We start from the raw sequence: 144,179 nt of genomic DNA, 5'->3' as shown, positions 1-144,179 counted from the left end.
AGGGTTTTATCTGCACTGAAAGACTATAGCACACCCATAGACCGACACTTCAGGACATCCCTGAGTAATTAATCCATTCTGTTACCATTTTCCTCAGCAACAACAATGCAGGCTAGTTTGTCCTAAAGCAATCTGATTATCCATGAGGTTTGCCCCACTGCATCCAGTTAGCCTTTCATGCCATTTTACAAGGAAAGATGAGTTTAGTTATCTAAACAAACTGCTCCGGAGTTTCAAACGTAAAATCCACACACCATGCTCCTTGTCAATTTGGCTACAGTTCCAGGTCACTATGAATGTGAATTCAGGAATGACTCACAAGAGCAGCATGGGCTTCAGTCAGTTATAACCCACTGAGGGAGTTTGAACCTGCACAGTGGTAAGAGCCAAACATAAATGAAGAACATTTGGTGAAACTCATAGAAGCCAATCCACTAGCAAAGTGAATCTCAGTTAGTGCAGAAGGTGGATAGTTCTTCAATTCAGGTGGTACATTGAAAGCAAGAACAAGTTTATGAAGCGACCGTGTCTGTATGTGAGGGAGGTAAGTCAGGTCAGGCCAATTGTTATTTCAGCACCACTAACTGTGATAGAGTCAGAAAGTTAAAGAAACATAGAGTCACACAGCATGGAAACAGGCAATTCAGCTGACTAAGTCCATGCAACCATCAAACAACCATTTACACCTATCCCATTTTATCCTCCTCACATTCCCAACAACTTTCTCCCCATCCCTGGTTTCTACCCCTCACCAACACACAAGGGGCAATTTAAAGGAGTCAACCAACCTACCAACCCATGTGTCTTTAGCAAAGTCTATCTAGGCACCACCAGAGATTAGAGACTAGCAGTTATCTCAGGTCACTGGAGCTGTGAGGCAGGTGCTCTACATGTTGCACCACTGTGCAGACCTCATGATAGCCTAGTATACTTGTTGCTCTTTTGTTCTCCTTCCTAATTTTCCCCACTTTACTCTCTGATCCCAAGCATGTTGCTTTCCTCAGGCGTTCACCAGTGCTGTGTTCTTCATCAAGAGATGACATAATCCTGGGCAGCACAGTGATGGATTTGAGCCTATCCAATTCCTGAGGAAGGTTTTGCTTCCTTGCCGTAGCCCCACTCCAGATAGTGTTGATAGAAAGGTAACAGCATGGATTTTGTGGTCAATTGTGGACAAGACATGCTTGCAAATTGTGGCACTTACTTTCGTCCTTTGGCTTTCAATGGGCCTTAACAATATGATTAATGGAAATGGAATTCTAGAACAGAGCAGCACTGTCTCCAGAGGATTGGGGACTTGTGTGAACATGGCAACTCTTCAATCAATCAGTTTGAAGACTTCTCACTAAGTCATTCAGAGTCTAAACTAGGAAATGTAAGGTAGAGTCTTTAATTTGATTTAAAATCATGTAGGGGAAGTGAAATAAATAGGGAGAAAGGAAGTGAGCTAATGGAAGAGAAATAAAAGAGAGAGAAAGAAATACTAAATAATACTAGTTTAGTTAATTAAAATCCCCAGCAATTGTTAACACAGGGAGGATTAAGGCTCTGCTTGCAGAGTTAATTTACAGTGAAGGACAGGCTGTTTGGCAGATTTATTATGCTGTTAAAAAATATAATCCACCCTGGAATTAATAACTGTGGTATGTTTAGGGTAAGGCATTGTAACTTCACCATTGTATCCAGGTGATTATCAAGCCTCAGTTAGATACCAGTGTAGCAAAAAGCAGAGGACAATTTGGACAGTAATGTTCTGATTTTCACATGTGACTGCGAACACCCAAAGAATTACATGTGAAAACTGCATATAATAGCAGTAAGTGTGGATCTTCTTACCATATTTCTTACCACCTGAGCCAATGGGATAAAGACTCAACACAAATTAGGTGCAAGGATTTTTTAAAGTTGGCCTTTCAACATCACAGAGACTGGGGATTTAGTCATGTCATGTGTCAGAGATGTAAAAGCCCATCCTATGTGCAAAAGTGAATCATTCTGCAGCAGCAAAGGAACTTACTGTAGCCCAAATGTGAGAGTGACTTTGTGACAGAGCCAGACAGAGGGAACAGCTTTCTGCATATCAAGTAAAGGTGAATAGTTTATGTGACAAAGGAGACAACCATGAATGTTAAGGTTTTGTATTTGCACTGTTTTCTCCCTTTGTATGTATACTTTTTATTATGAATAAAGTTTATTTTTGAAATAAAAAAAGACCCTCCTTCTGCCACTGCACGTGGAGGGGAAGAGTCGGGTGGGGAAGCCCCTCTAACAATGAAAAGGGTATCACCTCAGGGAGCCACATTAATGGCAATGGTGCTATATTTGTTTGTGTCTTTTTTCTCTTCAAGTTTTACACTGCTGCATGTAACAACCATGAATGTTAAGCCTTTGTATTTTGCACTGTGTTCTACCTTTGTACATATTTTTTTATTATGAATAAAGTTTAATTTTGGAATTAAAAAAAGATAAATATTTAAAAATATATACAAAGGAAGAAACACTGCAAAACTTTTAAATTCATGGTCATTACATTCAGTTGTGTTAACTTATGTTTTTAAACCATAGCACCATTACCACTTATGTGCCCTCCTGGAGTGATGCGTCATTTCAATGTTTGAGGGGCTTCCCCACCCGACTCTGCTCCTCCCTGTGCGGTAGCGGAAGGAGCCCAGACGGTGGTTCTTCCCCACAGAGACTTTGCATCGGCTGCACTAAGCTTGTAATGACTATGAATGTAAACGTTTTGCACTGTTTCTTCCTTTGTATATATTTTTATCATGAATAAAGTTAATTTATGCAATAAAAAAGCACAGAAATATTTCCATTTGTTGAGATGGATTGGTAGAGACAGTTCGGCTTTGCTGATTACCTACATTCAATCCACATGCTTGAAAAATTGTTTGCTACAGGTAACTTATCACAATGATAAGAAGAAAGTTTAACTAGTTTGTGTTTCGGTTAGTTACTAGTAGAGTTGAACACCTGACCATTTGTTACAGTAAGTGTATTGCATGTCTGTGGGTGCATGCCTCATTGCTGAAGGCCATTCATAGGGTGATTTTGGAGACGCGAGAGACTGCAGATGCCGGAATCTGGGACAACAGACAATCTGCTGGAGGAACTCAGTGGGTTGAGCTGCATCTGCAGAGGGGAAAGGAATTGTTGATGTTTTGGGTGAAAACCCTGCATCAGGACTGAAGGTGATCTTCTCCTGCTGAGGAGGCAGAAGCCACATCTGACAGGGTGAACCAACCCTGAGGTGTTCTTCAGTAGTACCAAAGGTCTCACCTGTAATAAATGTTCCACAAACTAAATCATGTTTTGACTTGTACATTTTAAAATTCATTCCAATGTCACTGCAGGGTGGCATTTATTGTGGGTCTGGAGTAAATTAAGAGGCCAGACCTATTAAGTAGATTTCCTTCCCTGAACATTTTTCAACAATTTGCTAACTTCCTAATCACTATTATCCATATTAGCTTTTTTAATTTAATTTCATGAACTTAAATTATTCCACTGCTGCTTAAACTCATGTCATCAGATCCATGGGCCAGGAATTTGGAAAGCAGTCCAGTTAATGGTGCCACAGTGTGTCTGTCTGAAATTGATTCCAATCTGTAGAAAAGTTGTGTTTTAACTCTTTCAAGTTCTTCGCTCCATTGCACCCTAATCAACATGTCATTATTTAACATTTCCATATTGATGCTTTAATGTGGAAAGTTTCACAAAGCCCTTCACAGAAGTCTGTTTAAAAACAAACCTCCTGAACCAACGGGGAAGTTATTTGGAGGGGAGAGCGGGAACATAGCTATAAAGAGGTTCCAGAGTCAGATAGCATGGAGACATGCCCTTCAGCACAATGACTCCAATTCAACCTTCAAACTCATATTTATGCCAATGCAGTTTTATTCTCCTCACGTCCTCGTCAACAGCCAGAGGATCATTGTTCTCGGGAGAGAGATTCCTGTGGAGCTGGAGGAGGAGGGGCAAGGTCTTGACAGGATTTAAGCATGAGGAGATAATTGGTTACTGCAGCCAATTGAGGTCATTGGGGAAAAAAGTGATGGATGAGCAAAACCTGGTGTGGGATAAGATGTGGGCTGCAGAGTGTTGCATGAGCTGATGTTTATGGAGGATTGGAGACCAACCAGAAGAGCATTGGAGGTGACAAGGGCGGGAATATGTGTATCAGGACTGGATTAATGAGGTAAACCTGCAAATGGGCCTTGTTTCAGAGATAGAAATAGGCAGAGAATAAAAGACTGCAGATGCTGGAATCTAGATGAAAAACATGTTGATGCTGGAGGAACTCAGCAGGTCAGGCAGCATCCGTGGATAGAAATGGGCAATTTTCGTGTGGCAAAGAGTTATAGTCAGAATCTCCTTCTGAGACTGAAAAGGACATCGAGGTTCTGAACAGTCTGATTCAGCCTGAGATGGTGGTCAGAGAGGAGATAAAGTCATTGGTGTGGCTACAATCTGTGGTGGACACCATATCAAAGGGTCATAGAAATGTATGAGTGCAGCAGGAGGCCATTCAATCCATTGCATCCCTGCTGGCCATAACTGGAGCTACTTTAGTAAGGGTTTCAGGCAGTGAGTTCCAGATCCCTGTTATTCTTTGGGGAAAAATAATCTCCATCACTTCTCTAATACTTCTCCTAACTCTTGTTTCTGAGTTATCTACCACTCTGCCAAGGAAAATAGACAAAGGGTTTGGTCTTCCCAAGGTTTAGCAGCAGAAGATTGCAAACCATCCAAGACTAGGTGTTCAACAAGCAATCGAGGAGTATGGAGGGAAAGATTCCTGAGAAATGGTAGAAAAGTCAAATTAACCTATGTAGTTGCTGAAGTGTACATTTGCAATCTGTATGGATGTCTGTGAATGAGAAAGGTCTTTGACCTGAACCGGTAACTCTTGTTCTTTTTCCTCAGTTACTGCCAGTCCTGCTGAGCATTTTCTGTTTTTATTTTACACTTCAATAGTTCTGTAGCTCATTGTTCCAACTGATTCTACTTTCTCTGTTCCTAAAGTCATGTAAACCTTCCCTACTTTAAACAGTAATATCATATCCACGATTGGTGTTAAAATAAGAACAGAATGCAGGGTTTCAAATAGATAGCTCTTTATTTATTAGTCACATGTACATCAAAACACACAGTGAAATGCATCTTTACGTAGAGTGTTCTGGGGACAGCCCGCAAGTGTTGCCACGCTTCCGGCGTCAACATAGCATGCCCACAGCTCCTAACCCGCACGTCTTTGGAATGTGGGAGGAAACCGGAGCACCCAGAGGAAACCCACGCAGACACGGGGAGAATGTACAAACTCCTTACAGACAGTGGTGGGAATTGAACCCAGGTCGCTGGCGCTTAACCGCTACACCACCTCCGTGGTATCTTTGCATACTGGTCCAATTTTCCCCTCTCTTTTGACTCTGCTTCACCTGATGTCATCAGTACATCTCAGCTCCCTCTGCAACTGTCTCACTCCAGAGGTCTGGGTGGAGTGATCTACCTGACACTATACTGCAGTACTGGGGAGAGTGCTGCACTGTTGAAAATGCTGTCTTACAGATGAGATTTTAAACTGAAGCCCCGTTGCTGTCCCGGTGAATGTCAAAAACTCAACAGGTGCAATTTTGAGGAAGAGGAGGGGTGTCCTTTCCGGTGTCCAGGCCAATATTTGTCCTTTCATTCATTTCATTATCATGTCACTGTTTGCAGGGTCTCAGTCAGTGCAAATTGTATACTGCATTTTCTATATTATTGCAGTGACTGTATGTCAAAAAATACTTCAGAGGCACTGAAGCACTCTGAGCCACACTGAAAGGGATGTGATTGGTGCTAAAGAAATGCAAAACCCTATCATATTTGCAAACTCTTTGCAGTGTTGTCTAGCACTCCACCTAGTGGGTGCATTGGCATTGCAGCTTTTCACCAAGCCAATGAGATCCTAAGCACAAATTGAATTTCCAAAATCAATAGCTATGTTTCACACTGAAAATCCAGAACCATGTAAGATGCTAAGCTGCAAAGAAGGTAGAGAAGCTGTAACACACTTGTTATACATTATAAGTAGGCACAATGTCTATATGAATGGTCCACGTGTCCAAAACGTACAAAGGTCACAAATGATACAAGTCCCAGCAATTGCGTTTCCACACTACATTATTGATGTTGGCAACAGATTCTGATTTTAAATTCACTTTCTGGGTTTTCAAAATAACAGCCTTGAATAAAGTTCTGCAGTTCAGTTATTCACAGCGAAAAGGAGAACAATACTCTTGTACAAATAAGGCTATCCTTTGGCCTATTTATGTCCAGCATGTGTTAGGCAATGAGCCTAAATATAAAATCCACTTTCCACAGACCCTTGCTCTTTAAATATTTTATTAGTTATCCCTTGCATATGCATATCCATTGTTTTAAATGGGAACATGGATGGTAAATTGGAAAACTGATGACAGTTCCTGGCTAAGAAATGAAAAGCTGCATGTCTGTGCTGGCTGAGAACTGATGCTATTGTAAGCTGCATAATGGTGTTCTGCTCTTCCCCCCAGTTTAGTACCTCATATGTTGCCAATGCCGCAGTTTAATGCTTGAGACTTTATTGCAGCTGGAAGTCTGCCTGAATGTAAATATAAGTGTTTCAAATATTCATCTGTGGGGCCACCGTAAACATAACTTGGTCTGTAATGTTGTGGAAGGGTACAACTTGGTGGAGCACACAGAAAAGGGTTCTGAGATTCCTGCTTTCAATCTCAACTAGAATGACTTAAAGATCTTGATTAAAGATTCATTGGGTCTGTTTCCTGATGTAATGTTAGCTGGATGAACATGCACGAATTTGATAGGTAGGTCAACGTGCTGCCAACTGTATTTAAGCTACCAGTGAGAAATGAATGGAAGTAATCTGAGAGAGCACCAGTGACATACTTGACTGACCCCAGACTGTTGTTAAAGAGTACAGGCTCCTCCGTACTGTTGATAAGCTGGCGTCTTGTGTTGAAACGCTCCAGGGACCCATTGCCCACAGGGTCTACCTGCCCGTTCTGTGAGTGCTGAAGGTGAAAGAGTGGACCCTTAGTGTGCAGTGAGGCAGAGAAGGCTCTGAGTGGGACCAGGCCCTTCTCATTTAACCACATAAGATGTGGGTGAGTGAATGGAGTTGAGCTACAAATTACCCATTCTCAGGTGGGTTAGCAGATGAAACTCAATGGACAAAATGGCCTGTTCCTCTTCCAAAGTTACTGCACTTAAGCAAGGAATGTTAGTACAAGTGGTGAAACATGAATCGTATAAATATGGAAACAAAACTGGAATTCAAGTCCTATTAGGCTCTTCCATCTCCACAAATTTGTTGAAAGTTGTGATATTGGCTACTAAGATGGATGCTATTAAAATTTTGAATGCTTTCTCACTAGGTCACTTAAACACTGCTCTTGGTTTGAATTAGATTGCGAACAATAGGTTGTTGTGGTGTGAAGTTCCAACATGTGCCAGCATTCTTAAATAACAGTTGATTTTATTTATATATTCACTTGGCAACATAATACAGTTAATTATACAAAAACCTTTAGAGGAACTGAGGCTGAGAAATTAAGATGCATAACACTAATTTTTTCCAGCGTTATGCATTTGAAGATTAATTCTTTACGGACTGGAACACAATTGCCATCACTTCTGGAGCAAAAAACGATCTGCTTGAAGAGCTCTGTGGGTCGAGCAGACACACACACACACACACACACACACACACACACACACACACACACACACACACACACACACACACACACACACACACACACACACACACACACACACACACACACACACACACACACACACACACACACACAAAATAACTGGGTACAAATGATCAAGGAATAAACTATACAATGTTTGGACACCCTGATTCTGCACAAACATTGGCTCTTTGGTCTCGGGAGTCCTTAACTAACTGCCCTGGAGTAGTGCACAGCTTACCTCAACATCCTCGGACACAGAAAAAGAGAGAGAAAAACCAAACATGCAGCACTTTTATGCTGCTGGGGGGCTGGGTAGCCCAGCAAGGACAAAGGTGTTTTAAACGGGCCAATAGTAGATGTGGCCAGGAACAAAGGTGCTCGCACAGACCAGTCCGAGTGGTGCAGCAAGACAAAGGTGTTTACCTAATGGGGCGGAGCCGGACCCCTGATTGACAGTGGTATAGCTTCCGACCTGATAGGCAATGCTATCATCTGACCATGGGGGTCAGTAGTGTTGTCACTGTAATCTGACCCCTGGCCTTTCATGCTACAAGCAGCATCTGTGGGGGTAAAGGAATTGTCGACGTTTCGGGTTGAGACCCTGCATCAGGACCTGCTCAACCATGGTGTTCTTCCAGTAATTTGTTTTTTGCTCCAGTTTCCACCATCTGCAGTCTCTTACGCTTGCCACCATTTCTGGACATTCCGGAAACCCGATTTTCTTAGTTTATTTGTCTCCCTTTGACCCCCAACCCTCCTCCCTGATTCACAGGCCCTCCAACCCAACCCAGCAAATCTGTTCCATTGACCCCTCTCCTGATCTCCTGACCCTCCAACTCTTCCTGACCCAACAGTCTCTCTGAACAACCAATTACCTGTCAGTCCACCAACCCTCCCCTGATTTACTGATTCCACCAACCCACCATCCACCAATTCTCTCCAAACCACCAATATTCCCATCCTATTCCCCCCCCCCAACACATTGATCTTCCCATTTTGCAACTGATCCACCAATCCTTTCACTTATCTCCCCCTCACCAGCTGATCTCCATCCATCCCACTGAACTCGCCTCAACCCCAGTTCACCAATCAGCTCAGACACACAGTGGAGGCCCCAATTCCCAGCACCTCCCATTCCCTCCAACTCCCTGTCATTTAACATACTGCTTCTACCCTGGGCCCTGATTGTGCTCCCTGTCACTGCATCCCACAATCCTTGCTGGCTGCTTATCTAATCAACCCCAGGCCTACTGACTATACTGACAACAGGGCCCAATTGTGCCTGCAACTGCAGCTTCTCTTTTCCCTCCAGTCCCTCCATCCAGTCTCTACCACAAAAACGTACAACATCCTATTAATTCTATCTGGGGCCCTCTGTGTGCGTCTATGACCAAATTGTACACACATCCCACCTGGGAGTCCACAGCCTACTCTGTCAGACACTTGGGCATGCAGTTTGAATTTCAAGCAGGTAGTCAATTAGTTTTGGAGTAAATCTTTGCACAGCAGATGTAGGGGAGTTCCATTGTTTGAAGTATGTTCATGTAGAAGCAGGTATGTGTGGTTTCGTTTGTAAGTCCAAGGGCTAAACATTTACCATAGCTAGGTGTCAAACTGAGCAGTGACATTCACTACGTTGTCATTTTATCACAGGCAACCTGAAGGCTTTGCTAAGAGGCAGACACTCCAAGGTTGTCCTTGGGGACTGGCAAACAGTGGACGCCAAAGCTGAACCTCCAGGGGACTGAGCTGGTGGAACAGCTGCTTCCTACAACTATTCCCCAGGGAGTCAGAGAAGTGTCAGCGGGATGAAGCATCAGCTCAGATCAGTAGATCACATCCGTAGCTTTAAGAGCCCAGGTGATAGAACAAACCACTGAGCCACAGAAAGCCAGGGGTCAAGTGTTCCATCATCTACCGGGTAGAAGATACAGGAGCCTGAAGGCACTGAACAGCTCCCTTATACAATGAGATGGACTATGACCTTACAATCTACCTTGTTGTGACCTTGCACCTTATTGCGCTGCACTCTCTGTAGCTGTGACACTTTACTCTGTACTGTTATTGTTTTTACCTGTACTACCTCAATGGACTCTGTACTAACCCAATGTAACTGCACTGTGTAATAAATTGACCTGTACGATCGGTTTGTAAGCTTTTCACTGTACCTCGGTACAAGTGACAATAATAAACCAATACCAGTACCAATGCAGTATGCAGAATGACTAGTCTGTAGATTAATGAACTGAAGCTTTTGGCAAGCTGTGTTTATCAATTTGATTTTCAATGAAAACAATATTTGAGGTTCAGTGTTCTAAACCATTCGCCTCACGTGTCTCTACACCCAACAGAATTTAAAACATGCATCTCTGGGCACAGTGTTTGTGCGACTTGTTTTTTTCTTACTCAAGCCAGCAAGGTGTCCTTCAAATCCACATCGACTTGATTCTCCTGTCAGTTCCTTGGCAAGCCAGCGGTGGACAGCTGCCAATCCCAGGCCGCCAGCAGATGATGGGGACGGATTCGAGTGTGAAAATGGATTACATTCCTCTTTTTGTAAGGCAGAGCTGAAAGCGGCCATTCATCACCATGCTCAAAAGGAATTTGCTTTATCTTCTGCTGAGCAGCAGAGTGCCTGTTAAAATTGCAGGCCAAATCGAAGGATAGACTGGTATTTATATAGGGCAGATCTGATAGCAGTTTTTAAAATAAAGAGGGGTCTGGAGAGAGTGGATGGTGGAAGGCTACTCCTATTGGTGGAAGGATTGAGGACGAGAGGCTACACATATAAAATTAGGGGCAAGAGAATTAGGAGTAATATGAAGAAAACTTTAAATGCAGCATGTCATGGAGTCATAGAGTAATATAGCAAGGAAACAGGCCCCCTGGTCCAACTCATCCATGCTGACCAAGATGCCTTTCCAAGCTTTAGCCTGCATTTGGCCCATATCCCTCTAAACCTTTCCCATCCATGTACCCGTCCAAACGTTTCTTTAATGCGGTTGGAATCTGGAATGGGTTGCAAGCAGATACTGTGGAGGCAGGTGTTGTTGTGGCCTGAAAGAAGGAATTGGATAAATATAATTGCGGAGAACCGTCTGCAAGGCCAGCTGGGAAGTGCCAGTGGATAGAGCCACACATGTTCCGTAGAGAGCCAACATGGACATGATGGGCCAAATGGTTGCTTTGCTGTAACCATTCCATGATGCATTGATATATGCACTTGTGTACAAGAACATGGCAGGTTGAGATGTGGTAAATAGAGGGAGCTGTTTCAATTAATGGATGGTTCAAGATCCAGAGACATGGATAGATAACTTGGGGCAAAACGGACAGGTAAATCATTGCTGCAGTTATGATCTGAAATAAAAGCAAAGGATACTGGAAATACTCATCAGGTCAGTGAGTATCTACGAAGAGAGAAATAGGATTAAGGTTTCAGGTCAATGACCTTTCTTCAGTTATGATCTGGAAATCACTACCTGAAACTGTCATCAGAGAAGGTTGGAGAGTACTTGAGAGAAAGTAACTTGCTGGGCTGTGAGAGAAAGCAACTGATGAAATTACTCTGTAGCTGATACATGCTTGAAGGGCAGAATTGTTGCCTTCTGTTCCGTAATATTGTTTACGATTCAATAGCACCTTTCCTAATCTTTCTGTGTACTAAAGGGTATTACAGCCAACAAAATACTTTTGAAATGTAGTTATAATTGTAATGTAGGAAAAGTGGCTGTCACAAAAATAGCAATGTGATAATAACCAGATAGTCTGCTCATAGGAGTACATACATTGGCCAGGATATCAGGGATAATGTCCTTGATGCTGTCTCAAGGGGTGTCAGTTTAACATCTCCAAAAGGCGGCACCTCCAGCAATGCCTCACTCCCTCCGTAGACTGTGGCAGAGATTCCAGGGTGAAGTTGTTAGTCAAGGCAGATTTGTGGGTGTTAAGGGAATCAAAGGACATGGGTTTAGTACGGAAACATGGCACCTAGCCATGATTCAATGGACTAAGGGCCCTGCTATTTCCTACTCACAAGCTGATGTTTCAGTGTATTTCATACTACACTGGAACATTAGCTTGGATTTCTGTGCTTTGGAGTGGGGGAAGAATCCACAAACCACTGGCTCAGAGCTGTGTGCTACAACCCGTCCCACCATAAGAACATTTTGGGATCAGGTACATTTAGCACACTCAGGTTTTGCTGCCAGTGCTTTCTGTCTCGTTCTTTGTTTGGGAGTGGAATGGCTTCTCACTTAATGGAAGGATTCAAATTAATCTTAACAAGGGATAGATGCTGAGAAAAGTTTTATCCCACTCTGGATGAAATCAATCTGGAAACTGGCCTGTCTACTGCTACAACAAACATTTCCTGTGGGTCAAAATGTTCTGTACAGCTCAGCTCATACTTTTGTGAATGTCTGTATTTTACTGTGAACTAAATAAATATAATACATGTTGATTGAATTTTTTTTAACAAAAAAACCCCAATCCAAAGATAAACTAAATTTACTCTAGCCACAGCGCAAACCCTTGAGCAGCGACTGACTGTAAATTGGCTAAATGATTACCTGTTTGGCACACCATGAGGGATTGACTTCAATCTTGAAGCCAGCTGTAATATTGGCGTGCTTCTTATTAATGATTTCCATTTTGCTTCTTTGCTCTGTTACAAACCAGAAGAATCCAATGCCAGTACTGCATGCTCAGGCACAAGACATGAACACAACTGGCCAACACTTACTGAACACCATTAATTGTTTGCTGAGTAGTGGGTTGCTGAGCCATTTCATAGGGCAGTTAAGAATAGCCTATAAAACACTGGGTTAGGCCACACTTGGAGCACTGTATTTATAGGAAGGATGTGATTGTGCTGGATAGGGTGCAGGGGAGATTCACCAGGATATTTCCTAGAATGGAGCATTCCCCTTATAAGGAGAGATTGGATAGGCTGGGTTTGTTTTTCCTGGAGCAGAGGAGACTGAGGAGTGACATGATAGAGGGAAACAAGATTATGAGGGGGGTAGATAAAGTAGATAGAATCTTTTTCCCATTGTGGGAGCGTCTAAGACAAGAGGGCATTGGTTGAAGGTGAGAGGTCGGAAGTTTAGAGTGGATCTGAGGGGTCATTTTTTTGCTCAAAGAATGATCAGAATCTGGAACATGGTGCCTAAAGGTATAGCGGACAGATGCTCTCACAACTTCTAACAAAGCATCGGGACATGAATTGCCAAGTAATAGAAGGTTACACTAATCCCATGTAACAGCATTAGGTCTATGGCGGATGTGGTGGCCCCAATGTATGCTGTATGACTCTGTGACTCTATGGCTCAGCCATTGATGTTGGTCTGGAGTTCATAAGCAGCGTGAGAAAGGAAGGCAGATTTCCTTCACATCCGTGAAAAAAAATAGGCTTTTGCAACAATCTGGTAGTTTGTGGTTCCCATTAAGGAGACCAGCTATGAATGATAATATGTCCCCTGTGTACATCCAGCACCATCGATAACATATCATTGACATTCTAACAGTAGAATTTAGATAAGCAGGAATGACTTTAGATAATCTGGGTTTTCTACCAAGTAATTTCAACACCGATACCAATAAATATTGGCCTGAACACTAGTGGTTACCCCAGCGTTCAGGCCAATATTTATTCCTCAGACAACACCATTAAAGCAGATCAGTCATTACTCCATTGCTGTTTGTGGGAGCTTGTTGTGTGCCAGTTGGTTCTACATTTCCAATACTGAAATACTGACTACACTGCAAAAGTGTTTTATTAACTGTAAAGTGCTTTGGGGTAACCTGAAGTCCTGAAAACTGGAATACAAATGCAAGTTGTTAAAAATAAATTGGATATGATCAGTCATTAAACAATACCAATTTATCATAATCTAGAGACCAAAAAGTAAAAAGAGTTAAGATTTTTCCATTTTTCAATTACTTTATGAACCTATTTCAGTATATCCACTGGATGAAATGTTTAATTATTAATTGCAAAGTGGTAGGTAATTCAGATTCTTTTAATGTTTTTGTTCTGTGGAAGGGTGAGTGATGTAGTAAGCCTGAGCCTTCTCAATTTTCAGACCTAGACTTCAGATTCATCGTTGATGGTCAGCTCTCCTGTCCGTAACGGGCCAAGAAAAATAAACTGCATTGGTCTTACCCAGATTTCAGTGTTGAAATGTCTACAACAAAAAGCAATGTTTGCATCAGGCACCATTGGCTACAGTTGCAGCGTGAGTTACTGGATTTGTATGTAGATGTCTGGATTACTGACCTGGGACATGAGTTCAAATCCCACCATGACCGCTGAGGAATTTAAATAAATCTAGATTGGGCAACTACCTGATTCACATAAAAACCTAAGCACTGATGTCTTTCAGGGATGGTTGTATACCATCTACCTTTGCCAAGTCTGGCCCTTATGTGACTCCAAGCTTACAACAATGGTTTGCTCAACTGTCCTTTGAAATGGTTTAGGAAGTTATTCAGTTCAGGGTTAGAAATGGTTGGTTGCCATAGTTTGTATTGGCCACAGATCTTCCAGGCTCATCAAAATCCCTGAGGAAAATACATTACAGGCTCTTTTCTGGAGCCTTCATTTTATGTTCACTCTGGAGGTGGCCTGTAAAACTGGGCTTGGAGCAGCTACATAATGCGCACCTGTTGTACAAGCGTAAGGCAGTTGTTGCCTATGTGTTCTGGAGCACAGATTCATACAAGGAAATGGCCTCCAGCCTGTTTTGGAGAAGAATGCCAAGCTTCCACTTAAAGAACTGGGCATGGAAGGTGTGTTCATGATCACAGGCCAATTTTTCTCTGTAGTGTTCCATTTTGGGGCAAGAAGAGACAATATAAGCAGTGTGAACCTTTAAACTTTAATTGTCTATTAGCTTCCATTATGTGACTTCTCTCAAGCCCAATTTTCTAATTTCTCATTAGTCACACTAATGTTTTTTGACCAACCTGCACCGTCTGATGGTAGGTTGATGTTTAATGCAGTGGTCTCAATAATTTCACAGCATTTACCACTTTTCACCTATAATAGCATACCATAAGGACTTAATTAAAGCTTGATGGGCTTTATCAGGAAAAGGTACTACCCTCCCATCTGACAGAATACTGCACTGTAGAAGGAGACCTTTTGATCCATTATACCCAGAGGTAGGGTCCCAATCCCATGCTCTTTCCTCATGGCCCTGTAAAGGAAAAAAGGCTTCAATTATTTATCCATTTTCTTTTTTAAAAGTTGCTGTTCAGTCTGCTTCCTGACCAAGTTGTCAAGAAACAGTTGGTTGAAACTTCCTTTTCAGTAGAGAACTCCATCAGACAGCCAGAGCTTTGGTTGCTCCTGACAAGAATTTCATGTAATTTCATAGCTGATTCAAGGGCTTAACTCAATGGTTCTTGATGAAACATCCCAAGCAGAAATCAATACCAGTCTTGCTTTTCATCTACACCCAGTCATTGATGAAGGCCCTTTCACAGAACAAAGAAAAGCACAGCACAGGAACAGGCCCTTCAGCCCATGATTTTTGCACTGAACACAATGCCAAATTAAACTAAATCTCTTCTGCCTGCACATGATCCATATGCCTTCATATTCATGTGCCTATTTAAAAGCATCAAAAGACCAGACTATAATTCCAACTATTGATGGTGTGTACAAACCCTCAGCCCTCAATGTCCTTCATGCAATAATTGTATTATTTTTTTTGTACAGTTGTGCTGGGATAACATATCTTTTTGGTAAAAGGTATTTTATGAGGATGTGGATAATGGAATCTTAGAATTGTTACAGCATGAAAGGTGATCACTGAGCTATTGAGCAAGCACCACCTCTCTGCAAGAGCAACCCAGCCAGTTCCAACGTTCAGCAGTCTGCCTTTCAAAGTATTTTTTTCCTCTGTTAGGTGTCTGTCCAAGCCCTTTCACTATTAATGGGGTAAGAAATATTTAAATGCTGCTCAATATAAGTATTATTAAAATTAGCAATCTAGACTGACAGTAATGTGCAATGTTAAGTTATTACAGACTTTATGCCTAGCTTCTATTTTCCACATCTGACTCTGCTTTTAATTATTTGTGTCAGCTAATGAGGTGCTAAATCATATTTAATTTTGTTTCAGCTGATCTTTATTTTCTCCTCATTTTTATTTAATTTTTAATTAATTAGGAAAATGAAGGAAAGACATGGATTTATAGTGTGACTTTCACAATCTCAAGGGAGCTCAATGAAGTACTTAAGCAAAGTCAATTTGCATGCAGCAAGCTCCCCCACAATTAACAGCCAATTAATTTGGCTTTTTTGAGATTGTCTCATTGGTTGGACCTTATTACCTGCATCAGAAGTTTGTGGGTTATATTCCCACTTCGGGGGCTTGCTTGCTTGGATAAGTGATATTACTCTGCAGTACTGAGGGAGACGAGATGCTGGTCTAGAAGTTGCTTTGTGCTTTTTTGGTATTAGAGCAGTGAAGAATGCACTTTGAGCATTGTCCCTTTAAGTAGTGTGATTACAGATGAAGCAGTGGTAGCAAAACCTGGCTGTTCTGTGTGTTATTCAAAAGAAATGTAGTTCTTTAGACTGTTGGGGTTGAAAGTCTCTTGGTAGATAAATTTATGGTACAGTTCCCACCAGTTTGGGGAGGAGGTGGTGGATCTTAAAAATGTTCTGATGTGCTAAGACATTCAGAAATACGAGCAAGATTACTGAAATCTGGCTCAAGCTAATTTTCAACATCAACCACTTCTTCAGAATTGTCTGAACCAACTTTTAGCCCACCTCTGTTTTCCCAGCAGAAATAAGGATTCTTACTAAACTTGTTCAAAGAGTAAGGCTGTTCTTCCCCAGTGTTCTGGCCACCAGTTATCCCTTTACCAACATTAAGTGGGAGTTCGCCATTCAGCCTCTTCTCTCTGCTCCACCACTCAATAAGAACGTGGCTGATCCAATCTTACATTTCTTGTCTTTACTGAGATCTGTGACCTCCTCTGACCTCTGTCTCTCACATTTTCCCAACAGCCTTTGCCTCCCTCATAGTTCAAATATCTGCCAATCTCTGTCATGAATATCTTCAATGGCTCTCTTTGATCGGGAATTCCAAAAACCAATCACCCTCTGAAAGGAGAAATGCCTCTTTGTCTCATCTTTATGATAAGACTCTGCCCCTATTTTCAGAATGCCCCACTTGGGGGACCTCCTTTTTGCATTCACTTGTTAATCCTCCCTCAAAATCTTATTTCTTAAAAAAAACACTTCTCATTCTTCTAAATTACAAAAAGAATAATCTCGATCCCAGGAATCATCTTTGTGAATCTTCTCTGGACTGCCTCCAGTGCTTCCTTATATATAGAGACCAACACTATACACAGTACTCAAGGTGTGATCTCATCAGTGCTCTGTAAAGTTGTGTCAAAACTTCCCTACTTTTATATTTCATACCCCTTACAATAAAGGACAGCATTCCTCTCGCCTTGCGAATGACTTGTTGTATCCGTATCGCCAGCCCTTTGTGTTTCATGCACTAGGATGCCCAGATCCCTTTGTACCACAACATTTCATAGTTTCACTTCATTTAAATAACTTGCTTTTTCATTCTTCCTTCCTACACTTTCTCACACTACATTCCATCTGCCAACTTCTCACCCATTCACTTAACCTTTCTATCAGCCTTTGCTGGCTCTTTGTGTCACAACTTCCAAACCCATCTAACATAGATTATAAATAGTTGAGGTCCCAGTGCTGATCCCTGCAGTGTCCCACTAGTTACTGGTTGATGATCCAAAAATGACCCTTTTATCCCAGCCACTCCACTAATAAATTCATTTTATTACTCTCACCCCAAGTTGTGTCATAATTGTTTAAGTGGCAAGTTGATCAATGCCTCTAGGAATCCAAATATATTATATCTACTGGTTCCCCTTTATCCATCCTTGTTTGCTCAAAGGACAGCAGCAAATGTGCTAAACACGATTTCCATTTCAGAAGCACATTGACTCTCCTCGATTGTCTAATGATGTTTTAAAAGGTTTTGTCATTACCTCCTTAATAAAGGATTCCAACATTTTTCAAATATATCCAGGTCAATATTAAACTGATTTCTTCCTCTCTCCTTTCTTGAGTAATGGTCTTACATTTGTGGTTTTTCAATCCACCTGAATCCAGAGAATTTTAAAAGATTATGTCCATTGCATCCACTGTCTCTGTGACCACTTTCTTTAAGAACCTCATATGCAGCCAGTACTTGGTGAATGGCTGATCTTATGGCCCATCATGAGAAGTATTCTGGGAATGTTGAAATAAAATTAGTAGATTTGGAGGACAGTCTTGTTTCTGGACTGTATCTGGATCTCAAATCTCAGAGATGCGCTAATATCGACAGAGTACATCATCAGTGCAGCAAAACAGAATGAAAAACTGCCAGAATGATAATTCTGATAACTTTCTTTAAAGTGGTTGTATTTTATGCCTTTTCCAGTTCTCTGCTTAGTCAAAAATACAATTGGCAGTTGAATGGAATTAGAGATTTTATTTTAGGGCCAGTTTTCTTATTTTTAAAATAATAATGGTGGTGTAGGAGTTCATTATCCATATGTGCTAACTACTTGATATAGTAACATCTGTGTGTTGGAGTCAATAGAACGAAACCTCGGAAGGAAGGGTTCAATGTGAATGTGGTCCAGGTTCATTACATTGCAGATCTCCTGGTTGGCCATTGCTTGGAGGGACATACTCTTAGCAGTTCAGCACATGATTACCTGCATCCAATCATTCTGCCTCTGCATTCCTACCATTGGCTACACACCAAATTCATTGCCATGTTCACTATCTTCCAACAACAACTGGAGTGAGAATGGAATCTATATCTCCAATTGCATGATTCTTGACAAACCACCTTTCCTTAGTGCCTCCAATATTAAGTTGTCAAAGGAAGTTTTCCTTAAGTCTCTGGCACTCCAGTACTGAAATTTGGTTTTGCAACAGTTATAGCTGCTGCCACACAGATCCAGTGAATGGACTATGATCCTGACCTCGGGCGATGTCTCTATTGGGGCTTGGACTTGAACAACTGAATGGTCTCTTTCTGCAGTGTGAGAGAAAAATATATGGGAATAGCATTGTAAGTGGAGTGCAGCAAGCATTCATTAGTTCATTGCTTGTTTAGCGTTTATGGCTGAGGAATAATTTCAATCGCCTGTTAATCCTGGAGGTTTGGCAAGCCTACATCAGGGGCTTAACAAAAATCAGACACAGCAGGTATGGTAGAATCTCCAGTGACCACGGAAGTCTTCCATGACCACTGGTCACCCCAGAGCATTTATCAGAGGTTGTTCAATGCCGAATCAACCGTCAGTTCCAAATATGGCATAAGCATTGCTGGAAAATTTTCATCAGTGTACAGTACTGAGGAACATGGATCATATTGAATGGTGAATTACACTCAAGGGATTGATCTCTTCCTATGAATACAATTTTTAATTTGCAAACTCTGCCAATTATTTTACTGGTAACATTATTCTGCATTGAAGGAGTTCTGCAGAAGGTCCCAGTGGTAACAACACAACTCCCAACACTGAATTTGAACAAAACCCAACTAATTTTTAATTTTTTTTAAATGAATGGCTCAGACTTCATAATCAGTGTGATATATATTGTTTGCTAATAACTATTATATTTCATTATTGCATCATTCTCTTACAATGGAAACAAGGCAATAGACAGCCCAAGTCACATAGTTTCATCGTATAAGGGGAGGGTCTAATTATCTGGAATTGATTTAGAGCCAAACTCATCCAAGGGTCTGAATTAAAAGTTTGAAAAGCTTTATTATGTTTTACTAATTATTTTTGAAGACTCAAGGTTAAAACAGAAGTGTCTGAATCTTTCTAAATGCACAGTGGGGCGAGGAAGAAATGAAAGCACTCAAAAGTCATATGTGACCTTGTAGGTCATTGGCAACATTGGTTGGAGTGCTTGGCTTTGTAGTATTCTGGAATTGTCCCCCAGATTTTGCTGTATGATTGGTATCCATTTAGTGCTAGCGCTATGTTCCAGAACTGATGAACCCCTGATAAGCTGAATCCACAGATAAAATAATTCCTGTGCTGCATGAAACAATTTACCCCATTGCACACATACACCTCACATTCACACTCACACTCACATGCACATCCACACTCACACTCACAACATTCACAACTTCCCATTTGACACACAACCACCAACCTCACCCTGCGCCCATCCCCACATACAGAACCCTCTGTACTTGTCCAAACACAGTAACACACACCCCATTCACCATGCAGCAACTGTCACAACAACACACCCACATCCATCACAATCCAAATCACTCACAAGCCGACCTATGTTCCTCACACACAGCCCCTTTGCAGTCCTTAAACTCTTCCATAGCTTCCACACTCAACATACAATCTACACCCTCATGGACCCATGCACACACTGGCACGGATGAAATCCTCAGCACCTTCCCTCATAACCCTGCTTCGTCCTGTATACCCCACACAGATATCTTCAAACAAACATTAAGCCAGGTTTAGTTGCTAGTGAGGATTCTAATGGTTGTTGTAAAGAACTACCTCAGAAGCTTGAATAATGATCAGAAACATTTTTGCTTCCAGAATTGGCCTTTCTAAGTCTATTTTCTCAGTTTAGGCTCAGTGAGAATTAGTTCTATCCTGGTGCTTCTTCAAAGAGAGTTCATTTTCTTTTGATAAAATCTTTCTCCTGTTTGATGCTGAAACCAAAATACAGAATGAGTGATTAAATTGATTGTGAGACAAAAATACATTACCTTCTAGTGTGTGCACTCTGCATTATGCTTCTGAATATGTGCCAGATGAATATCTACTGCAAAACAGCATACCTCATTCTGCTGTAGAAAAAAAATCACACATCAAGCAATAAAAAATACAAGCAATTGGGGTTTGGTACAACATTTATCAGACTGAATGCTTTTATTTGTGATATGTGAAACGCTGTCCTAGCTGAGTTCTTGTAACCCTCTGTAAAGCAGCTCGACTTGGTGAGGAATTCATATTTAAAGACATTGATGTTGTCAGGCTTGTTGCATGTGACAGCTGAGGTCTGATAGTCAGTTTGCTTTTTGACAGTTTGCAGGGCCATGGGAAATGTGACTCCACCAGCTTCTGTTAAGCTCAGAGTTTACAAAGAAAAAATAGAATCAAAAAGCTTTGGCTGGTTAACATCTTGGAAGTACTTTCTCATCATTAAAAATGCTTGGCCTTTTGAAGTATCTGTCACTGATCTCCACCCAATGTATACTGTGCACTTTACTGCCTCCTCAGAACTTCAACACTGAATTCTAATCACTCTCCTTAAGAGCTATTAAAACGGCCTCATGTGTATTCATACTGCCTTCTCATACTTGACACTGATCTTATGATGCAACACACACAAAACGCTGGAGGAACTCAGCTGGTCAGGCAGGATCTATTGGAAAGAAAGGAACAGTCGACGTTTTGAGCCAAGACCCTTCATCAGGACTGGAAAGAAATAGGGAAGAAGCCAGAATTAAAGGAGTGGGGGGGGGGGGGGGGGGGGAGGGGGAGGAGCACGAGATAGTGGGTGATAGGTGAATCCAGGTGAGACGGGGAAGGTAAGTAGGTGGGGGAGGGGGGTATGTGGGAATGATGTGAGAAGCTGGGAGGTGATAGGTGAAAGAGTCAAAGGGTTGAACAAGATGGAATCTGATAGGAGAGGACAGTAGACCATGGAATAAAGGGAAGGGAGGAGGGGAACCAGAGAGAGGGTGTGGATGAGGGCCAGGTTGGGAGGGCAGGGGAGGGAAAAGAGGAGTAAAGGGGTCAGAGGAATAAAGCAAAACTGAAGGGGGGAGAAAAAAAAACAGGGGGAATGGTTACCGGAAATTAGAGAAATCGATGTTGATGCTGTCAGGTTAGAGACTACCAAAATGGAATATGAGGTGCTGTTCCTCTAATCTGCATTTAGCCTCAACTTGGCAGCAGAGGAGGCCATGGACAGACATGTCATTGAGAGAATGGGAAGTGGAATAAAAATGGCTGGCCACTGGGAGAGATCCTGGCTGTTCCAGAAGATGGAGCGAAGGTGCTCGACAAAGCAACCCCCAATCTGCGTCGGGTCTCACTGATGTAGGGGAGACTGCACCAGGAGCACCAGATGCAATAAATGACCTCGATCGATGTGAAGCGCTGCCTCATCTGGAAGGACTGTTTAGGGCCCTGAATGGTGGTGAGGGAGGAGGCGTAGGGGCTGGTGTGACACTTAGCACGTTTGCAGGGATAAGTGCCTGGACGATGATCGGTGGGGAGGGACGAGTGGACAAGGGAGTCATGGAGAGAGCGATCCCTGTGGAAAGTGCAGGGGGGAGGGAAAGATGTGTCTGGTGTTGGGATCCCGTTGGAGATGGGGGAAGGTGCGGAGAATGATGTGTTGGATATGGAGGCTCGTGAGATGGTAGATGAGAACAAGGGGAACCCTATCCCTGTTATGTCGGGAGGGGCATGGGGTGAGGGCAGACGTGAGGGAAGTGGAGGAGATGTGGGTGAGGGCTGCATTGATGGCAGTGGAGGGGAAACCCCATTTGCTGAAAAAAGAGGACTTCGGGGATGTCCTAGAATGGAAAGCCTCATCATGAGAATAGATGTAGCGGAGACAGAGGAACTGGGAGACGGGAATAGCATCCTTAGAAGTGACAGGGTGGGAAGAGGTGTAGTCAAGGTAACTGTGGGAGTCAGTGGGTTTGTAAAAGATGTCGGTGAATAATCTGTCTCCAGAGATGGAGACAGATCAAGAAAGGGGAGGGACGTGTCAGAGATGAATTTGAGGACAGGGTGAAAGTTAGTGGTGATGTTGATGAAATTGACGAGCTGCGCATGGGTGCGGAAGCAGCCCCAATGCATTGTTGCTCCTTATTTCCAGCATCTGCAATCTCTCTTCTATCTCCATGTCACTGATCATATGATAACTAAACAGTAACTTGGAATTTAAGTCGGCCATTCAGCCCCTCCTCTGTTCAGTGACTTAATTCCATTTTCCCATCACCTCCTTTAATAATTGGTTTAGGAAGACAATCAGGGCCCTAAATCAATAAGGTGGCAATGAAAAAGCAGGCAATGCCTTGGGTTAACAAACAAACCAACAGACAGCACCTCTAGCGACTTAACACTCTGGGAGTTCAACACTGGATTCTCAGCCTACCTTATTGATCCTCTGGAGTGAGACTTGATTTGGGGATGAGTGAGCAGCAGTCTGGTCTACATCTAAACCCTAAATACTATGTGCCTGATTCATAGGTAAATCACAAAGTCAGAGAAAATTTACAACAGGGAAGGAGGTCATTTAACCATCTTGTGTGTGCTGGTCATAGAAACCATCCAGTCTCATCTCATCTTCTAGCGTTTGAATTGCAGCCCTGCAGGTTACAGTTACAGTGGAGGACAAAATGGACCTTGGACTATGCATCCTAAATACTTAAAGGTAGTAGCACAGGTAAATAAGATGGTTAAAAAGGACACTTTTGAGGCTTGGAATATAAGAGCAGGAAGGTTATGTTAGAATTACATTTTGTGCTTGTTGGCAAAAGTTTGAGTGTTGTCTACAGTTCTGATGAAAACGTTACACAAGGATATTACCAAGTCTGGAAACTTTTAGCCATGACAAAAGTTTGGATAGGCTGAATTGTTTCCTTTGGAACAGAGACAGCTGTGGGGATTGTGGTGTATAAAATTATGAGGGCCCTAAATCAATAGGAAGGACTTATTTCTCTTCGCTGAGGAGACCAAAACCAAGGGGCATAGAGGGGTGATGAGGAAGAATTTTTTACCTGCTGTGGGTAAGACCTGCAACCTACTGTCCAAAATGGCAATGGAAGTAGGAAACCTTGTTCCATTTTGAAAAGTTCTTATTATGATGCCAAAGTGTACATTTGATTTAATGAATTACGCAGGCTAACTGTGAATGCACTTCATTGTACTTCATAAGTTATAAAGCACGCTAGGGATCTCCTGAGATCACGAATATTGCAGTACAAATGCAATTTCTTTCTTTCTCTATTTCCTTTTCTACTTCTTTATCAATGTTTGAGAAGATGGAGGCAGTCAGCTCAGGTATGGCCAGGATCAGAGAACTGTGGGGCACCTGGAGTGTGATAACGTTGGAAAAACTTGAAGAGATTGGGGGGGGGGCAAAGTCCATTGGGAAATATGAAAATGGAGGGCTTGGTTAACAAGGTGTAGAAGAAGGACCAAGAAATTGATGAGGAAAGGAAAAGTAGAAATCAGGAGTAATCTAGAGAGAAACATGAAACAGGTCGCGAACAGGATTAGTAAAAGTTAATGTTGCCCTTTACAGACTGAGACAGGAGAAATTCTATCAAGAAATAAGGAAATAGCAGAGAAACTAAACAGATATCTTGTGCCTGGCAACAAAGAAGACACAGGGAAACTTGGAAAATATTGGAGATCAGGTCTAGCGAGAATAAGAGCTGAAAGAAATTAATATTAGAGAAATTACTATTAGAGAAATTAATGGAACTGAAAGGCAATTCATCCCCAAGACACGATAATCTGTACCCAAGGTATTGAAAGAGGTTTCCATGGACTTAGTGGATGCACTAGCAGTCATTGTCTAAAATTCCATAGATTCAAAACCAGCTCCCATAGGTTGGAAGATAGCAAATGTAACCCTGCTATTTAAGAAAGGATTGTGTAGTGAAAATCCTCTCTCCCTCTTCTATTTTTCTAAACAAGTAGGGAAAATTCTTATGTTCCCCTGTCACAGCAATGCACAAAATGGCATCTATGAGCATAAAGCTTTCGACTATTGTAAAAACTCAACTGTTCACTGATATTCCTTCGAGCAGATAATATATTGTCCGAAACCTACCTAGCCTGATGATTACAGTCCAATGATGGCACAGTCGACTCATACCTGCCCTCCAAAGTGGTGGCTGCCAACAGTTCAAGAAGGCGGCTCAACACTTTTGTCTCAAGTAACTAGGGATCGACACTAATTGATGACCCTGCCAGTGGCATTCATATTTTGAGCAATATTGTTAGTTAAAACCAGAAAGGTGTTGTGGAAGTCAGTAGTTTCCAATCTGCATCTTAATTGCTTGTTGCATTTATGGGTCTACTTTCTGTACCTTGTGAACCTGTGCATGAAGATCCCTCAATCCACCAGTAGTTACTACTTGATGAGGGTTCTGTTTCCTATTTCCCACGTTGTACTCCATCAGCATTTCTTTACCTGCTTGTCTGTATCCCTTTGTAGACACTTTGTTTCCTCCTTCGGAAAGGTAAGGTAGGAGGCTATAACTCATTGAACATAGGCAAGGGAAATTGGAATTTTATATTGGATTAGTGATGGGTGAGTTGGAGAGAGTTAGAGAGTTCGTGAGTTAGATTAAGGGCATGGTTTGGAAAAGGAATCAAGATGAGGGAAAATGAAAGTAATAGATTGGAAAACTATTGCAGGGGCAGTGAAAAGGATGGAAAAACATAAAACAGATGGAAGATTTTGGAGATTGAAAGGTGAACAGGAGTTTGAAGACAGCAGGGGAGTTCTGAGGAAAATGAGCATGTCGTTGAATGCTAGTGTTAACTTATCTATTTTAAATGAGTTAAGATCTCAGCAAAACAATGTGTAAAGGAAGAATGCCATACATTTTGTGGTACCTCGCCTGACCTCAGGATATTCCAGAATGCTGTTAGCCATTGAAGTCCTTCGGAAGAGCAGCTGCACTTGAAACAAGATGGTGTGCATTTCAAAATGGCAAATATACTCTCTGACATGAAACATGAATCTGAAGAGCAATCATAGATTTTATGCCAATTACGTAACATATATAAGTTGTTACTTTGGTTATAGAAGGGAGGAAGTAGAATTGGGAATACTCTTAGTACAAGTTGTAAGTAAAAAGAAAATAGAAAATAATTTGTTTCTTTATATTGTTTATTTACCAGATGTGAGTGCTGTTGGCAAGGTGAACCTGTGAGTTGTCTGTTTGAACCACTGCAGTACATATGGTGAGGGTGTTCTCACAGTGTTGCTGGATGGAGAGATGTAGTTTTCAGATCAAGTAACAATGAAGTAATGATGGTGTGTATCTTGGAGGGGAGCCTGCAAGTGGTGGTGTTCCCATGTGCCTGAAGCCCCTATCCTTATTGGTAGCAGTTTGGAAATGCTGTCAGAGTAGCCTGGTTGAGTAACTGCAGTGCATTTTGCAAATGGCATACATAGTAGACACAGTTCACCTGTGATCTGGAGTGAAAATGCTTAGGGTGCTAGATGGGGCATGGATTGAGTGTTCTGCTTTGTCCTGAATGGTATCAGATTTGTTTTATGCTGTTCGAACTGCAGTCTTTCAGGCAAGTGGAGAGCATCTCATCGCACTCCTGAGTTATGCCTTGTCAATGGCAAAATGGTTTGAAGGGTCAGGAAGTCGTAGAGTCATAGAGCTGTACAGCACAGAAACAAGCTCTTTGGCCCAACTCAAATTCAGTTACCTGCTGCAGAATACCAAGCATCTGATCTTGTCAGCACCCTATTTATGTCTGCTTCTCAGTGGTAGCCCCAGAATGTTGATTGAGAGAAACTCAGGAATCGTAATGCCATTGAATGGTGAGAGTAGATGGTAAGACTCTTTCTTGTGAAGAATAGTCATGGCCTGGTACTTGTGCACCATGAATTTTACCTGCTATTTATCAGCCCATGCCTGAATGTTGCCTAGGCCTTGTTGTGCACTGGCATGGATCGTTTCATTTTCTGATCAGTTGCAGATTGACATTGTGTTACGATCGGCATAATCCCCACTTCTGGCAGTGTGGTGGAAGGATGGTCATTGATGCAGTAGCTGAAGATGGTGTGGCTTGGGATACCACTCTGAGAAACTCCTGCACCAATATCCTGTAGTTCCAACATCTCACCTTCCTCTGTGCAAGAATGACTCCAACCATCATCAGTCATACAGCCCGATCTTGCCTGGTGCCGTTGCCTTTGCTGTGTCCAGTGCTCTCAGTTTTCTCTATATCATTATGTTGAGTGACTTAAATTGGCAAAGGAAAGGTTTCTATGATATAGGGGATCTCAGGAGGTCAGACAATATATTTGACTGAATAAAATGAAGAATGCTTCTTCCTTGTTTTTGACACTCACACGTTTGGCTCCACCATTGCTGAAGCTGGTCTTCTCCTCCACCATCATGCATGACTGATTGTGGGAGGACTGCAGAGCTTTGATCTGAGCTGTGGGGTCTCTGCTCTGTCCATTGTATGCTGTTTTCGTTATTACGCATGTGTGTTATCCTGCTCTGTAGGTATTCAGGTTTTCATTTCATCTTTGGATACACGTGGTGCTGCTCCTGGTATGCCCTTCTGCACTTCTCATTGCACTGATTAGTAGTACGGCTAGAGTGAGGTATATACCAGGTCATGAGGTTACACATTGTAGTGGTGTACATCAATTTCTGCTGCTGCTGATGGTCCACAGCACCTCATGGATGCTCAGTTCTGAACTGCCAGTTTCTTTCTGAGTCCAACCCATTTATCGCAATTGTAGTGTATCATAACATGATAGAGGATGTCCTCAGTAGGAATACAAGACCACAAAATATAGGAGCAAAATTAGGCCATTCAGCCCGTCGGGTCTGTTCTGCCAATCATGGCTGATTTTTATTTTTCAACCCCATTCTCCTGCCTTTACCCCATAACCCTTAACCCCCTTAGTAATCAAGAACCTATCAAGCTCCGCCTTAAGTACAAGACAGGACTGTATGACATGGACATACAAAACATGGACACTCTGCAATGACTAGTGTCCATCCTACCATGTCATGAATAGATGCAGTTGAAATATTTGTGAAGGGAAGTTTATTTCATCATGCTAGTTTGTCCAGCACCTGCTGCAGACTCAGCCTGGTAAGTATGTCATTCAAGACCCGCTAGATTGGTCATTGGTGGTGTTGCTGAGCTGCTCCTTACAATGGGCATTGAAATTCCCCACCCAGAATAGATGGCTATTCTCATTTCTTCTCAATGTTCGGTGTGGAGGAGCACTGATTCATCAACTGAGTGTGGATAATCTGGGGGAGGTTCCCTCGCCTATGTTTGACCTGATGGCTTGAGACTTCATGGGGTTGGGAGTCACCATTGAGGACTGTCAAGGTCAAGTCTGCCACCTGTATACTACGGTGCTGTCATCCATGATAGGTGTGTCTCGTCAGTGATAAAGGACAGACCCAAGGATTGTGATGGAGAATTCTGGCATGTTGTTGACAAGGCATGATTCTGTGAATATGACCAGTTTGTGGGACCACAGTCCTAAGTTATTCACCCTCTGAAAATGTTTGTGAGCAGGGCTTTTCAAGGTCAACTAGGCTAAGAGCAATATTGCCATGTCTGAATTAGGTTAATGTCAGGTGATCCATCCAGTTTCATTGTGTTTCAGACTAGCACTTTCAAGGCAACTGAAAGTTTATTGGAGACACAAGAGACAGCAGATGCTATAACCTGATGTAAAAAGCAGCTTCTGCGGAGCAAAAGGACAGTCACTATTTCGGGTCGAGACCCTGCCTCAGGACTAAGAGTGTAGAGGGGAGATAGCCAGTATAAAAAGGTGCAGGGTCTCAACCTGAAATGTCGACCATCCCTTTGCCTCCACAGATGGTGCTTGGCCTGCTGAGTTCCTCCAGCAGTTTGTCTTTTGAAAGGCTTATTGGGTCATTTCAGAGGGAAGTTAAGAATTGCTGTGGATTTGAGATGCATATCAACCAGGTTGAGACAGGACAGAGATTTCTTTCATTGAAAGTCATTCAGTTGTTTTACTGAGAATTTTTTTTAAATTCCATTTTCTTGGAGTTAACTGAATTGAAATTTCCTATCTGCTGTGGTGACATTGAAAGTCATGTCTCTGGATTGTTACTTGATTGTTGGGTAGTTCAGTAACTTCATGCCACCAATTCTGATTGCCCAAATAGGGACTATTTGTTGTTATTTTTCAATCAGCTTTTGCAAGCCTTTTAATCCACAAAATCCAAGTTTTTTTAATCCCAAATGGATATGACTGAAATTAAAATGCAAGTAAATGTAAAGAATTGAATGCAAATCAGGATGCTGATCAGCTCAGTAAAGTAGCTAAAACATAAGATAATAATGCTCTCTTGAGAGCCTTTGACCTACTCACTGGCACACTGCTTTAATCAATCAGTGGGCAGTAGTGTCTTTCCCAATGATGGGGGGAGGTTTGACGTTGTGTACTTGTACTAGGGATCTGAGGAAAAGACCAAGTGAAATAATTGAATCATGTTGGAATGGGCAGCATGGTGATGCAACTGGTAGAACTGCAGTCTCACAGTACTAGAGACCTGGGTTCAGTCCTGGCCCGAGTCCCCTGAGTGCTGTCTGTCTGGAGTTTGGAGCCCCACCATCAGGGCCATGCCCTCTTCTCATCGCTGCCATCAGACAAGAGGTACAAGAGCCTGAAGACCCACACTTCAAGGTTCAACAACAGCGTCTTCCCCACTGCCATCAGGTTCTTGAACTGAGCTGAAAATCCTAATTCTACCTCAGACTATATTTCCCTCCACTTGAACTAATGTCATTATGCCTATTTTTGTTTATTTTGTCATGTAAGTTATGTATAATTAAGATAAGATTTCTTTATTAGTCACATGTACATCGAAACACACAGTGAAATACATCTTTTGTGTAGAGTGTTCTGGGGGCAGCCCGCAAGTGTCGCCACGCTTCTGGCGCCAACATAGCATGCCCATAACTTCCTAACTCATATGTCTTTGGAATGTGGGAGGAAACCGGAGCACCCAGAGGAAACCCACGCAGACACGGGGGGAATGTACAAACTCCTTACAGACAGTGGCCGAATTGAACCTGGGTCGCTGGCACTGTAATAGCATTACACTAACCGCTACATTATAGAATTTATGTTTGACATGTTTGTAATGTATTGTGCTGCTGCTGCAAAAAGCACATATTCATGGCATTTATACCCTGTGTATACATGTCCATGACTATAAACTTGAACTATTCTTCCTGTAACTGTGTGGGTTTCCTCTGGGCACTCTGGTTTCCCCCTACATTCCAAAGATGTGTGAACTGGTCGGTTAAATGGCGACTGTAAATTGCTCCTAGTGTGTAGGTGAGTGGCAGAATCTGGGTGGGGGGAGGGAGTTGATGGGAGAATTAAAAAATAGGATTAATGTAGGACTGGTGTAAATGGATGGTTAATGGTCAATGTGGACTTGGTAGGATGGAGGGCTATTTCCGAGCTGTATGACTCTTGTTGCAGCTTTGTATTCCTTAGTCACTTGAACATGTCGAAAGGCTTTTTGCTTAACGTCACTCCAACATCCATACATGTTCAGTGAAATGAAGTCTGTGAGCTTACACTTGGACATTGGGTTAACCAATTATGTTTCAGGGGTTTCACTGGAATGGCTGCAAAATTCTGCATCTTCACCAAGGTCGTAACTAGATTGTATTAAGTGAGCCTTTGTCAACAGCTGTGGCTTAGTTGGAATTGGAATTGGTTTATTGTTGTCAGATGTATCGAGGTACAGTGAAAAACTTGTCTTGCATACTGTTCATACAGATCAATTCATTACACAGTGCGTTGAGGTAGTACAAGGTAAAACAATAACATAATGCAGAATAAAGTGTAACAGCTACAAAGAACGTGCAGCGCAGGTAGACAATAAGGTGCAAGGTCATAGCAAGGTAGATTGTGAGGTTGAGTCCATCTTATTGTACTAGGGAACCATTCGATAGTCTTATAACAGCAGGATAGAAGCTGTTTTTGAGCCTGATGGTACACGCTTTCAGGCTTTTGTATCTTCTGCCTGATAGGAAAGAGGCAAAGAGAGAATGTCCAGGGTGGGCGGGGTCTTTGATTATGCCAGCTGCTTCACCAAGGTAGTGAGAAGAATAGACAGAGAGTATTTTGGTTCTGCGTCAGAAGGTTGTGTCTTTCTAGGCACTTGAACACAAAAATCTCACCCAGTACGGGGAGCATGGCACTATCAGAGGTGCTTTCTTTTGAATGAGATATTATACTAAGGCCCTATCTGCTTACCGATGTAAAAGATCCCACAGTAGTATTTCTGAAGAAGAACAAACTGATATTCCTTGTCATCTTTGATATCTACTCCTCAAACAATACCAAAAAACAAATTATCACAGTACTATTTGTGGGACAGTGCTATTTTAGGAACAGCACCTTATTGTCCATTTGGGTGGTCTACAACCAGATGGCATGAACATTGAATTCTCCAATTTCAGGTAACCTGCTCCCCCTCTGTCCCTTCCTCTCTCCTCTTGATCTACTCAATTCCTCCTACACCTACCCAACCAACCCCCATGCCCTATCACCCAGTTTCTTTCCCCTCCTCCACCTTACTCCATCTGTCCATCACCCACACACTCCCACTGGGCCCCCCCTCCCCCCTCTGTCCACATCTGCCTACCCCACCTCCCTTATTTGGTTCCGTTCTCCACCTTTATTTCCTATCAGATTCCATCAACTGCAGCCCTTTGTTGCCTCCACCTGTCACCTCCCAGCCTCTTGTCACTATTTCCACCCTTCACTCATCCATCTGCCAATTTTACCCCTCCTCACCTAGATCCACCTATCACTTTCCAGCTCTTGCCTCCTCCCTCCACCTCTCCTCTTTGCACTGGGTATCTCCCCTCTACTCTTCCAGTCCAGATGAAGGGTCTCAACCTGAAACGCCGACTGCTCATTTCCCTGTACAGATGCTGCCTGACCTGCTGAGTTCCTTCAGTAGTTTAGTTTTTGCCTCAAATTCCAGCATCTGCAGTCTCATCAGTGCAGCCTCTTATGTCTCTCTATTTGTGGGATGTCGCTGTGTGAAATCGGCTGCCATGTTTCCTACTTTAGAACAGTGACCACATTAGAACTTCCCAGATTCTGGTAAATGTTGGATAACTGCAAATCCTTACCTCATTTTTCACTATTAAGAAAACCAGCACGAGACCAAATTTAGTTATTATTAAAGAGTTTCTTTGAACCTCTAGATATGCTGCAGTTTTGACTGCTCTCAATGTCACATACCATGCTCCGCTTTTATTTCTGTTTCTAACCTTCAAAAGTATGTATTATTTATTTTCTTGAAGAATAATCCTTTCTACAAGCACTTTAAAATTGTTGCCTTTAAGAAAAGAACTTTCATTTATATTGGACCTTCACCCTAGCAATCCTCAGAGGATTTTATGCCCAGCGGAGTGATTTCTGAATTGTACTAACAGCACTGAAGACACTCATCAAAAATAATGTAATATTGACCAAACAATCTGGTTTAGTTGTGTTGGTTGAGCGATGAGTGTTGGAGAATCCCCTGGTTCTGTTTTTGCAATAGATCTACAGGATCCTTCTGAAGGATCCTTGCTCTATTATCCCAGTGGAAATGCACCATCTCCAACAATGCAGCACTCCCGCAGTACCAGAGTGAGAATCCAGGCTGCCTTATGTGCTCTAAACCCACAACCTTCCTCTCCAGTGCCACTGCAGCCTCATTATGGTTCATGACTGGAGCAGAGTGGAGAACATGCACCTGTCTACATCAACGGTGCTGAGGTCAAGAGGGTTGAGAGCTTCAAGTTCCTAGGAGTGAACATCACCAACAGCCTATCCTGGTCCAATCAAGTAGACGCCACTGCCAAGAAAGCTCACCAGCACCTCCACTTCCTCAGGAGGCTAAAGAAATTTGGCATGTCCCCTTTGACATTCACCAACTTTCATCGATGCACCATAGAAAGCATCCTATCTGCATGCATCATGGCTTGGTATGGCAATTGCTCTGCCCAGGACTGCAAGAAACTGCAGAGAGTTGTGGACACAGCCCAGCACATCACGGAAACTAGCCTCCCCTCCATGGATTCTGTCTTTACCTCTCACTGCCTTGGCGAAGCAGCCAGCATAATCAAAGACCCCACCCACCCGGTGGGTCATTCTCTCTTCTCTCCTCTTCCATCAGGTAGAAGATACAGGAGCCTGAGGGCACATACCACCAGGCTCAAGGACAGCTTCTATCCCACTGTGATAAGATTATTGAATGGTTCCCCTAGAAGATGAGATGGACTCTTGACCTCACAATCTACCTTGTTGTGACCTTGCACCTTATTGCACTGCACTTTCTCTGTAGCTGTGACACTTTACTCTGTACTGTTATTGTTTTTACCTGTACTACCTAAAAGGACTCTGTGCTAACTCAATGTAACTGCACTGTGTAATGAATTGACCTGTATGATCAGTATGCAAGACAAGTTTTTCACTGTACCTCGGTACAAGTGACAATAATAAACCAATACCAATACCAATCTGAATAAATCTACATACTTTACAGTCATTATGGGGTGTTATCAGTGAGATGTTAATTTTTTTTGTTCACCCACATACGCTAAACTTCCAATAGCTGCTCCATGCATTTAGGTTCTAAAATTCAGTTTAATTGAAGTCAATAGAATGAACTTTGAAAGCTGAATACTGTTCTTCCCCAGGATATGACAGGGTGTTCCATTCCTGAGAACTGTTCGTAACCCGAACAGTTTGCAAGTCAGAAATGTGGCCATGATCCAAATTCGCACACTGTAGAAGATGCCTGCAGAGGTGGGTTGTCCCATCGGAATAGATAGTCTGGAGAAGCATTTTAAATCTTATTTTGCCTTTCTTAATAATAAATCTGACATCAACAATTTTAGCCCGAGCCTTTCTTGGGCTAATAACGACATTTTTTGGAAGATTTTACTGCAGATTAGGTTTTAAATGCTTTGACGTTTTTAAAAGGGACACTGCCATTGGCCTGGATGGCATTCGTAAAATGGACATCAACATGTTAACTAAAGTGTATTCTTCTTGGGTTCAATGTGGGAAAGTTCTAGCTAATGTCAAGAATAATCGCCTGCAGCCCTGCAGAAGCCAGCACACCATCCCACCGGTCTCCCAAACACTCCTTGTAAGTCGGGGAGGACCAGTATAATGTGAAGATGTTAGTTTATATGCATTTAGACTCTGTGACGAAGGTCAAACTTCTTCCATTGCTTGTCCATAGTTTTTAACATGTCCCATGCTTTTGTTGGCTGGGCAGGACAATTTAAGTCTTTATGTGCGTGTAAGGTGGCTCACTTCTCATTATTCCTATTGCTTCCCATTCATCAGTCTTTCTAAAATATGCATCTGGCACATAACTAGCAAGGGCTGGCCTATAGTGTAAGAAGCTCCAGTGTAAGTTTTAATTCCCCCACTCATGGCTACTTGTGCCAAGAGATCCTTAGACCAAGTACCACCCAAGGGGCTTGAGAATCAGTGCGGAATCCCATCGTGGCAAGGCATACATCAGGCAAAAGAATGAAAAATAAAGCAGCTGAAAGTGATAATTAAGACAAATTACATCTCCAGAAGCTCATTTTAAACAGATATTAAAAACCAGGTACGGGAAAATCTGGTAAACATTTAATAAACAATGGTTAAAGTCAAATCATTTCTGTACAAGATGATACAAGATGTGTACAAGATGATAAGAGGCATAGATCAAGTGGACAGTCAGAGACCTTTTCCCAGGGTGACAATGGCTAACATGAGGGGACATAATTTTAAGGTGATTGGAGGAAGATATAAGGGGGATGTCAGGGATAAGTTTTTTGTACAGAGGATGGTGGGTGCGTGGACCACACTGCCTGCAGAGGTTGTGGGGGCAGATACATTAGGGACATTTAAGAGACTCTTAGATAGACACATGAATGATAGAGAAATGGAGGTCTATGTGAGAGGGAAGGGTTAGATAGAACTTAAAGCAGATAAAATGTCGGCACAACATTATGGGCGGAAGGGCCTGTACTGTGCTGTAGTGATCTGTAAAACGTTACTTGGTTCAAACAAACTATTCTCAGCATTAGTTGGCCAGTGCTGGCTGAGGCTGATGGCTCACAACAAGCAGTTGACTTCATCAGATGAAGGCAACTTAAAACAGACTGCTTAAAGAGCATAGGAAATAGAGCTTACAACTAACACTGCAAATGCTCCCAACACAAGCAGGATAATTTCTCCAGAGATAAAAAAAGTATGAGTGGAAGATAATTATCTACAAATTATGTACATAAAATCATTCTCGGTCACCAACAGCAAAGCAGTAACCAGGCTTGATTGGCAGGGAAATTATTCAACCATTCTCCAATCTATCTGGGAAGAGCACAGCAAATATCTGAAATTGGAATTGGAATTGGTTTATTATTGTCACTTGTACCAAGGTACAGTGAAAAACTCGTCTTGCATACTGTTCATACAGATCAATTCATTACACAGTACATTGAGGTAGTACAAGGTAAAACAATACAGAATGCAAAGTAAAGTGTCACAGCTGCAGAGGAAGTGCAGTGCATGTAGACAATAAGGTGCAAGGTCATGACCAGGTAGATTATGAGGTCAAGAGTCCATTTTATCGTACTAGGGAACAATTCAATAGTCTTATTACAGGGGGATAGAAGCTATCCTTAAGCCTGATGGTATGTGCTTTCAGGCTTTTGTATCTTCTGCCCAGTGGTGGAGGGGAGAAGAGAGAATGATCCGTGTGGGTGGGGTCTTTGATTATGCCGGCTGCTTTACTGAGGCAGTGAGAAGTATAGACAGAGTCCATGGAGGGGAGGCTGGTTTCCGTGATGTGCTGGGCTGTGTCCACAACTCTCTGCAGTTTCTGGCAGTCACGGGTAGATCAGTTGCCATACCAAGCCATGATGCATCCAGATAGGATGCTTTCTATGGTGCATTGATAAAAGTTGGTGAGTGTCAGAGGGGACATACCAAATTTCTTTAGTCTCCTGAGGAAGTAGAGGTGCTATCTGATGGTGTTTTAGGATGAAACTGCCAATGGATTAATATTTTGCATTTTTTCTTCTTTGGAAATAACCTGACTTCGTGATTTGGGTTTATAGTGGGCTCAACAGACCAACTTGCATCTCTTCTGAGTTGTACTTCACCAGACTTTGATGGAAGCAAAAACTAGGAGAGCTTAAAATGTACTGACAGTACATTGCACATTGAACTGAGCTCCTTCCCTTATTGACCGGGGTTATGAGGGACTCCCAATAGAGAAATGTTTCTCTGAAGGAGCTGACAAAATCAGATTCAAAGTGAACCTCTCCACAATCCAATCGTTACCGCTAATGTATACAACAATAGTTCGGTGAGGGATGGAGCATAAATATCCCATGTATATGCTTTGCAGGTTCATGTGTACTGATCATAACATGTGAATGTATGAAGCCCAGGTCCCATTACACAAATGGCTTGCTACAACATTTCTCTATTTATTGAGTGGCAGATAACCTAACAACTCAAACCTCTGCATGAAATCCATTTTTCTGTGAGTTCCTCCACACTGCAGGTGTAAACAGTGGTGTACAGGTCACCATGACACATTCTGTGAGAACGTGAGATCTCTTTTCATGTTGCTGCATTGTGCAGATATTCAAACTGCTGAAGAGAGAGCCACCTCCTGCCAGTCTCTCATTATAGTGGATCTGTTGGGATTCATGGCTCCTCCACTCCTAGTGCACAGGATGTTGAACGTTGTTGTACCTCGTTGAACAGGATGAGTGTGTTGCTTTGAGTGAAAATGGGAGCCCTCCTCCATGTCAGCAATTGCCTGTGTGGCTGTCATTGGGAGGGTACCTTTAAGCACAGAGACCCTTCCCTGATTATTGCACAGTAAAATATTAAGAGATGCGCAAAATTGACTGAGCTCCCATCAGGAGTCATGCAGGTCTTATCTTTGAAATATTTTCCTTGTATAAGCCTCCTGAAACTGTTCCAAATATCTTTTTTCACTAATTTTGTGATTTTGTTTTGCAAGGGATCTGATCTGATACCAGCGTTCAACACAGCACCCAAAGCAGGGGAAATTCATTCTTTAGGTATCTGTGCCTTAATACAGTTATGAAGGTAGTAAAAATTAGCAATAAAAATTGGATCCCAGGTAACTTTTATCTGGGATTTTGTGCTCATTTTTTCAAATCCACACTGGATGTATACAAGGAAAGATTAACAAACAAAGCTCTCCTTTCATTACAAAATCTTATGTGAATGTGATATGAGTGTGTTCTGTGATACTTCATGTTATGGTGTATGCATGATAGGCAAGGGAAATCAGTTGACTTCTCTTGTCATGCTTTCATATGAAACAAGAGCAATTATTCTAAAATCAAGAAGGGAGCATTTGGAATGATGATTGGAGTCAAGAGAAATTCAGACCATAAGCTGTTTCAGGCAATATTATGTCTCAAATCAGCGTTACCTACCACGTCTCCATCAAGGATGCAGAGGTCGCCAATCCTTCCAAGACAGTCCAACTTGAATATCAGGTGCAGGAATTCCAGGCCATTCTATCATGGCCACCTCTTGAGATCTCTGATGTTAGAAGTGAAAATGTGATCTACACATTAACGGTGGCCAATGAGACTTCCAAGTAGCTGCGTCTGAAAGCACAGACAAGACCCAAAACAGAAGACCACTGTTGAGAAGAGTCAATAAACAAACATCAAAATAATGGCCAGAATTTGGCCAATGTACAGATGAGGAACTGAACCCATTCCACAGTTGCTGCAGCATTGCAATGAAAGCTGGGTGCATCTAATGAATTATCAGAAATGCACTCACAGCTTTGAAAGAAAAGATTTTGTCTGAGCTTCATTCAGAACTCACAGAATAGCCGGTATGAAAGCAATTGCAAGTAGCTTTGTTTACTCAGCTTGGTTGGACAGTAGCTCTGAATCATACACAGCATTTTCCATAATTATAAGAACAAGCTATCAAAAATTCCTTTGCAAGTCTGATCAGGTCTACCAGAGCTTTTCAGAGACCACACATTGACTTCTGTGGAAAAGGGAAGGACAATTTTCTGGTGTCAATTGAAAGTCACTCAAAGTGCATTGAAGAAGAACATGTGGGTTCATTTATCGTCACCGAACATAATAGAGACAAGCTGAGCTCTGAATGTGCATCTAATAGCCTACCTTAAGAGCTCATTTCTGGCAATGTTTTACTCGGCAATGCTTGCAATGGTAATGAAAGAGAATTGAATGAAACATTGTTGTATCTTCATATCATTTGGCCTCAAGAACAGCCAAGAAGTCATTCAGAAAAAAATAAAGAAACCCACAAGTGCTCTTCAAAATTCAGCATGAAGCTTTGTTGGCTAATTTCTTGCTGAACAACTCCGTGCATCACCTTGGGTACCCACCTTCAGAGCTCTCGATATGGAGCAGATTGAGTCTTCAAGGGTTGAACAGAAGCAGTTGAGTCAAAAATATCAATTTGGTACTAATCAAGAAGAACACAGTTTCAGGTAAAAACAATTTGGTACTAATCAAGAAGAACACAGTTTCATTTGTGTTCCCATCTCCCCCATCCTTGCACTTCCCACCTATTCCTCTCCTCCATCATGTCAAGCTCAAAACAAGTGGGTGATAGGAACCACAGTAGTGGTTGTGGAATAAAGAGATATTTGGTTGAAATTGCTGATAAAATCTGAAGTGTTCATCCAGCTCATACGTTCCCTGCCAGAGATGAATGTCGGATCCACACGATGCACAGCACAAGCATGAAGTGGTGTCTGAACTGAATCCAGTCTAGAGTTGAGGAAGTAGAATACAAAATCCAAACTAGTCTTCAGTGAGTTCACATCCAGAATCAAACAATCTAAAATTTGATTCAATACCTAAACATATAAGACCAGGAAGTCTCCAAAAACTGCAAAGAATGGAATTATAGTTGTTCATTTTAAAGAGAAATATTTTATGTGAAACATTGGTAAGTTATTTGTATCTCTTTCTTGAAATTATGAAAAAAGGTATAGACCAAAAGGAATGACTTGCAAGCCTACAGGGAAAATGCAGGGGAATAAGACTAATGAGTTTGATCTACTCGAGGCTGGTACCAACTCAATGGACTAAATGGCCTCTTTTCTGTGCTGGAACAGTTCTATGACTCCAAATAATAGGACATCAGAACAACTGTTAGCATTTAACTGACTGATTCAAGAGAGAACTGCTTTCAATTTCTCATCACCGTCCAGCAAAATTGGAGACATCAGACGTAAAAATCCATTACAAGTATTTGTTGTGTTGGAATAAACAGAAACAAAGAAGGTTTGTGTGATAAAAACTGAAAGTAGGCTAACCTTGAAGGGTCAAATAGTTGAGTATATAAAAACAATCAGTTGAAATTATTTTTAATCATGTAAAATGAAGAGTGGCTGTCCACAGAGAATGTGTGCTTTGATATCTTAGTTTGTTGCGGAGCCACTCAGAGTGACCTACTAACAATGGCAATACTCTGAAAGTGGAAGTATTTAGGTTATTTTTAATGAGGCCATGTCTGTCTAAGAAATGGACTGAATAATAGTACTGTACTGTATATTAAACACAACTATTTGATATTCCATAAAGCATAAGCATTTAAGGGATTGGGCGTGACGGCTGCTCATTTCTCCTCAAATTAATCAATCAGCTAACCATGGATCAACTGAATACAATAATACCTCAGAGTGCCTCTTTAAGTTTTCTGCAATAAATTGCCTTTCAAAGTAAGGATGCATTTACACCTCTGCCTCCAGTTAAGTAATTGGTGTCTACATAATATGGTTAAAAGCAAAGATCTCTTTCTTACAATTTTGATTCCAAGTAAGGAGAAAGAGGGGAGATCTTATAGAAGTATACAAAATTATGAGAGGTATTGATAGGGTGAATGCATGCAGGCTTTTTATCCTAAGGATGGATGAGGCTAGAACTAAAGGACATAGGTCTAAAGTGAAAGGTGAAACATTTAAGGGAAATCTGAGGGGAAACTTCTCCACACAGAAGGTGGTACGAGTGTGGAACGAGCTGCCATTGGAAGTGGTAGATGCAGATTTAATTGTAACATTTAAGAGAAGTTTGGATGGGTACATGGATGGGATATGGTCTGGGTGCAGGTAGATGAAACTAGGCAGAAGATCAGGTTGACATGGACTAGATGGATTGAAGGGCCTGTTTCTGTGCTGTAGTACTCTATGACTCTATGACTCTGAGCATTATTTGAGATTCTTTATTGACAGAAGCTCACTATTTTATGGCATGCAGCCAAGGAGGAGCAGAGATTTGCTCCAGGATTCCAACATCCTCATTAGTGGCACATAGATTTCTGTAAAGCATATTTTGGGTAGAGTGCTTTTTGTACTGCTCTTCCCAATCAGGTGGGCTAGGGGAAGTCTTTGCTCTATGAACCATTCATTAAGTTTGGCTAAATCCCACTGAATATTAGTAACTCTTATTTTTGTTATTTATTTCTTCACTTATCAGAACACAGGTGTCATTGACAAGTCCAGCATTTATTGACCATCCCTGGTTACACTTGAGAAAATTGTGGAGAGCTACTGTTGTCCTTCTGGTGAAGGTACTCCTGTGGGACTGTTGAAGAGGGAGTTCCAGGATTTAGACCCAGGAGTGGTGATATATTTCCAATTCAGGATAGTGTGACATTTGGCGGGGAACTTGCAGATAGTGGTATTCCCATGCTCCCACTGCCCTTGTTGGTAGAGGTCCTTTGTTTAGGAAAGGCTCTCAGAGTGATCACTGCAGTGCATTTTATCGATGGAAAACACTGCAGCCACTGTGTGCTGGTGCAGAAAGGGATAAATGGTTTAGGGTGATTAATGAGGTGCCAATAAGTGGGCAGCTCTGCTCTTGAAGCTCTTTACTCTTGTTGAAGTTGCACACATGTGGTTCTTGTCATGTTCCTTGTGGATGACAGAAGGGCTTTAGAGTATCAGGATATGGATTACTTGTTGCGGGATTCCTTGTCTTTCACCTGCTCTTGTAACCACAGTATTTCTGTAGCTGGTCTAGTTGAGTTTCTGGTCAATAGTGTCTCTATGGTGGTGAACACAGCAATAGTAATGCCTTTAAAGTCAAGGGGAGATGACTAGACTCTTTCCTTCTGAATAAAATCTTTGCCTATCGTTTCTGCAGAAGAAGTGTTACTTGCTAGTTTTCGGCCCATGGCTGAATGTTGTCTGGGGCTTGATGCGTGCAGGGATGAGCTGCTTCATTTGCTGAGGACTCGCGAATGGAATTGAACATTATGCAATCATCAGCAAACATCCCCACTTCTGCCCTTCTGATGGAAGGAGAGTCACAGATGAAGCAGCTGCCCCGAGGAAATCTTACACTGATGTTCGGGACTGGGACGGTTGAAGTTGAGGATCTGAAGATAGAATCTCAAAGAAAACTTCGGGTGCTTCCAGAAATAAAACTTCCCCAGACTTACATTTCAGAATGCTACAGGAACAATCCATAGACAAACTAAACTCCGAGAATATTTTGCTTTAATTATTCATTCATTGAAGCTGGGCATTCTCCTTTTCTAAAACCAAATTTAATACCTTGTTTCACAGAAAATAATTCCATCAAAAAATATGTTAATATGCAATTTATGCAGACACTTTCAATGTTTTATATATTTGCAATCAATGCAGTCTTTCAAAGAACAATCTCATTTTGTTTATGAATATACAAGATAAGTTCTGGAGACACAAGAGACTGCAGATGCTGGAATCTGGAGCAACAAACAATCAGCTGGAGAAACTCATCTTCTGTGGGAGAAAAGGAATTGTCGACGTTTCAGGTCGAAACCCTGCATCAGTCCTGATACAGGGTTTTGACCTGGAATGTCAAAAATTCCTTTCCTCCCACAGATGTTGTTTGACCCATTGAGTTCCTCCAACAGATTGTTTGTGGCTACAAGGTAATTATGTTGTCTCATGAATACTGCGTGGAGGAGGTTAGGTCAGGCAGGTTTTACACGTAGCCTCATTGTAGTGCAACCCACAGCATATGGACACAGGCATTGCAGTGAATTTATTGCCCATCTCTAATTGCTCTTCCACTATTGACCTGAAAGTGGGCTACTTCAGAGGACAGTTAAAGCCTAAAAACATTTCTCTGGGCTTGGAGTCATAAAAAGGACAGATGGGTAATTATGGAAAATTTCCATTTCTAGAGGACATGAGTGAACTGGATTTTCAAAATAATCTTTATTTCCATGGTCAAAGTTATTAATACAAGCACAGACTCTTTTATTTAAATTCAAATCAGCTGCCTTGATGGAATTTGAACCCTATCTTGAGATCATTAGTTGAGGCATCCGGTTTAGTCGTCCCTGTAACATTACCACCCGGGTGCACTTTAAATAACATTAAACAATATGAGTTGTATATGTTATCCATGTCTTTAAATTCATTGCCTGTAAAAAAAACTGGAGACCCTGATGGAGAAGCACAACTCATTGTAACAATAAGCAATTTAAAGACAAATCATAGTGGTGTGGACCATTTCAGAATCAGGTTTATTATCACTGACTTTTGTCGTGAAATTTGTTGTTTTGCAGCAGCAGTACAGTGCAAGACATAAAGACATAAAAATATCTATAAGTTACAAAAATAAATAAATAGTGCAAAGAGGAATAATGAGGTAGTGTTCATGGGTTCATGCACCATTCAGAAATCTGATGGCGGAGGGGAAGAATCTGTTCCTGAATCATTGAGTGTGGGTCTTCAGGCTCCTGTACCTCCTCCCCCATGGTAGTAAGTGAAGAGGGCATGTCCTGGGAGGTGAGGGTCCTCAATGATGGATGCCACCTTCTTGAGGCACTGCCTCTTGAAGATCTCCTCAATGGCAGAGAGGGTTGTGCCCATGATGGAGCTGGCTGAGTCTACAACCCTCTGCAGCATCTTTCGATCCTGCACCTTGGAGCCTCCATACCAGGTGGTGATGCAACCAGTCAGAATGCTCTCCATTGTACATCTGTGGAAATTTGCAGGAGTCTTTGGTGACATACTGAATCTCCTCAAACTCCTAATGAAGTAGAGCCACTGGTTTGTACAAGACCTGACCTGGCTCCTAGAGTCAGAGAGTTATAAAAAGATATAGCATGGAGAAAGGTCCTTCAGCCCACCGAGTCTGCATCAACCATCAACCACCTGTTTGGAATTGGTGCATCTGCAGAGAGCAGCTTACAATGAGTCGCCATCTTGAGCAAATTATTTGTTTTGCACTAATTCTACATTAATCCCATCTTATTTTATTCTCGCCATATTCTTGTCATTACTCTTACAGATTCTGCCACCCTCCTACACTCTAGGGGCCATTTACTGTGACCAATTATTCAATCAACCAGCATGTATTTGGGATGCTGGAGGAAAGGCCATGCAGCCACAGGGAGAATGGGTAAGCTCCACACATTGAGCACCTGAGGTCAGGAATGAATCGGGACCTCTGGCTCTGTGAGGCAGTGGTTCTATTAACTGCACCAATGTCCTGCCATTTGAGTTCCCCAGAAAAACATCAAAGCTGTCATAAAAGCACATGTGATTAAAATACACAGAGTTCAAATTCAGCTGGGATGTTGAAGTAAAGCAGCTAAGTGGGAAAGATATTTGAGTGACATATAAACCAAGCTGTTATTTCACTGCTAGGTGTTTTACCCTACCCTTGTATCCCAGTGTCACAGTTCTACCCTCACACTTCCATCTTTCACAATAGCTCTACTCCTCTATAGCTGAATCTGGCTTCAGCCTCTTTCCTTCTGGGATTCTGTGGCCCTATTTCTATATTTGTGTAAGCATTTGCCTCACTTCCAACCAGCATCTATTAGGCAAAGGCTTTCAGTAACAAATAGCATATAACCTAATTCCAAACTGATTGTCTCACTCAGGAATAGCATGGACATAGTTAGGTTGAGAAACAGAAAAAACACCTTGAAGTGCTATTGTAATTATACTTCATTGACACAGAAATGCTTTATGCTGCATTATCTGATACATTTGAAGAAATCAGATTCTGTTGTACCTTATCCTAATGGAAAGAAAGTTTAAAAATTAAACTCCTTTCTTCAAAGGAGTACAAAAGTCTCCTGTGCCCTAAAGGGATTAATATTCATATGGAACACAATGAATTTCCATTACAATATATTTTATTTAACATTGTGCATTGTCTCACAGATAAGTGCTGTGTGAATGCATTACTAGCTTTATCATGGTCATCAGAGGCTATGACAAAAGGGGATGATGATGGCAGATGGCTACTGTTGCAACTGAGTTGGAAATACCATTTGCATTTATTTGCAGTGCAGTACAGTGAAATCTTGTAAATTCACATTGTTGAAACCTAGTAAGAAATAGAGAAAACATTTACATTTATAAATTTCCCAGCCTTAGGATTTCAAAAAGCACTCACAACCAACAAAGTGTTTTATTTGAAGTGTAGTTGCTGTTGTAATGTTGGGTAATGTGGCTCACTGTAATATAAACAACGAGATAAGTTATCTATCTCACTGAGTTCCTCTTTGCTGTTGGCTGGGAGATGAATGGTGGAGAAGACTCATACTCAGGATAGTGCCATTGGATGAACTTTCTCTGCATCTGTGATTTTAATGTCTCTTCAGATGTTTGGCACCTCAGACAGAATGTCAGCTCAGTTCTGCAATGGACAACCAACCTAGATTATTTAGTGGGTCTCCGGCACAAGCTCCAATTCAGTTCAATCTTTTTCACTTACGATCTAACTCTGCATCAAATTGATCCCAAGCTATTTGAAAAATATGTGATAAAGAATTAGACAACTAATTAACAAGCCCCTCTCCTTGGCTCCACAATTTTTTTGCAATTAAAATTGACATTAAGGAGCAATGCAGTGTATATGTTTTGCAATCATTGAGAACTAGTCTGGTGGGGTGAAATTTTCGGCTGCAGCTGGTTGATATGCCCACTGCTGTCGCTACAAGTATCTTTCTCTGGTTGTAGATAAAGTTATATTATTATTTACAGAAGCTGGTGGTGAGCATCCTGCTTGAACTGGTGGGTAGAGAGTTCCAGAGTCGCACTGATGAAGAAACTGTGAGTTGTTTCCAAGTCAAGATGATGTGGGACTTGGAGGAGAACCTGTGGGTGAATATAAGGATAGTCTTTCCTTGTATGTGCTACCCTTGCCTTTCTTGGTGGTAGAGGTCAGGGGTTAGGAAGGTGCCGTCAGAGCAGCTTTGAAAAGTTACTGTGCTAGCTTTTGTCATGGTACACACTGAAATGCTGGTGTAATGGTGGCAGAAGGATATATTTTCAGATTACGCACTGGGAGTTTTTTCTCTGCAATTAATTGGTAAATGGTTTATTGTTGCCACATTTACTGAGATACAGTGAAAAGCTTTGTTTTGCATGCCATCATACAGATCATTTCAAAACATAAGTACATCAAGGTAGTACAAAGGGAAAGGCAGCAACAGAATGCAGCATATAGTGTTACAGTTACAAAGAAAGTGCAGTGCAGGTGGACAATAAGAAGCACAGACGAGGCAGATTATGAGGTCAAGGGTTCACCTTTATCGTACAAGAGGTCCATTCAAGAGTCTTATAACAGCAGGATAGAAGCTGTCCTTGAGTCTGGTGGTGCGTATTTTCAAGCTTTTGTATCTTCTGTCTGATGGAAGGAGGGAGAAGAGAGAATGAGTAGGTTGGGAGGGGTCTTGATTATGTTGGCTGCTTTCCTGAGACAGCGGGAAGTGTAGACAGAGTCCATGGAAGGGAGGCAGGTTTTTGTAATGGACTGAGCAGTATCCACAACTCTCTGCAATTTCTTGCGGCCTAGGGAAGAGCAGTTGCCATACCAAGTTGTGATGCATGCAGATATGATGCTTTCTATGGTGCATTTATAAAAATTGGTGTGGGTCAACTGGGGCAAGCTGAATTTCCTTAGCCTTCTGAGGAAGTAAAGGTGCTGGAGATCTTTCTTGGTCATAGTGTCTACCTGGTTGGACCAGGCCAGGCTATTGGTGGTGTTTACACCTAGGAACTTGAAGCTCTCAACTACCTCCACCTCAGCACCATTGATACACCCAGGGGCCTGTGCTCTGGCCCTGCTTCATGAAGTCAATGACCAGCTATTTTGTTTTACTGCCATTGAGGGAAAGGCTATTGTCATGACACCATGCCACAAGGCTCTCTATCTCCTGTTATAGCCTGTGTAGGAACTCTCGCTCAGGGGGTTAATTTTGATTAAGACCAATGGGTGTGAAATGACTATATCAGAGATGCCACCAAACATACATCTCTTGTCAATAGATAGGAAAATCAGGAGAGAGGTGGTCTGCGTGGTATTCTGTCCTGTCAATATTACAGACCAAAACATTAGATAAAAAATGGAAATGACAGTTCCATTTGCTAGGATTTTAATCTGTTATTAAAGAAATTATTTACCTAATCAGTTTGAAAGGAAAAAGTTTTAAATTTGAGACTGATAGATTTTAGTTAATGAAAGGGGTTGAATGATGTGTGGAAAAGGCAGGCATTAGGAATTAGATCACAGATCAGTCCTGGTCTGAAGAAATTTGCTCTGAAACAGAAGGAATAATTGTCTTATAGTGCATGAAGGGAATGTGCAATAAACAGCACGGCAGGGAGGTAGCAGCAAAAAGAAAGCACCACAAAGCAAATAAAGATAAAGAAAATGAACAGTCAAAGCTAATCTGTTACAATGAATATAAATCGATTAATAACAGCAGTTTGCAGAAGTGCTCTGTGGTGTGCAATCTTAAAATGGCTATTATCCTACTTGTTTGTTGTCCTGGTTCTTATGCTGTCAGGATATAATTTCAAAGCTTTGTAAAGGAGGGTGCATTAAATTGATGAGAGTGTCTTGAGCCACAGTAACAAGCTCTCAGTCATGACGCAGAGAGAGAATTAGCTGCCTTCTTTCATTGTGCCTTAACCAAACTAGGTAATATCAGCTTGTCTGTCTGTGTGCACAGTAATGAATGAATCAAACAGCTGCCAGATGCTTAAGCAGCAATGAACAATCTGATCTCTTAAAGTTCCATTAACAAAGGTGTATAGTCTTCAAATAAAATGTACAGCAGTAAAACTGTTTCAATTTGTGATTTTGATGATGTCAGGCTCAATGATGAATATGTTATACCCCACCATCTAAAAATTAAAGGAGCCAGATGTTTTCTTAATTACTTTACAGAACCTCAAGCGGCTACAAATCCTCAGATTAGAGTGCCTCACCTGCTTCTAATCTGCATTTTGTTAATACACAGGCTTTGTCTTTTTAAGAATTAATTATTCAGACTCGCTGAAAAGAATAATAAAGTGGCCATAATAATTGGGATCGTGCAGGAGAAGGCTCAGCTTGTAGCCCCTGAATGAGTGAAGTGAATAGGATCATTTCAACCTGCTTTCATCAGCAGATAGGCTGGCTTGGATCCTATAGTTTCCATTGACATTTCATAGTGACAGGCTTGTGCATCAGTAGAGCTGGTGCTTGGATTTAGTGAGGGTTTCGTTCACTCATAACAAGTGAGGGAGTGAGAGAGCAAGGGGGAGACAGAAGAAAGAGAAAGAAAGGGAGTTAAAGGAGACCGAAATCAAAATCAGTCTGAGATAAAGCTGTTGTAAATTACAAGTGCTATCTAAATCATCAGTTTGGCCTGAAAAACATGTCCTTAATGAATTATTGAAAAACTTGACATCATTCCCCAAGATGAAATTCCAAAGACGTATGGGTTTGGAAGTTGTGGGTGTGCTATGTTGGCGCCAGAAGCGTAGTAACACTTGCAGGCTGCCCCCAGAACACTCTATGCAAAAGATTTCACTGTGCATTTTGATGTACACTCAGTCTGGTCACCTCACTACAGGAATGATGTGGAAGCCATAGAAAGGGAGCAGAAGAGATTTACAAGGATGTTGCCTGGATTGGGGAGCATGCCTTATGAAAACAGGATGAGTGAACTCGGCCTTTTCTCCTTGGAGCGACAGAGGATGAGAGGTGACCTGATAGAGGTGTATAACATGATAAGAGGCATTGATTGTGTGGATAGTCAGAGGCTTTTTCCCAGGGCTGAAATGGTTGCCACAAGAGGACATGGGTTTAAGGTGCTGGGGAGTAGGTACAGAGGAGATGTCAGGGGTAAGTCTTTTACTCAGAGAGTGGTGAGTGCATGGAATGGGCTGCCGGAAACGGTGGTGGAGGCGGATACGATAGGGTCATTTAAGAGACTTTTGGATAGGTACATGGAGCTTAGAAAAATAGGGGGCTATGGGTAAGCCTAGTAATTTCTAAGGTAGGGACATGTTTGGCACAAATTTGTGGGCCGAAGGGCCTATATTGTGCTGTAGGTTTTCTATGTTTCTATGTACACGTGACTAATAAAGATATCTTATCTTATCTTATTCTTTCTACAGTTCAAAACCTCAGGACATTGGAGACAAGTTAACAGGGTTTTCTCAATTACAGGCGTGAATATTTATTGCCTATCCCTATGCTCTTGATAAGATGGTGGTGAGCCACTACCTTGAGTTTCTCCAATCCTGGATAAGGTACTCCAACAGTGCCATTGATTGTGGAGTTCCAGGATTTAGATTCAGTTACAGTGAATGAACAGCAATATATTTCCAAATCAGGATGATGTGCGGCTTGCAGGAGAACATGCAGGTGGGTTGTGTTCCCCTGCACCTGCTGTCCTTGCTTTTCAAGCTGGTAGAGAGTGCAGATTTGGGAAGTGCTATAGGATAGCCTGAGCATGTAGATGCGGTTGATATGAAAGGCTGCCTCTGTGGGCTCCTTATATACAGTAAAACACCGACAACCCCAACATGCTTGGGATGTGCTGGCAGATTCTCTGGATTATTGGATATTATTCCTACTAATATCCTAATATGCTTTTAATTCACTTTTTTTAGATATTACGCCATAGCATAATAAATGTTTCAGTGAACCCAGTAAGTTTAAAGGGAGACCAGGAAATGGGGCCCCACTGAGGTTAAAGTGAGCACAGGAAACGTAGTCCTGATGAGTTTAAAGTGAGCATGGGGAATGTGGCCCTGCTGAATTTAAAGTGAGCACAGGAATCGTGGTCCTGCTGAGTTTAAAGTGACCATGACGAATGTGGCCCTGTTGAGTTTAAAGGACAGATGGGAAAAGTGGCTTTGGTGAGGTTAAGGGCAGTACAGGAAGCAGCACCTGGTGTGCTAAATGCTGAACCAATGGGATTTCTAGACAAGGGGATAACGGATTATCTGAGTTTAACCAGACTGTGAATATACCTGAACTGAAGTCCAACTTGCAACACCGTGTCTGCAGGACTCTAATGCAACTGCTTCATGCAGTGCACACAGTCAGAGGGACAAGACAATAACAACACTTGTTTCACACTCTGCTCTGTATTACACTCAGTTAACTCTCTACCACAACCAACACTGAATAATATTGGGTCGGTATTCCTTCTGATCCTTGGCATATAAAATTATCATTAGAGTATCTGATTTTGGTAAGTGGTCACGAAATAGAAAATGCTATTTTCCCCAAGAACAATGGTGATATCTTCTGTTGTGTGCACCTTCCAGAACAGATCCAATAAAGGCATGGAGCTGGATGTTTGTTTGACTCTGAGAGTCATAAAATCTTGTCAAGACAAAGAAGAAAGCCAAAAGGAAGTGGGCAGTGTCCACCATTGGTCCATGAGTCAGCAGCCTTGCTGCTGTTGTTCTCACCTGCCTACTGATGACCTGTTAGTGATGTGGTGTTAGTGGGCTCAATAGCGGTGGCTGTGGTTTTGTAATAAGAAGACTGCTGGTCGGTAGCCTCTTCCATCCGATTGTGAACAATGGAAATTGTGATGAGAGATGTAAGAGGGGCTTGCGGACGATGAGTGCTCACCTCGCTTGCTCTTGTCTCTTTCCCACCATCACAAAACATCAAGACCTATCTTGTGCCCCTTTAGCACCCTCTTCTCTGTGTCCAACTAAGAGAGATAAAATGCCATTTAGTGAAAATGCCACTGAGTGAAAAGCTGGAAATTGTGGTGCTTAAGTATGATGTGTGTTGGCTGCAATGAAACTACCTAAACAACAACAGGGAAAATAATTAGCAGGTCAGGCAGAATCTCTGAAGAGGGAAGTAGAGCTAATGTTTCAGGTGGGATTAACTCTTTCTCTCTCCACAGATGCTGGCTGATCTGCTGAGTTTTTTGAGCATTTTATTTTTGTTTCAGAATTCCAGCATCTGCAGTGTTTTGCTTTTAAATAATAAATATAGTGCAGCTCGAAAGTGAAGTAAAAGGAAAAAAAGCACTTACATTCGTCAAGAGTCAAAATGCTGCAAGGACTCGCTCTGTGGAATGGTACTTTTGGTCAGGTTTGTCACAATTCAATTGGTTGGTTGTGTTTTGATGTGCCAAATAGTTGGCAGCACAGTGACGTGGAGGGGAAGCTGGGGTAGGGGTTTCACTCGAGCACGTGCACTGACTCAGTGGAGGACTCATGCCTGGATTGCTGCAGTGTCACTGTGTGATGAATGTCTTCGCTGGCAACACAGCTTGAAACAGATGTGTACCCTGTCAGAGCTGTCCTCTGGAGTATTGTGACGGGTACACCCAATTATTACGCAGTCTGCCAACCAGACAACTCCTTAAAATCTCTGCTATAAATATGTTCCCTCCCCACTTCCCTCACTCCTTACTTTTTTGCACTTCCCGATTTCCAATGAGTGCATTGTAAGATTAACACTCCCTCTCCCCCTCAGTGCAACCCTTATTGGCTAGCGTGGGCTTTAGATTGTGGAGATGTCTTTAGGAGTAAGTGCCGTTCCTGCAGTTCTGGCTGTTGAAGGGGAGAGGAAGGTAACTTGAAGATAAAAATAGTACTAAGCCTTGCTCAAAGCTTCTGAACCAGAGTCTCACTCCGATTACTCAAAGCCCGCAGCACTGACACAATAAGATCATTTCTGCTGCTGTGGAGGAATACATTAATATATTCTAGGCCAGCAGCTCTGGGAAAAACACCAGATTCATCATCTGCTTTTGCTAAACTTTCCCAGTGCAAAAGGATCGAGATTTCTCTTATTATTTCCCAATTGAACTTAGAGGCTGCTGCTCACCTGTTTTGTGAGCTAACTCACTTGGTTATGGTGGCATTGTAGTTTAATAGTTAGACTGGGTTCTCCAGAGATCTGGATTGTTGATTGGGAGCTGTGAGTTCAAATCTTTCCACAAGTAGCAGGAATATTCAGTGAGTGAATCATTTAAAAAGTCCCCTGTCATTAATGGTGATCATGAAACCACTGGATTGTTGTAAACACCAATCTGGTTCATTCATGTTCTAGAAGGAAATTTGCCATCCTTACCTGATCTGGCCATGTGTGACCACAGAAGCACAATAATGTGCTTAACGGCCCCTGAATGGTTTAGTAAGCCAGTCAGTTCAGGAAAATTGGTAAAAAATTGATAAAATTGGTTTATTATTTTCACATGTACTAAGGTACAGTGAAAAACTTAGTTTTGCATGTCATCCATACGGATCATTTCACCACATCAGTACATTGAAGTAGTACAAGGGAAAAGCAATAACAGAATGCAGAATATTACAGCTGTTACAGTTACAGAGAAAGTGCAGTACAGGCAGACAACAAGGTGCAAGGAAGCAATTGGGGATGGGAACAGCTGCTTCCTTACTAGTGACATCTACATCCAAAAAAGAACTTAAAAATATTGGGTGATGCATATCTGTAATCCTTCTGTTTTGTAAGCCAGTATTTTGCATTGCTGACTTTAGCATTTATTTTAAACTCTTTCCATCCATTGGGAATGGGGTGAAGAGGGATTAAAACTGTGGCAAGGTGTTATTTACTGTATTCCTGCAGTGCTTGCTATCTCACCTTTTATTGGAACTGTCCAGGTCTGGTGAGGTGATTCATCCCCCAGTGTCAATACTACCAAACAAACAGCACTCCACCCTGCAATCTAGCCCAATCGAGACAGATTGATTTGTCCTTCTGTTTCCTTGTGAGCCCAGAGTGCTCATCCTGAACCCACAATTAGGTCCGTGGACCTTCACCAACCCCTGAGTCTTCCCTCCTCAACCTAGCCATGAGGTCTTCCTAACACTCTCAATAATTAGCTGTTTGACCATTGCCAGCTTTTCCTCTGGGTCTTAATGCAGGATCCTGCACTATGCATTCTCACTTCTCACTCTCACCCACTGGGCTCCATACAGCTCCAACAGAGTTTGGGAATTATTAAAAGTGAGCTCTGGAAGTTAAAATAGCTCAGGGCCTTATGCTGCATTCATTAAGATACTTTCCTTGCATCGCAGCTCTCACCCTCCCTGAATACCAGGATCTACATTCAGCTTACATTTTGTATTCATTCCTCTGGAGTGCAGCTTGAACCTTTGGCTTCTAACTCAGAGGCAGGCGAGTGACCAACTGAGTCAGAATTGGCATCACAAGGGCAACCCAAATGGAGAGGCAATAAAACTGCCCCACCATAGAGCGGAGCTAGAACAATTTGGGTTTGATCTCCAAGAGTCAGAGGGTGGTAGCAATGGGTTGTTATTCAGATTGCAAGCCTGTGACCAGTGGTGTGCTGCAGGGATTGTTGCTGAGTCCACTGTTGTTTGTCATCTATATTAGTGATTTGGATGAGAATATATTGGTATGATTAATAAGGTTGTGCATAGCACCAAGATTGGTGGCATAGTAGACAGTGAAGAAGCTTATCTAAGATTACAACAGGACCTAGGTCAACTGGGAAAGTGGGCCAAGGAATGGCAGATGGAATTTAATGCAGACATATATGAAGTGCTACATTTTGATAAGTTTTGAACTCGAGCAAGATTTACATAGCAAATGGCAGAGCCCTGGAGAGTGTTGTAGAACAGAAAGACCTAGGGGTACAAGTAGATATTTCCCCGAAAGTGACAACACAGGAAGACAAGGTGGTGAAGAAGGCATATTGTACGCTTGCCTTCATTGGACGGGGCATTGAATACAAAAGTTGTGATATCATGTACAAGATGTTGGTGAGACTGCACCTGGAATACTGTGTGCAGTTCTGGTCACCATATAATCAGAAGGATGTGATTAAGCTAAAAAGGGTACAAAGAAGTTTCATAAGGATATTGCCAGGACTGGAGGGCTTGAGTTATAAGGGGAGACTAGGACTGTTTTCCCTGGAGCAAAGGAAGCTGAGGGATGACCTTTTATGGTATATGAAATCATGAGGGACATAGATAAGATGTATGGTCACAATCTTTTTCCAGAAGCAGGGAAATCTAAAACTAGAGGGCATAGATTTAAAGTGAGAAAGGAAAAAAATTAAAAAGCACCTGAGGGGGCAAATTTTACCACAGAGATGGTGGTGTGTATGTGGAACAAGCTGCCACAGGAAGTAGTAGAGGTGGGTACAATTACGACACTTAGACATTTAGACAGGTACATGGATAGGAAAGGTTTAGAGGGGTATGGACCAAACACAAGCAAACAGAAGTTGTTCAGGTAGCCAAATTGGTTGCCATGGAAGAGTTGGGCCAAAGGCTCTGTTTCCGTGCTATATAATTATGACTCGATGACTTCCTGCTTTCCAATGCACTTGTGCTGGTGTCATGAATATAGATCCCATTTTTTGTCTTTTGAGTAAATTCTTTTGGCAAGAGTTTGAAAAATATAACTGAGTTGTTTCTTGAGTCACAAAAGAATGTCAAATCCACACTCACCTTGCTACATGGCTATTTCTTCCACAACTCTTGAGAACCATATTATATGTAGGGTTGGCAGTAGCTAAATTTGAACCAATGTTTGACAGTGTATTTTAATTCATAAGCTGGTGATATAACACCGTGCACAAGGATAACACCTTTCCATTTGGGCTATGAGTTAGAACATAGAACAATTCAGTACAGGAACATGCCCTTTGGCTCACAATGTTTTGCTAACCATGATACCAATTATAACAAATCCCATCTGCCTGCATGTGGTCTATATCCCTCCATTCCCTGCCTGTTCATGTGCCTGTCCAAATGGCTCTTAAATGCTACTGTCATTTCTGCTTCTACCACATCCCCTGGCAATGTGTTCCAGGCACCTATCACACTTTGTGTAAAAAAACTTGCCTCTTAAATCTTCCTTAAACTTACCCCCCTCACCTTAAGTCTATGCCCTCTAGTATTTGACATTTCCAAACTGGGAAAAAGACTCCATCTGTGCCTCTCATAGTTTTGTATAGTTCTATCAGGTTGCCCCCTCAGTCTCCGATGCTCCAGAGGAAACAATCCAAGTTTGTCTAACCTCTCCTTATAGCTAAAACACTCCAATCCAGGCAACATCCTGCTGCACCTCTTCTGCAGCCTCTCCAAAGCCTCCATGTCCTTTCTGTAATGCATGACCAGAACTGCACACAATACTCCAAATGTGGCCAAACCAAAGTTTTATGCAGCTGCAATATGACTTTGCGGCTTTTATACTCAACACCCCGACCGATGAAGGCAAGGGTGCCATATGCCTTCTTTTCCATCCTATGTACCTGTGGACTTGTACCCCAAGATCCCTCTGTACATCAATGCTCCTAAGGGTCCTGCCATTTACTGTATACTTTCCTCTTATGTTTGACCTCCTAAAGTGCAACACCTCACATTGTCCCGATTAAACTCCACCTGCCATTTCTGTGCCTATATTTCCAACTGGCCTATGTCCTGCTGAATCCTTTGACAGCCTTCCTCACTACCACAACTCTGCCAACTTTTGTGCCATCTGCAAAAATACCAATTAGCCCACCTACATTTTCATCCAATCATATTGTGAAGAACAGAGGTCCCAGCACTGTGGAACACCACTGGTCACAGACCTCCAGTCAGAATAACACTCCTTTACCACTATCCTTTATTTTCTATGGCCGAACCAATTTTGAATCCAATCTGCCAAGTATCCAATCATCCCATGTGCCTTAATCTTCTGAATCAGCTCACCATAAGGAACCTTGTCGAAAGCCTTACTAAGGTCCATGTAGACAACATCCACTGCTCTACCCTCATCAATCTCCTTCACCTCCTGAAAAAACTCAATCAAGTTTGTAAGATATGACCTCCCTGCACAAAGCCATGCTGACTAATCCTAATAAGTCCATCCTTTTCCAGATGTGAGTAGATCCTATGCCTGATAGGATCTATTCCAGGTTATTGAAAGAGGCTGGAGCCTTGACAGGGATCTTTGAATCCTCCTTAGTCACTGGTAAGGTCTCAGAGAACTGACAATAGGCAACGTTGTTCCTCTAAAAAGGGCAATAGAGACAAATCAGGAAATTATAGACCGGTGAACCTCACATCAGTGGTAGAGAAATTAAAGAATCTTCTCCATTAATCTCCCTACCACTGATGTGAGGTTTACTGGCCTATAATTTCCTGGTTTGTCTCTATTGCCCTTCTTAGAGGAATAACATTGCCTATTCTCAGTCCTCTAAGACTTCACCAGTGGCTAAGGAGGATACAACGATCTCTGTCAAGGCCCCAGCCTCTCTCAGTAACCTGGGATAGATCCTCTCAGGCCCTGAGGACTTATGCACCAAGAGCCCCAACACCTCCTCCTTCTTGATATCAACATGCCCTAGAATATCAGTATACTGATCTCGCTATCCTCCATATCTTTCTCCTTGGTGAACACTGATGTGAAGTACTTGTTTGGTACCTCACCAACTTCCTCTGGCTTCTGACATAAACTTTATCCTTGAGTGGTCCTACCTTCTCCCTATTTACCCTCTTGTTTTAAATATATGTATAAAATGCCTTGGGATTCTCTTTCATCCTACTCGCCAAGGACATTTCACCTTTCTTAGCAGCTTTTAGTTCTCCTAATTCCCTGTTTAAGTTCTCTCCTGCTTCTTTTATATTCCTCAAAGGCCCTGCCTGATGTCTGCTTCCTAAACCTGCATCAGTTTCTTTTTTCTTTCTAATTAAATTTGCAGCATGTCTCATCATCCATGACTTCCGAACCTTGCCATCCTTGTCTGTCTTCCTCACAGGAACATGTTGGTCTTGAATTCTGACCATTTGGCCTTCAGCTGACTCCAACACATCAGAAATGGACTTACCAAATAATAGCTGCTCCCAATCTACTTTCCCCAGCTCCTGCCAAATACTGTTGTAATTAGCCTTTCCCCAATTTAGCAATCTCTCCTGATGTCCATTCTTATCCTTGTCCATAACTATCTAAAACAAAGCTTTGATCACTGTTCCAAAAATGTTCTCTCGCTGAAACTCTGATCATCTGGCCAGGCTCATTTCCCAATACAAGGTGTAGTATGGCCCCTTCTCTGGTTAGACTATCTACTAACTGTGTCAAGAAATCCTCCTGGATGCACCTAACAAACTCTGCCCCATCTAGGCCTCTGACACTAAGGGAGTCCCGGTCAATATTGTGGGAATTAAAATCACCCACTACAACTACCCTGTTGCTTTTCCATAATCTGTTGACATACCTGTTGATCCACCTCCCACTGGCTATTGCGAGACCTATAGTATAACCCCATTATAGAGTTCGTATCTTTCTTACTCCTGATGTCCACCCATATTGCCCAACTGGATGACCCCTCTAAGATGTTCTCTCTAAGTGCTGCTGTGACATTCTCCCCGATCAGTAGTGCAATGCCCCCACCTCATTTACATCCTTCTCTATTGCATCTGAAACATCTGAATGCTGGAACGATGAACTGTCAGTCCTGCCTTCCTCTCAACCAAGTCTCTGTAATGGCCACCACATCTAACTTCCATGTAGTAATTCAGGGTCTAAGTTCATCTGCTTTACTTGTATTACTCCTTAATAGAAATACACTTCAGCCCCTCAGTCCCACTGCGTTCAGTAACCTAGCCTGCCTGTCCTTGCTTTTAGCCTACTAACCTCTACCTTCCTCTCAATTCCTCCACTTGTTGACCTGCAGCTCTAGTTCCTACTCCCCTGCTGCACCAGTTTAAACCATCCCAAGTAGCACTAGCAAACTTCCCAGCAAGGATATTTGTGCCCCTCGAGCTTAGATGCAAACTGTCCTTCTTGTAAATGTCTCACTTGCCCTGGAAGAGTGCCCAATGATCCAGGTACTTGAAACCCTGTGTCTTGCACCAGTTCCTTAGCCATGCATTTAACTGTATGATCCTTCTATTTCCTCCCTCACTAGCACATGGCGTAATCCTGAGATTACAACCCTAGAGCTCCTGCTGTTTAACTTACTTCCTAACTCCCTAACTTTTCTTTTGCAGGACCTCATCTCACTTCCTGTCCATGTTGTCAGTACCAGTATGAACCGTGACCTCTGGCTGCTCACTCTCCCCTTTCGGGATGTCCTGTGCCCGTTCCAAGACATCTTTGACCCCGGCACCAGGGAGGCAACACACCATCCTGGAATCTTGCTCACAGCCACAGAAATGCCTACTTGTGGCCCTGACTATAGAGTCCCCCGTCACTATTGCTCACCTAGACTTTGCCCTATCCTGCTGTATAACACTTGCACTTGTTACTGCAAACTCTCCAAAGCAGTTGATGCAGGAATCTGGATTTGTGTCCTCTTTGAACTAAGGACATTATAGCTGCACTATAATATCAAGAACAGAACTCAAGTGAGATCAGGAACAAGGGATTCATGGAGATTGAATGGCCATGTAAATGGTGATCCACTGCAACACACTCACTGATGTCAATTCTTATTCCATAAAGCTGAAGGGCATCTAGCTCACACGTGGAATCTCATAGATTTGGTTCAAGGTTTAGAAAGCTGTGTAGAAATATTTAATGGGGAATGTTTGTGGCAAGTGTGACAAAGTGTAAAATCCTTACGTCGATCACATGAGACATGATAGGCCCAAGTTGTTATGTTGATGTTTCACAATTGTATTGATTTTATTCAATATAACTTATGAGGCCAGTAGTCTCTGGAGAAGTAGATTGGAGCTCGACAAGATACAAATTAATGTGAGGGAATTATTATAAGGTGGTGTAGCTTTTGGCAGTCTGACAGAACTTTTATATTACAACATAAGGTCAACAATATAAATGTACCATATAGCTGCATACTCTTAAAATGGCCCAGTTTATATAGACAGGAATTAAGGTATACCCAATCGAGAGGTTGTATTGTTTTGAGGTTGTTTCATAGAGCTTTCCTTTGCATGAGGCATTTTATTTTTACCATTCCCATTTCTCCTCTCCTTCACAAATGTTCAATTTCTCCAGTGTTTTGGTTCAGGTTTGCACATATCTGAGATGTGTTCATTGAAATGCTGGTGTCATGATCAGATCTCTGAGGTGAACTGAGCTGAAACTGGTGAGCTTCAGCCCATGAACATGTTCATTCCTTGACAGGGCCACCTACAGTGCAGAATGGTTCTCCAAGGTTGGTGGAATGCAGCTCTTGGAACTAGCTTTGGAACTATTGGATAGCCTCTTATTAAAGACCCAACAGGAATAACATTAGCGATTCAGACCATTGGCCTAATCTTTCCCCTTTTGCTCTCCGTGTGGCCAACAAATGACATTCACTTATATTGGTTCACCTCAATGTAATGGATTGAAATATATTTTGCACTATATGTGACAATATTGGCTGGGATAAAAAAATCCTTTTGCAATGTTCTCCATGGACAGTCTGCTAATCAAGTCCCTTAGTTGCAAAGCTGTTTCTGTCTCTTGATTGTTTCATGTTTCCATCACATAAATCCAATGAAAAGCTGAAGCACTACCAGATAACTTCTGAAGAGCTTTTGTTGTAGATCTATACACTGGGAAGATTCAGTTTGTTTCTATAAGTGATATATAATAGCTAGCATTACTAGAACATAGAACATTACAGCACAGTACAGGCCCTTCAGCCCACAATGTTGTGCCAACATTTTATCCTGCTATAAGATCTATCTAACCCTTCCCTCCCGCACAGCCCCCCATTTCTCTATCATTCATGTGTCTATCTAAGAGGTTCTTAAATGTCCCTAATGTATCTGCCCCCACAACCTCTGCAGGCAGTGTGTTCCACGCACCCACCACCCTCTGTATAAAAAACTTACCCCTGACATTCCCCTTATATCTTCCTCCAATCACCTTAAAATTATGTTCCCTCGTGTTAGTCATTGTCACCCTGGGAAAAAGTCTCTGAATGTCCACTTGATCTATGCCTCTTATTATCTTGTACACCTCTATCAAGTCCCCTCTCATCCTTCTCTCCAAAGAGAAAAGCCCCAGCTCACTGAACCTATCCCCATAAGACATGCCCTCTAATCCAGACAACATCCTGGCAAATCTCCTCTGCACACTCTCTAAAGCTTCCACATCCTTCCTAGAATGAGGCAACCAGAACTGAACACAATACTCCAAGTAAGGTCTAACCAGAGTTCTCTGGAGCTGCAACATCATCTCACGGTTCTTGAACTCAATACCCTGACTAATGAAGGCTAACACACCATACGCCTTCATAACAACTCTATCGACCTTGAGGGATCTATGGATGTGGACCTCAAGATCCCTCTGTTTCTCCATACTGCTAGGAGTTCTGCCATTAACCTTGTGTTCTGCCTTCAAATTCCACCTCCTGAAGTGTATCACTTCACACTTATCCGGGTTGAACTCCATCTGCCACTTCTCAGCCTAGGTCTGCATTCTATCAATATCCTGTTGTAATCTACAGCAACCTTCTACACTATCCACAACACCACCAACCTTCATGTCATCTGCAAACTTACTAACCCATCCTTCCACATCCTCATCCAAGTCATTTATAAAAATCACAAAGAGCGGGGTTCCCAGAACAGATCCCTGCAGAACACCACTGGTCACTGACCTCCAGGCAGAATACGCTCCATCTACCACCACCCTCTGCCTTCTATGGGCGAGCCAATTCTGAATCCACACTGCCAAGTTTCCCTGGATCCCATGCCTCCTGACTTTCTGAATGAACCTTCCATGAGGAACCTTATCAAATGCCTTACCAAAACTCATGTACACCACATCCACTGCTCTACCTTCATCATTGTGCTTTGTCACATCCTCAAGGAATTCAATCAGGCTCGTGATGCATGACCTGCCCCTCACAAAGCCATGCTGACTGTCCCTAATCAGTCTATGCTTCTCCAAATGCCCATAAATCCTGTCTCTAAGAATCTTCTCCAGTAATTTGCCCTCCACTGAAGTAAGTCTCACTGGTCTGTAATTCCCTGGGTTATCCCTACTCCCTTCCTTAAACAAAGAAACAACATTTGCCACCCTCCAATCATCTGGCACTACTCCTGTGGCCAGTGAGGACGCAAAGATCGTCGCCAAAGGCTCAGCAATCTCTTCCCTTGCTTCCTGTATTAACCTTGGATATATCCCGTCCGGACCTGGTGACTTATCTATTCTAATGTTTTTCAAAAGTTCCAGCACATCCTCTTTCCTCACGTCAACATGCCCTAGCGTATCATCCTGTTGTACGTCATCCTCACAAATGTCAAGGTCTCTCTCTCTGGTGAATACTGAAGCAATGTATTCATTAAGGACCTCCTCTACCTCTTCCGACTCCAGGCACATGTTTCCTCTTTTATCCCTGATTGGCCCTACCCTCACTCTAGTCATCCTCCTATTCTTCACATCCGTGTAGAACACCTTGGGGTTTTCCTTGATCCTACTTGCCAAGGACTTCTCATGCCCCCTTCTGGCTCTCCTAAATCTATTCTTAAGCTCGCTCCAGGATTGTCCAGTTGTTGTCCAGAATTCTCCAGTCGTTAGTGATCTGTGGAGAACGTCCATATCAGTGATCAGATTGTTAACCTTGGTTTGATGGTAGCTCGTGTGCATTTGAATCTGAAGGGTGTGAATCCCATTTAATATAGTTATCAAAAGCGAAGTCCAGCCTGAAGCATGAAAAGGCCCTGCAATTGGTGTGGACTTTCAGTAAGAGGCACTGCCGCACTGTGAGGTGGCATGCCTGTTGATTTTATCAAGTGAATTGGACTCCTCCTCTCTGCTTTCTTCCCACTAGTTTATATTTTAATCCACTTTGTTTCTTTCTCCCTGGCTCCATACCTTCTCTAATAATCTCCCAAGTGGTTACCCTGTCAAAGCCTATCCCATGGCATAATTTCAAAAGAATTGACTCTGCAACCATATGCAGTTTTCCAGCTGAATAGCCTACGAGACAAGTTATGTCTTTGCAAGACCTACATTTACTGGCAGCACTACCAGTGGGACTTGGGCCAGGTTAATTCTTGGCCTCTTGTCTTGGATGTTCTCCATACTCTGGCAATCATCCCAAGGCTGAGAGAGCCTAGAACCGGGGGGGCATGTTCTCAGGGTAAGTGGTCAGCAATTTAGGACTCAGAAGATGAAAAATTTCTTGACGCAGCGGATTGTAAATCTTTGGAATTGTCTGCCTCAGAAGGCTGCAGCTGCTCAGTGGTTGCATTTATTCATGGCTGAGTTGATAGGTTTCTGCATACTGAGGATTATCAGCGAGAAAGTGAATGAGGCTTAGGATCCACCACCATCTGAAGGACAATGGCAGAAGCTTGGGGAGTCACATGGCCAACAGCTCCTCAAGCTCTCATCTTTTTTCAGGTTGAGATTCGCACCATCTCCCTCACACCTCGCACCTTATTGCACTGCACTTTTTCTGTAGCTGTGACACTTTACTCTGTACTATTATTGTTTTTACCTGTACTACATCAATGCACTCTGTACTGACTCAATGTAACTGCACTGTGTAATGAATTGACCTGTACGATCGGTTTGTGAGACAAGTTTTTCACTGTACCTCAGTACAAGTGACAATAATAAACCAATACCAATACCAATACAACTCCACCAATGCCGTCTTCAAACAGTTTAGAATAAAACCCGGGGACTGAAATGGTAAACTCCTTTATGGGAATAGTGCAGGTGGCCCCAGCGTAATGGGGAATTGCGTTGCTAGAAAATGGGCTTTTTTGCTATTTTCCATTACGTGAAGCCGCGTCATCTATGCATGCATGAAGAAACACAAGTTTTAAAAAAAATACATTTTGTGTTGATTTATTTACTCCTCTTCACACAACTTCCAAAAGAGCGAATTTGATTCCATATCTCAAATGTTTGGGTAGTGAGTAGTGAACTCTGCAGCAACACACAAAATGCTGGAGGAAATCAGCAGGTCAGGCAGCATCAATGGAGGGAAATGAACAGTCTTTGTTTCGGGCTGAGACCCTTCATCAGAGTTCGTCCGGCATTTTGTGTGTGTTGCTCCAGATTTCCAACATCTGCAGTGTCTCTTGTGTCTCCGAACACTGAACTCTATAAGGGCGAATGTCCATAACCCGAGCGGACATAACGCAGGTGTTGCCTGTAATGTGTTAATGATGAAGAACTCATAAAACCACCCATCCCAGCCATGTCACAGAACCAGAGAGATTAACTTGTGTATTGGAAGAAAATAACCCAACTTGTTAAATTATGTAAATAGTATTAGGACTCTGAGACCCAGCTAATTATCCAGTGAAAATGGGTCAAATATGAGACATTTACTGCACATTCAAAATTTGTGATCCAAAAAATGTGCAGGATTGTGACTTTCCACTTGCTTGCCTGACATGTTTACTACTCGAAGTCCTGAGGGAGTCTTCAGCTGAGGGAGGCAGGCACAGTAGTGTAGCGGTCAGCGTAACGCTATTACAGTGCCAGTGACCCGGGTTCAATTCCCGCCGCTCTCTGTAAGGAGTTTGTGTGTTCTCCCCATGTCTGCGTGGGTTTCCTCCGGGTGCTCCGGTGTCATCCCACATTCCAAAGACGTACTGATTAGGAAGTTGTGGGCGTGCTATGTTGGCGCTGGAAACGTGGCGATATTTGTGGGCTGCCGCCAGAACACTCTACACAAAAAGATGCATTTCACTGTGTGTTGATGTACATATGACTAATAAAGATATCTTAATCACAAACCTGAGAGAAATTTGCTCTCTGAGGAGAAAACAATTCTGAGATGATCGTTTCATTTATATCTGAACCAATGCACTATCCTTCATATTTCTGCCTTTCCTTTCTTGTCTTTCTCTTCCTCATCCTTCCTCTTCCCACTTCCCGCTCCCCTTCTGTATTTGAGATCTTTCTTTCTCCTGTTGTAGTAAAATGGGACCTAGCGACAGATATCGACTCTGGCATAAAGCTAAAACACAACTGAACTTGACCTGTCCACAGCCAATCCAAAGCCAACCTGGGAGCAAGGATTTATGTTTTTCTCCGATCCCATGTAATCTGACCTGGGCCATTTGCAGTATATTATGCTTGGACATTGCTATCAAGTCAGGCTTGACTTCCATGTCCAAAACTTGCAATTCAAAGCTCTGGCAATGACCCTCATTCACATTGCACCCCTCCACCCCCTAACCTTCACTAGGGTTGGATGTCACTGCCCACTGAGGTAAGTGTAGTTATTACCCAAGAAAGTGCTTGCTGATTTGGGGCAACATTTCCCCGTCCGCTCCCTTGCTGGAAATGACAGCTTGCTGCTAACGCCAAGTCAGACTTGAAAGCGACACCCGAATGATACCCTCCTGTCGCAAGTTAAACTTCTGGTCTGCTCCTTGGCTGGGTGTCTGTGTAACACAGTCTGCACCAGCTGACATTGAGTCAAAGTGATCTGGATAGGTTACTGCATCAGGCCTGAGCCAACCTGACCCAAACCAAATATTTTTGCAGAACATAGGCCTGATCTTGAACCTGTCACCTGTCGGGTTCCATCAGAATCGAGACAAGATGACAGGAGTAGAACCTGTTGTGTTGACACGATTCTGTTGGAACCCGACCAGATTCTACTTCTCAAGGAACTTTATTAACGTAACTTGTTTAATAGGTGCAGTGGTTAAGAGTCATGGTTAAGAGTCATGTCTACTACCCTGCCCTAGTCAATCCTCTGAATCACCACTTCAAAAAATTCAACACTAAACACAATTTCCCACGCACAAAGCCATGCTGATGATCCCTAATCAGTGCATGCCTTTCCAAATACAGAAAGGATAAAGTCAATTTGCCTATTGCTTATCAAGATTGAAGCTTCAAAATATGCACTCAACAAATATTGTCTGTTTAAGTGATATGCCTGGTTAGATGTTCAGATACTTGAAGATCTCGTTATCACAAATCTCAACTTTTCCAGATATTCAAAATGTTCCCCTCTTCCATAATATAATAATGATTTGGAAATCATTTGATGCCATTTTATTTTGACAAAGAAGACAATGTCAGCCAAGACAAAACCTCTGTTTGTTCTTATACCTTTGAATGAATTCCTAAATTATTACTGGCAGGAAGTGTCATAAATTATAGAACAGATCTGATGACAGCTGAGCATTCCGAAATATTAAAGACATCACTTAGGTGATGTCAATTACAGTTAAATGCTAATGTGGCCACTGGTACATTCTTGCAGTGCAATAAAACTCAAATTAACTCCTTAAATAGTGGAATCCATAGCAGAAAAGTTAACCTGGGAGCAAACATTCAATGTTGTTATCCATCAAACATTTTTAGTCTTGCCAGTGAATGAAACACCTGTCAGTTGACAAGGGCTCTTTAAATTTTCACCTAGATTGTCATTTAAGGTATTTTCAGGGGAACAGTCACATCAGCAATATTGCACCTCCATTAGTAAATGAAGTGAGCGAGAAATTACTGTTCACCTAATGTGGAGCATTTGTAGAATTATTGTTCATCTAATGGCCTCCTTCCGGTCATTATAGAATAACCAGAAGGAGGCCATTCAGCCCTTGTGGCCTGGCTGCCTCTTTCAAAGAACTGTTCAATCAGCCTCATTGCCGCAACTTTTTCTTCTTAGACCTGAAAATTTTCCTTTGCAATTATAAAACACATTGCCTTTTGATAGTTATTGCTTCTACCACCCATTGCAGATCATTACAACCTTCTTTATAAAATAAAATCTCACCTGCATCCTAAATCTCACCCCTAATTCTTTTGCCAATGATCTTATATTTACATCCAATTGCTGTTGACACATCTGCCTGTGGAAAAAGATTTCTCTCTGCCAACCCTGCCCAGTACAATCATTTCGTGATTTCTAAGTTCTGTACCTACAACAGCAAAGGATGTCATTTTCAAACATGATACGTTTCTTGTTCCTAACACCAAGTTCTGAAAAAATTCCAGTTTTAATACATTCAATAGCAAAATATCAGACAAAGTTTCTATTGCAAAAGCCTGGGGCAATATTTACAATCTATATTGGAATAAAGCAGATTTTTGTTTATATTTAGTAGGAGGAATGTTCCATGATCTTGGACAATGAGTGAGGTGGGTGATCTATAAAAAATAAGGATGCTTTAAAAGTGCAAGTGAGCCTGTACTTGCCCAAGTATTCCTGAGATGGCTAGGTTGGGCTTTAGCAAATCAGAGTCCTGGTTATACTGCTTTGTTCCTGCTCAAGATGGAATTTTAATTGTTCAGTATAAAGTTCTGCGCCTACTTGCATACAGCCACACCCAGAACTCTCCCCGCAGTACTGGAAGCCTGGGGAGGGGAAACTTCCTACTGGCATCTTGTTCATCCCTGACTTCCTTGACATTGTCGCTAGGGACCATGCCTTCAGCTACTCAGGCCTTCAGCCCAGCAATTCCCTAAACCACTCCACTTGCATATACACCCAGCAGGTTAGGCAGCATCTGTGGAGAGAAAATCTGACTTTTTCTTTAAAGTCCTTCATTTCTCTCTTTGACCAAACTTGTCCGATTGTCTCCATCTGGGCTCAGTCTAATTGTTCTGTGAATGGTCTTGAGTTGTTTTACCAATCGAAGTTGCTTTAGAACTGCACAAGTTACAAACAACTTAACAAATTTTCTGGAGGAGTCTCATTCTGTCTACCTCCAGTTAGGTTGGTCTTTAACTCGAGCCCTAGATCGGCACCTTACAATTGACTTTGAACCAAACTAAACAGACATTGCACCTTAAGAGTGCTGTGTTTAATTAGGTGTCAGATGGAACATTAGCTGAATGGTCATGAAGAGCTAGGTATTTCATCAGGACATGGGCTGTGAAGGAGAACAGATATTTTCTCACTTGTCAGATGTCAACTGCATTTCCATTAGACTGATTTCAAACACTTTAAAGGTCACAATGCAGAAGTTTGCAGCTGAGACCTTCTCAATATTGGGTTGGGAATCAGCTGAGATATTGGATGAGAAAAAATTAAATAAAAATGTTCTTATAAAATATTACAAAAATTAGCAGTACATGCCCTCCCACTCAAATTACAAGAGTTGTGCTTCAAGAGATCCTTATTAACTAGCCATTAAAGGATAATTTAAGCACAATGAAGGATATATGATGCCACATTAGTGGCTGCTTCTGCTATCTACACGCAAATATTCCATTTATGTCAGTGGTGGGAATATTCTATTTCCAAGAGATATACTGGTTTTAATAACTCAAAAATTAGATAAAAGGATCTTTGTAAAAGAACCACCTTTAACACAGAAACATAGCAAGATATTTATTTCATATTACATTATAACAGATAAGGAGGCCATTCAGCCCACTGAGGATCTGCCAGCTCTCAGAGCATTCCCATTCTCCCAATTACCTAATATATGGTAGTGAAGCGGTTAGCATACAGTGCATTACAGTGCCAGCGACCCTGGTTCTGTTCCGGCCGCTGTCTGTAAGGAGTTCATACGTTCTCCGCGTGTCTGCGTAGGTTTCCTCCAGGTGCTCCGGTTTCCTCCCATATTCCAAAGGCGTATGGGTTAGGAAGTTGTGGGCATGCTATGTTGGTGCCGGAAGCATGGCCACACTTGTGGGCTGCTCCCAGAACACTCTACGCAAAAGATGCATTTGACTGTGTGTTTCGATGTGCATGTGACTAATAAAGATCTTATCTTAAAAGGTGTAATTTACCATAGGCTATTGATCTAACTAGCAGCATGTCATTGGGATGTAGGAGGAAACTGGAGCACATGCAGACACAGAGAGAATCAGAGGTCAGAACCCAGGCCACTGGAGCTGTGAGTTAGCTACACTACCTGCAGTGTCAATGTGGTACTGACCTGTATTGCATAATCTGCACTGTTATACAGTAGCATCTTTCATAAGTACAGGAGGAACATTCCACAATCTTCGACTGTGAGCATAGCAAGAGACTTATAAAAATGTAGTGGCTGCAGGGCAAGTGTCTCTTCATCCATTGACATAAACAGGTGAATAGTGATACGTTACATACCAGTAGTTTTTCAGTCAGCAGCCCAGTGGATAACCATGTCAATCATATGGTTGCTCCAAATTCCATCCAGTAAATACACAACCTTCATGTATCTAACAGCATATTTTTTGGGATAACATTCACAAGCATTAGTGGAACTGAATGTGCAAGAGTACTGAGGGATCAGTAAAAATAACTGCAGAAAGAGAAATGGTTCTGGAACATTAGGGGCATTCATCTTGCTGTGCTCAGGTGGAATCCTATCCAAACCATTGAAACACACCAGAGATAGCAAGAGAGCTAATCACAACTCTTCAATCTTCCTCTGACATGAAAGTTGTGTAGGTATTAAACATTACCGGGATAACAGCTTTGTCCTAAGAATATAAATGAGGGAATTCTTGACCAATCACACTGCTTTCAGAGGGATATTGGGGTTTGGAAATTTTATGAAGCTGCTTCCATTTCTCAGGCATTTCAGCACCTAAACCATTAACATTACAAGTTGGATGGGAAACAGCTACCATGTTAATAGAGAGAGAAGAGTAGCAGTTCAGGGTTCAGATCCGAAATAGGCATTGGAAATATGTGGTATAATACCCACATTTGCTATAGTTTACTCTTGGATTTTCCAATGGAAACCTCCTGGATAAAGCTGTCTCGATCCTCATCAACATGACCTTGTACAGCAGTAATGCATTCTGTGGCAATAATCCATGATGTGGTGGTGCAGCACAAAGCCCACCCACAAAAATACTGATGGCTTTGACAGCTGCCCAAACCATGACCTCTGACATTCAGAATCATCCCGAATTTTTCAGTTACTAAAACTTTAAAAAATCTAAAACACTTAAAAACACTTACATCTATATACATAAACCCATACAATAAAAAAAGTAATTAATCTAAGACTTATCTTAATCCCTTGCTGCCATATCTCTACATTAAAATGAACAGAGATGCCTTTCCTGCCACAAATCCAGTTTTGTGCAAGTTACCTGAGCTAACCTGTCAGGATATTTCTGCAGCTGAGCTCTCCCTTGTTGGTCTCCATGAGAATCTAGTGTTGGAGCAACGTACTGAAATTCTAGTGAACAGGTGGCAGGGAATTTGGGACTTCCACAATTGCACAGAAGTCCCAAACACACTGGCATGTGGGTAGAACCACCAGCAGTTCTCTGCTGGCTCCGGGCCATGTCATCTTGAAGCTCCCTTTGCAAATCAGGGTCGGCCTCAAAGCTTTTTGCTCTCATGTAAGGCAATAATTTTTGGCCTGGCCCCTTTGCTCAATAGAGTGGCAAGGTTCCATCATAAAGTATCTGCTCTCCTTGGATTATCACCCATGGAATGACAGAAGTAAATGATCCTAACCTTGCAAGTCAGAATGCAAGTATGGGGATTCATGTAAAATAGTTGATAGAACATAGAACATAGAACATTACAGCACAGTACAGGCCCTTTGGCCCACAATGTTGTGCTGACATTTTATCCTGCTCTAAGATCTATCTAACCCTTCCCTCCCACATAGCCCCCCATTTCTCTATCATTCATGTGTCTATCTAAGAGTCTCTTAAATGTCCCTAATGTATCTGATAGGTTTCCACTCTTTTCCTATCACTAAAGAAATTGTAAACCAATGCTGACTGTCTACATCCACCTGACAATCAATCTCAACTAAGGTGCCTGCCTCTATTCCACCAGCAAGCTACCTTCTTGAAATCAGCCTGGATTACTACCTCACTGATGCCTTGATATCAAGACTGCTTGCTCTTACTTGGTTAAAATTAATGTCCCCAACTCTGGTTTCACTCCAGAATGTTTCATCAAGTGACCTGTCAACTTTAATTGGCTCACCTCCATGATCTCACCATTGGAAATGAGTGGTTATGTCTTATATATTATCAGGGAGGAGGGATTGGAGGTCTTTAATTGCATTAACTTGGATAGATCCTCGGGGGCCTGACCTGGTGCATTCTTGGACCTTGTGGAAAGCTAGAGAAGAAATTGCGGAGGCCCTTGCAGAGATTTTTGCTTCATTTTCGGCCACAGGTGAGGTTCCAGAGGACTGGAGAGAGGCTAATGTGGTACCATTGCTTAAAAAAGGTAGTGAAAGCAAGCCAGGAAACAACAGGCCGGTAAGTCTGACATCAGTGGTGGGTAAATTGCTGGAGGAGATTCTAAGAGACAGGATCTAACAACACTTGGAGAGACAGGGTCTAATTCGAGACAGTCAGCATGGCTTTGTGCATGGGTGACAAATCTCTTGGAGTTCTTCAAGGAGGTAACCGAGAGGGTAGATGAGGGTAGGGCAGTGGATGTGGTCTACATGGACTTTAGTAAGGCCTTTGACAAGGTCCCTTACAGCAGGCTAGTTTGGAAGGTTACATTGCATGGGAATCAGGGGAGATGGCGGATTGGATTCGTAATTAGCTCAGTGCTAGGAAGTAGCGGTGATGGTGGGGGGTGTTTCTCGGACTGGAGGCCTGTGTCTAGTGGTGTGCCACAGGGGTTGGTGCTGGGACCTTTTGTAATTTATATAAACGATTTGGATATAAATGTACAAATGTTTAGTCAATTTGAGGATAATAGCAAAATAGCTGGTGTTGTAGACAGTGTAGAAGGTTATGAAGAATTACAGGGGGATCTTGATCCGCTGGGTATGTGGGCTGAGGACTGGCAAATAGCTTTCAATCCAGATAAATGTGAGGTGTTGCATTTTGAGTGATCGAACCAGGGTAGGGATCACACAGTGAATGGTAGCACCCTGGGAAGTGTTATGGAACAGAGGGACCTAGGAGTACAAGTGCATAGTTCGCTGAAAGCAGCATTTCATATAGATAGGGTGGTGAAGAAGGCATTTGGCACTCTGGCCTTCATCGATCAGGCACTGAGTATAGGAGTTGGGAAGTTATGTTGCAGTTCGAGTATATAAGACATTGGTGATGCCTCACTTGGAGTATTGTGTACAGTTTTGGTCACCCTGTTATAAGAAAGATGTTATTAAACTAGAAAGAGTGCAGAAAAGATTTACCAGGATGATACTGTTTGCCTGGACTTGGGGGCCTGAGTTACAAGGACAGGTTGTGTAGACTAGGACTTTATTCCCTGGAATGTAAGAGATTGAGGGGTGACCTGATAGAGGTATATAAGATCATGAGGGCATAGACAGGGTGAAAGCACAGAGTCTTTTTCCCAGGGAGGGAGTGCTAAAAACAAGAGAGCATAAGTTTAAGATCAGAGGTGAGAGATTTAAAAGGGACATCAGGGGCAGCTTCTTCATGCAACAGGTGGTGTGTATTTGGAATGAGCTGTCAGTGGTTGAGGCGAGCACATTAGCAATGTTTAAAAGCCATCTAGGTAAGTACATGGATATGAGAGGTTTAGAGGGATATGGGCCAAATGCGGGCAGAGGGGACTAGCTCGCTGGGCAGCATGTCGGCATGGACAAGTTGGGCTGAAGGGCCTGTTTCCATGCCCTATGACTCTATGGTCATCCCTGTTCGTGTGCTCAAAGATAACGAATAAGAAAACTGGTGATTTTTTTTTAATGCTCCAACTATTTTTTCCCAGTTTGCTCACAGAAATGTCTGAAAGATTAATCAGTAATTCCTGAAGATTCTCAGATGACCACAAACAGTTGCAGGACAAAGATTTAGCTACAACCTGAGCGTCTGTCCCAATCTTTTGTTATCAAAGTATTAGGTACACAAATGTGTACAATGAAATAACAGGTAAAACAATGTGTTTGCATGTTAATTACACCATACAATTTGACCTAATTTGTCACTATTTGTGTTCCTCATCAACCACTACATGTGATATCATTTTATTACCATGAATTGTAATACATTAACATAGGTAATATATTCTTGCTTGCAGTAGGTTTGAATAATTCTGCGTAATGGGAATAAGTTCTAATGCTTCATGTCAGAAGTCACTGTTGTATAATAAATAAAGCATTTACCATAATGTTGGTTTAATGAAGGAAGAACATTCAATGTCAGTGGAGAAATTTGCAAGTTGTTTCCAAGTAATCTGAACAATTCCAAGGACAAAGGCTAACTGATTTCAGAGCAGCTCTACCCTTTGTGAAAACCACACACTTTTGGGTTTATAATGTTCCAATCCATAAAATTATTGTTCACAGTAGCTGACTCATAATCATGATGTTATTCCTGTTAATTGGTTTTAATTAACTAAACAAAAACACAGAACTTTCTGCTGTTTCTGTGTTCAATTAGAATGAAATGTTTGGAGATTTGAATATGGAGATCATATTCAAAATTACTTGAGTTGCAACTGTAAAGGAGACATATGATTCATGTTCTGACTGAATTATTGCTTCTCGGCTGAATAAGTAGTCCTCTAATGTGTTTTTTGCTGGAGTATGCCATTTTAACTGGTGTCCTGAGTGTTTTAGAAGTGATTTGGACGATTTTTTTAATTTGTTCCTAGATCTGGTTGTCTCTGGCAAGACCAGAACTTTTTGTCCAGCACATATTACCCTCCAGAACAGGAGCTTGCAAGGCCACCTCAAGGGGCAGTTGAGAATCAACAACATTGGTGGGTCTGGAAAAGCAAATATGAATCTGAAACAAAAGTAGTAAATGCTGGAGATACTCTGTGGAGAGAGAAACAAAGTTAGTGTTTTAGGCTGGTGATGAAAAGTGAATCTGGTGTCACTTATAATCATATGATCTTGCTTATAATCTCACAGTCCAGATGAAGGGTCTCGACCTGAAACATCGACTGTCCATTTCCCTCCACAGATGCTGCCTGACCTGCTGAGTTCCTTCGTGGTCTGTGTATTGTTCTGTTATAACCAGACTGGGTAAGGAAGGCACATTCCCTTGCTTGAAGGGCAAAAGTGCACTCAGTAGACATTTATGGCAGCCCTGATAGTTTCATTATGCATTAGAAATTGGTTCAGTACAGCACAGGAACAGGGCCTTCGGCCCACCATGCCTGTGCCAACCATAATACCAATCTAACGAATCCCATCTTCCTGCACATGATCTGTATCCCTCTACTCCTGGCCTGTTCATATGTCTGTCTGAAAGTCTCTTCGATGTCGCTATCACATCTGTTTCTACTACCTCCACTGCCAGCATTCTCCGGGCATCTACCACTCTCTGTGTAAAAAAACTTGCCTCATAGACCTCCTTTAAATTTTCTCCCTCTCACCTAAAATCTATGCCCTCAAGTACTTGACATTTCCATCCTTGAAAAAAGACGATGGCTATCTACCTTATCTATGCCTCTCATAATTTCATATACTTCTATCAGGTCGCCCCACAGCATCCTGTAACTCCGAACAGTGCTAGTTATTTATTCCAGTTTGATTTTGCTACTAGGATTCGAATCCCTCAGATGCCCTGATAGAGTTCAAACTCATATTTCTAGATCATCAGTCCATACTTAGATAACACACTGGCAGGCCCGATCCAAGATTCTTCCTCACTTCTGAGGCAGGAGGCTGTGGGATCAACTGCTTCTCTTGGGACTTGAACGCAAAAACTAGGCTGTCACATCAGTGTACCACTGGGAGAGTAGTGCACTGTCAAAGGCGACAATTTTCAGATGACATGAAAAACTTATCCTGCAGCAGTTCCCTCTGATGAACGCAAAAGATTCTTGATATCACTTCAAAGAGGAGGAAGGGAGTTCTCCTTATCTTTCTGTGCAGTTTAAGAAGGCGGCTCACCGCCATTTTCTCAAGAGCAATCAGGAAGGGGACACTTGCCCCGTCGGTGATCCTGAAAGTGAATATTTTTAAAAATGTATTTATCCTTGAACACTAAAACTGTTCACTTGATTTCACGTTCCTGTTTGTGGAACTCTGCAATTTATAAATTGGCTGGATTACAATAGTGACTGCCTTTCCAAGCACTTCATTGGCTATGTTGCCAGCACTGGATATCATGACAACACCTCCCAAATCTGTGGCTTCTGCCACCAAGAAATTCAAGGCGAGCAGGCACTTGAGAGCCCTACAATCTCCAGGTTCCCCTCTGTCACACTCCATCCTGATTCAGAAATACATCACTGCTCCTTTGTCGTCACTTCGTCTAAATCCTGAAACTCCTTACCTGACAGCACTTGGAGTACCTTCACCACATGAACTGCAATAGTTCAAGAAGACAGTACATCAGTACTTTCTCTAGGTGGGCAATAAAAGCTGCCTTTGACATGGTGCTTGCATCCCATAAATAAATCAATGAACAGATATGAATGCAAACCTTTGTTTTTTTTCCTTTTAAAGTGCAAAAGTGATGTTGAACTCTATCTATATACTGACTGGCAAGGATGAGTATTGGGTAAACAGTAACTCAGATTTACTGACTATGGGAGTAATGATCAGCAGGTTAAATAGTCATTAATTCCACAGTCTAGGTATCCCAGGATTTCCAATGGAACATGCCATTCTTTGTCTGGTAACATTGAGCTGGTTTGTGGTTTGCCAGAAACTCTAAATTATGGAGACATTTATTACAAAGCTGTAGTCAAAATAGGTGTTGTTCTGAAACATCATTCATTGCGATAGAAATCCCTCTCAGCCAGTGCACCAAAGCAGACATGATTGTAAGAGCTGAAACAAAAACTTAATATGCTTGAAGCACTGATTAGGTCAAACAGATTAATTATAGCCTGAGGGCACATAGCACCAGGCTTAAGGACAATTTCTATCCCACTGTGATAAGACTATTGAACGGTTCCCTTATATGATGAGATGGACTCTGACCTCACAATCTACCTTTGTGACCTTGCACCTTATTGTCTACCTGCACTTCACTTTCTCTGTAGCTGTGACACTTTATTCTGTACTATTACTGTTTTTACCTGTGCTATCTCAATGCACTCTGTAGTAACTCAATGTAACTGCACTGTGTAATGAATCGACCTGTACGATCACTATACAAGTTTTTCACTGTACCTCAGTTCAAGTGACAATAATAAGCCAATACCAATGCCAATAGTTGCTTCAGTGCTATACTGAAAGAGCAGTCTGCTATACACTCCACCCAAAATTCACTTCCAGTAAACTGAGGGAAACACATCAGCCAACTACTGACAGCAAGGTTCCAAACACAGCAAATACAATGCAAATTTATTTACAGTAATATCAAACAGAAAATGTTGGAAATACTCAGCAGGTCAAGCAGCATCAATCGAGAGATAAACAAAGGTTAACATGTCGGATCGATGACCTTCCATCAAAACTGGGAAAAAGTTAAAAATAAGTAAATGTTTTAAATTGCAGAGAGAATTGGGAGGGGGAGGGATAATAAAATGGAGATCAGGATAGACCAATGAACACAAGTGGATGACTGACAGAGGCTGGTAAGGACTAATGAATTTTTTAAAAATCTAAGAAAGGTATAACTAAGAAGGGAAGAAACAATTCTGAAATAACCAGGAAAAGAGAAGGGAAAAAGAACCTGAAAATATGAGTTAAATGGCTGGAATTTCCAGTTATCTGAAATAGACAAGTCAATGTTGAGTCCAGAGGCTGTAAGGCGATTGGTCAGAAGATGAAGTATCACCCTTTGAGTAGGAGACCAAAGACATGGGTTAGAGAGGGAATAAGATGCAAAATTAGAGTAATGAGCAACAGAAATCTCAGGCTCACACTTGTGGATTGGACAGAGGTGTTTCTGCAAAACAATCACTTAATTTCCCTTTGGTTTCCCCAGTATAGAGGAGACCACATCATAAACATCAAATACACTAAATTGGAAGGAGTATAAGTGAACTGCTACTTCACATGGAAAAGGTGTTTGTGTCTCTGGATGGCAGGAAGAGAGGAGGTAAAAGGTTAGGCATTGCATCTCCTGCAGTTGCACAGGAAGGTGTCGAGAGAAGGGGAGGGGTGTTCATGGACATGGAAGAATGGACCTGAGTATTGCAGAGGCAATAATTCCTTCAAAATGTTGAGAAGGGATGGGACAAGAAGATATGTCTGTTGATGACTGTGTGCTGGAGGTGTTAAATGTGGAGGCTGATAAGGTAGGAGGTAAGGACATGAGAACCCTATTCTAGTTTTCTGTGCAAGGAGAGGGGTGTCAGCAAAATTGGGGGAAATTTGACAAATGGAGCTGAGACCCTATGCCAAGGGGAAAAAGATGTATTGGAAATGTGGTGTTGTCAGGAGAGATATCCTGGAGACAAAGAAACCAGGAGAATGGAGTGGAGTACTTCACAGGAAGAAAGGTTGAAGGAAAGGTAATCAAGGTAGCTGTGGGAGTCTAACAGTGGAACTTGGTCACTAATCTATCCTTCAACTGGAGAGAGAGAAGTAAAGAAAGGAAAGGAAAGGTCAGGAGATGGACCATGTGAGAATGAGAGCAGAGTGGAAATGGGCAGCAGAGTTGATGAAGCTTCCAACTTCTGCACAAGAGTAGAAAGCAGTATACATACAGCTATCAACATGAAGGGAAAAGAGGTGGAATGGTGTTGCAAAACCATCATCCTGCCAATTCCAGAATTTGTCCTTGATGTGGAACTCGTGGGTAATTTATTTCTTAATAAGCCCAGTTACCTGCGATAAGATAAGAAGTACCACAGGTTTTGTGCTGTAGGATTCAACATAGTCCTAGCACCCATTAGGTTGTTTTCTGAATCAAGCTCTCTGGCTTCTAAAGAAAGGGCTCGACTGCAGCTTCAAAGGTATGATCATCTGCCAGGGTGACAGCTGCTAAATCAACACATTGCTCTACACCAGGAAACATGAATTCCACAATGAAAACCCCACTTTTTTAAACCATTTGAACTAGATGGCTGAACTCCCAGACTGGCTGAGTGTTTGGAGAACGAAGCTGTCAAGTTGCAGGAGGACAAATGAAGATGCGTTAACTGAGCTGTCATCTAAATTGGAGGACTGATCTGCACTATGATTAGCGTTGAAGTGAAAAATGCTTCTGCTCACATGTATTCACACTTTCCTTTCTCTCTTGCTGTATAATGGGGTTAACAGCCTTATCTTCAGCTATGGAAAATAGATTACATTTTGTTAAAATATGTTTTTATGCCCATAAGCCATCTACTGTCCTTTCCACAGTATAAAGCCTAATCTGAATTAACAGCGAAAATCAATCCCTTAATAAATTGGTAAGAATTATTTACTTTATAGAGCAATTTTGGTAAAGAATAGAGTTAACCCAGATGGTCGATGCAGAAATGCTGTTGATGCGGAGTATCTGGACTTCCAAAAGTGATTGATGAAGTGCTCCATAATAGATTTATCATCAATATTGAAGCCCATTGAATAAAAGGAGCAGGAGGAACATGTATAGAAAATTGGTTGTAACAGGAAACAGAAAGGAACAGTAAACAAGTATCTTTTTGGACCAGAGAGAAATGTACATTACTGTTCCCCTGGTTCAGTACTAGATGAAGAGTCTTGACCCAAAGCGTTGATTATCCATTTCCCTCTACACATGCTGCCTGACCTGCTGAGTTCCTTTGCTTTTTTGCCCCAGTAGGGGAAACATTGCTTTTCTTAAAATATATTATTGAATTGGTCTTGAGAATATTGGGCACAATTTCAAATTTTTCAGCTGACACAAAGCCTGGAACATTAGTGAATCTTGAGGTAATAGTAGACTCCAAGAGAATATGGGCAGCCTAGTGGAACAAGTGGACACTTGGCAGATGAAATTTATCGCAGTAAAATGTAGTGCTACATTTCCATAGCAAGAATGAGGAGAGGCAATTTAAACTGGAGGACATGGTTCTAAAAGACTTAAAGATCTGGGGCTTTATTGCATAACTCATCTAAAGAGGCAGAGCTGGTTGAGAAAGTGGTTACAAAAAGAGGATAAGGATCTTGAGTCACATAGGTAGAGATCGAATCAATAAAAGCAAGATCGTGATGAATGTTTATAAAACACTGGTCTGGCCACAGATGGAGTATTGTGTTCACTCTGGGCATCATACTTTGGATAAGATGTAAAGGCCTTGGAAAGGGGACAGAAGAGATTTACTTGGAAAACAATCCTGAGATATTGGGCTTTGGTCACATGGATAGGGTGGGTCGGCTTGGGATTGTTATATTTGGAACAGAGTGGAGTTTGACAGTGATGTTTAAAATCATAGATGGTCTAGAGAGAGACTGTTCCCATCAGCAGGAAGAATTGCACCAGAAGATATAGAATGAGCATATTTGACAATAGTGACATGTGTAAAACTTTTTTGCACATTGGTTGTTTAGGATCTGGTTGCACTGCCAGGTGCAGTGAGTGGATGGGAAGACAGGTGGTGGGGGAGGTGTGGGAATGGAAGTGGATTCATTTGTGGTGTTCATGAGGAAACTAGAAATGGAAAAAATTGCAAAGATATTGGGAGAGGCAGGGGAGTGGAACTGCTTGATTGCTCTAGCTGAGCCAGAAAGAACCTGATAGCAGAATGGCCTCCTTCTGAGCTGTTGCCTTTCTATAATATTAGAAATGAAAGTAAAGTAACTGCCTCAGATTATATATTTTAATAAGGTTCTGCCACAGTATTGCTGTTGAGATGATAATTTACTAAAAACTAGATTGCCATAATTGTTGTCACTCTCTCTCCCTTTCTCACACAGACATTTAAACCCCAATCACTTTCACATATCTTCCCTCTTTTCTCTCATCCCTTCTCTCTCTCCCCCTCTCTTTCTCTCTCTCTCTCACTCCCCCTATCTCTCTCTCTCTCCCTCCCTCTTCTCTCTCACTCTCTCTTCCCACTGCCTCAGTCCCCCTGTCTCACACTCACTCACTGTCATACACCACTTTCCTCTCTCTCCTACTCCAGACAGTCTAAGAGTTGACCTCTGACCCACTTCTATTATAATTATTATTAACAAAAATGAGAACAATTTGAATCAGCAGAAGCTTTTGGCTTGAATTGGAAATGGGTTGGAAGGAAGGAGACAGTGAATGGGCCAAAAGGATGTACGATCTATTGGTGAACTGAGACCGTGGCATTCCCCAAGAATCTGTCTGACACCTTAATTTTTCACCATATTTATTAATCACTTAGACTGAGGAGTAGTGAGCCATGTATCCAGCTAAGCCGAAGGCTCCAGGTTAGGAAGGAGAACAAGAAATGCAGGTCAAAGCAGAAACTTATGAAGGGATATGGACAGACTAAATGAGTGGACAAAATTAAGGCATTCAAAGTCTAATGAAGGAAAATGAGATTGCAGGTAAATTGGAGGATTGTTTACTGATAAATATCTCAGAGAGCTCCAGAACAAAGAGGAGGAAATCATGATTTATCTGTCGAGGTTACTGGACATCCCGAAAATGCTGCCTTCCGTTTTATGCACCATTCTCGGGAATGACATGTTAGACTCAGAAGAATATAATACCCAGGTTTAAAGGACAAAGTCATGAGGACAGGCTGCATGAATTGAACTTGTAATCTCTTGACTGAGGAAGATTAAGCATTGATCTCATTGAGGTGCTTGGAATGTTAAAAGGATTTGAGAGGATAGAGAGAAACCATTTCCTCTACCAAATCAATAAGCTAATAGAATCAGAGAAATTTACAGAATGGAAGGAGGCCATTCAGGCCATTGTGTTCATGTAAGCTGAAAAGAACAAGAGGTGGGAATTCACAAGAAGTAGGAGCAAGAATAGGATATGACATCCCCTGCAGCTGATCCAACATTCAATGAATTCATGACTGATCTGATCAATGGTCTCAATTCCACCTTCTTGTCCAATCCCTGTAACCTTTGATTCCCCTATAGTCCAAGAATCTGTCCATCACAGACTTGAATACACAAAATAATTCGACATTCATAGCTCTCAGGGGTAGAAAATTCCAAAGTTTCACAACTGTCTGAGAGAAGAAATTTCTCCACATCTCAGCCTTAAATAGCTTACCCTTTATCACAAGTTTGCATCCTGTGGTTCTTGACTTCCTCACCAGTCTCTCTGTATCTACCCAGGTAAAATCTCCAAACCTCACACTAATGGGGCTTGATGCATCTTGAACAGACATCTTACATGATAAAATTGAACTCTTGATCTCTCAGTCTCCCTCGTCATGGTCCTTGCACTTTGTTAGTCTACCTGCACCGCACTGTCTCTGTAACTGTAACACCATATTCCACATTCTGTTTTGTTTTCCTTTTGTACTACCTCAATGTACTGATGTATGGAATGATCTGTCACGCAACCAAAAGCTTCTCATTATATCTCGGTACTTAGAACAATAAACCAAATACCAATTAATCCTGAAGTGTCAGTGCTACCTATTTAACCCGGTATCTTTCCATCCCTAAAGTGAAGGTTAACATTGTTCTGTAAGAAGAAACACCAACTGGGGAATAAAGTAAGAAAATGGTGGGCGTCCAATAATTTATCCTTTTCATTCACCTGATTGACACTAAATTTGAATAATCACCCCCTCTGCTTTCAGTATTGGTTCACCTTTCATTTCAACATTTTGTAGTTGTGGATTACTAGGTACAAAAACAATCATCTGTTAAAGTAGCAGAGTTAGCCAATGTTCTGTAATTGATGGCCTCTGATGCACAGTCAAAGAAAGATGACTCACCTTCACCGATATGTAATTACTTATTTTTACACTGAGCTCCTGGTTCTGTGTGCATCCTCTGGGAATAACCCTCTGTCAACATCAGCTGACTTGCTTAAATTCTCAGGTTAAAAAAGAAAATACTGCAAAAGGTGAAGATGGAAACTGGGTTAAGGCTTCAGGTTGATGACCAGTTGTATTTTTTTCAGCTTGTTCTATTTTGTTTCAGATTTCAAACATCTTTTTATCAGATTGAATGGTCTTTTGACCTGTAGCATTAATCTTTGTTTCTTTCCACAGATGCTGCCTGACCTGCTGAGAGTTTCCAACATTTGCTGTTTTTGTTTCAGATTTCCAGCATTTGCAGGTTTTTGATTTTCATTTTCTATTGGCAACTTGTTTCCTTTCCGATATTGTCCTCGTTGGATAATCCATTTTATTTCCTAAACATCGTAATGTTTTCATGAATGCACTGAAACACAGTAAGAGAGTAGAACTTTATTTACAAGGCAACACACTTAAACTTTACACATACTGAGTCTTAGAGATGAAATATCTGTGACAAAGTTACGTAGCTGAGAAGCTGACATACCTCATGACTTTCCTATCCAATAAGATCATAACATGAACACACACGTGGATATAAAAAGAGCAGCATGTTCAATGCTTAAAGATATAGGCAATGTAAATTAGATTCTTGTTTGGACATGAATTCAGCCTGTGGGATGGATCATCTGTTTCACCAAAGAGGAAGCTCTCTGCACCTGGGGTTCCCGGATAGCTTTTCATCCAAATATAAAGCAAGACTGCATCTGGTTAAATCTCCAGGTTCTCACCAGACTAGGACAAGGCACTAGTACATTGTCTCACTCAGCATATCTAATCCACTAGATGGACCTCTTAAAGTGTCCCAGCATGAGCCTTGAAGTTCAAAGCCAGCAAGTAAATGTTGTGTTTAAGCTTACACAAGTTAATAAGAAGTCGATAAAACAGTTTCTTTAATGCCAGTCTTTCAACACGAGCGGGAAAGCAAAATGACCCTGTATAAACTGATAGACTGTAAATGTAATCAGAATAAAGCAAAATGCATTGGATAGCAGCTTTGATTCAGACTAATGGAGTTATTTACTTAACTTTCCCAATTGATATGAATGCAGATGGCTGTTTAATGTTGATTGAAGGTTGACAGGATAAGTTGAGGAAAACGATGCTATGATACACGAGTGCATTCTTCTTTAATTTTATGCTCTGCTTTACCAAAGGATTTACATAAATCTTTAAGAGAAGTAGCATGAGGATGAAAGAAATGGAGTGTTCAATTATCTGTGAAACTCCAGGGCTATTAAAGGAACAAAAAACAGGAAACATAGAAGCAAAACTCCTATGATAAGTAGTTTATGTGAGAGGTTCAAGGTCAAGGGCTTATCTAGGCGATTAAAATGGCGCAAAATGCATAGGATTCAGCTGCAAATACAATTCAATCTACTTACATGGAGCAACACAACAGGAAATGCTTGTTAGATTGTCAGCACAGTTAAAAATGGACATCGCAAATTCATGTTTCTGACAGTGGGCTTGCAATACATTTACTGTTGCACATAATTCGTCTGTCAGACCCCAACAGGAAAAATCAGAACAAAATTCGGTAAAGGAGCCATGTTCATCCTTGCTCTCAAATTGTATTTACATGGGTCACCAGGCATTCTCATCCAGGAACTCATGAACTTAAAGGGGATAAAATGGTCTCTCAAAATAACTCTGTACGACATGCAGAGAAAATAAATGATATTCCACCATTTCCCTAACTCTGGATCTGGTATGGGTATCATGGGTCAAATAACCTCTTTCTGTGCTCTATATTTCTCTAATACTGGAACCAGTCATGAAAATAAGAAATAGATGGCATCAGGTCCTGTCGTGAAGTCTTTATGTAACTTCACCAGCCACCTCTGAATTCACCAACAAAGTTGTATTCATTTCCAATCCTATTGGCTCCCACCATGGTTACTGCCATTGGCACACCCGAGGGAGAATGAGGGGAGGGAGAGACAACCTCAGAACCACACGTGTTGGGACAAACTTTGCTGGCTAGAATCAGTGGTACCACTCAGTCACTGGCTTGCGGTCAGTAAAACTTCCTCAGTCTCAGACTTTCACACAGGCACCGTCAACACAGAAGTCCAACACCGACTGACTGACAAATCTCTCACGGCTTTCTTGTTGAATGTTGGAGCTCTGTCTTTACTCTGCGGAAATGCAACTCAGATCCTACACAGGTCGGGCCAAGTGCTGGATCTGAGACCCCGTCAATTTTATCGGGGACTCTCAGCTTATGCATTAGGAAGCTAAGGGGAAGGTAAATTATTCATTTTAATTATTTTACTTGTCTGTTTTTAATGATTTCTTTGTTTTCATTAACTCTGTTATGTTTTTTCAATTACTTGAATCATTTTTAAATATCTGCCTGCTACAGCTAAAAACTGCTAAAATCCTTGACTGCATTGACAGGAGATTAAACTCCACCCCAGCTTTGCCTTCTGTGAATGCTGTTTGGATGTTTCAGGGTGAGTGCTTCAGCATTACTCAATCTGAAGCCCATTTACCATCCAGACCTTTACCAACTTCAGAGGTAAGAGGGCCAATACAATTGGTTCTCCATATCGTCCAGGTAAATGCATCCAGCGAGAAGGTTCTCGAATGTGGGAAGCCATACTAGTAGTAGTTAGGTTTGACTTTTGTGCTGTAGTCTCCAAGAATGGGCTGATTGCAATGTATTATTGTAACTTATCTTTAATCATGGAGCATGCTGATTTCTCTGCATCCATGTATTGGTATTGGTTTATTATTGTCACAAGTACTGAGAAAGCTACTGTGAAAAGCTTTTGTTTGCTTGCCATCAGTCAGATCATACCATACATAAGTACATCGAGGTAGTAAAAAGAAAAAATAGAATGCAGAATATAGTGTTGTAGCTACAGAGAAAGTACAGTGTGTGTGTGTGTGTGTGTGTGTGTAAATTGTGATACTATTGGACAACAGAGCTGTGCAATGTGCTTCCTCTCAAATAAAGTAACATTTACATAATCTGGGACATTCAGTTTGCAGACACAGTATAACACTTAATTAGCTTTAGCCACAGTATTTCTGTTCATGGGAAAGGTAAAGTAAAATAAACAAAAAATTATGAAACTCTTTTATTAGATGCATGGGTACATTCAAGTCTATTTTCTGTTTCCTGCTTCCTGTATATAGTTCATTTAATATTAATTTTTCTTTTATGAACACACTCGTTTGCTAAATGTGTGATGTAAACAACTTCACCACTAAAAATGGAAAATACAAGTTTGCTGCTGAAGTATCTGACTGCATGTGCTAAGCAATCAAGATTAAGATTGTATCCATGTGAAGAATAGGCGAGGAAGGGATGTTGTTAGCAAGGGAACTGCCCAACTGAGGAGTGGGTGCTGGTTGAGCAGTTACCTGGGGGTAGGCAGGAGCTGAGAGAGTTGGGGGTTGGTGGCGGAAGATATCTTGGAACTGGAGTAATGAAATTCAGAGGGATGCTATACTATCCCTCTGATTTAGTGATGGTGAGCACTCAGTTGTGAATGCCAGCACCTTCCAATTTCATCATATCCATGATTAAAGATACATCGTACAGTCCAGTCAGCCTTCTCTTGGAGATTAGAGGACAAAAATTGAGGCTGACCATCTTCTGTGTTACTGTCGGGATGCCATAGCTTGGAGGAAACTATAATTATTGCCCTCATCTGCTCTTGGATGAATGTAACTGAGTACGTGGCACCATTTTGAAAACAGCAGATGAGTTATCCCCCACTGTGTACTCATCCCTCAAACTGTTCGCCTGGTCATTGTCGTATTGCTGTTGTACAAGCTTGCTGTTCACAAACAGCTGCCACGTTTATTAAATTACAACAGTGATTGCATTTCAAAAACATTTCTTTGTGTTTCTGTGATGTCCTGAGAAGAGTATGAAAGGTATTGGAATTGGTTTATTATGGTCACTTGTACCGAGGTAGAGTAAAAAACTTGTCTTGCATACCATTCGTACAGATCGATTCTTTACACAGTTCATTGAGGTAGTACAAGGTAAAACAATAACAGAATACAGAGTAAAGTGTCACAGCTACAAAGAAAGTGCAGTGCAGGTAGACAATAAGGTGCAAGGTCATAACAAGGTAGATTGTGAGGTCAAGTGTCCATTTTATCATACTAGGGAACCATTCAATAGTCTTATCACAGTGGGATAGAAGCTGTCCTTGAGCCTGGTGGTATGTGCCCTCAGGCTCCTGTATCTTCTGCCTGATGGGAGAAGGGAAAAGAGAGAATGTCCCGTGTGGGTAGGGTCTTTGATTATGCTGGCTGCTTCACCGAGGCACTGAGATGTATAGACAGAGTCCATGGAGGGGAGGCTGGTTTCTATGATGTGCTGGGTTGTGTCCACAACCCTCTGCAGTTTCTTGCGGTCCCGGGCAGAGCAGTTGCCATACCAAGCCGTGATGCATCCAGATAGGATGCTTTCTATAGTGCATTGATAAAAGTTGGTGAGTGTCAAAGGGGACATGCCAAATTTCTTTAGCCTCCTGAGGAAGTAGAGGTGCTGGTGAGCTTTCTTGGCAGTGGCATCTTTGTGGTTGGACCAGAACAGGCTATTGGTTATGTTCACTCCTGGGAACTTGAAGCTCTCAGCCCTCTCGACCTCAGCACCATTGATGTAGACAGGTGCATGTGCATCATCCCCTTTCCTGAAGTCAATGACCAGCTCTTTTGTTTTGCTGACATTGAGGGAAAGGCTGTTGTCATGACACCATGTCACTAAGCTCTCTGTCTCCTTCCTGTACTTTGACTCATTGTTATTTGAGACGTAGCCCACTACGGTGGTATCATCTGCAAACTTGTGGATGGAGTTAGAGCAGAATCTGGCCATGCAGTCATGAGTACATACAGAATAGAGCAGGGGGCTGAGGACACAGCCTTGTGGGGCACCAGTGTTGAGAATAATCGTGCTGGAAGTGATGCTCCCTATCCTCACTGATTGCGGTCTGTTGGTCAGAAAGTCAAGGATCCAATTGCAGAGGGAGGTATTGAGTCTCAGGTCTTAGAGTTTGGTGATGAGTTTGCTTGAAGTTATAGTATTGAAGGCGGAGCTGTAGTCAATAAACAATAGTCTAACATAGGTGTCTTTACTGTCCAGATGCTCCAAAGATGAGTATAGGGTCAGGGAGATGGCATCCACTGTAGACCTGTTTTGGCGATAGGCGAATTGCAGTGGGTCAAGGTTTTATGGGAGGCTGGAGTTGATGCATGCCATGACCAACCTCTCAAAGCACTTCAGGATGGTGGATATCAGAGCCACTGGTCAGTAGACATTAAGGGTGTTACCTTGTTTTTCTTAGGTACCGGGATGATAGTGGTCTTCTTAAAGTAGGTGGGAACCTCAGATTGAAGCGGGGAGAGGTTAAATGTGTCTGCAAATACCCCTGCCAGCTGATCAGCACAATGTCTAAGGACACGGCCAGGGACACCACCCGGGCCAGATGCTTTCCTCGTGTTCACTCTCCAGAAGACTGATCTTACGTCCTCAACAGTAACCATGGGTTCAGGTGCATTGGAGGCTGTCGGGCTGGGTGGTGACATACCAATCCCCTTCTGTTCAAAATGTGCACAGAATGCATTAAGCTCATTGGGAAGGAATGTGCTGCTGTTGGCGAATCTGCACGACTTCATTTTGATCCCTGTAATAGCATGTAAGCCCTGCCACACCTGACGGCTGGTCTGGGACTCGATTTTGAACTGGTATTGTCTCTTGGCATCTCTGATAGCTTTATGGAGGTTGTATCTCGATTTCTTGTAAAGGTCAGGGTCATCTGATTTGAATGCCCTTGACTTCAGTAAGGAGTAGATCTCTGGGTTCATCCATGGTTTCTGGTTTAGGAACACCTGTATTGTCCTCTTTGGTACACAGTCCTCAACGCACTTGCTGATAAAGTCTGTGATGGTGGTGACATACTTATCAAGGCTGGCAGCTGAGTCTTTGAACATGGATCAGTCCACTGACTCAAAGCAGTCATGTAGAAGCTCATCTATTTCCTCAAACTTTCTGTACTGGATCCTCCCTTTTCAGTTCCTGTTTGAATGCAGGGAGGAGGAACACAGACTGGTGGTCTGATTTACCAAAGTGAGGGCGAGGGGTGGATCGGAAGGCATCTTTGATGGTTGTATAGCAATGGTCAAGGGTGTTTGGGACCCTGGTGGGACAGGAGACATGCTGGTAGTACATTGGGTAACACACGCTTGAGGTTGGCCTGGTTGAAGTAACCTGCAATGATGAAGAGGGCCTCAGGGTATCCTGTCTCAAGGTTGTTGACCACAGAGTATAGTTCGTTGAGTGCAGCCTTCATGTCTGTCTGGGGTAGGACGTAAACTGCCATCAGTAGAGCTGAAGTGAACACCTGTGGCAGGTAGTATGGGCGACACTTCACCTTTAGATATTTCGGGCTGGGTGAGCAGGTACAAGAGAAATGTAAGTCTGTTCTTCATAACTGATGAGAGAAATCTCCAAACCTGAACTAAAAATGAAGCCCTCAGAAATGAGGTTTAATGAAAAAAAATAATTTTGACTTTGAGTAGTGTAAAATAGGCCAAATTTGATTTAGCTGCTCATCATACATTTTTACAGGCTTTCATTTTATTCACAAAATAAAGGATAAAGAAGATACTAAAGGGAGAGTAAAGGGATAGAGATTTTCAAGTGTATTGAGATGTGTCAATAGAATAAAGAACAAACATGGGTAAAGGAATCAGGCTCAGTCTAATCTGTCCTTTGTTCAACCACTTAACTCATAGGCAAGCTCTAAAACATGGAAACCCTCAGGGTATGCTAAGATATGAAAGATTTTAATAATCCAATGTAAAATATAGGTAATTCATGCTAATTTAAGGAGACTGCAGTGAAGGAGCTTTAGTAGAGAAGACACATTGGTCTGGATCATGCCAGACTGGGAATACCGACTGGAATTCTGCCCTGGTCCACCCATGCTAACACTTGCCTAGGCTGGATGCAGACGGCATACCTCTGGTGGTAATGAGGCCCCAACCTGAGACACCCCTGACAGATTTAGGCAACTGGCAAAGCTGTGAATGGGGCTGGTAGGTGTGGAATGTGCGGACGAGAGAGCTGTGAAGGGAATGGCCTCTTCAAAATGCTGAAAGGGGAGGAGGGGGGAAATGTTTCTGGTGGTGAAATCTTGTTGAAAGTTGCACAAATGGTGAAGAACAATCAGTTGCATGCAGAAAGTGGTAGACCAGAAAGTGGAGACCAGGGAAACACTGTCATAAGACCATAAGACATAGAAGCAGAATTAGGCCATTTGGCCCATTGAGTCTGCTCCGCCATTCGATCGTGGCTGATTTATTTTTCCCTCTCAACCCCATTCTCCTGCCTTCTCCCCGTAACCTTTGACACCCTTACTAATCAAGAATCTATCAACCTCCACTTTAAATATACCCAATGACTTGGTCTCCACAGCTGTCTGTGGCAATGAATTCCACAGATTCACCACCCTCTGGCTAAAGAAATTCTTCCTCATCTCTGTTCTAAAGGGACGTCCTTTAATTCTGAGGCTGTGCCCTCTGGTCCTACACTCTCCCACTACTGGAAACATCCTCTCCATGTCCACTCTATCCTCGCTCTGTCCAGGATGAGAGGGAGTGAGAACAGAACTGCAGGAAGTAGATGAGATGCGGCCAAGTGCTCTGTGAACTATACTGGAGGGGAAGCCACAGTTGAGGAAGAAAGAAGACATTTTGGAGGCATCTAAAGGAAAAACCTTGTCATCAGAGCAGATACAATGGAGATGGAAGAACTGAGAGAATGGCATTGAGTCCTTACATGAGGCAGGGTGGGCGGAAGTATAGTCAAGATAGCTGTGGAAGTCTGTAGGTTTCTACTGGATGTTGGCGGCTATCCCATCCTGTGAAATGGAAACAGTGGAATCAAGAAAGAGAAGGAGCAAGTTAGAGGGGGACCATGTAGAAGTGAGAGCAGAGTGGAAACTGGCGGCCAAAGTAATGAAATTTACAGTTGTGTATGGGTGCAGGAAGCAGCAATACAATCATTGAAGTACTGGAAAAAGAGAAGATTTGAGGGAAAGGGCCTGAGGAGTATTGAGCCAGGGACTGTTCCAATAGATTCCACGAAAGGACAGGCATTGTGTGGGCCCATTATCAGTTCCTATAGTTTCATCTTTGTTCTGGAGACAGTAACAAGAGTTGTAGGGAAAGTTGTTCAATGTGAGAATGAGTTCAGCCAGGTGGAGGCGGAGAGGAACTGGTGGGGCCACCATTCAAGGAAGAAGCAGAAGGCCCTCAGATTTTCTGGTGTGAGATGGAGATGTAGGGAGATTATACATCCATGGTAAAAGAGGGACCAGGAAATTGGAAACTGTCAAGCTGGCAGAGAACATGAGATGAGTCATAGATGTAAATGGAACAGGAGAAAAAGGATGGAGTCAACGTCAGAAGAAGTAAGTTTGGTGGGATAGGAGCAAGCTGAAACAATAAGTCTGCCTGGATAGCCCTCCTTGTGGATCTTGGGAAGAAGGTGGAAGGAGCTGTGTGGGGTTGGGTCACTGAAAGATTTGAGGAAATGGCGGACCTGACTGTCTGGGAGACAGCGGTTCAATGGTGGGGTCACAGTCAGAGGAGGTATGAACATGTACCTGAGAGGTGATGTTTAGCCTCTATGAAATAGGGGTCAGTTCACCAAACCACAACAGCACCACTCTTGTTAGTAGGTTTGATGATGATGACGTTGGGGTTAGTCCTTGGAAAGCAGAGTGCTGCAAGTTCAGAAAGTGTAGGTTAGAATGACTGAGGGGAGAGGAAGAACCAAGATGGTCAATGTCCCATCGGTGGCTAGTGATGAATAGATCTAGGGAGGGTAAGAAGACAGAGGGAAGTGCAGGTTGATAGTGAATTCTGAAGGAGGAGTCTGGGGTGAAACCTCCAGTCTGTTGGTGCCAGACTTCTGCATTTTACACTACATGCACAGAAATCTGGGACTTACTGCCATTTGATTGTGCTGAGGTTTGCCAACATTTCCAATGGGAAACATTGGCAGTTCCCATTGGAAACATTGGCAAACTTCAGCACAATCAAAATTACACAGTGATGGCAGACAGCAGAAGGTCACTTGGGCAATTGGGCCTGTCCTGTGCAGTCATAATGCAATGGAATACAGGTGACCCCCGCATACGGGGTGGGGAGAAGGTGCTGCATTCCCAGGAAATGGCCTGTATCACGATTTTCCATAACACAAAGCTGCATCATCTGCGCACGGGTCAAGAAACGAGAAACATTTGTTTATTTATTTACGTTTTTTCACCTGAGTTCCGTAAGAGTGACTTTTATTCTGTATCTCAAATTTTTGAGTGCTGATTTGTAAATTCTGTAAGGATGACTTTCTGTAACCTGAATGAGCATAAGGTGAGAGTCGCCTGTATCATGACCCTAAATAACCCCCACAAACCAGCAACCATGAGAGAGGGAAAAACCCAACCCACCTTACAAGAAACTCCATGACAATTCAGGTTAAAAAGATCCATTTCTGGATCACCCAACACCCAAATGACCCAAGTCTGTCTTTTCTTCCTCAATGGACTACTTCCATCTGTAGGTAGAACCCACCCTACTCTGAAATTCCTTAACTGTGAAACGTACTATTGCCAACATCATTTTAAGAGGTCTGGGCATATTAGGGCTTTAACAAAATCATCTATCAAACCCGTCTGTGTAATGGACTATTCAGCTGCTGCACATCCCTCAACAAATGTACACGATGTGATAGATGGTGATTCAATGCTGCACTCCTGGTCACTGCCAATAAATCCATCTCAGACCGTAGACCAAATGGATTGTTTTCTAATGCCACATAAGGAATGAATGGATTTAGGTGGTGCTCTATGCTTTAAAAGTTGTCTTATTTCTTTGATAGTGAAGTAGCTGGCAAGACAAAAGTTAAAATGACCAGATTTCATGAGTTCATGATCAACACTGAAAATGGAAAATATCCACATTTCCATCAAACATCTGTAAATCAGGAGGAATATGATCAGGACACACACTCCTCTCACCAAATGTTGCAAGGTGGGATATTTGCTCCCCTTCTTTGACAGTCCTTTAATTTACTTCCACTTGAGTTTGGTAGCTGAGGGGTCCTGTACAAGATCTACAGACTCTGCTGTTATTGGTGCAGGTGATGTTTAACAGGACAGATGAGTTGATGGTTTGAGCTGATGTTTCTTGCTGGTATCAGATTTCCACCTGCTCTTGTTTGAGAGATTCGAAATGCTTAGCGTTTTCCGAAATGTTTTTCTGGTTGGGACAGGACCTCCCTGGAGGTAGTGTTGATGTTGTACATTTTTTAAGGAGGTTTCCCTTTCTCTTCTGGAAATCCCACTCAGCAACTGACATGTTACATATTTCCTGGTTCAAACCAAAAAACTGCAGAGGCTGAAAATGTGAATTAAATGGAAAATGCTGGAAACGCTCAACATGTCAGGCAGCATCTGTGGAGAGAGAAAGAGTTCACGTTTCAGGTCCGGGAGCCTTTGTTAAAATGGCCTAAGATTTAGTACAGGATTCAGCCATTTGAGGCAGCACAGTGGTACAGCTTTTAGTTGCTGACACACAGCTCTAGTGACCTGGGTTCAATCCTGTCTTCCAGTGCTATCTGTGTGGGGAGTTTGCATGTTCTCCCTGTGACCATGTGGTTTTCCTCCGGGCGATCCAGTTTCCTCCCACATCTCAAAGATGTGCAAGTTGGTGGGTTAGTTGACCACCATAAAGTGCTCCATTTTAGGTGAGTGGTAGAAGCTGGGAGGAGGTGACGGCAATGTTGGAAGAATAAAATTGGATTGGTGCAAATGGATGCTTGATGTGAACTCGATGAGCTGACGGGCCTGTTTCCTTCCTGTATGACTCTATTCATCCTTTGAAAACAGAGGCTGGAAATTGTGAAGCAGATTAAAGTCTGTTTTATGCTGCTCTGCAGATTTGTTTTATGATTGACATAGATGTAGAGAAGTATTCATGTCACATCGCACTTGTATCTGTTGCTTTAATAACTGTATGTATATGGGGGAATTATTCAGTTTGTCAGGCAGGTTCTATATTTGAAAGATTTATAACAAGAGCTTAACAAAAGCAACATGAAATAGGATGGATCTCTTTCTGAAGTTTGGAACACGTTTGGATGAAAGGATCTTTTCCTATCATGGGGTTACAGATGTATCAGAAAGTGTCACTCAGACAAAATAGGGATAACTCAACTTACAAGTTATCAGAATTTGGTTTATCAAATCTATCAAGATATGGAAGATTAACTTGTGAGGAGTAATGGCTACAAATTTCCAAAGTCTGTGCATTTCAGCAAGACAATTCAGCAAGTTTTCAACATGGTAGCTTTAATGAAAACCACTCCAGTTTTAACTAGTGTTCATATTCATGGATATTAATCAACACACATAAATATGAAAATTACTTTAATTATCATAACATTTCCTTATAAAAGAATGTTTTATGCTACAAATTGAAATTATTTTAATAAAACTTGAATTGTGGCATCAACAACACCGCCACCTTCTCTTCCAAGTTATGCATTATCCTGATTGGATCTTATTACCCTTCTGTTTTCACAGTTGGCTCAAAGTCCTGGAATGCCCATACAACCAGTATTGTGGGAGGATGTTCATCGCATGTACAATTGATATAACCTGCAAATGAATCATTATAACAGAAATGCATTTTAACTCAGGGCCAAAGATACAAAAGTATGACAAAGCTTTCTTTTCACAACCTTTTTTTTTCAGTATGTTCTTCTGTGTCACATTCCATTTCTGCACAGTTATTGGCTATTGATGTCTATTGCATACCTTCCAACATTTGTCTCCAGTCTTCACACTTGTTATGGGGTGCCTGGCAAAATGTTTTATTCCTGATTTTGAGATCAGGTGCTGTTCCAACCCCCTCTCCCCAAGAGAACATTGATGAGAGCTGGTGTTGCAGTTACAACATCCTGTAGTTGACTTGAACAGCAGAGCTGCCAGTGTACATTTGACTCAGTTGGCATCATGTTGGCTTCAACCTCATGGGTTTTGTGTTCAAGTTTAATTCCATTCACTTAAATTTTAAGTTGAAAAAAGATTGATACTTGTATTGTCATAGATTTATAGATCATACAGTATGGACGTAAGCCCTTTGACCTACTGAGTCCACACTGACCATCTAGAACTCATTTCCCAATAATCCTGCACTAATCCAATTTTATTCTCCCCTCATTCATATCAACTCCCTGCAAATTCCTTCACAGAGCTACGCACTAGGAGCAGTTTACAGTGGCCAATTAACTTACTGAATGTGGGAGGAAACTAGACCATCTAGAGGGAACCCACAGAGTCACAAGGAGAATGTGCAAACTCCACACAGACAGCACCAGAGGTCAGGACTGAACTTGGGTCGCTGGAACTGTGAGGTAGCAGCTCCATTAGTGCGCCACTATGCCCCTTCCCCACAAGCTGTGCGGTCGCTGAGTCCTGTCCTGTCAGAAGTGCCATCCATAGTCAGTGTGATAACGATTGTGAACAGGGAATTTTACTTTAATGTGTCAACCCCTTTAAAAATTATGTCATGTGACTATCTGCCATTCAGGTTGTAACCACTTTTTGTAAAATTTTCCAGCAGCAGTCTACGAAGAGCCCTTGAAAAAACTACACACACACTTCCTTGATCTCCTTGATCCTCATCATGTGTCAGTCTTGATGCTCTGCAATGGACTTTGTTGGGTTTACCGACCAAGCACAGGTACTTTACAGCATCCATTTGGAAGTTAAACTGAGCCTACGAATGTTGGGCAATAACAAACATGTGGATGAGGCCTTCTACAGTAGACGAGCTGCTAAAGGATGGAGAGGGGTGATGTCATCGAAGTGGAACCTGTCAAGTGGAACATGACAACCAACTGACTTGACAGAAGTATATAAAATTATAAGAGGCATAGATAGGGTAAATAGTCATTTTCTTATGGCATGTTTGCCTTCATTGGTCAGGGCACTGAGTGTAAAAGTTGGGAAGTCACATTGCAGCTGTATAAAACTTTGGTTAGGCCACATTTGGATTATTGTGTGCAGTTCTGATCACCGCATTACAGGAAGGATGTGGAGGCTTTGGAGAGGGTGCAGAAGAGGTTCAGCAGGATGTGCCTGGGTTGGAGTGTTTTAGCAATAGGGAGAGGTTGGACAAACTTGGATTGTTTTCTCTGGAATATGAACCTGATTGAAGTATATAAAATTATGAAAGGCATAGATAGGGTAGATCATCAGAGTCTTTTTTCCAGGGTGGAAATCTCAAGTACAAGCAGGCATAGCTTTAAGGTTTAACTTTTAAGGAGATCTATGAGGCAAGTTTTTACACAGAGTGGTAGGTGCCTGGAACACGCTGCCAGGGGAGGTGGCAGATGCAGATACAATAGCAACATTTAAGAGGCATTTAGACAGACACATGAACAGGCAAAGGGATACAGACCATGGGCAGGTAGATGGGATTAATTGGATTGGCATCATGGTCAGTGCAGACATGGTGGGCTGAAGGGCCTGTTCCAGTTCTATGTTCTATGGATTAAATAGACGACCAGAAGCCTGGCTAAATATCAGAAAGGGAGCAGGATGGAATGGGAACTGAGCTTGTGATTGGAATGGGAATCTTTTCCTTTAATACCTGCCTCTTCCATGAGAAGAAACATCAACATGATGGTTGGCAGCTCTGGAGGGAATTGCTCCTGCTCTGAACTATTTAAATACAGCTGCTCTCCCACTTGGCTGGTGGGCAGCTGAGATATATCTCCCGGGGGCACAGCTTCCCCTGTCCAAACAGTGGATCTGATGGCAGAATCTGCCAATGAGCACCTCCTGAAATGTACACCTCTGAAGGGTTCTGATCTCCAATAGCTTTAAAGAGCGATTCAGAGATGTTAAGACAATTATTGATCAGTAGTTTCACTGAGCAGATACAGAGAAACCAGCCTTTATTTCAGCAAGGATCATCATTAATTATAATCAGAGAATATCTGGCTGTCACTCTCTGAGCAAGCCTCAAGTGATGTTTAGGGAAAATAGTCATCATCCATCTGCCATTGTTTCACACTTTCCTTCCTCTAATTAATAGGGGGATTCGTGCAATATTTATTTCTCTTGTCATAAAATAATGAATTTTAGGTTGATATCTGGTCATAATAGCTGGGATTATGACTCACATGAATGCTTATGATATAGTTGAAAACCAGAGAGTGACCAATTGCACTAAATATACTCTGTACATTGGCTTTCTCTTTTAGTGAGAGAAAAAGTCAGCAACACCTACTATTGTATGTTACTGGATATGCAATACCTAGCACAGTTTTATTCTTGTTGAACTGGGGCAAGGCATTACACAAATAACACTGAACTGAAATTACAATTAGTTCTCAGAGGAAGCTGTGACTGTAGTCTGAATTTTATAATACTGAAAGGAATTTACATTACAGGAAGTCCTCAGGTTACACCAGGGTTCCGTGTCTGAGTAACCCAAACTGTTCCTAAGAACAGAAACAGCTGTGATGGGAGAACAAGCAGGTGTGGGAAGAGTGGCTGTGAATTAAATCCTGTAATATCAATTCTTAATTGTCTTTTTCTCAAATAACCTGGGTAGGGAAGGTGGAAACAGAACTAACCAGTGCCCTTAAAAGGGGGTTGGATGGACACTTGAGACAGAATAAATTGTAAGGCTATGGGGAAAGATCAGGGCATGGAACTGAAAGGAATAATCTACCAGGAGTTGATGTAGACTCAGTGGGCCAATTTTCCACCTTCTGTGCCACAAGAGCTCTACGATTCTACAATAATGGAAGGAGAGCATACAAGATTTTAGTGGACAGTGGAGCAACAAACAATCTGCTGGAGGAACTCAGCGTATTGAGCAGCATCTGTGGGAGGAAAGGAATTGCTGACATTTTGCATTGAAACCCTGCAGCAGGTTAATTCCTTTCCTCCTACAGATGCTGCTCGACCCACCGAATTCCTCCAGCAGATTGTTTTTTCGCTCAGATTCCAGCATCTGTAGTCTCCTGTGCCTCCAAGATTTCAGTGGATTCTGTCTTTAAGTCTAACTTCTCTTAGGATTCCTAATGGCCACATTCAGCATAGAAATGTAGCTGTCTGCATTTCTCCAAACAATGAACAGTTTTACAAAAAACTATTGATTTTAACGAACTATTGATCGAAGGAGGATGAGAGGTGACCTGATAGATGTGTGCAAGATGATAAGAGGCATAGATCAAGTGGACAGTCAGAGACTTTTTCCCAGGGTGAAAATGGCTAACACGAGGGAGCATAATTTTAACGTGAATGGAGGAAGGTATAGGGGGGATGTCAAAGATAAGTTTTTACACAGAGTGGTGGGTGCGTGGAACGCACTGCCGGCAGAGGTGGTGAGGACATTTAAGAGACTCTTAGATAGGCACATGAATGATAGAAAAATGGGGGGCTATGTGGGAGGGAAGGGTTAGATAGATCTTAGAGCAGGATAAAATGTCAGCACAACATTGTGGGCTGAAGGGCCTGTTCTGTGCTATAAATTTCTGTGTTAACAATTACATTTTGGCTTCTTTTATAGTTTTCTCCAACCATAGCAGAATTACTGCAAAATAGATTTCAAGAGATGAGTTGTATTTATGAAGCATTGAAGAGCTTTTATACTTCACTCAGATTGACAGAGATTATAGGTTTGTCATATTCAGTAATATCCTTGGAGTTGTTTTTCCTTTAACCTGTGGCAAATTGCTTTAGTCTTCAGTTGCTTTGGGCAACAGTTTGTAAATAATCCAGGTGTTGTACTGATCACACTTGCAAAGTATGCATCATAGCCTCAGCTACAATCTTCTTACTTATCTTGACAAACTGAATTACTCAGTATGAAGCTGAGTAATAATTCTTTATTACCTAAGAAAGGTTATGTACAATCAGAAATCAAAAGAGGAAATGCTGGAAGTACTCAGCAGGTCAGGCAGCATCTGTGGAAAAAGAAACAGAGTTAATGTTTTATGTCTGGAGACCCTTCATCAGAAATGGGCAAAAACAGTTTTCAGTTGCAGAGAAGGAAGGGAGTGATGAGTAGAACAAAGGGATTATCTCTAAAAAAAGTGTGACCGAATGGGTTAATGTGATGGTTAGAAGCTTCTTTGTCTTTGTTATATGTTAGTGGGAGCAGGGCTGTGGGACATGCCTAGCAGGTCAGGCTGTACTTATGAAGAGCAAGAAGCTGAGCTAAAACCCCAGACTGATGGCTGAACAGTTCTGATACGGAGATAAGGAAAGAGCAAGTTACCTTAAATTGGAAGATTTTGATATTGAGTCTGGGGGGGGGGGTGGGGGAAGGAATTGTCGGTGTTCCGAGTCGAAACCCTGGGAGTCTCTTTCCTTGCTCAGAGAAAGTCAAACAATACAATTAAACCGAGGCTTTCTCAGAGGTTCTGGACAACCTGGGTGAATAGTGATTAAATAGTTTATAGGGCCAATTCTTGAGGTCTTAAAGCAACAACTGAGGTTCAGTTTTGAAAGATCTTTTTCTTCTGTACAATATTTGGTAAATAATTTTAGAATCTTTACCCTCTCAAGGATGCAGATTGAATTTATTTCTGTCCTTGCCCAATATTTCCAATTTCTTCTTCCCTAATATCCTTTCATTCTGGCTCATTTCATTAGAGAAATATATCAGATTTCAGCTGTTAAATTTGCTACAGATTAAGGATAAAACAGCTCAAAGTTTGAATGACTACATTCAAGCTAGGTTAACTTACAGATTGTCAACTTGTTGGCTATATTGAAATTATTTAATACTAAGAGCTCTGTAAAAAGACATTTGCTTAGAAATTGGATCCATTTGCATACATTTTTAGGTATGAAATGCATACTAAGGATCATTTTGTATGTGCTTTGAAGTGTTGGCACATATTTCCTTGTTGAAGTCCTGTCCAGTGGGAAATAAGGACAAGCACCTCTGGATGTGATTTACCCTAGTACAGAGGTCATTTCATGCATCTGCTTACATCATCAATCAGAATCAGGTTTATTATCACTGACTTGTACGACATGAAATTTGTTGTTTTGCGGCAGCAGAACAGTGCAAAGACATAAAAATTACTGTAAATGACAAAATAAATAAATAGTGCAAATGAAAGGAATAATGAGGTATCATTCGTGGGTTCATGGACTGTTCAGAAATCTGATGGCGGAGGGCAGGAAGCTGTGGGTAAACCTGATTTCCTTAATAATGACTTAAATTGATTTGAGCCCATGACCTACGTTTCTCTCTCACCGTTTAAAATGGAGCAAATCATGCAACAGTTCACCCACCCTACTGCCAATAAAACTCTGGGATATCAGACCTTCCCATTGTGTGTCTCAGTGACAACTGATTTGTTGCAGCAATAAACCAATGTTTTCTTAATTTGCAACTATAGCAGCTTTTAACCCTTATCCATCCCAATCCTCCCACTCTAGACCCTTGATTCAGAGATGCTGACCTTCAGGTAAGACTTTAAACCAAGGCTTAGTCCGAACAATGAGTGAAAAAGATTCCATGCACTATTTTGAAGAAGAGCTGGGGAGTTATCAAAGGAGTCCCAGTCAATATTTATCCCTCAATCAACATCACTAATAATTATCCAATTGTTATCATATTGCTCTTTGTGGTATCTTACTGTGCTCAGATTGGCTGTCATGACTAGAGTCACAGAATCATCAAGTCATACAACACTAAAACAGGCCCTTTGGCCCACCAAGTGTGCAGCAGCCATCAAGCACCCATTTCATTAATACTGTATTAATCCCATTTTTTTATTCTCCCCACATTCTCACGAACTCTTCCCATATTCTACCCCTCATCTACACACTGGGGACAATTTACAGGGGCCAATTAACCTATCAGTCACAAGAGAAGATGCAAACCCCATACAGACAGCACCAGAGGTCAGGATCAAACTTGGTCTCTAGTGCTGTGAGGCAGCAGCTCTACCAGCCACCTACGATATAGATGTGACTACATTCCAAAAGTAATCTATTTAGTTGGAAAGAGTTTTCAAATGGCCAGAATTGGATGTGAAAAGCATTACTGAAAAAAAAGTTTTTTACATTGCACAACGTCCGCAGGTAGGATGGCTCCTTGAAATTCAAACTTGTCAAGCTTGGATCAGCAGGTGCTTTCGCAGGTTCAATTCAATTTAAAAATAAACTGCATTAAACCTTTGGCTAGTTACTTAGACACATCTGTTCAGTCTGCAACTACTACTAATGAACTAGCCCAGAAAAAGAGATCACTTAGAAGATTCCTGCAGGTCTATTTCTTCTGGCAATTAATGAGAGTGAAAGAGTTAGTGCAAGTATAAAATAGGTTCATAGCTCATTGCAAATGAACACCAGCAAAAAGATGTGACAAGACTAAATAAATTACCCACATTAGGTGCCTATTAAATTTATTATACATTATTAAAGGCAGCACAATTTTAGCTTGCATTTCTCCAGGAAATAATTTGGCTCACATCACAGTGAGTGGATTCCATGAATGAATAGCGTGTTTTAAGACAGTGATCTTCACTCAGGTAAATCGTCATTTCTTCTTCCAGAAAATGGTAGCAGGCACCATTTTCTTCTCACCTGCTAGAGGTGTACTTGGAGATTCTAAATGTGTGCAGTGGAAGATTTTCCATTTATGTGAATATGTATCTCTCAACCAACCCACTCCTTGCTCTTTGTGACAGTTTTCTGTGCACAAATTGTGGTTCCTACAACTCCAAATGTATCATGTTGGCTGTGAAACACTGTGGGACATCCTGATGCGCTATATAAATGCAGGATTTTGTTTTGAAGGGTCAGCAGAATGTATTAAGATTTCTGAAATACACTTCTGGTTTCATGGTGTTGCCAGAGATCTGACATCTCAGAAATACAAGTCCAGGTTTATTTTGTATTACCCAGTAAATAAGGAAACTTGATCACAATCTAATTGTTTGTTAGAAAACCGCATAGCTTTAAGTTGCAAAGCATGTATTTGAAACAAGCAAGTGCACACAAACACTGAGAAACTAAAATTTTGTTTCCACACCCCCTTTCCCACTATTTTGTATTTTATTTGGAAAGCTATTTCATGTCACCAACCAAAGTGGGTTATGTTTAGGCTTAACCCTGCAATATATACATGCAGTAATGAACGTCGTTTGTTTCAATTGCATCATTTAAGAAGCTAATGCCCGTTGAGGGAGAGTGGGAGTGCTCTCATGTTCCCATGAACAAAGATTGTCCAGAACAAGCTACCTAAAGAGATAATAAAGACTTGTAATTTCCTAGACAAACAACAGGGGGGCTTCATACTGTTGGCAATGAATTTGGGAGTTGCTTTGAATTAGAACTGCAAAATTATGCTACAAAATTAATTATCATATAAAATACTCCAATTGAAAATATGTTACAACTTTGGTCAAATGCATCATCCTTGATACTTTTATTAAACATGGTAATAGAAAATATTATTGGAGTAAACTGCTTCAGGCTTAATGAGGAACATCCAAACACACCTGCTGTAAGATAAAGGAGCTGTCCAACAAATTATAGCTGAGGAAAGTTAAAGTGGACATTCTTGTTTTACTTCGTTGACTGTATCTGGGGCCATTGACCAGGGTCAGATTAATGAAGACTCTAGGCTCATTATGCAACAGACTATTAAGTAAACAATTCCAGTAAATGCCAATGTGCCTCTTCGCTGCTGGACAACTATTTTATTCCTGCTTCCTGCAATGTATTTCACATTAATAGGCTTAATGCTGGGTAGAGTTTTATTTAGCACACAGTGGGTGTCAGATTTCTTTTGATGACGTGCTTCATCTGAAATGCTCCTTTCAGCTTGGATAGTAAACTGCAATGGCATCCTTTTCAGACCCATACCTAAAATAACAGATGGGCTTTAATTATGTCATCAGTCTACTCAAAGATTGGGACGAAATGGAGGGGAAGGGAGCAAGTTATTGTCAGTGTTGAGGATTGAATGTCAATTTTAATCAGGGATTATGTTGATTGCAGTTAATATACAAACGAGAACCAGTCTTGAAAAAAATACTCACATGTAATATCCATCGATACTTTAAGGCCATTGATTGTGGAACATTTTGGTTTTGCTCTCTTGTAAATTACACAGGCAAAAACAATAGATGAACGCCAACATTGAAACTCCCAGGATGAGATCAGGGAAGGGATTAAATGGCCATCCTGCCATTTAATGCATAGTTAAAGACATATTTGTTCTGTCAATCAATATTGGGGGTGGGGGTGACTGGGTGTGCATCCAGGGAGCTGTCCTTCAATGCTGTCATAAAAGAGTGATATTTAGAGTGTCTGGGGTTTTATTTTCTGAAGGCTTCAGGCCATTCACAGGTGTTTGAATGTTCAAAAGTGTCTTGTCTTGTCTACGCCCAAAATGTTGAAGTAAACTATATAATTATAACCATTGAAACTGTATTTAATCACCTGCTGTTAACTTTGTGCTTAAAGATTATAGAACATCAATGTACATTGAATTCAGTGAGGTTCTCCAGTAATTCATCCAAGAGAAATTCTTCCACCAGGTCTCCTCCTGAATGTCTGCTAGTCACGTGGAAAGAAGACCCTTTTCATCTGCAGCTTCAATCTCTGTTTTGACAAGGTTAAAATTCTACCTGATCTCATTAGTCTTTGCTTAACACCATAGGTAGCACCCTTCTGCCCAGGAATGGAGCCTGTGTGAAACCTGCTTGGTTTTAGTTGTGGCATTGTGCCAAGTAAATGAGTGTGGCACAATGGAATATCAAGGCTATTATTTCAATGAATAACCATGAGAATAAACTCCATCTCCGATGCTTCGTACTTCACAGCTGTGCCTCACAATCTCCTTATGCCAGCAGCATATTGTCGGAGACTTGCTAAAGCTCCCACAGCACATCAATATTTATATGGCACTTGCAGTTGTTTAGTTTTCACCCCTGAAACACTTTCAAGAAAGGCAGCAGCCATTCTCAAGTCCCCCTGGAGTAGGGACAGTTACAATGCAAAGTTAGGGAGATCCATGACTAAAGATCGTTACAAGCAACTTAGCGACAGATAAAAGCTTCATGACTTTTCACCTTTGTGGACATCAAGCTGTCAGAGATAAGGATAAAATGTGCCAATTTACCATCAACTGGTCGGTCTAAGGACAAGATAAACCACATCTCCCCTAGTCAAGAGTATTTGATTTCATAACAGGCATCTTCTGGTTCCACATTGAGGTGACCTTCATAACTGTGCCTGTAGACTTCCTAGTTCCACCTTTGTAACAATGCACAGCTCTCCCTCTCCCTCAGCAGCTTGCTGCTGAGACCCTCACTTGTTCCTGTGTTACCTCCGGACTTAACATATCGATCGGCTTTCTCTCAGTGAACTAGAAGTCATCCAAAGCTCTGATGCCCATGTCCCCACTCACACTCAAGTCCCAATCACCCATCTGCTGACCTGTTAACCAACATCTTTGTTTAAAATTCTCACCTTTTCTTTCAAATGTAGGTAATGCAACATTGTGGGAGGAAGGGGTTAGGTAGTCTTAGGACGGCACAGAAAGGTCGGCACAGCATTGTGAGCCAAAGGGCCTGTATTGTGCTGTACTGTTCTGTGTTCTGTGTTCTATGAATGATTGGACTAAGAAGTGACCTTAATAAGAAGTGCCAGGCAAGAGTTGGTTGAAGTTTGTGACATGTCCAACAGAAAGAATTTGAAAGCAATATATAAAAACTATGCTGTTCATTAAATCTTAACACAAACTTAAGTGGTAGAAATGTCATTGGAAGCTCTTGTTTCGGGATGGTATTGAGGATTAATTTAGCCTTAAAGCATGCCTGCTTGAAGTGGCAATTAGGGTTAGTTAATCTTACCAACACCAGTCCTGAAAGGCCTATTGTGAGCATCCAATAATGAGCAGCAAGGTGAACGAATTTTGCTGTTTCTGAGAAGGATTTTCAGGATGAATTTTAAGCATGTCAGGATGCCCTGGAAGGAGATCCCCACAAAGGTCCTTGTTCTACAGGTGCCAGTACCGATGGAGATCTTTCATACCGTTGTTTATTATCAACAGGTTGATATAATAGTACCAGCAGTCCACATTGGAGAACTCTTCTTCATCCAAAAAGTGACTAATTTACAGACTGCTTGAGTAATGGAGGCAAAGATCCCTGTAATGATTAGAAGATGATTGGATACTGGTGTTGTGAGGGAAAGACAAAGGAAGTCCTACATTTATATAGTTTCACCATATCCCTTCCAATGACATATTGTAATAGTCATTGATGGCTTTTGCATAGTTATCATACAAGAAATTTAGTAGCCACTAATTAGAACAAGCTTCACAAGCAGCAACATAACACAGGCCAGATAATCTGTTGATCAAGGGAGAAATGTTGGCCAGGACACCGGAGATAACTCTTGCTATGATTATCATAAAGAACAAATAGGTCCTCGTTTTGATAGGCAGGATCATGCCAACTACAAGCTTATCGTGTTTTTTTAAATGAAATGAGTCCAGGGCATTTCCTAATATACTGAGCTGAGAGCCCAGATGCACTTCATATCTGGCCCCTCAGCTTCACCCCAGCCAGAGCTGATGTGTCCAGCACAGCCCCATTCATCTGAATGGGATTGCTGAACTTCATTAAAAAAATAGGAGAAAGTGTGTTTATGTTTACTTAATTTAATTCAAATATTAGAATAACATCTAAATAAATTGTAAAGTGCTTTTTAAAAAATGTATCGTTTTATGAACATTTTCTTTTAATTACTTAAATTGTTTGCAGCTATATCTAAATGCCTCTGATTATCAGAGGCAGTTGGAGACAGTGACAGCTATTGGAAGGTCATCACATCTGTGGGTGGGGCTCGAGCTTGCCAATTCCTGTGGCCCAGTCGCTATCCACAAGTCATTCTGTCTCATGCAATGGCCACAGCACTGAGGTGCAGCATCAGGAGCTGCACAGTTGCAAAAGGATAGCAAGGTCATTGTGCAGGGAGCATCCATGATGTGCAGGCAGATCTGGCGCAATCTGGCCCATAATCTTATCCAAAAGACAATGCAGCGTGCCATAAGTTATACACTCAGGAACCAGCCTAGAATTATATGCTAGAATTTAAACCATAACCTTCTACCCCTGGAATGCTATAGAGTGATCCAGGAATGACAATGTTGTGCGTTATCTGATTGGTTAACATTAGAGGGCTGAATGATCACCTCTCTATTTCATCTTTGATAAAAATCATTTTGACAAACTTTAATCTAGAAGATTTCTGCCTTGTGTCTCTTGTGTTTGAAGAGTTTAAGAGTTTAAAGAGCTGAGAGAAGATTTCTACTGTCAGCATTTAAACTCACTACTGGGATATAAGGCGATGAACAGATGTTGGTGTGTGGTGCATTAGGGGAGCTCCATGAAATGTAGCTGCAACAAAAAGAAATCTTAATTATAATAAAAACATTTGAAACATATTTTCATTACCAGAAGGTGGAAATGCTTTATTTTTCAACATGTCGTTCCCTCTGCTGTGCTTAGTACAATTCCAAGGTCAGTACACACACAGACATAAGGAGAGTCCTTTCGTTTTGCATTGCATTAGAGGGGAAATCAAGCCTGTTGGTATCAGATAGGGGAGAGACAATACATAGCCCAGTCCCTAGCCAACACCTGTAAAGGCCAGCTGACTTTACGAATTTGCCACTCTTTCATTGATCATGCATGCTGCTTTTCATGATAGCATTATTGTAAGAGCATGGGCAATCTAACAAGGGCACCATGTCAAGACTGGTTATCTACCTCTCAGTCCTCCACTATGGTATATTGGCCTCAGTCTAGTTGTGTCCAGTTGGTTTAAGGTGCGTGGCTGGTTTTGATCAAGGGTAGGGCTAGGGTCTCCAAGTCTCTCGCGTCTGGCCTGAGGTGTGTGCTTCTTCACAGAGTGGTTCTCTAAACACATGGTTCAACAATCCTTTAACGTTCACCATTCCATTCCCAGCATGTACAATAGGCCGGCAATTCAAGCATGTCAGTGAAATTAGATGGAAAGGATCAGACGGCACTGAATAACAGCAAGGAAAGTCTCTTCCCACCCTCATTCATCCAATCTTCTCAGCATTTCCCTCTTTGTTTCTTTCTCCCCCTTCCTCATTTCAATTCCCCTGAAATGTACAGTATCTGTGCGAGTTACCTCAACCATTCCCAGTGGGGTGAGTTCCACATTCACCACTGACAGGGTGGAAGATTTCCTTCTGGATTCTTTGGTGAATTTTTTAGTGATGATATTATATTTCTGGCTTTTAGGTTTGGAATAAGGTTAGGGCTGGGCCTTTGGGAATTTAACTTTCCTGGTTATATACAATGAGGTCGGAGTTGGATAGTGTAAATATATCAAGGATCAGTGAAAGAGACTTCAGCTCTCAAATTTGGCCATTTCAGTGTCTCTTCATTGACATTGAAGGAGTCAAAACTTCACCCACAGGATGTTTCTAAGATCTGGGTTGACACCAAACATTTCCTCAATGAGACAACTTCACCATTCTCAGGACAAGGGATTGAGATGATTTCTCAAGAGATTGTGAAGCATTGGAATCCTCTGCGCCAGAGGGTAAAGGATACTCAGTGTTTAAGGGAAGATAACACATACAAGAGGGAGAAAGAACAGGAGATGTTGCTGGAGGGAGATGGTGGAAGAAGGACTTGCGTGGAAATTCAGGTGAGTTTAGTTGGGCCAAATGGCCTATTTCTATGCTACAAATCCTCAGTACTTCAATGCAATATTTTAAAGAGGGTGCTGTGGGATTTGTTTTTTCCGCAGTTCAACAAAAGCAGCAGTGGGACAATGCCAGTAATCTCAAAGTGATGGATAAATATATGCCAGTTATGTGAGGGAACCTTTTTTTAACCCAGAGAGTAGGTTAAAAAAATCTGCAGCTCATTACAGGAGTCCCCAGGTTATGACAGGACTCTGTTCCTGAGCACTGTTCCTCACCTGAACTGTTTGTAAGTGGGGAGTGAACAGAGACAGTGTGCGGGGGGGCGCCAGCCGGCCTCACTGACTCAGTGCTCCCAGTTCTGCTCAGCTCCACCCAACCTCCGATTGTTGCAGATTGGGGGGGTAGGGTGGGGAGGGAGGGGCGGAAACAGGGAAGAGCAAGGAGGAGGCAAATGCCTCACTCCCACCCGGCAGCAGAAGCCTGCAGCCCTGCAGCAGGCAGCAAATCCATTCCCATCCATCCTGCCAGTCTCCTGAACACTTGTTCGTATGTATGGGTTGTCCATAAGTTTGGCGTTTTAAGCCGGGGAGGACCTATATGTGTAAGGGTGGCGGAAACTAAGCCAACCACAGCTTAGATAAGATTTCTTTATTAGTCACATGTACATCAAAACACACAGTGAAATGCATCTTTTGCGTAGAGTGTTCTGGGAGCAGCCCGCGAGTGTCGCCACTCTTCCGACACCAACATAGCATGCCCACAACTTCCTAACCTGTACGTCTTTGGAATGTGGGGGGAAACTGGAGCACCCGAAGGAAACCCACGCAGACATGGGGAGAACGTACAAACTCCTTACAGACAGCAGTCGGAATTGTACCCGGGTTGCTGGCGTTGTAATAGCGTTACACTAACCACTACACTACTGTGCCTGCCTTACTTCAAGAGGAAACCGGGCAGGCATCAGAGGATAAAGTAGTTTTTAGGGCACTGGGAATGGGTCTGATGGGATTGCTCGACAATGACCTGGTACAGAATTGGTGAGCTGAACTGCTTCCTTTCACGCTGCGATGAATTTTTTTATATGATCACCAGCCTGACAAAACAGGACAATGATACATGCAGCCTGAACCCCTGTATTCATTTGTCCTGGTAAAGCAGGCTGACAGTGTTTAACACTACTTCCTATATCATATTTATCTGTCTGAACCTGAACAAATAATTATTTAGTTATTAAATTTTGCCCAAGCAGTGTCAGGAATGCCTGAAGGGAGCAGATAACTGCAGAACTAACAAGTGGTGGCCTACAGAGCTAGGAAGCAAATCAGAAAGCTCAGTGATGTTCAGATCTTCGCACAGCGCCAACTCATAACACTGCTGCTCAGCTAATACGCAGCATAGAGATAGAAGACAGGAAGCCTGCTGCGCTCCCTCAGTACTCTATAGCCTGCCTACAGCTCAGTGCTCAACAGAACATAGAACATAGATCAGTACAGCACAGGATCAGGCCCTTCAGCTCACGATGTTGTGCCGAGTTCAATCTCCTTTCTTTTTCAATCTTTTTATTAGTTTTCAAATTAATGCAGATTGATATATAGCATCAATATTTACACATGTAATACAAAGATATCAGGATAACAATCATGGCATAGATAATCATAAAGAACAATAAACGATAAAAAAATCTGTAGATCCAATGACCTTAGTAAATGAATATAATATAAAAGAAAGGAAAGAAAAAGATGTATTATATAAATTTAAAAAAAAGAAAGAAAAACCCCAAATCAATAAGAACAATTATAAACAATATAAACTAAACTAAGCGGAAAAGTTGCAAAAAAAAACAAACAACAAAAAAAAACTGGGCTAAAATTTCTCAGTAGAAACAGAGCAATATTATGTCATCAACTCCGTTCCTCTAAGTTAGAAAGTTATTGAAAGGGGATCTACATCATGTGAAAATAATGAATAAATGGACTCCAAATATCTTCAAATTTAAGCGAAGGATCAACAGTACCACTCCTAATTTTTTCCAAGTTTAAACATGACGGAGTTTGAGAAAAACATTGAAAAGTAGTAGGGGGTATTGGATCCTTCCATTTAAGCAAAATGGATTGTTTGGCCATTAGTGTAACAAAAGCAATCATACAGTTAGCGGAAGCAGATAAATGGCCAGACTCTATCCTTCGTACTCCAAAAATTGCAGTGATAGGGTGAGGTTATAAATCAACCTTCAATACGTTTGAAATAATGTTAAAAATGTCTTTCCAATATTTTTCCAAAAGAAGACAGGACCAAAACATATGTGTCAAAGAAGCCACATTTGATTTGCATCTATCACATTTAGGATTTATATGGTTATAAAAATGAGCTAGCTTATCTTTGGACATATGGGTCCTGTGAACTACCTTAAACTGTATCAATGAGTATCTGGCACACATTGAAGATGTATTAACTAAATGAAGAATTTTCTTCCAAGTCTCTGTAGGTAGAGGTGTCTGGAGTTCACTTTCCCATTCATTCTTAATTTTGTCCAATGATTCTGGATGTATTTTCATAATTAAATCATAGATTATTGCTATCAAGCCCTTCTGATAAGGATTAAGACCTAAAATATTTTCCGTAGTTTCAGTTTTGTAAGGTGTTGGAAAAGAGGGTATAGTAGCTTTTAAAAAATTTCTAATCTGCAAATATCGAAAAAAGTGTGATCTAGGCAGATTGTATTTGTTAGACAATTGTTCAAAAGATGAAAAACAGTTATCAATGAATAGATCGCAAAGGCATACTATTCCCTTCCTTTTCCATATGGAAAAAGCTGAGTCAACTCTAGATGGATGAAAGAAAAAATTAGATTGAATGGGATTTGACAAGTTAAATTTATTCAATCCAAAAAATTTACGAAATTGAAACCATATTCGTATTGTATGTTTAACAATTGGGTTAGTCATATGTTTACTTAATTTGGTAAGTGCAAAAGGGAGTGAAGCTCCTAAAATAGAAACTAATGAAAATTCAAGTACTGATTGGTGCTCAAGGTATACCCATTTGGGGCATTGAATTACATCTAAATCTTGTATCCAAAAAATTAAACATCTGATATTAATTGCCCAATAATATAATCTAAAGTTAGGCAAGGTCATACCACCATCCTTTTTTAGTTTTTGTAAATATTTCTTACTTAACCTTGGGTTTTTATTCTGCCAAATATATGAAAGAATTTTAGAATCAATAGTGTCAAAATAAGATTTCGGGACAAAAGTTGGAATCGCTTGAAATAAATATAAAAATTTTGGTAAAATATTCATCTTAATCACATTAATTCGGCCTACCAATGGTAAAGACAGTGGAGACCACTTAGTAAATAATTGTTTAACATGGTCAATTAAAGGCAATAGATTAGCTTTAAATAAATCCTTATGTTTCTTGGTAATTTTAACACCTAAACACATAAAGTAGTCAGTTACCAATCTAAAAGGTAATTGGCTATAAATTGGGGTTTGCGCACTTAATGGAAAAAGTTCGCTCTTATTAAGATTTAATCTATAGCCAGAAAAAACACTAAACTGATCTAGTAGTGATAGTACTGTGGGGATAGATTCATCCGGATTAGGAATATAAAGTAACAGGTCATCTGCGTAGAGAGATATCTTATGAATCTTCTGTCCATGAGTAATACCATATACGTTTGAAGAGTCCTGGAGTCGAGTTCAATCTCCTGGGTGGAAACTTGAACCTTTGTTCTTCTGCCTCAACTTGAAGCCCGTAAGGAAGTCTGGGCCTTAGTGACCCTTCACATCCTCCACAGATCCATGCCCCACCTTCCTTTGAAAATCCGGGTGGCACGGTAGTATAGCGGTTAGCATTACACTATTACAGCATCAGCTATCCGGGTTCAACTCCCGCCACTGTCTGTAAGGAGTTTGTATGTTCTCCCTGTGTCTGTGTGGGTTTCCTCCAGGTGCTCTGGTTTCCTTCCATATTCCAAAGACGTACGGGTTAGGAGCTGTGGGCATGCTATGTTGACGCTGGAAGAGTGGTGACACTTGCAGGCTGCCCCCAGCACATTCTCAGTAACGCAAAAAGATGCATCTCACTGTGTGTTTCGATAAAAAGTGACTAATAAATAAATATCTTATATATCTTACAGCGAGCAACCTTCTCCGAAGACACAAGTGACTGCAGATGCTGGGATCTGGAGCAACTATCAAGAAGCTGGAGGAACTCAACGGGTCAAGCAGCATCTGTAGAAGGGAATGGACAGTCGATGATTCCAGTTGAGACCCTTCATCTTGCCTGTTCATCTCGATTTGGATTCAGAATTGGCCTGCCCATAGGAGACAGAGGGTAGCAATGGAAGGTTATTATTCTGACTGGAGGTCCATGACTAGTGGTGTTCTGCAGGGATCGGTGCTGGGGTCTCTGTTGTTTGTGATATATATAAGTGACTTGGATGAAAATGTGGATGGGTGGGTTAGTGAGTTTGCAGATGACACAAAGATTGCGAGAGTTGTGGACAGTAGAGAGGACACTCAAAGGATACAATTATCAGATGTAGGTGGAGAAATGGCAGATGGAGTTTAATCTGAGCAAGTTTGAGGTGTTACATTTTAAGAGGTCTAATGTAAGGAGAAAGTACACAGTCAATGGCAGGACCCTTAACGGCATTGATGTACAGAGGGATCTTGGGGCCCAAGTCCCTAGCTCACTGAAAATAACTAAATAGGGTGGAAAAGGCAGCATATAGCATGCTTATGTCCATTGGTCGGGGCACTGAGTATAAGAGTCAGCAAGTCATGTTGCAGCTACACAAAACTTTGGTTAGGCCACACTTGGAATATTATGTGCAGTTTGCCCCATTATAGGAAGGATATGGAGGCTTTGGAAGGGGTGCAGAAGAAGGTTACCAGAATGCTGCCTAGATTAGAGGGTACGAGCTATTGGATTATTGGAGAGATTGGACAAACATGGTTTGTTTTCTCTGGAGCATCGGAGGCTGAGGGGAGACCTGTAGATTATGAGAATCGTAGATAGGGTAGATAGTTGGAGTCTTTACAGTGCCAGTGACTCTGGTTCAATTCCGGCTGCTGTCTGTAAGGAGCTTGTACGTTCTCCCCATGTCTGCGTGAGTTTCCTCTGGGTGCTCCAGTTTCCTCCCACATTCCAAAAGACGTACAGGTTAGGAAATTGTGGGCATACTATGTTGGTGCCAGAAGCATGGCGACACTTGTGGGCTGCCCCCAGAACACTCTACGCAAAAGATGCATTTCACTGTGTGTTTTGATGTACATGTGACTAATAAAGATATCTTAAAACCTTAATCTTTTTCCAAGGGTAGAAATGTCAAGTACCAGAGAACATGCATTTAAGCAGAGAGGGGGGAAATTCAAAGGAGAGGTGCGGGATGAGTTTTTTACTGAGAGTGATCGGCACCTGGGATGGGCTGCCAGAGTTGTGGTGGAAGCAGAGGCTGTTAGACACATGAATATGCAGGGAATGGAGGGATATGGATCATGTGCAGCCAGAAAAGATTTAGTTTAACTTGGCATCATGTTCAACACAGATATCGAGGGCTGAAGGGCCTGTTCCTGTGCCATGCTGTTCTATGCTCTTTGTTGGCCAGATGATGCATTCCACCAACACAGGCATGTGGCTGACCAATGGCATTCGAACAAGCTAAAACTTCTGGCAAAGGCTCCTGCGTGATACTGCCAAACCTGCCGCACCCCCTGCATGCCAGCAGTTCACGTTCTGCTCCATCTAAGAAAACCTTCGTCTAAATACCAGTTGTGTGGAAGAAATGTTCAGAGGAGTTCTATTCACACCATGTGGATAATTGCAACTTTGCAGCTTCTGTGGATAGGATTTAAAAAGGATGAGTCGGAACCATAAGCACTTAATGAGCTAGTTTGCAACAAAAGGGCCAATGTTTTGTCATCAGCTGCCATGAATTTCCGATCAGGCCACGGCAATTAGGGTAAATGAATCTTCATTACTTAGGCTAAGATCAGGCAGAGATAATAAATTAGCGTTTTCACCCTTCTAAATGAGCTTAATATTATAGTTCTAGCGCAGTAATCAAACTCCCACACAGCAGACTCTATTAATGAGAAACCACAAGGAAATCATGCCAGTGTTCAGTATTTCCCAATGCCTTGTAGCTTGCTGCTAAGATGGCATGTGTAAAATCTTTTAGATATTTTCCTTTATGAGGATTCGTGGGGGTGTCTGTAATCTCTCCGGCCCACTGGTTTTCTGTTATGTGGAACTATAAAGATCTGCCACGAAGCCTATCAGTGGCCCAGCAGTGACAGCAATCTAACTAACACCTTCTGCACAAACTCAGTGACTACACAAAATAAAAAACTTAGCTGCCTTTCACAAGCTCAGGGCATCCCAAGGTGTTTTACAGACACCACTGGTGTAATTACTGTTGTAATATGGGAAATACACAGATCCATCTTGTACAAAGCAAGGTCCCACATACAGCAATGTGATAATAATTAGATGGCTGTATTAGTGATGTTGACCGTGAAATAAATATTGGCCAGGACACCAGGGGGACTTCCCTGCTATTTTTTAACATGGGATGTGTTACATCCACTTGAGAGAGCAGTGAAACATCAATATAACATTTCATTCAAAAGACAATGACAAAAGAAATTGTTTCATTTGGTGTGGTCAGTACAGTATCAACACTTGGGATTTCTGAGCTCTACAGGAAGATTAAAAGGTTAATTCAAAAATGCATGTTATCTGTGAGTAATCTTTAATGTGTGGGTGCTCAGGCAACTTGTTAACTTAACAGTTGCTGTTCAAGAGGAATCCCTTCAAGCTGGCACTTGACAATAGCAGTTATAGGGAAATGCAGGAAATTCCCACCACAGAGATTGTTACCCCAGATCAGCACTGCCCATTTTAGCCCCTTATCTTGGCTGGCTCAAAGCATTAAGTGCAGTCTCCACTCAGTGCCTTTGGCTGTGTAAAGTCCTTCTTTAGTTTGTCTCCTGACTGAATGCACATCAGGCTGAGGGAAAGTGAATATCAATAATCCCCACCTGCACCTGGTTTACTCCAATATTCACCCAGCCAACCTCCCTTCCTCCAACCTCCATAAACATGAGTTCAATTAAAACCAGCCTATTTCCTATCCCCTACCAAATTTCACGAACAATGTGGAGAGCAAATTTTGTCCAATTTAGTTAGAAGCAACTGAGGTGCACAATTAAGGTAATCAGCAAAAGAATCAGGTGACTGGAAGGAAAAATTCATTACACACTGTGGCTTATTGTGAGCTGGACTGTCTTTCCTGTAAGGGAGGCAGTAACTGTTTCAAGAGTAACCTTTGATGGGGAACTCGATAACTGCTTGAAAGGGGAAGTTTGCAGGATTGTGACAGAAGGGGAGGGAATGCTGATTTTAATTTCAAACCCTTTCAAAGAGTTAGCTCAGACCTATTGTCCTTCATGGCCTACATCTGCGTAACATTCATTCCCTTCACACCAGCTGTTAGAATATCCAGGTACAACAATGTGGCATTAGTATTTGGGGTGGGGGAGGGAATTGGTGGGGAAAAAAGTATCAGCAGGAACAAAGCAAAACTGTAAATGCTATTTGAAGTGTTTGTGTGGTAATTGGAAGGATTGCTATTCATTTGCAGTATTTGTGCATGCATCTCCCATTGCACAGACTTTTAGAATTCAAAACCAAAGCAATAAAAATGCACAATTAAAGAAAGACAAAGAACATTGGTCCCTTGACAACCTGCTCCTGTTTGCAGATTGTTACTCTTCTGCTAGTCTGTTAATATCTTGAAGAGGCACACATCCTTCTTATTTACTAAAAGCAATCTCGTTTCCTTGTGCACCAGTTTATGATTGTTAGCTCTTTGGAGGATCAACCGGTGAAACCGTACAGTCCAACTGAATCCTCCCATTATCCATCATCCAAACAGATATAATCAGTGGTTGCAATTATGGTCTGCTCTTCAACAGTGAGCAATTAGCTGTTTCGTCTCAAGATGAGAAAGCTCTTCCATGACATAAAACAAGAATTTTGGCCATCACTTTCTACCCTACCACAGCTAAAATTGTGACTGAAATAAAAACATAAAATGCTGGAAACACTCAGGCAGCATCCGTGGACAGGGAAATAGTTAATGTTTCAGAACCGGGACCCTTCATCAGACCGAGAAAGAAAGAAACAAGTCAGTCCAGGGAACAGAGAAGGAGGGGAGGGATAATGGGTGGAACAAAGAGAATTTCTCTGATAGATTGAGACAGGATGATTACTTTATTTTTGGCCTTAATGGGATACACGCCTTGTAAACTATGTATTGATTCTTTAAATGTTACCTATTATTTGTCATACTTGTTAATGTGCTTTCCAATCTAGCACAGCCAATCTATGCCTCATCCCTCTGTAGTTTGAATGATGTTGATTTAAGACCTTGGTTTCAGTCACATTTTATTTAAAACTCTCTCATTGTTCCCCAAAGTCCCTGTACATCCCTGAAACACACAGTGGAATGCATCTTTTGTGTAGAGTGTTCTGGGGGCAGCCCGCAAGTGTCGCCACGCTTCCGGCGCCAACATAACATGCCCAGAACTTCCTAACCCGTACGTCTTTGGAATGTGGGAGCACCTGGAGGAAACCCATGCAGCCACGGGGAGAATGCACAGACTCCTTAAAGACAGCGGCTGGAATTGAACCCAGGTCGCTGGCGCTGTAATAGTGTTATGCTAACCGCTACACTACCATGCCTGCCTGAAGAATTTCTCATTTCACAATGCTAGATCTAATATGATCTAATATTCGGCTTCAGGTTGGAGACACTTCATCAGACAAAGGGTCTCTGACCTAGAACATTGACTCTGTTCCTCTTCCCACAGATGCTGCCTGATCTGCTGAGTATTTCCAGCATTTTCTAGTTCTGTTTTAGATTTCCAGCATCTGCAGTGATTTTTGATTTTCACTTCCAAATTTGGCTTGGCTAGTCAATTCAAGTGGGTGCCTTCCTGATTTGTACTATATCCTGTGGAATCATTACTTTAAGTGGGTCTCTAAAGTTAACTCCCACCAATATTTTCTGCCCCTTGTCATTTCCGACCTCTACAACCTGATTCTGTTTCTCAATGTTGTGATGTGGCAGCTGTTGGCACTGTTGAGGACACTGCCATGCCGGACGTTGCTAATAGAGTGCTGTCAGGGACCTATTCTTCCAGGCACATGGGGTCAAAGCCCAAATGGTGTGGATTTAAGGTGAAAGGATTAAAAGGAAGCTGAGGAAAATATTTTTCAATGCAGAAAATGGTGGGGGTCTGAATCTCACTGCATGAAAGAGTGGTGGAGGTAGAAGACCTCACCACTTCTAAAAATCATCTGGATGTAATGTATCCTCTTATGGAACAAAATTTGGGAAGAGGGATCAGTCCCAGTACCTTTACCTCAGTTGACATTGGGCTGAATGGCCTCCTTTTGGTGCTGTAAATTTCTAAAGTCTTGTTTGCAGTGTCTATGTGCCTCATCATTTTAGGTACCTCAGATAAATCTCTCCTTGTTCTTCTTTGCTCTAAAGAAAACAATGCCAGGCCACATGCATTCCTCACAACAGTAATTGTCAGTCCTGGCCACACTCTCATGAATTTGGATGAGGAAGGAAAACATCAGTATAAAATGGAGATAAGTGAATGGGTGACACCATTAAACAAGTTAGTCATAATGTGGGGGACTGGGAGGAAAGAAGATTCATTGTGAACACAGAGAGAGTGGATTTTGGGGAAAGGAACTATTTGCATTAATGGAGGGTGAGATTGTCCCTTCACATCATTCTTCCCTCTGTGAAGAGGATGATTTCCAGGTTAACCATCCTGTCCAGCACAAACTCAATGAGTCAGCAGCGAAAACAACTGCAGGATACTTAATATGCCATCCCAACTGGCTGCCATTTGAACCTAGTTGGCTTAAGTGTTCCTCAAGATGGGTGGAGGTATGGGGTTGCGACTGGAGACCTGTGGAGAAGGTGGAAGGGATGGTGTGTGGCTGAGGGGGTGGGGAAAGCCTCATAACATCAAAAGACTGAAGAGCTGCCACATCATTAGGACCCTGTGGACTATTTTATTGGAAGCCTACAGGCATGTCTTCCCGACTTAGTTGAAAAGGGCACTCTGCTGAGGGCTATTGGACCATAGGATATCTTAAAGATTTGGTCCTGAACTGGGGCATCACCGACAAAGTTGCTGGTTATTGCGGTTATTTATTGTTCATCCTTGCTGCCCCATTGTTGGGTACCTCAAACCCCAGAAGTTACATTTATGGTTGATATCAGAATGGGAACACTAGGAGAAAGAGACTTTGACCTACAATGCCAGGGGATACTGAGGAAAACATACCAGGAAAGAAGATTGCTTTGAAAGTGTACAATGAAGGGTTTCAGAAAATGAACAGATTGAAGGTTGAGAGGGAACGTGATGGGGGTGAAATGTGGATAAACTGGAAAGAGGATTGATAAGCCACAAAAATAATATGGGAGATTAACAGTAAATGTGAAGGAAAATATTTTGTTTGTATTCAGAACTTGATCATTTAAAATATCCGTAGGGGCTTTCATCTTTTTAATTTTTGTACATATTACCGAAATGTGTTTTAGGATTTCATTGTTGAACTCACTCCTCAAAAGCGTGTGTCATTTAACTGAATGAGACAGAAAGGATATCTTAACCTGTTGCTTTGTGAATAGAAAAGAGCTGAAAACAATAGCTTAAAATCTTAATGGTAAACAACAGATTTATATTTCTCTAGCACCTTTCACATCCCTTTCATGAGATCCCAGATTACTTCCCATCCAAGGAAGTAGCTTTGAAGTGAGGTCACTGTTGCAAAACATTAGGCACTGCAATCATTCACTCCCGGCCAAATTCTATCAACTTTAAGTCATGCTGAATGGTTCTCGGGATCTAATTAAACAGTTCTATCACATTGTCTGCCAGATATTTTTAGTTTCATGAATGCACTATGCATCTTTGTTGGATGTGCAAATTTGGTGTAATTGTTAAATATAAATTTTAAATAGAATAGGCTTATTTAGGTCTGATTGTGTGATTAACTGCTAATGGAAGTGACTTTAAGGAGGAGTTGGTTTGCTAAGTCAATGGATGGATTGTAAAAAAAATCCACAGCTGTGCATTATTAATATGTGGCAGAGAAGCTACCCATTCAGCCCATTATGCCAGAACTAGCTCTTTGAAAGAGCTGTGCAGTTTAATTGATTCTCCTTCTGGAACCCTCAAATATTTGCTTTACAAATTTTTATTCATTTAAGGAATATGGGCTATAATAACTTTGATTATAACAACACAGAGAGCTTGAGTCATGGGCTGTGTTAATCTGGATGCAGCCACCAGTATTCTTCCCTGACCCTGCCGGTAAACTCAGCTAAGCCAGCAATTTCTAGGGTAGGGATATGTTCGGCACAGCTTTGTGGGCCGAAGGGCCTGAATTGTGCTGTAATTGTTCTATGTTCTATGTTCTAACAACAGCTCAAAGGCAGACATGTATTGCATGAGTCAGTATACTACATGACTGTGGCAATTAATGCCCACATTTAAATATATAATTTTGAAAGGATGTTTTGAAATTTATTATTGAATCCACTACCATCACCTTTTAGATAGTATGCCCCAATTCATAATGACTGGCTGAGGAAAATAAATTCTCTCACCTCCCTCTGGTTTATTTTCTAATTATCTTAAACTTATGTCCTTTGTTCAACCATCATTCTGCTGGTGGATAGATTCTCCTAATGGTTGTCTATCAATGACCCTTCTACTTGTAGGCATCTGTATAAAATATCCCCATAATCATCTCAATTTCAAGGAGAAAACTCCCAGCCACACCACCTCTGCGTACCTGAACCCCCTGATCCCTGCTATTGGCCTGTCAAATCTCATCTGCATCTTCTCAAGTCCTGCCCACCCTTCTCAAAGTCAGGAAGCAGAAATGGACACAGACACCTGTATTTCAGCCTGAGGTGAGTTCTGAATGAAGGATGGGATAGGACAGAAATCAAATACTGGAGATCCAAAATATAACAAAACACGCTGGAGAGACTTAGCAGGTCAGGCAGCATCTGTGGAAAGAAAAACTTAACGTTTCAGGGTGAATACCCTTCTTCAGACTGTTAAAAGGTGAGAAAACTCAATGGAATGAGTTTCCAATATGTTCCAGAGTATTTAATCCTGTGTTCTATTAAGTGGAGCTCTGATCGTGGGTAGCATTTCATATTTCATATTCCCGTATGGCAGATGAAGGCTATTCAGCCCACCGAGTCAACGTTGGCTCTCAAAGCAATTCCACCAACCCCGTTGCCCCACATATTTCCTTGTAACCATTCTTTCTCGCATACCCATCAACTTTTCCTTGTTCCTCCTACTATCCATCTGCACCAAGGGGGAATTTACAGTTGTTGATTAACCTATCAGTATGTCTTTGGGATGTGGAAGAAAACAGGAACCCCTGGGGGTGACCCACACGGTCACAGGGAGAATATGTCAACAAAACACAGACAGCAGTAGTGATTATGATCGAACCTAAGTAGCTGTGAGGCACTTACACTTGCTCAGTGAAAAACACGATGATGCTGGAGGAACTCAGCAGGCCAGGCAGTATCCGTGGAGAAAAGTAGGTGGTCAATGTTTCAGGTCAGGACCCTTCTTCAGGACTGAAGATAGGAAAAGGGGAAGCCCATACATAGGAGGGAAAAGCAGAGCAGTGATAGGTGGACAAAAGTGGGGAGGCGGGGTGGGCACAAGGTGGTGATAGGTAGGTGCAGGTAAGGGATAGTGATAGGCAGGTGCGGGGGAGGAGGGGGAGAGCAGATCCACCGGGGGATGGGTCAGAGGTAAGGAGAGAGAGGAAATAAAGGTAGAAAAAAAGAGGCTAGGAAAGGGAAGAAAAGAAGAGGCATGGGGGCGGTGGGGATGACCTAAAGTGGGAGAATTCAATGTTCATGCCGTTAGGCTGCAAGGTTCCAAGACGGAAAATGAGGTGCTGTTCCTCCAGTTTGTGCTTGGAATTCTCCTGGCAGTGGAGGAGGCCGAGGACTGACATATCAGTGATAATGTGGGAGGGGGAGTTGGAGGTTGGAGTGACTGGCCTGCTGACTTCCTCCAGCATCGTGTCCAGCATCTGCAGTTCCTTTGTTTCTCCAGTATTACTTACGCTTGCTCACCCAACACCATCACTCACAGGCAGCTTCTCCACACTGAGCTTGTTCAATGCTGGAGGAACACCAGAACAGGGCAGGGATTTGCACCAGTTTCCTGGCACCCTGGCTCCAAGTACAGCAGCTGCACAGCTCAAGTGAATGTTTTAAAGTAGAGTGGGCCATGTACCTGTGAGCACTTGGACTGGAGGACCAAGAGTGCTATCATGAATCAGCACTCTGCAACGCTATTACAGCGCCAGCGACACGGGTTCAATTCCAGCCACTGTCTGCAAGGAGTTTGTGCGTTCTCCCCGTGTCTGCATGGGTTTCCTCTGGGTGCTCCCTCATTCCAAAGACGTACGGGTTAGGAATTGTGGGCATGCTATGTTGGCGCCGGAACCGTGGCGACACTTGCAGGCTGCCCCCAGAACACTTTACACAAATGATGCATTTCACTGTGTGTTTCGATGTACATGTGACTAATAAAGATATCTTATCTTATCATTGCGTTAATGCTCAGCAGGCTAGCAGTATAGTGAACCTCCTCTGCACTGCATCCATTGTGAGCATATCCCAACTAAGGAGACCGGAACTGTACACAGTACTCAAGGGGTGACCTTACCAAATCTCTGTAAATGTCCCTACTTTTGTACGGCATCCCTTTTGCTGTAAAGACCAACTTTTCATTTAGCTTCATAATTACCTGTAGCTGTGGGGGCAGGAACAGGTGGAGAGGAGGAAGGGTGGGTGCACAGGGTAGCTTCATAGGCCTATAGAAGCAGTCCTCCTCCTTCTTCCCTCAAGCAATGGTGTGAAGTCTTTCACCTCATGGTTTCTCAACTGCAAACCCACTTTCAGCTGCCAGTAATTGATAAGGGAACAACAAAAAAGGCCAAATTGCCTCACTAAAGTAACAAAACAACCGACCAATCTGCATTAAGGGGTTGCCCACCCACCCTTCTGCTGGAGGGGATTCCTGATTCAGATTTTCTCCATTTTAACATCTGGTATGACTCTAACCCACCTGTTGTTCAGACCTTATTCAGCCTAAGACTCCAGATGAGACCTGACTAGTGGTTCCTTGTGCATTAAAAAAGTTTCCTCACTTCTGTACTTACCAAGTGCTCTCTGTGATTTTATGTTAACACCTTCATCTATTTGGCAGGCACGTTAGTGTAGGGGTTAGCATTACACTACTACAGTGCCAGCGACCCGGGTTCAATTCCAGCCACTGTCTGTATGGAGTTTGTATGTTCTCCCTGTGTCTGTGTGGGTTTCTTCCGGATGCTCCGGTTTCCTCCCACATTCCAAAAAGACGTATGGGTTAGGAAGTTGTGGGCATGCTATGTTGGCGCCGGAAGTTTGGCGACACTTGCGGGCTGCCCCCAGAACACTCTACGCAAAAGATGCATTTCACTGTGTGTTTCGATGTACATGTGACGAACAGAGACATCGTATCTTATCCTGCAGCCTTCAAGGATTTGCATGTAGCTGAGATTTCTGAAATAAATTGAATATTCCATAGTAATTGCGCAGAACATGAATTCCATTAGAGACAATTTTTTTTAAATCTATTTTGATTAGAATGAGCTTTGCATTAAATGACTGGCCTGAGGACCATGGCTTTTTGCAAAAGGACCGGTGTAAGTGTTGTTTAGCAGCTATTGAAGGAGCAGTGCCTGGTGCTGTTCCAACCACACAGGAATATGCGCAGTTGGAGTTCGGTAGTTACTTGGCCAGGGATTAGATCACTAAACCACATATTCTTGCTTCCACTGTCAACTGACAGAGTGGATCATGTTTTATTTTGATGGGCTGCCCAAAAAAAATCCAGATTCTCCAAAGAACAGTCAGTCTATTCCAGATCATTGGGTGATGAAATTGAAAGCCTATCTGTAAAGCTATTTTGTTCTGTAGCCTCTATGTTTTACATTTGAATGATTGATGGGAAATCTGAATGTCTTAGCCTTTTGCGTGGGACAGACATGGAGATACTTAGAATAGGAAACATGATCAATTAATATTTTGTTATAATGGATTAATTTATCTGAATGAATCATTGATAGAAATTATGCAATTTGGTTAATGACATACAATGGACTACAGAGAAGGTGCTAGGAAAACTAAATGGGCTAAAGACTGATAAGTCTCCCGGACTGGATGAGGTGCATCCCCGGGTTCTGAAGGAGGTGGCTTTAGAGATAGCGGAGGCATTGGTGATAATTTTCCAGGAATTGATAGACTCTGACATAGTTCCGGAGGACTAGAGGGCCGCAAATGCAGTTCCGCTGTATAAGAAAGGTGGGAGGCAGCATAAAGGAAATTACAGACCTATTAGTCTGACGTCGGTGGTGGGAAAGTTATTGGAATCGATCCTCAAGGATGAGGTTATGGAATACCTAGAGGTGCAAAGCAAGATAGGTCCTAGCCAACATCCTGCCTGACCAACCTATTGGAGTTTTTTGAAGAAATCACAGGTAGAGTGGATAAGGGAGAGGCGGTAGATGTTGTTTACTTAGACTTTCAAAAGGCCTTCGACAAGGTGCCGCACAAGAGGCTGATTAATAAGATGAGAGGTCACGGAGTTACAAGTAGGATAACAGAATGTGTGGAGCATTGGCTGGTTGGCAGGAAGCAAAGGGTGGGAATAAAAGGATCTTGTTCTGGTTGGCTACCGGTTACTAGTGGTGTTCCGCAGGGGTCGGTGTTGGGGCCGCTTCTTTTTACCTTGTACATAAACGATTTGGATGATGGAGTAAATGGTTTTGTGGCTAAGTTTGCGGATGACACCAAGATAGGTGGAGGAGTAGGAAGTATTGAGGAGACAGGAAGGTTGCAGAGAGACCTAGATAGTTCAGGAGAATGGGCAAGGAAATGGCAGATGAGATTCAATGTTGAGAAATGTGCAGTTGTACACTTTGGAAACAGAAATAAATGGGCAGATTATTATCTAGAAGGAGAGAAAATTCAAAGTACAGAAGTACAAAGGGACTTGGGGGTACTCGTGCAGGATACCTTAAAGGTTAACCACCAGGTCGGATCGGTGGTAAAGAAAACGAATGCTATGTTGGCATTCATTTCGAGAGGTATAGTGTATAAAAGTAGGGAAGTGTTGATGAGGGTCTATGGGGCACTAGTGAGGTCTCATTTGGAATACTGTGTACAGTTTTGGGCCCCATATCTTAGGAAGGAAAGGGTTCAGAGGAGATTTACGAGGATGATTCCCGGATTGGAAGGGCTTACATACGATGAGCGTTTGTCGGCTCTTGGACTGTACTCACTGGAGTACAGAAGAATGAGAGGGGACCTCATAGAAACATTTAAAATGTTGAAAGGACTGGAAAGAGTAGTTGTGGCCAAGCCATTTCCCTTGGTGGGTGAGTCCAGGACCAGAGTAACAATCTTAGAATTAGAGGGTACAGGTTTAAAACAAAGATGAGGAGAAATTTCTTTAGCCAGAGAGTAGTGAATTTATGGAATTCCTTGCCACGTACAGCAGTGGAGGCCAGATCATTGGAGGCATTTAAGGAAGAGATAGATAGATATCTAATTAGTCAGGGTATCAAGGGATATGGGGATAAGGCCAGTTATTAGGGTTAGAATAGTGTTCCCCCCCCTCCAATTTCTCATTTCTTTTCCTTTTTTCCCTTTTTTTTGGAGCAGACTCGATGGGCCGAATGGCCTACTTCTGTTCCCTTGTCTTGTGACCTTGTGATCTTGTGACAAAGTGGCAGTGACTATTTTTGGGCATGTGGGTGTCCATGCTTGGGACTGTAGAGATACCAGAATAAATAAGTCAGGACAACCCTGAGGAAGAATGGGAGAAGCCATAAAAAAAATCAAGAACAGGTCTCTGAAATTCAAAAGCAAAGAACAGAAATGCTGGAAATGTGAAATAAAAGCATAGAATTTTAGAAATGCTTATCAGGTCAGGTTGCAACTGTAGGGAGAAAAAAGAGAGTTAATGTTTTAGGTCCAAGACTTTTATTAAAATTAGAAATTCTTTGGTACTGAGAAAGTTTTATTAATTGTGCACTGTGGGGCAGAAGTATGTTTTGTGCAAAGACTTGTTTTATTGGGCAGAGCACCATGTGAAATGGAACTGACTTTGCCCAATTCATGCCATTGTTGAGCAAAGAGGGGAAGGCAATTCTGTCATGGGTAAGGGAACAGAGTGGTTGAGGGGAGAGAGGGCAGCAGTAGAAAGAGGGTCAAGGCATCAGTTGGTGGTTGGGGGAGGTGGCACAAGAAACCATTAGGAGGGTGTGGGAATAGGACTGGTCACGAAGGAAGGAACTCAAGGGAGATCCTCCATGTTTTTCACTCAAAGTGCACTGGCCTGGAGCCAGTTCTCATTGCTGGACTTTACAAAGTGGTGGTCCTCTTGAACGTAACAAAGAAACTAAGGCTCACTTGCCTCGTGAAGAGCTGTGTCACATGAACTTCACGTGGCATCCACAGGCACCGTACATACAAACGCAGTCACAGAATTGACGTACCACTGGAGGTCACTGCAAGTGACTGGGCACCAACATGTCGTAGTGCATCATACGCACAGGGGACTTGGACAGAAAACAACAGGGTTTGTGATCCATGGGGCAGATCCCTGATTTGGCTAACACATCAGTTCTTTGATATTCAGTTATTTATTCATATGGTAGAATTTCCAGGCTTCTGTGTGCTTCTCAGTCTGGAAATATTTCCCAATGACATAGAATGAGGCCAATTGGCACTTTGAGTCGATGCTGGCTCACAGAGTAATCCTATTCCCCGGTAACCTATCCTCCCTCTAATCCCATCAACCCTCCCCAGGTCCTACCATATACATACACACAAAGGGCAATTTAGAATGGCCAATTAACCTGTCAACCCACCTGTCTTTGGGATGTGGGAGGAAATCAGAACATCCAGCAGAGAAAGCCCACACAGTCACAAGGAGGACATGCAAACTCCAAGCAGACAGCACCGGAGATCAAGACTGAACCCGGATCCCTGGCGCTGTGAGGCTGCTCCAATGTGCCTTGTTAATAAGTTTCTTTGTAATGTCCAGCTAAAGAGCTTTGAGAAATTAGATGGACCAGTCAGCATCACTCAAATGTTCCCTGTTAGTCTGTTGCCCCTGGCTACCCTGATATAGCTTCAGCTTGCTTTTATACAGGCCCTTCTCGGGTTATGAATGTCCAATTTATGGACGACCCGTACGTACAAACGGGTGTTTGGGAGACCGGTGGGATGGATTTACTGGCTGCTGCAGGGCTGCAGGCATCCTCTGTCGGATGTGAATGGGGCATTTCTCTGTGAGTTCTCTCCCCATCACCCCCACCCCTGAGCCACAACAATTCGGGGCTGGGTGAAGCCAAGCAGAGCTAGGAATGCTGATCAGACTCACTCGCCCACTCACTGAGTCAGTGAGGCCGCTCTCCCGGCACCTGCTTGCTCTCCCGTCACAGCTGTTTCTGTGATCCTCTCCTACACACTGTCTTTGTTCATTTCTGATTTACGAACAGTTTGGGTTACAAACAGTTCTCAGGGACGGAAACCTGCTTGTAACCTGGGGACTGTCTGAAATGACGTGGACCAGTATGTCATTCAACAGCTGTGCTTTCTCACCGTTGGCCATTCAGTTAATTCCTTGGATTCTACCCATAGATTTGTCAACTTGTCCCCATATATGTCCCCATATATATTCCAGCATCTGCAGAATCTCTTGTATCCCCATATATAAGATAAGCTTTCTTTATTAGTCACATGTACATCGAAACACACAGTGAGATGCATCTTTTGCATAGAGTGTTCTGGGGGCAGCCCGCAAGTGTCTCCACGCTTCCGGCACCAACATAGCATGCCCACAACTTCCTAACCTGTATGTCTTTGGAATGTGGGAGGAAACCGGAGCACCCGGAGGAAACCCACGCAGACACAGGGAGAACGTCTAACCCAATGTAACATCACTGTGTAATGAATTGACCTGTACGGTCAGTATGCAAGACAAGTTTTTCACTGTACCTCGGTAAAAGTGAGAATAATAAACCAATACCAATACTAATATGTACAAACTCCTTACAGGCAGCAGCCAGAATTGAACCCGGGTCGCTGGCGCTGTAATAGTGTTACACTAACCGCTACACTACCGTGCCTGCCCTTAAAATATGGACATGTTGTTTTGCAAAGTTAGACCTTTCCTGCCCTGGCTGTTCTTTTCAGTCAAAGGAAGCATGTGCACACATTGAATGTCACCCATTTTTGGTGTGCTAGATAGCTGCTGTGCTTTGCCTTAACCTAGAATAAATTAGGAGTCACCAAAACAAAAATCACCAAGTTCGGACGCCTTTGCTTTTGGAAGTCATGATGTGGTCTTCTCCCATTCAGAGACAGGATAACATGACTTGTGCATCTACTGGTGGCAGGGGCTGCCTGAGCTGACAGCTGGCATCTCACTCGTACACTGTCCACTGGGAAGCAGGTCAGCACCGTTAAAGTGTTTGCTCCTCAGTCGCATCTCTGGCTGCCATGGAGGTGAGGGTAATGGAGGAGGGAGGGAGAAATGGAGGTAGGGGAAATGTGAACAGGAGAGAATTTGAGGGGTTAGGTGAGAAATTGTGGGGAGGAGGAAACAACACAATGGGATGTTATGGAGCCCTCCACCCACCATTTGACAGAGTGGTCCAATCACACTCCTCACTGAGATCGAGCTGGCACCTCAGCATCTTCCATGGAGGTGCACATCTGCTGATATCTTGTCTCTGCGCAGAAGACCAGATAGTGGAAATGTAAATGGGGGACTCAGTACGTATAAAATCGATGTCCCTCTGGTACCTCTCTAATTCGCGTGTGGTTCCCAGATCACTTCATGATTGGCTGCTCAGTTTCACTGTGAGTGAACAAGGTAACGAGGATGTCAGGGCTCAAGGGATTGAGGTGTAGGAGAATTTGGGCAGGCTAGGACTTTATTCCTTGGAACACAGGAAATTGAGGGGTGGCATATTAAGAGGTGTATAAAACCATGAGGAGTACAGATGGGGTGAACGTACATCGTCTTTTTCTCAGGGATGGGAGACTACAGAGGGCATAGGTTTAAGGTGAGAGGAGAAAGATTTAAAGGGGGCCTGAGAGGCGACTTCTTCATGCAGAGGGTGGTGTGGAAATGGAACGAGCTGCCAGAGAAAGTGGTTGAGGCAGGTACAATAGCAACATTTAAAAGGCATTTGGATAAGTACATGGATAGGAGGGGTTATGGGGAAAAGGGCCAAATGCGGGCAAATGGAACTAGCTTGGTGGGCACCATGGTCGGCATGGACGAGATGGGCTGAAGGGCCTGTTTCCATACTCTATGACTCAATGATTGTTTGGATCATTTGAGGCAATTTTTGTTGATAGGTTAGGCCATGCATGTTGATGTTGTAATGAGCACAGGGAAATGATACTTGCATTAGGTTGGATCATAACAGGAAGTGCCTTCATCCACTTTAGCATCCTTATTTCAATTTAGATGTCATATTGTGTATATTACAAGTAAAAAAGACCACGGTCATAAATTGACCGTGACCAGTGCTCTGGCAGTTTAATCGTAGATCTGTATGGTAATCTGTGTGAGAGTACAGCACCTCTTGAAAAATTGTGTGGGATTATAATTTTAATAATGTTACTTTGATAATCATTTCAAACCTTCAATTCACAACCGTTATCATCAGCCAGCTACTTTCAATTCCAGTTTCGTTCAAACCAAGTGCACCGTGACTTCATTAGTGAGCCCAAGTTTGTGAAATTGCAGACATTCCCTCAGTCGTAATTAGCAAGAGATCTCAGTCCACCTCAGTCCAAGTGCTTGAACTTCTGTGCTGAGCCAGCATACCTTCACAGCTAGCAACAGCCTTGAAAGAGAGGTCGGTGTGGAATGGTGTTGGATCAGCTTGTTTAAATTCTAATTAGTAATGGCTGGAATGCATATAAAATTATTTTAGTTACTCAGTAAGTAGATGCACAAAGCTGCTTCCTGATGACATTACAGCTCTTTCTGTATTCATATTCCTTAAAACTATGTCATGCAATGTAGTACTGCTTAAGATTTAGGAGAACATAATATTCTAACTAAGTTTTAATTCTATTTTCAGCAGGCTAAAATCAGGGAAAGGTTCTTTTAAATTTCCAGATTCTCTGAACCTTGCAGGTGAAGCAAGTGACTTGCATTTAAAAGGTGCTTTTCACCTCTTCCAGTATGTCCCAGAGTCCTCTAGAGACAACAAAGTATTTTCAAAGTACAATTCCCAAGGGAATGCAGCAGCCAATGTGTGCACAGTAAGATCCCACAGACAGCAATATGAACAGAACCAAGTCATGCATGATGCAACATTGGTTGAGGACCATATGAAGAATGACGCAGCCACTGCTCCTCCAATCAACCCATCGGGTCATTTCTGCATTCCTCTTAATCACTTTAACCTTCTGCCCCTAGCTTGTCAAGGATCTTATCTATCTCTGCTTTAAAAATATCGAAAGGCTTTCTTCCAATGTCTTTGAAGAAAAGATTGACAAAAACTCGTCACCCCTATGGAGAGAAAAAACTCCCCTTATCACTGTCTTAAATGGCTAACGTCTTATTTTGAAACAGAAACTCTTATTTCTGGATTCTCCCATCAGAGTGAATTGAAGTATAAACTCCTCTACCCTTATATTCAATTCCCCTTGCAATATACAAAAACATTCTGTTAGCCTTTCCAATTACTTGCTGTGCCTGCACACTTGCCCATTTCAAATCAAGTACAAGGAGCCCCAGATTCTCTGCATTTCAGAGTTCTGCAATGTTTCACTATTTAGATAATATGCTTTTTTTGTTTTTTCTCTGCAAAATAGACAATTTTACATTTTCACAAATAAAATACTCCATTTGCCAGATCTTTGTCCAATCATCAGTTAACCTATCCATATCTATATGTAGCATCCTTATGTCCCCTTCACAACTTTCTCACCTATCTTGGTCTCATCAGGAAATTTAGCAACTACGTCTTTCATGCCTTCATTCACATCAATGACATGAATTGTAAAAAATTAAGGCCTGGACACTGATCCCAGTAGCACACCTCTTGTTACATCTTGCCAACTAGAGAAAGATCCCTTTAGGCCTGCTCTCTGTTTCTAGTTTGCCAACCAATCTTCTATCAGTGCCAATGTGTTGCCTTCTGCACCATTAGCTTTCACTTTCCCCAATAAACTTTGGTGTTGAACCTTATCAAATGCCTTCTGGAAATCAAAGTATATTACATCCACCATGTCCCCTTTATCAACCACAGAAGTTCAAAGAACAAAAAATAAATAGGGCAAACATAACTTCTCTTTCACAAAACAATGTTAACTTTGTTTGATTACCTGGAATTTTTATAAGGGCCTTCCGGTAACGTCTCTAATAATAACTTCAAACATTTCTTGAGTTTCTGCCTCTCTTCCAATTCCTGACTTACAGCTATTTCTATGATGTAGCCTCTATTATGAAGACTGACGCAAAATGCATGTTTAATTCATCTAGCATCAACTTGTTTTCCAATATTAGTTTCCCGGACTCACTTTCTACAAGATGCACACTCACTTATTTAACTCTATTTTAAATACCGATAGAAACTTTTGTGTCATACTTCAACTTTTCCTTCCTTATTAATCTTTTAGTCATTCTTTCCTTGTTTTTCTATGGTTTGTCCAATTTTCTGACCAGCCACCCATCTTTGCACAATTACATGTTTTTCTTTAAATTTGATACTATCTTTAACATTTTTAGTTTCCTGCAGCTGGTAGGTCCTTCCTTTGGAAATTTTTCTTTCACATTACAAGGTATTCTATTGTATGCATTCTGAAAGATGCCTTCAGATTTGAATCTGAGTCATAAAGCGACTGCATCCAGAGCGAACCCTCAACTTAATTGCCAGTTTGCTTTAGCTAGCTTTGCTTTTATGCCCTGGTAATTGCCCCAATTGAAATTAAAAATATTAGTCTTGGACCCATGCTTCTCTCCCTCAAATTGAATGTAAAATTCAATTATATTACAATTGCTCCTACCTAAGGGTGTCTTCATTATGAGGCTATTAGATAATCCTGTCCTGTTGCCAACTCTAGTATATCCTGCTCTCTGATTAGCTCCAGAATTTGCCTGATAAGCTTCAGAATTTCTTAAACACAATGAATTGAGCAGTTCTGGTCGCCCTCTTACAGGAACAATGTGCAGCTTCAAGTTCCCGGGCGTCAACATATCAGAGGATCTATTCTGGACCCAACACACTGATGCAATCACAAAGAAGGCACACCAGCAGCTCTACTTTGTTAGGAGTTTGAGGAGATTTGGTATGTCACCAAAGACTCTGGCAAATTTCTACAGATGTACGGTGGAGAGTATTCTGACTGGTTGCATCACTGCCTGGTATGGAGGCTCCAATGCACAGGATTGAAAGAAGTGGCGGAAGGTCATAGACTCTGCCACCTCCATCACAGCACAACCCTCCCTGCCATTGAGGACATCTTCAAGAAGTGGTGCCTCAAGAAGGTGGCATCCATCATCAAGGACCCTCATCATTTGGGACTTGTCCTCTTCATGTTACTCCCATCAGGGAGGAGGTACAGGAGCCTGAAGACCCACACTCAATGATTCAGGAACAGCTTCTTCCCCTCCACCGTCAGGTTTCTGAATGGTCCATGAACCCATGAACACTGCCTCGTTATTCCTCTTTTGCACTATTTATTTATTTTTGTAACTTATAATAACTTTTGTGTCTTTATGTCTTTACACTGTACTGCTGCCGCAAAACAACAAATTTCACGACATACGTCAATGATAATAAACCTGATTCTGATTCTGAGACTTTGGAAATGGTGGAAGAAGGTTCACCAGGATGCTGCCTGGATTAGAGAGTACTAGCTATAAGAAGAGGTTGGACAAACTTGGGTTGTTTTCTCTGGAGTGTCGAAGGCTGAGGGGAGATATTATTGAGAGTTATAAAATTATGAGAAGCATAGATAGGGTGGATAGTCAGAATCTTTTTCCCAGGGCAGAGGTGTCAAATACCAGAGGACATAACATTAAGGTGAGAGGGGGGTAGTTTAGAGAAAATGTGCAGGTTAAGTTTTTACACAGATGATGTAGGTGCCTGGAATATGCTGTCAAGCGTAATGGTGGAAGCAGACACGATTGTGGCATTTAAGAGGCACTTAGGCACATGAACCTGAAGGGAATGGAGAGATATGGATCATGTGCAGGCAGCTACGTTTAGGTTAACTTGGCATCATGGTCAGCACAGTCATTGTGGGCCAAAGGGCCTGTTCCTGTGCTGTACTGCACTATGTTCTATGAATTCTTCAATAAGGTTATTTGTGTCCATCTACTTTTTCCAGTCTGTATGTAGATTAAAATTCCATCACGATAACTTTTTGACTAGCTCCTAGGGAAAAAGTGTTAGAGTATCATTTACCTCCAGTTGGAAGGATCTACAAGGCCTTGGCTTGACATTTGTCCAGATAGCCCTTTGGAATCCTTCACTAGAACATCAGCTTGGATTATGTACTCACATAATCAAAATATTTCTTGAATTCACCCTACTGACCCAAATGCAAGAGCCTTCTCCTAGATTTTTTGGGCAACACAGCAGCACAGCTCGTGGAGCTGCCGCCACGTAGCTCCAGCAATCCCTGCGACCACGTGTGTTTCCCCCAGGTGCTCTGGTTTCCTCCCTCATCCCAAAGACATGCAGGTTGGTAGGTTAATTGACCTCCATAATTGGTGGGTGAACGGTAGAATCTGAGGGAGTTGACGGGAATGTGGAGAGATTAGAGTAAATGGGCGCTTGATGGTCAGTATAGACTCAGTGGGCTGAAGGGCCTGTTTTCATGCTGTATGACTCTATAACTATTTACTTTTACCCCATTTGGTTCTAAGTCAGTGACCTAATCAAATGGTCAGGCACTCTTTCTGTGATATTTGGCAACACAAGCCATCTGCAAAAACACAATCCAGCCTAGAAACTTGGCTTCTGTTAGCTTTACACTTCTGGGGTCAGACTGATTGATGTGCTTGGCACGGTCTTTAGACAAAAGCACTACAATCCTGGGCTAGTTGACAAGAATACAACTGAAAATGCTGGAGATACTCAACAGGTCAGGCAGCCATGCATAGAGAGAGAACTGAGTTAATGTTGCAGGTCAATAATCCATCATGCTTGACAGTAACTTGAGTTATTCCCCTTGAGAAAGGAGTGGTGGTTTAACAGCTGAAAGTACTTAGGGATCAAATGATACAATGTGATGATAATGACTGGAGCTTCAGTTTGAAGTTGGCCTGACCATTTGAAAATGGAGTGAGAGTAGACTAGGAGATAGATCACCCAAAGCCCCTGTTCTACTCCCCTAACGATGGCTATTTTAGTTGGGGTAAGGCTTTCTCTATGCCTTCCTTGCCTGAATAACGCAGGGTTTGAGTGTTAAAGCATGCCAGAGTACTTGGTAGGGCTCCACTCCCACCTGAGCTCTATTCTACAGCCCCCAAGCCCTCCCCATGTTGCAATATACACTCCAAAACTCCACTGCATCACGGCCAGCTCCACATCCACCACCTCCCCCCTCCCGCTCCACCCATCACCAATATGACCACTGAACCAAACTTTTTGCAACCTTAATGTATCATTTGACATTTTGACTCTTTTTCTCTCCGCAGAAAGTCAAAGTCGAGTTTATTGTCATATGCACAAGTACATATTTGAACAGGTGCAATGAAAAGCTTACTTGCAACAGCATTACAGGCACATAACATTAGAGACACAACACACAAGAAAAACATAAATTAAACATAAATTATACAACATTATTCAAGAAAGGACACAATCAGAACAAAAAAAATACAAAGACCATTGTAGTGCAAAGTGGTCATAGTGTTGCGATACTGAGGTAATGATTAGGGTTGTGCAGGTTGATTTGAGAACTGAATGGTTGAAGGGAAGTAACTGTTCTTGAACCTGGTGGTGTGGGACTTCAGGCTTCTGTACCTCCTGCCTGATGGTAGCTGAGAGAAGATAGCATGGCTCAGACGGTGGGGATTTTTGATGATCGATGTTGCCTGCTTGAGGCAGCATCTAGGATGATAGATGTTGCCTTCTTGAGGCAGTACCTCATGTAGATGCTTTCAATGGTGGGGCAGGATGTGCCCCAAATGGGCTGAGTCCACTACTCTCTGCAGGTTCTTACATTCCTGTGCCATACCAGACCATGACCACTGCCTTCTGCCACTGCCTCAGCTTTTCAGTAGCTCAAATCATCTCGCAAGCTTTTGTTAGCTCCAGGCTTTCATGATTCCAAGGCTCTCTGGCTGGTCTCTCTTCCTCCACCCTCTACATTCAAAACCTTCCTGCCTGAATCCTGTTCACCAATTACCTCTGTGCTCACAGACGTACGTCAGTCCCTGATTCATTGGCATCTCTTTTATCCTTCTCTTCCTAATATTCAAATCCTTCCAAGGAATCACCCTCCCTAACCCTACAAAATACATCAGCCCTACGTACCCCTGAGAATGAGATCCCTCTGCAAATCCCCTCGCCCAACTGTGGGCTTTGTGCTTTCAACCATCTTGGTGTTAAACCTGCTAATTTCCCCCCAAACCCTCTCCACCCCTTTCTCCCCTGCACTCCTATCCCCACACTCATCCCCCACTTAAGTCTTTTCTGAAAACCTACCTCTGTCAAAGCTTACATTCCCCCAGCCTGGTACTTTCTTTGTCTCACCGTCAATTTGTATCTCACTGCATAACTGTCATGAGACTTGGGATGTTTCCCTAAACTAAATATACCATTGAAAATCACAGGAATCTCTGGTGTGAACCTCTAACCCATTCATCAGCACTCACACACAGATCTACTGTGACTAAATCCTCCATGTGATACTACAAATTGCAAGGAAACTGTAAATGTCATGACATTGTTTAAGACATACAAACCTGAGAATTGGAAGCAGGATCCTGTTCTTCCATTCAGTAGACTCGTGGCAGATATTGGGTCCACTTTCCTGTCTGATCCCCATGTCCTCTCATTCCATGAAATACACAGAAAATACAAGTGTTTAGGCAAACCTTGCCTTTAAGATCCTTCCTCTATTCTCCAAATTGACCTTTTATGAGACAGATTGGAGGGCATTACTTTTAGCTGGAGGTAGAATGATCATTAAATGTGCCTGTACAGTCTACATTTCCAGCTTCATTAACCTAGCGTCTGTAATTCAGAAAGATTTCCTTCATTAAACAAAATGACATAATTTTCCAAGAAAAGCCATTCAATCCTTTGAATCACTCATTTTTCAACCAACGTCGGCCATTTTCCTGTGATTAACCTTGTTTTCAGGCAGTAGAAACGGCCTTTTACTGTGCAACACTTGTCCAGGGAATAAATCTGAATCAGCCTTTTTAGTGAGGTTGGAAGTTGGGATTAGAGTACCTGAAGGGAGATCAAATCGAATCAAAGGCACAGAGCTTGGGATGAGTTCTGGAAGGCTCTGTATTGAAGATTAGGTGGATCTCTGCAGTTTGTGGAATGTCGGTTCAGCACTACTACTGACATCTGTATGAAGAGAAGCTTTTGATTTGAAAATCACTGCCCTCGTCAGTGATTTTATAACTTTGTCCCACAGATGCAGCTGATGTTTTATTCAGCTGAGCCACAGCACTACCATGGTATTGACCTATCAACAACCACAAGATGAGAGGTCAATAAAAGTCCCATCACTTTGCTGACCTTCCAATAATACCAAGGGGACTGATTGCTTGCAACTGCAATATTATTGATTACCCTACCTATCACGTATGTATACAGTAACAACTGGGATACCTACACCACCTTCAGCGTTCGCTGCTGGGTAGGTGGTGGGATAGGTCTCGGGAGAAATGGGGGGGGGGCACGGAGTGGGGAAGACCAGGGTAGAAAAAGACATCATGTTCCATGTGATGACTTGGGGTGCTCCTACCCTTCTTGGTCTCAGAAAAGGAAGCTCTATGCTTGAGGTGAATGCCATTCTCGACTGCCTAGAATGTAGCTTCTTCACTCAGGTGTCAAACTAAACACCACTGGGACCCAAGAGGTACTTTTGATTTTCTCTTCTGCCGCTATAGCAAACACTATAGCATCGGCTGGCCAGTACATGAAATGAAGTCCCTCTGTTTTACCTGCTTGCCTACTCCATTTCCAATCCAATAAGAAAAGGCCCCCTTTCATCTTAGTGAACTTGCTGTGAAAGTGATGTGTGAATCTCATTCATTTAATGTTACACCCGACCAAACAACAACGTGCAACATTAACTCATGCTGCAGACCATAAAGTACCACCTCAGTAATGAATCCACATTTACAGTGTACAAGTCTGAACAACTCAGAGTGTGGGTATTTCTTAACTAACCAACAGAGCATAAAATGGAAATCGTATCTGAGTGTCTGTCATAAGAATAATATTATTTTCCTTTCAGGTTTGAACTTGTGCACCAAGTGATAGTGAAGATTAGTCAATGACTTACTATCATCATCTCTGCAGTCTCCTGGCAGAAATTTAATCCTTTATCTACTTTAATAAAACAGTTTATCTGCATTGTAATCTCATCATTGTATGTGGGAGCTTGCCGTGCACTCATCAGTGCCTTGTTTTCTACATTACAATGGTGACTGTATTTTAAAGTACTTCATTGGCTGTGCAGTACTTTGTGACATCCTAAGGCTTTGAAAGGAATTACATAAACACAAGTCCTTCTTCCTTTGATTAGATGGGCTTTGATTTTCTAACACCGTGTGATTCATATTTTCCCAAGTTCAGTGATTTCTTTAGACAGGAAAATTGGGCCGTTTCTCTAACAGACACTTCACTCACAATGCCACCTTCATCCTTCAACAAAAAGGTGAGAATTATCATTATACAGAAAAGGGAGCTTAAATGTCAGCTTAATGACTGCATTATTTCACCCTATTACAGACATTTTCTTTGATCCGCCCATTGTCCTTCGCCACCTTCCCTACTACCTAGACTTGTTGTTTTCTCTCTTTCACAGTTCTAATGGTCTTCGAGCTGAAACTTTGACTCTTTTCTTTACACAGACACTGCCTGACCTGCTGAGTTTCTCCAGCAATTTCTGTTTTTTCTCATTTCAGATTTCCAGCATCTGCAGTTTTTTTTCATTTAATAAATTACACTCCTTACTCATTGATGGAAGGAGTACAGTTAAAATATAATTTGGGTTTGATTGACTTTTACCTGTTAAAATTGTAAATGTCATTAATGTTCTCTAAAATGGCTGCAATACAAAGTCTTTTGTGCCTCAAAAATGCATTAGAAAATTAGTTATTTACAAACTTAAAATGAATAAGTAAAAAGAAAAAAATACCAGTATTTATATATCACCTGTCAAGACAAGACTTTCTAAAACATGCCATAAGCAACAAAGTACTTATGGAGTGTACTCTCCTTAACAATATTGAATACAGCAATCCCTTATAAACAGCAATGAAACAAATGATCGGGTTATCTGTTCCTGGTTGAGGGCTGAATGTTGACCCAGACCCAGGCAGAATATTATTGTTTTTCAAATACTATCATGATCACCACATTACAGGAAAGATGTGGTTCCACTGGAGAGGATGTAGAGGAGATTAACAAAGATACTGCCAGGACTAGAAGCTAGCACTTATGAGGAAAGACTGGGTAACTTTCTTTGGAATAGAGGAGACTAATGGGAGACTTAATTTAGATACGTAAAATTTTGAGGGGCCTGGTTAGAGTAATTAAGAACGAATGATTTCCCTTAGCAGGGTTCAAAAACAGGGAACATCAATCTAAAGTAGATGATGGCAGGATTTGAACAGAAATGAGGAAAATGTTTTTCACCCAGAGGTTGGTAGAGGTTTAGAACTTACTGAAAGAGTGGTAAAGGCAGAAATCCTCATCACATTTAAAAGGTTCTCTGATGTATACTTGAAGAGCCATGATCTCCAGAGTTATGGGCCCAGTGGTGGAAGGTAGGATTAAGGTGGAGAGTTATTTTTCATCCAGCATGGAGAAAGTGGGCTGAATAGCCTCCAGTACTGTATATTTGCTATGATTCTTTGATTCCGTAATTCATGAGATCACGGGAATCTGATCTGAACTCTTTGGTTGTTGTAAAACTTGAAGGGGAAAGGCTATTGTGGTGAAAACCATAGCTGTTGGAAGAAATCATGATTACAGTGCAATGTTGACATCCTGATCCCTTTAGTTTGGCTGTGAGGAAGTTTCTATGCATCAAGAACACTACTTTAGTCAAACTGGTGTCTGTCAAAGCAGCAAGGGGTCTTTGGAGCTATTGGAGGTGGTGTCCACTTATTCAACTGATTAAAGTGAAGCCTGAGACCATTTTCAGTTTAAGCAAGTTCAAACATGCTCGAGGATAGTGTCCATAGATTAATTTACCACTGGTGTTGAATTGTATAAAATCTGTTCATGAGATAACAAATCAATGATTACGATGGTGTTACCAGTGTTATTATCCACCTCTAACAAATGTGATGCCCCGTAAAACTTGTCTTATTTACATTGTTACTTGTGTGACTGACTGCCTTGGGGGCAGGAAGGGAAGCAATGAGGCATACTTTCTAAAGGAAACTTAGTTTCAAACTGCCATTGGAGAAGAGTTTAAGGTTTCAAAATGGGAATAGGCATGAATCGGGGGTTGGGTCTTGTGGTTGGTGTTAGCATGTGGGACAGGTTGAACTGTTGGGTTTTGGGACTGGGGAGAGCTTGGTGTTAAGGATCGGGCATGGGGTTAGTGGGGTTAGAGTGAAGTGTTGGTGTGAGACTGTTCCTCTTACACACATGCATGTCCTGCACTGTTTTATATTTGAATGAAAAACATGATGATGCTGGAAGAACTCAGCAGGCCAGGCAACATCCGTGGAGGAAAGCAGGCGGTCAACATTTCGGGTCAGGACCCTTCTTTAGGACTGAAGATAGGAAAAGGGGAAGCCCAATATATAGGAGGGAAAAACAGAGCAGTGATAGGTGGACAAAAGAGGGGAGGCAGGGTGTGCACAAGGTGGTGATAGGTAGATGCAGGTAAGAGATAGTGATAGGCAGGTGAGGGGGAAGTGGGGAGAGCAGATCCACCGGGAGATGGGTCAAAGGTAATGAGAGAAAAAAAGTGGGTAGAGAAACAAGAGATAGGCTAGGAAAGGGAAGAAGAGAAGAAGCATGGTGGGGGGGGGGGGTGGTGTTGCAGGGAAGGGGGGTAGGAATTACTCAAAGTGGGAGAATTCAATGTTCATGCCGTTAGGCTGCAAGATTCCAGACAGAAAATGAGGTGCTGTTCCTTCGGTTTGTGCTTGGAATTCTCCTGGCAGTGGAGGAGGCCCAGGACTGACATGTCAGTGATAGTGTGGGAGGGGGAGTTGAAGTGACTGGCAACGGGGAGATGCAGATCATGGTTACTATTACTTTTATTACTATTACTTTTATATTTTCTCTACTTATCCAGTTACCTGAGGAAGGTCTATAATCACTGACACAATTTCAAACAAAGCAAACCACAGAGGTTTCTGTCATCATTCTTAACCTGGTAAAAAATGCAAGCCATCATGGTGACAACATACACTGATCATTCAGTCTTGATTCATGTTATTCCATTGTTCCTAAAAAACTTGCAGTGCTCCAGAAACATGGACGTTGACCTGCAGCTGCATCTGTGAGGGTGAGTCCAGAAGGCTCATAGAGTCATAGAGTAATACAGCACGGAAACCGGCCCTTCAGCCCAACTGGTCCATGCTGACCAAGATGCCCCATCCAAGCTAGTCCCATTTGCCAGCCTTTGGCCCATAACCTTCTAAACCTTACTAATCCATGTACCTGTCCAACTGTCTTTTAAAAGTTGTTATTGTACCTGCCTCAACCACTTCCTCTGGCAACTCGTTCCACACACATACTACCCTTCATGTAAAAAAGTTGCCCCTCAAGTTCCGATTAAATCTTTCCCCTCTCACCTGAAATCTATGCGCTCTAGTTCTTGATTACCCAACCGTGGGAAAAAGACTGTGTGCGTTCACCCTTTCAATGTCCCTCATGATTCTATACACCTCTATAAGATCATCTCTCAGTCTCATAGAGCATAGAACAGTACAGCACTGGACAGGCCATTCAGCCCACAATGTTGTGCCAATCTCAATACCAATTTATACTAACCATCCTCCTCCTGTGTATCATCCATATTCCTCCATTCCCTTCATTTTCATGTGTCTATCCACTAAAACTCCACTAAACTGCCTGCTTCCACTACTATCCTGGTAACCTATTCCAGACACTTATCATACTCTGCGTAAAAAAACTTGGCCCTCATGTCGCCTTTAAACTTCCCCCCTCTAACCTTAAAAGCATGTCCTCTGGTGTTTGACATTTCTGCCCTGGGGAAAAGATTCTGACTGTCTACCCTATCTATGCCTCTCATAATTTTAAAAACCTCTATCAGGTCTCCCCTCAGCCTCCAACGCTCTAGGGAGAACAACCCAAGTTTGTCCAACCTTTCCTCATAGCTCATACCCTCTAATCCAGGCAGCATCCTGGTGAACCTCTTCTGCACCCTCTCCACAGTCTCCACATCCTTCCTATAATGGAGCGACCAGAACTGCATGCGATACTCCAAGTGCAGGCTGACTAAAGTTTTGGATAGCTGCAGCGTGACTTCCTTACTCTTATACTCAACACCACAACCAATGAAGGCAAGCATGCCATACGCTTTCTTTACCATCTTATCCACTTGCATAGCCACTTTCAGTGAACTATGGACCTGGACCCCAAGATCCCTCTGTACCTCAATGCTATCCAGGATCCTACCATTAACTGTATAATTTCTCCTTTCATTTGACCTCCCAAAGTGCAACATCTTACACTTGCCCCGATTAAACTCCATCTGCCACTTCTCTGACCATATCTGTAACTGATCTATATCCCACTGTATTCTTTGATAGTCCTTTACATTGTCCACAACTCCACCACTCTTCATGTCATCTGCAAACTTGCTAATCCAACCATCCATATTTTCATCCATATCATTGATATATATCACAAACAACAGAGGTTCCAGCATCGATCCTTGCGGAACACCACCGGTCACAGACCTCCAGCCAGAATAAAAGCCTTCCACCTCTATTTTCTGTCTTCTATAGCAAGCCAGTTCTGAATCCAAACTTGCAATTCACTCTGGATCCCATGCATCTTTATCTTCTGAATCAACCCACCATGAGGGACCTTATCAAATACCTTACTGAAGTCCATGTAAATAACGTCCACTGCCTTACCCTCATCAAGCTCCTTTGTCACCTCCTCAAAAAACTCAGTCAAGTTTGTAATGCACAATTTACCCCACAGAAAGCCATGCTGACTGTCCCCAAGCAGGCCATGCCTTTCCAAATGCATATAAATCCTATCCCTCAGTGTCCTCTCCAGTAGCTTCCCTACCACTGACATGAGGCTCATTGGCCAAAGAAGGCTGTGTTGCCCACCTAGTGCCAGGTTAAGGATCTCTCCTTGGGGCTGCCGAGGAATTTGGAGTCAGAGGAGAAAGGTCCAGTTGTTGTGGCCCATGTGGGAACCAGAGACATAGTTTGGATTAACAGCTGATCTTGGATGGAATCAATAGTTTGTCATTTGTTATACACAAAAGGAACTAATTCACCATCACAGTCATGTTATTTGTGCTTGATTTATCTATGGCATATTTTCAACTCCTGTATCATCTTGGTCATCATCTCAACAATAATTATCATTTACATTTCGAGGAGTGCTGATTACTGTAATGGGTGAGTCTTTATCAAGACTAATCAAGTCACAAAGTCACACCATGTAAAGATTCACTAATATCTGCAGTCTTCAGACTGGAGGTATGTGTAAAAAGTGGATTTGAGTCGACTTCCCTCACAGCCAAAGAACAGGGATAGTTTGTGATGATCTTGGAGATTTTACAAGGATGATGCTGAATGGAGCAACTGTATCTATCAACAAAGACCGAGAACGCTGGGAGTGGAGGAAGAAGAAAGCTAAGAAGTGACCTTGGCCGAGTTTTGAGATTGTGAAAGAATTTTATTGGGTAAATGTAGTGTTGTGAAGGAGAACAAATCAACAACCATAATATGTCATTATTACAGTTAACAGGAAACTCGGGAGTAACGTCTTTACTCAGAGACTGGTGAGCATGAAAATAGGAAAAGAATGAGACCATGAAGCACTTATATACTATAGATTTTTCTGAAGTGTTGTCACTGTTATAAAGTGAAACATTTGACAGCCAATGCAGATAAAGCAAGTTTGCAGGTATAGCAATGTGAAAACAACCAGATAATCTGCTTTCGTTAGTCGGTGGCGGAGTATTGGCTGGTCACTGGGTCTCCTTCACGATGCTCCTATGGGACCTTGTATGTCCAGGGAGAAAGCAGGCAGGGTTTCACCTGTGACGGTGCTGTACACACTCAGTTCTGCACTGGGGTGTAAATCTGTGCTCAAGACTCTGTAAAGACACTTGAATCCACAATCTTTTTGAATGAAAGGGAAGAATGCAATCAACTTGACCATGATTGGCAGCAGCATGGAGATTAGTTAAGCTGATTAGCATAGATATTTAAGGTACAGCTCTTAAACATGAGAGGGAGGAAGCAATGGAAGGCTGATAGGGTTAGTTAAAGGCGGGAGGTATCTCATACCAAGAATGGGCCAGTTGGGCTGAATTGCCTGTTCCTGGGCTGTAAATTCCATGCAATACTTTTACTGGTCTCTCTGAGAAGTTGCAGCAGCTGAAATAGACAACAGAAGGAACTGCTCCGCCCTGGTGGATGAGTTGTCTTCCGTTTTCCCTTGGCGAAGAAGCCCCAAACTGATCTTGGCTGAGAAGCCACAAAATCCATCAGATTTTTGACAGATCTAATTAGAAAGTTAATGGATAACTAGGCAACAGCAAGCACAGAGAAAGTGAAGATCAACCCTTTCATCTGTCAGTATAGATAAAATCAAAGGCAGGGAAAGCATCTTAAAGTAATTGTTCCTGGGAATTCAGCCTCGTATTTCTTTATGCGCAGCAGATATGCAATTAGAAAAGGGGGCCCATTGACAGTATTTCCACGTATCCAAATTGTTTGAAACTCCCAATGGGTCCAGTGCAGCAGAGCGAGGACAGAATGAGGACATTTGGAAAAGGGTGAGTGCTCAGTGGGAGGGTGGTGTACAAATTGACAAAGAAAGGAGCTGCAACCTGTCCTCTCAGAAGCAGAGCTTTTCACAAACCAGCCCCACTTGGTAGTTTGGATTCAGATAAAAATTAAAATAGATCAATGGGGGTTGTTAATGGAACTCGAGACTGATAAATAATTTGCTGCTGCACAGATAGTTGAAGCTTTTAACTCCAAGGTGACAGAGCAGATTTGAGAAGGCTGAAGGCCAACTCCTATTTTTATCTGCATTGTATTATAGAATCTCACAGCACACAAGGAGGCCATTCAGCCCATCATTGCCAGTCCTCTTCTTGTAGCATCACTGTCCCCACTGTACTTTCCAACACTGCAATTTTCTCCACTTCATGCATTGATCCAATACTTGCTTTACAATATTTTTATTAAATCCATGAAAAAAATACAGAATACATGCATCAAAAAAGAAAGTAAAAATACTACTGAATACATTGTATTAAGCCGTACTTAGGATTACAATACTCTAAATCAATAATCACATGTAGTAGTTAGTTAATAAGGAAAGAAAAAAATTGAAATATTTTATTACAAAAAAAATCTACCCCCACTACCAAAACCCGAAGCTGTTGGATAGAAGAAACATCAAGGAAAAACCTTAAAAAACGTAACAGTGTCAGCCAGTATCTGCATTTTAAGTCCCCAAATCAGAGATTTTGAAAATAATTCAAAAAGGGTCCCCACAGGATTTGAAAGTCTAGGTTAGATTCAAAAACTGAACAGCGAATCTTCTCTAGATTCAAGTATGACATAACATCCCGTAACCATTGAACATGCGTAGGTAGAGTAGCTTCCTTCCATTTAAGCAATACTGCTCTCCCAGCTATAAGAGAAATAAAAGCCAGAATATGTAAATCAGAAACCTTCAAAGTTATATCTTTTTCTCCAGCAATCCCAAATAATGCAGTCAAAGGATTAAGTTTAAAATTTATTTTAAAAAGTACAGAAAAAGTATGAAAGATCTCTTTGAAAGATCCAATACTTTTTAAGACTCTGACAAGTCCAAAACATGTGAATTAAGGAAGCCACTCCCAATACTTTCTTAAAAGTGAATCAATGTCCACTTTCACTGCAGGCAGTGCATTGCATATGTAATTACTTATTTATGATTATACTTCCCACCCACTGTTGTCTTAAAAGCTACAAAACAAGGAAATGTTGAGGTTTTGCTAATGTTCATTTGCCACTTCTTCCAGTTTACCATGAGGACATGGTGTGCATGTATGGAGCACTGCTAATCCACAACAGAGAAAGAAAGTAGCACATTCTGGACAATCAAACACAATCAGGTCCACTTAATTGGTATTGGTATTGGTTTTGGTATTGGTTTATTATTGTCACGTATTATTATTGTGTTATTAATTGTGACAATAATAACACAATGTTATTATTGTCACTGAGGTAGAGTGAAAAACTTGTCTTGCATACTGATCGTACAGGTCAATTCATCACACAGTGCAGTTACATTGAGTTAGTAGACAGTGCATTGATGTAGTACAGGTAAAAGCAATAACAGTACAGAATAAAGTGTCACGGCTACAGAGAAAGTGCAGCGCAATAAGGTGCAAAGTCACAACAAGGTAGATCGTGAGGTCAGAGTCCATCTCTTCGTATAATTAGAGTAGAATAATGCAAACCATGACATTGGATTCATATTCTTAGTTATTGATCAGTGGGTTCAAGGAGGGGCTGCAGGGAGAATAAAGCAGAGTTTCCTGATCATGTTTCCAAACCTGTTCGATTTTGGTCTCCAAATCCAATTTCCTACGCATGCCCTTCTGCAGATGCTGCCTGACCCACTGACTTCATCCAGCATTTTGTTTTTAGCTCCAGATTCCAGCACCTGCAATCTCTTGTGTCTCTCTTTCATCAGAACCTGGTTTCTCTGGAAGTCCTTGCCTAAATGTGTCTAGTTTGCTGCCCATCCCACTTTCTTGTGAAAATAAACATTTTGTATATCCTAGCAGTCAGCTCTGCATCTGTTATTGCTTCACCTTCTGGGAAGGGGGCTGGGATTATTTTTAAGGTAGTCCAATAAGGTGTTCCAAGGTAAGTATTAACACACACAAAATGCTGGAGGAAATCAGCAGGTCAGGCAGTATCTATGGAGAGAAATAAACTGTTCCAGGTCGAGACCCTTCATCTGGACTAGAAAGGAAGAGGGCAGAAGCCAGAATAAGAAGGTCGGGGCAGAGGGAGGAGCACACACAGGCAGGTGATAGGTGAGTCCAGGTGAGAGGAGGAAGGTGGGTGGGTGGGGGAGAGGGGAGATGTAAGAAGCTGACAGGTGATAGGTGGAAGAGGCTGAGGGCTGAAGAAGAAGGAATCTGGTAGGAGAGGGCAGTGGAGCATGGAATAAAGGGAAGGAGGTGGGGAATAGATGGGCAGATCATGAGGGTGCAGGAAGGGGAAAGAGAAGGAGGGAGAGGGCCACAGGAATGAGGGAAGACAAAGGGGGGGGAAGGACGGAGGAAAAAGTGGGGACAAGAGGGGAGGGGTTATTGGAAGTTAAGGAAATTGATGCTGAGGCCGTTAGGTTGGAGACTACCAAGGCGAAATATGAGGTGTTGTTCTTCTAACCTGCATCTGCCCTCAACATGGCAGTAGAGGTAGCTATGGATAGACATGTCAGTATGTGAGTTGGATGTGGAATTGAAGTGGCTGGCCACCAGGAGATCCTTGGTTTTGCGGCGGATGGAGTGAAGGTGCTCGACGAAGTGGTCACTCAATCTGCGTCGGGTCTCACCGATGTAGAGGAGGCCGCACCGGGAGCACCGGATGCAATAAATGACGCCCTCGATTCACAAGTGAAGTGCAGCCTCACCTGGAAGAACTTCTGGTCTTCCGGTAACCCCTCCCCTCTTCTTCCCCCTTTTTTCTCCCTCTTGATCCCCCCTTCAATCCTGTGCCCCCCCCTTTCCCCTTCACCCACCCTCACGACCTGGCCATCTATTCCCTGCCTCCTTCCCTTTATTCCATGGTCCACTGCCCTCTTCTTCTTCAGCCCTTTGCCTCTTCCACCTATCACCTGTCAGCTTCTTACATCTTCCCCCCTCCCCCACCCACCTACCTTCCCCCTCTCACCCGGACTCACCTATCCCCTGCCTGTGTGTGCTCCTCCCTCTCCCTCTCCCCCCAACCTTCTTATTCTGGCTTCTGCCCTCTTCCTTTCCAGTCCTGATGAAGGGTCTCGACCTGAAACGTTGACTGTCCACTTCCCTCCACGGATGCTGCCTGACCTGCTGAGTTCCTCCCAGCACTTTTTGTGTTGCTCCAGATTCCAGCATCTGCAGAATCTCTTATACCAAGGTAAGTATTAGATTGTTTATGGGGCCCAGTGAGACATACTTTCTCTCTCCAGACCTCACACTGAAAATCTTGCCTTCCTCTGGTTAGGACACACCCAATGCCACTGCCACCCCCTCCCCAAGACCCTCCTTCACCCCTCGCCTCAGAACCTACTTCTGGCTGAGAGGCTTCCACAACTGCTGAGCATAGACCTCTGTCTGCCCAGCCTTCCTCTCCAGCCTCGTCAGCTGAACAGTGGTTCACTAATGAGTCACAACCATAATGTTAGGCCCACAATTATCTTTATTCTTAATATGAATTTAGGTCTCCTGTTGGACTGAAGTAGTTTTACTAATTGCTCCCAAGATTTCTCACAGAGTAACTGCTACTGAATTCTCACAGTGGTGTGATGAAAGGGTTAATGATATTAAATGTTTTTAATTATTATATTTATTTCATTTACATTACTCTGAGAATAGGCATAAATGCTCCATAATTGCAGTTAAAATCTCATCATTCTGAATTACATTTACTTCATAAAATCTTGGTCCTTGCTCCTAATTGCTCATTCATTCAAATTAACTACTGGGAGGGAGGCATCCCAGTCTAAGAATGCAGCCAGGTTGTTCTGGGCCTGGCCAGCTGCCCAGACACACTGCCCACCTTGCACTTCCTTTCCTTGGATGCAGTGGGCTGGACAAATCGCCCTCTGCGTTTGACAGGAGTCTGGTCAGGTAAAGCAAGTTTCAAATCCCGAGTAAGTCTCGGGCACCATATCCTGAGGTCCCGCCCCAGAATAACCCGATGGCCTTAGCAGCTATCAAAGGTTCTTTAACAATTTTTATGTGCTGCTTATAGGGTCATTTGAATTAGATTTAGATAGTCTTTAAAAAAAAGGAAAATTATTACAATTATTTAAAATAATTAAACAAGCCTCATAAGTAAGTAGAAACATTAAAATGTGAAATAGCTCAAGCACTTCATTTTTTCCACATTACCACAAGGGGTTTCTATGCAGACCAATCCTGATGCAAAACCAGGCCCTCTCATCAGCTCAGCTCTGCTCCACCACTGGGCTCTACAGTGCATCCAGTCATGGAGCAGACAGTCAGATGTACCTGCATTTGTTTTCCAGCTCCTCTCGTTCCTCGACATCTGACTACACACAGGACTGCAAGTGGTGTTGCTTTGCGAATGGTTGGA

Source organism: Pristis pectinata, chromosome 8 (genome assembly GCF_009764475.1).
Source record: "Pristis pectinata isolate sPriPec2 chromosome 8, sPriPec2.1.pri, whole genome shotgun sequence".
Classification (NCBI taxonomy): domain Eukaryota; kingdom Metazoa; phylum Chordata; class Chondrichthyes; order Rhinopristiformes; family Pristidae; genus Pristis; species Pristis pectinata.
The sequence above is the reverse complement of the archived record's forward strand: the minus strand, read 5'-3'. Positions refer to the sequence as shown.